The sequence below is a fragment of the Cibotium barometz genome, chromosome 10 (assembly GCF_041138505.1).
Source record: "Cibotium barometz isolate CiBa-2024 chromosome 10, ASM4113850v1, whole genome shotgun sequence".
NCBI lineage: Eukaryota > Viridiplantae > Streptophyta > Polypodiopsida > Cyatheales > Cibotiaceae > Cibotium > Cibotium barometz.
In genome coordinates, this window is record NC_141055.1 from 4,267,194 (window position 1) to 4,411,372 (window position 144,179).

Here is a 144,179-nt window from a genome sequence, read left to right on the forward strand (position 1 = left end):
GTTTATTGGTGGGGGTAATTCTAAGATGACCTTGATTTTTCTCTCATTGGTGAAAATTACATTTTTGGACACTATATGCCCAATAATAACTCTATGCTTCACCCAAAACTGGCATTTGTAAGGGTTTAAGAATATGTGATAAAATCAACACCTTTCAAACACCCTTTTAAGGCACACTAGGTGCTCTTTCCAAGACAAATGAATACACAAATTATCCAAGAAAGCCTCAATAAACTTTCTTAAGAAGTCCTTAAAAGTAGTATTCATAAGTCTTTGGAATGTGGATGGTGCATTGGTTAGACCAAATGGCATAACTCTGTAAGCATACACACCATGCTCAATTTGACAAAAGTTGTATTAGCTTGGTCCTCAAGTGCAATAGAAATTGGATTATAGCCCGAGTATCCATCCAAAAAGTTGTCTCCTTATGCCTACAACTCGTATAAGCACATGTTCTAAATATGGCAAGGGGCAGTGATCCTTGCACGTTGTAGCATTCACTTTCTTGAGATCAACACACACTTTAAGTTTTCCATTCTTCTCGGGCACAACCACAATGGGCGAGACCCATTCTGAGGGTTCAATCTCTTCCTTAACAATGCTTTTATATTTGGGATTCATTGGATAAGGTCACTATTGGACTGGTTTAACATCGGGTACCATGGGTATGGTGTGTTGTACCACCTCTACGAGAACTCCTTTCATGTCATGGTATGTCCATGCAAAGCAGTCCCTATACTCCTTGAGGAGAGCAACGAGCTCAACCTCCTCTTCCTTGGTGAGGTCTTTAGCAATGTAAACTTGCTTAGAATCTTCACCAAATTCTGCCAAGTCTACCTCCTTCACTTTAGCAAGTCCATCGTAGACTCTTCTCTCCTCACTCATAGATCATTGTTTTACATTTTCAAACACTAACTTATGATCCCCTATGGTGTATGATTTTGTAATGCTCCAATACCGAGCATAAGTCAAGTTCTTGTTCTTTCTCTTCTTCAGCTAACTTGACAGTCTTAGCCTCACTCTCTCGTTCCTTTTGGGCTAATGCATGGTTTTGGTTCCTTCGGGCCGAACAAATAAGTTTGGGTTGGCTAGAGACTTCCACCTGAGCTATATCAGTTGGGGTGGTCTATAATACATAACTTTTTATAACTCTTCTTCCCAATTGTTTATAAACTTTTGATAAACATCTACAGCACCAATGTACTATAGCCATTGAGCCATGGTCATTCTTTCTTACAATCTCCTATGCATGTCTATCTTATAATGCTTTCATTTGTTTTTTTTCTTCAATGTTCTTTTGCTTTAGTGAGAAGCTTCTTCATCCAATCCAGTTTTTGTTTCACTTGTCTCAATTTTGCTTGGTTTGCTTCCATGCACCCGTGTTTGCTTTGGTTTTGTTTTCATCACATTCCTAGACTCCTCACTAAAGGTCCAAGCTCGCTCTGCTCCCTGATTCCCTCGTTGTTTGAGTACATGCATTCACAACTTTGGGGAGTTCCTTTCCATCCACCAGTGTTACCCATGTTGATCCTCACCTTCCCCAAGTGTCTATGGTGGCCATCATTTAAATCCAATTTAAATCATCACCTTTGATTGGGATGGTCCTTGGTTCATATCGATGTCCTTCTTGCATGCAAAGCAACATTGTAATGGAATAGAATTGATGGTGGTATTCGATTGATTGTTGCCAAAAAGTCCACACTACCCATATGATGTACATGAGACGAGTCAAAAGGTCTAATCTAAGGATTGAATCATCAAACTACAAGTAGACATGGTTTCTTGCCCAATCATAGACCATTCTAACTTCATGCATAAACGGTCTTCCTAGGATCATCTTATAAGAGTCTAGTGGTTTGGAGAAATCCATTATGATAAAGGTATACTTCACCCCTGATGTTTTAGCACCTTGATCCTAAGATCTTGTAATATCCCAACAGGTTTGGCAATTGTTCCATCCACCATTTTGACAGTAATGTCATACACTTCAAGACAAGGTTTACCCATCTTTTCCCAACACTAAACTCACTCCCGCACCACCATCTAGGACTCCCATTAGTGTGATTCCCTTGGCAGTGATGGAGAGGGTCGCGTTAGTCTCATCATTCTTAAAGTATTGTCCCAATTTGTTCAATGGTATTTTGACCACACAGACTTGATGTTGTCCTCATCCAATTTAGGCTCTAGTGTAGTCTCATAGGAAGGATATCATTTATGCATGTTTGCAAAGGGTGGTAGCCCAACATTAATTTCCCAATTAAGAAGAGCTTTCAATGTAGCAAAGATTTCAGGGTCTCCCCATAGACGTGCAATGATTGTGGTCTCAATTTTTGAAGCCATAAAATCAATCAATTTAGGGATGTTCAATGGAGTACCCGTCACCTCTCTACCATATGAGTATGCTAGTGAGATTGAAATTTCCACCTCTTGAATGGGTTCAGGGTTCTCATACTCAAACATTTGCGTAAAGAGTTTAGATTCTATGCTAGGGATAGGTGAGTTCTCACTAATCTCAAGAATGACACTAGGTATATCCAATGGTTTATGGGTTAAAAGATAGGCTTTAGGTTGTTTGGATGAACAGTGTCAGAGATGTTTAGTTGTTTTGGTCTTGGTTCTAACTCCTCCTGAGTATGTGTGACATATCCTTGAGCTCATGAAGTTGTTCCAATTCTCTTAAAAGGTCAGGGTATGAACCGAGTTTCTCTTTGTTTAGTTTCTTGAGAGTATGCATCCTTTCCTTTTTGGTCTCCTTGGTTTTTGTTTGAGTGTCTCTGGTTTTCTTAGGACCAACATGTCTCTCCAATGAATTAGAATCCTCATCAATATCATTCATGTAGACTGGTTTGTCAGGTGCTCCCACGTTCACTCATTTTGTTTTCTAAGTTTTGCTCCCTTTTATGGATTTCTATCATCTATGGACCCTCTTCTTTTTGGATCTTGCTATTGAAGTAGCCTGGTATTATATTTTCTTTTCCACAACACGTGTATTTTGAGCCATGCGTCTCGTTATTGCATTCATAAATGGGTTATGGTTTCTCAAAATTGATCTCCGAGTTTGATCACCCACTCCAATCATGTTGAGAGGTGTGATGGTAGGACCATTATGTTGATTTGTAACTACCAATTTCAATGGGAAATCTTTGATCCAATGATCTATGCTACAACAATAGGTTACAGGTAGCATGCTTAAAGATGCATCTTGGGTGATTGGTTGGTTTCTAATGGGACACTCAGAGACTCGGTGTGGTCCCTAACAATTATAACATTGAAGAAACATTCTCTTGATAGTGGAGTTGTTGATATCTTGACCTCTTCCCTATTAGTGAATCTTGCCATTAGAAGCCCAAGACCCTCTAGAGGCTCACAACTTTGCTTGCAATGCATGCTTAATCACAAAACCTTATTCTCAAAGTATTTAGGTCTTAGTTAGGTGTCACACCTAACTGACACACGCATTCTTCTATCCATTGAACTCCTAAGCACTTGCAAAATGCCACTTCACTCATGCACTAAAATATGCATGCTACAAAACCTTGACATCAAGAAATCCTGTGGACCCCCCCTCAGTGTCTTGCATTGCCAAAACTGCATTGAGTATGATGCACACTAACACTGCATGGTGCAACATTAGGCACAAAAACTTGTTGAGACCCAAGCACCAGCACTTGAAAATTCTTAAAGGTAAATTCTTAGATCGTAATGATCAAGCTGTGAATTGATCTTACATGAATTGTCGATCTAGCTCTAGAATCACTAGCTTCTAAGATCACTTGAAGTCTAGAATTGTCATCGTGGATCGATGATCCTACCGCTCAAATCACCACGATCCAACTTTGTGAATCACCGAGTTCTTAAACCGCTCAAATTCTTAAATTGCTTGCTTCTCGATTCAGTCAACTTTACTAGTGTGATTGCCAGATCCTAATCCAAGGATCGTCGATCCAACCTTGTGCCATGTCATCAAGTGGGTATTAAACATAACAGTGCACTAATTTCACCCTATTACTTCACATAGAGTTTTGGATGCCAACAAGCAGCCTTGTTAGTGCAAATAACTTGAAGCAATCCCCTCCTATCAACTCAATGATGCAATCAGACACAATGGAATCACCGACTCAAGGATCGACATGGTGCAGGATCATTGGCTAGGAGTGAGATTGGTCCAATCCTAGCATTGCCTAGGAGTGAGATTGGTCCAATCCTAGCATTGCCTACATTGTGAGATTGTTGGCACACTTGGATCGATCCTATACATGGATCGCCTACACATAAGGATCGTTGGCAAGCACTAAAAGAGTGGAATCGTTAAGTTAGTTGGATCTCACAATGATCCAATGATTCTAGAAATAAAATAATGATTAAGCAAGTGTGGCCTCATTTTTGTAGACAAGGGATGCATGCCAACATCCACAGAAGGTGCAGCATAATGTGCCTCAACATGCTCATACTGCTCAGTTATATCCACATGCATGGAATTAGACACATGTTTTGAGTGCACATGTTTAATAGGTTGTGCATCAACATGGTGTTCAAAATGCACATGTTTTTTCTCTTGTTGTGCAGTGCACTTTTTAGGGTCATTATGATGGCCTTGATTTGATAGCACTTAAAAATGGCCAAAAAAAATCATATCATATTTTGACACTAATATTTACAATAGTATACAATTAACAAGAATACATTTTTTGGACCGCACACGAAGCAACACGGAATTGCATGGGCTTCATGCAATTTGAAGCATGAGATGATAGTCTGACACTTACAATGATGCACAAAAGAACTACCAATAATGAACAAGCTAGCTTGAATACCGCAAAACATCCCACATTAGATTTTCCATACAATAGGTATAAAAGCATAGTAATGCTTACACGAGAGTTGGTAAGGCAGACATTCAACTTGTCCATGGTCACTAGAGAGTGGAACTTCAATAGAATAAATAAACCTACAGAGAAGGCAACCTATTTTAGAATAGACAAGCACAATCTACATTGGGAGAACGTAATCTTTCCTCATCTTATCATGTTGTATAGTTTATATTACACCAACTTATCCTTTTACAAGCTGCATCACACAACTGAGGTGGATGTAGGAGGGCTACTCGCTCATCATTGTTAATAGAGCTAACATGTGCCCAAATCCCATCCAGGATAAAGAAAACTAGGCAAAACTAATTTATGTAGAGATTAATAGGGTGCTAACATTGAAGAATACGAAAGAGCCCTACCTGGGAATGGCACCCTTGCTCACATGGATGATTTACCAAGCCATTGACTCTTTGGACAAGCTCCCACCACTAGTGCTAATAGTAGCAAGTGCTAGTTCCTAGCAAATGACACCACTAATGCTAGTAGCACCAAGTGCTAGTTCCTAGCAAAAGATGCCACCTAAGGACAAGAAAGTCAAGAAGGACAAGAGACCAAGGGGATGGCAACAAAGCGGCAATGAGCAACCATAGCCCAAGACCAGGGGTTCCTAGCAAAAGTTGCCACCTAAAGACAAGAAGGACAAGAGACCAGGGAATGGCAGCAAAGTAGCAATGAGCAACCATAGCCCAAGACCAAGGGATGGTAGCAGAGCGGCAATGAGCAACCACAACCCAAGAACTAAAAATTTTATAATTGATGAACATGGTAATATTACTATTGAGTCTCGATCAGAGTTAGAGACTCACACCGAGGTAGATAAGGAAGCCCATAAGAAAAAAAAAGAATGGTGAAGAAAAGGTGGAAGAGAACAAGTAGACCAAGACTAAGGTTGAAGAAAATCAGGAAGCCACATCAACACCATAGCCTCCAACCACCATGTCAAGCCACCCCATTTGTAGTATACATGGAAATGCAATTAGCTAGCCAATTATCTAGACTCTTTGAAAATGCCAATTAAAGAGCAAAGTTGTTGGATGCAAGAAATATTGATTATGTAGCAATGCTAAGCTCGAGGCTGGAGGAGGGGTGTGCATAGGTAATTGTATAAAATACATAGCATTAGTCACATGCAGCTAAGATGCAAATATATGAGAGTGCATTCAAGATGCAAAAAGCATAGAGCAAAAGGATGCACAAGAAGCTAAGGCCCTCTGTGTAGAATGGACCATTTTTTAAGATCAAATACAACAACTAAAGGTAGAGGTAGAAGTAAAAGAAAAGGTGTCCAAGCTCACTTAACAAATAGCCACGTTGGATGAACACTTGTCTAGATCCAAAAGAACGATTTAGCAAAAAAATCAAATTATCAATAAGTGCAGTGTTAATCTGGTAGAGGCACACATGCTAATTGGTATACTGGTTTGACTCCACCTCGTATTTAGTCCATTGATTCCAAGTTTTGACGTTTTTTACATAATATTTTGCTCTTCTCCTTTCCTCTAGATCAACTAGTTCCATTGAATTGTTCACATCTCCTGAGGAGTGTTGAAATTTTGCTCTATTTGTTTCTTAAAACTATATAAGAATTATCAACTTTTAGTAAAATTTTAAACAATTAGTACGGTATTATGAAAACTCATTAGAATACAAACCAAGAAAAGGGTTTGCATGGCTAACTAAGATCCGCCAAAACAGATGCACATGTCCATCTAGGTCATGATGATAATGCTCATACAATGTGATTTTTCTTACATCTTAATACCCAAGAAGTGTATGCTTATATTTATAATTATAGAAGCATCAATGGAAACTTCTAGCTTGTCTCTCCATGTATGATCAAAGCACATATACTTAAGACATCTCTCTCTCTCTCTCTCTCTCTCTCTCTCTCTCTCTCTCTCGTATGTCTGTATGTATGTTTCTATGTATATATGAAACATTCCCTTTCACACTAATCTAGATATATATATATATATATACCTGTATGTACATACTATAAGTGAAAGTACTCTCCTACAATAACATATAATGGTTGGTCCATAGTGTGAACTCGATTATATGAGCTAACACTATAACTATGCCATAACTCTAGTACCCCAAAGTGGTTGTCACACAGCCTATCATCCATCGGCTCTACTAGCATATCAACCATAATCTCACCAATCATGCTAGTAGCATAAGTGTAGAAGCTATCATCCAGTCGGGTCATCAATGTCTGCAACACTAGTTAGGCTTGATATCTCAACACTCCCCCTCGAGCTTAACTCCACACACTACACTCCAAGTAAGATCCTAAATCTTTGGAGCTTCTATGTGCCCAGTGCCTATGTGAAGATGTTAGCCACCTGATCCTCTATGCTAAGATATACTAGATATACCTGCTAGAACCTTCTCCCTCACAAAGTGATAATGCACCTCAATGTGCTTCATTCTAGCATGGTATACTGGGTCACTAGCCAGTTGTATGCTACTCATGTTGTCACAATAAATGACAGCTGCCTTATCCATGGGCTCACCCATATCACCAAGCAGCTTTTGAAACCTAGCTACCCACAAGATGCCATAGCAGCACCCTTATATGCTACCTTTGTACTCGGCAAAGTAGGCTATTTCTTACTGCTCCAACTCATAGTAGAACTCCCAAACGCAAACATAAAGCCAATGGTATACCTCCTATCTACGACACCATCCCAATCAACATTTGTATACCCATGTACCGATATCTATGTATCAGCTTCATAGAAAAGTCCACAGTCAATTGTGGACTTTATTGTACCTCAAAATCCATCTAGCCACATCCAAGTGTGGCTTCCTAGGGGCTTACATAAATTGACTCACAAGTCCAACAACATAGCTCAAGTCTGGCCTAATAATGGTCATGTAGATCAAGCTACCCAATATGCGCATGTACATAGTGGGGTCCTCCAAAAAGCTCACTTGTATCTATGGAAAGCTTTGTGTTCTACTCTAATCAAACTGAAATTGGCTTACAGCCTGCCATACCATACTTGGACAACATGTCCAAGCTATACTTCCTCTATAATAATAAAATGCTACGAGGTGATCTCACCATCTCTATGCCCAAGAAATATCGCAACTCACTCAAATCCTTCATCTCAAATTTCGGCTTCAAAAACCTCTTGACATCATGTATGTCAACATCACTACCAGTGATAAGCGTCATCTACATAAATGACTAATAGCATGATCTCTCTATGTGTAAGTGAAAATTTTGCATTGGATATCTGAGATCCAATGGTAACAAGATACTCCCCAATCTTGTTTGACCATGCTCTGGGTGCCTGCTTCAAGCCATACAGGTCTTTGCGTAACTTTGTGTAACTTGCACACAAAATCTGGGTGTGCATCTCTCTCGTAACCTGATGGCTACATCATGTATGCTTCTTCTTGCAAATCACCATGTCTGAAGGCATTATTTACATCCATCCATCCATTTGATTTAAAGACCAACCCTTTCTTGTAGCCATGCCATTATCACAATCGAGCTAAATGTTTTCTCATAGTTAATGCCATAGGTCTACACATAACCCTTGGTAACCAATCTTGCCTTATACCTGCTCACTGAACCATCTACATTATGCTTGACCTTATACACCCACTTACATCTAAATGCCTTCTTTTCCTTAGGCAAAGGCACTAACTCCCATGTTACATTTTTCATCGAATGATGTCATCTCCTCATTCATGACATCTTCCCATTTTTTTATTTCCAAGTGACCGCTCAAAACAAGTGGGCTTTAACTCATATATCCATCATATCTCAACCTATCATCAATAGGGTACCTAACTCTTGTAGACCCGCATACACATGGATCACTACTAAGGTGTCCTCAAAACAGCCCTGGTTCTTCTTACACCAAGAGTAAATACAAACGGAATGCCAAGCTCCTCATTAAGGCTTTGCTCAGAGCCATTAGAGTCACCATCCACATATGAGGGACCTGCTGACACATTAACCTCAAGTACGGCCTATCACCTTGAAATGGATGGCCAAACGAAGCGAGTTAACAAATGGTTGGAAACCTACTTGAGGCACTATTGTCATGAAATATGACATGTATAGGAAGACTAGCTGCACATGGCTAAATTTGCATACAAAAGTACTCACCATTAAAGTATTAGGATATCACCACTTGAAACAATATAAGGTGAATGTGCTTATGGTTGCATTCAAGCAAGAGATGGTGAATCCAAATGCAACGGAAGAAGTTGAGAAGATGCAAGCAGTCCTCCATTAATGCAAAGAGAATATGAAGAGTGCCCAAGTAAGGATGGAACAATATGAGCATCCTCATATTGTTCCAAGTAAGGATGGAACAATATGAGGATGCTCATAGGAGACCAATGGAATTCAAGGAAAGGGATCCACGTTCTTACAAATTCCCTCCAAATTCCCAAGTTTAGATGCGGGTATACCAAGCTTGACCATCGATTTTATGGTCCTTATCAAGTGGTGAGAAGGGTTGGTGAAGTAGCCTATCAACTACTACTTCCACCTACGATACGGATTCAGGATGTCTTTCATGCTTCCAATTTGAAGGCATATGTGGGGCTGATGGTGCAAGTGTATGAAGAATTACCTCCCATGAATGAGGAGAGTGTCATTGAGTATGTACCAAATAAGGCGTTGGGTACCTCATCAAATGGAGGGGAATACTAGATGAAGAAGCTTCATGCCATCAAATGTGGGGCTGATGGTGCAAGTGTATAAATAATTACCTCCTATGAATGAGGAGGGCGTCATTGAGTATGTAATATAGATAAGGTATTGGGTATACGGAAGGCTAGATCCATGGGACTAGCCCCTTTTAGTCCCATGGGTATACGGAAGGCTAGATCCATGGGACTAGCCCCTTTTAGTCCCATGGGTCTAGCCTTCCACCCACCATATGACTTAGTGTGAACTCACACCCATATTTGAAATTTTCACTTTACTCACACACACCACTTTTACTATAGAAGAGTACACACACACACACACGCACACACACACTCCATTATTAAAATATCGTCCTTTTTAAAAGAAAACATACATCACATCTATCTTTTTCAAAACCATGCATATGTGATATGTCCACATCACATAACAAATATTGAGGTAACATATTAGTGTCACCTCATCAACATAAATCTCCTTGTCGTAATCCTTAGACCTGACGGTATGCACCAGTGAGCTCGAACACTCCTGGACCATTGTGATGATCACGGAGCCCAACAATGTCTCACATCTACCCATGTATAAATGTCAATAAATCCCAAGATTCACTTCTATTGATCGTCACCTATCTTAGAAGCATAAACACTCTAGGTACCAGTGTTAGGAGCCTACAATGTAATGTACTAGTATGCATACTCAATCACCAGGCACTACCCTACCTATTTCACTTCGGAGTCACTTCTTATCCTCACACAAATCATACCAGGAGCACACCCATGTTCGGTTGAGAGGGCTTAAGGCCTTGGATGACTGCCTTTGTGTGATGCACCTCTTAGATGACACCCACACGGGCACCACCCCACCCGTTTCACTTCAAAATCGCTTCCTATCCTCATAGCAATCGTGCTAGGAGAATACCCACATTTGGCCGAGAGGAATCAAGGTCTTAGATGATCGCCTTTGTGTGATGCACCTCTCAGGGGATAACACCCACATGATTATCCATAAACCTGTGTGGTACCTTCACATGCTACACACAAATATATGCAACACATATAGTATTCTAAACAAATAAGTAGTATTACAATCAAAACACATCATAATCTCATTCTAAAGTAGAGTAAACCCTCGCAAGCTCGACAAGACATCATAGTTCTCTACTCGAAACTCTAAACAAGTTGAATTCCTCTAGTTGTAACACATCCTAGCGAGGTCTTTTCAAGAGTCTTCCCTTCTTGGGGGATCTTTCCTCTCAAAATTTAAGCCTTATCATATATTAAAAATTCCTTAAGTCATTCTTGAGGGTCTTAAAGACTACCTCTCCTTGAGAGTTCCTTATCGTACTACTTAAAGAATGTGTTTCTTTAAAATCTAGCACAATAATCTTTACTTGTCTAGGTCCTTAGTTTTGAAAGTCTTTTGATCTAGCTTTCTTCAAGGCATCTTACACTTTGAGAATGGGATACACCCTTTTCTTAGTTAGGGGGCTCTGAATCTTTGAGTCAAGGGTTGTTGGAGACTTTCTTTCTCTAGAAATCTCCTTTTTCCTGAGAGAGTTCGAATCAATCCAATCATTTTTAAGGCCAACTAGATTACCTTGGGATAATCCTAGGATAATAATATATTTAGATGCTTAATCCTACTTTCTTAAGGGGTTATTTCACTTTCTCTTTCTAAATTCCCTTCTTCACTCTTTAGAATTCTACTTGAGGGATTATTCTCTCTCTAAAATTCTACCTTGAGGTATTCTTCTCTCTATAGAATTATTTACAACATTATTTGTTCAAAAGGAACTCTAAGCAACCCACTAAACAACTTCAATTGGTCTAAGGCTTTCTTTATCCACTTAAAATCATTTTCTTTCTCTAAAAACCTTAATCCTATTTTTTCAAAAAAAAATGAATCTTGCTCAAACGACTTAACCTTCACTTGGTTAATATCCTTTTAGCCAAGTTTTCTTTGTTGTAAGGGTATCATTTATACATCCTTTATGTGCATCATGTGCACATTTGTGTGCACCCACACTTATGCATATAATTTAGTATATTCAACCTTAATTCATTTCTAAAATCAGGCTTTTATCCATCCTACCCAAGGTTCATCCTGATAATTTATAGAGCATCAATTTCTCTAACTATTGAGCTTTTATCCTATAGGTTTTAACCTAAGTTCATTCTGATAATTTATAGAGCATCAATTTCTCTAACTATTGAGCTTTTATCCTATAGGTTTTAACCTAAGTTCAATTTAAATAATTAATTCTAAGGTCACTACTAAGGTCAAATAATATTTTGATTATAAGAGAGATCTAGAGAATAGTCATCTCTCAAGGGATTAAATTAATCCTTTATTCAAGGTATATTGGAAGCTTTAGAATCTACATGGTGTGCTCATTTAATTGAATTAATCAAAATGCAGCACGTAGTCATATGAAAATTTTTAACCTTGATAAATTCCTAAGGTTCTTGCATAATTATTTATTCAAAAAGTATTTAATCTAAATTAATTAAAATTGGACCAATCAAAAGCAAGAAAATGCTAAAAAAGGTCAAATTTAAAGATAATTATAAGCCATAACTTTTTGGCCTTAAAATTGACTTGGTGTAGATGCAAGTTTTGGATAAAGATGACTTGCATAGTACCCTTGGAAGTCCACAAATTTTTCAACTTCTCCCTAGATACTTGCAGTACTCACAATGAAAAAGTTTTAGTATATTTGAGGAGGTTTAATGGCTAGAAGGGGTCTATACTAGTCTAGCTGATGTATTGGCACAGAAAGTAATAAAATGGAATATATTAAGAATCTTGAGGAAATAAAAGAAATATTTTCTTTTGTTATATAATCATTGCCAAGATTTTAATTCAAACGTAAAATGTTGTACCCAAAATTAAGACAACTCTTTCAAGGTGGATGATTATTAGTGTTTCTCAAAATAGTTAGAGGAACCGTATTATTAAGTCCAACCATCTAAATCAAGACCAACTTAGATGGGAAGACATGAAGGCTTACTTCTATCCTAGATTTTCAAGATGAAAAGATGATTTAATTCTTATAATTATCTCAGGTAGCTAACCCGTTGAGGCATAACATTAGTCTTATGCAAGTCTTGTCCATTATGCTCCTGCGAGACAATGGATGATGAGACCCTTCTTCATCGATAAGAAGAGAAGCTCATTTCTTTACCCACATGGTGTGCACGTCTCCCCTTACTTATAATTTACATTTTTTCTACTCTTTTGCAAATAAATTATCTATCCCATGGTGGTTATAATGTAAATCAAAATAGGAAAATGATTTCTTATTCTTTGCACAATTCTCAAAAGCCAAGAAAAAACTAGATACCAATGGAAAAAGTTTTACCAATGGATGATGGATTTTAGGTCCACAAGCCATTAGAATCTCATGTATGCAAAGGACCTATTACAAAGAAAAAGAGGAGACAAAATTACAACCACCACCTCATGGAATAGGGACAATACAATCTAATGATCATTCTACAACTTGAGGGATGATGTGCCTAATATAACTATAAAAAGACAATGCTATGGAAATAAGTACCATTCCAAGATCCAAGATATGCCAAGGTCACCTCTACCAAAAGAGGGACCAACATAGAAACATCAAATAGCATAAACACTAAAAAACAACATACACTCTAGAAAGAGAAACCGTTAGGTGGGTGCTTAGCTATTTCTTTAGTGATAGCACTAACTTGTGTCATGATTGTGGAGGTAGAAGAAGTTAACATTGGGTGCTTAGTTCGATTGCTATATCTAATTATATTCTTGGCTTTCTATGGAGCTCTTTTGGCCTTTTCCATAGTTTTTGGATGTCTTTATGCATGACTATTTGAACTAGTTGTGGAAAAACGTCGTTTGAGACTTTGAAATTTCCTCATGGGTATGAAAAGGTGGATTGTTTCTTTGACTAGACTTATTACATTTGCTAACATGCATGCATTATTGAATTTCTTTGGGCTCTACTAATTTTAAGTATGTGAAAATCCCGCAAGGTTTGTTTTCCATGCTCGAGGGGCACTTTTTATATCCATGTAACATATCATCTTAGTGCACGGAGGGAGATTTTTTAAATTGAGGGACTTACATAATGTATACATGTATAACATAGCACCTTAGTGTAGGGAGGGTTTTTTTTAAATTGAGGGACTAACATGATGCATGCATGCATGCAAGAGGGGATTAAACAAATAGTCGTGTAATATAATGGTTTATGTGAATTCATCAAAACATGTATACTTATAAAAAGGGGTCGAACAATTGTGTTAAAAAGGGTTAAAATAAAAAAATAGGGGTCTTAAAATTGTGTTAAAAAGGGTTAAAATAAAAAAATAGGGGTCTTAAAACTGGTTTTGTTAAAAGGTTGACTTGACCCCCTAGAGTATCTTCATGAATGAGATCACCATTTAATTACGGTTCATGCATTTTTAAAACAAAAGGATTTTCATTACAAAATGTATCAAAGCCTCACATTTTTTTAAATGAATGTTCTTTGTGATATTTACTTTCACATTCTCTTAAAATGACTTATTTTGTATAAGAGGCTTTAAGGTTAGGATAGACTAATGGGGTTGGATGATCTTAAGAAATATCAAGGTTTACTAGAGCTGGTGGACTAGAGATTACTATACAACATAAATGTATGGGGACATATTGTGTTCTTGTGTTCTTGGCTACATGCTAGACCATGTGCAATCTTTTCAAAAGGGCATTGCTTGCTATACATATTGTTGCGGAAAAAAAAATGTGAAACTCACTTTTGTTAACCAATCATGCCACCTTTTTGTTCATACGATCCAATTCATCTTTCAACATTCTAGTAAGATAATAATAAGGGACTAACACTTCATCAATATCATACCTTGCCTTTTGTGCTTTAGCTGCACCCAAAAAGAGAGGTACATGTTGACCCTCTTGTGGCCTGTATTTCAATACCCTCTCTTGGCATTAATAAAACTTCACACCTCCCATTGATATGTTGTTGCTCCCATAGTGTAATATTCCTGATTGAAAGTTAAAAATCCAGGTTGGAATTCGGAATTGTCTTTAATTTTAAGGGATGAAATTTACATTTTTAGTTATAAGGGATGAAATTTTAGAGATTTTTAAGTCTAAATCGCGGTTAGGTTTTAATTTTAAGGGTTGAAAAGAACATTTTTTTAAGCACTGGGTGGGGCCGGACACTGGCACGTGTTTACTGAGAGGAATTCCACCTACTGTGGAGCATACGTAGACGTGCCGAGATGGATGACAATGATGATGGTGGTGAAGGGGGGAGGGGGGTGGCCGGGAAGGGCTTTTTCCTTGGTCCACCAAGAAAAGCGGGAGGAGGAGAGAACTAAACGCAGGTTTCACCTCATGCTTTGTATAATTGTTGCGCGCGCTACTGCTCTTCTTGTTGTATCCCTCCTCCGCATGTCGCTCTTTTCTCAGGATCCCGGTGGTGCCCTCCTCTTTATGAATAGGTGCTTATTGGGTGTGGAAGCATTTTCTGGCCGTCGGATCCTGCAGATCGTCGATTCGTTTTCCTCTCGCAGCAGCAGGATGGATCGTCGTCGCCGAGACTTCACGTGATGCGCTTTTCTGGAAAACCTTGGAATGCGGGCTCTTCCGAAGCCGATCTGCATGGCATAAGGAAGCATTGATTGAGATCCAGACGGGGCCCGCAGATCAATGCCATGGTAATCGAATGCGGGGCACGCGCCATTCAAGCTCTTTGAAACCACAGACGAACCATGGTCGAGGGCTTTTAGATCCCGTCGGCCATGGATTGTTGTTCATCCCTCTATACATTGTCGTGAGAATGGATTCTACAGAAGAAGAGGAGGAAGAGTTTTTTGAGAGCTTGGAAGACATCGATTCATCTTCAGATGCAGAGAGTGGAGGAAAAGAAAAGCATCGCCTGACTGTATCACAAGGTGCCATAGCCAGTGCTTCCAATGCTTCCCATCTTCCATTTTCAAGGTACGAAATATGGAAGAGCAGTCCGGGCAGTATTGTGGAGAGAAGACAGCGTTTGCTTACCCAGATGGGGTTGAAGGTGGAGCGCGAATCTGTTGAGAGCACGGTGGCTTTGGTTGATACAGCAACGCCTGCAGGAAGCTCCTTAGTTCTATCTTCATCTACCTCAAAGGCTGAAAGTATCAAACCAAAACATGGAAATGTAGACAATGGTTATATCGGGGTTTCTAACAGAAAAGATCCACATGAAGGGCAGACAGCACCGCTTGCCAGTGCTGGATGGACTATGGTCAGGTCCAGATCAGATGGTACGTTCTCTAGATTACAGAATAGTAATGGGGTGGAAGATTCTTTTCTTCGGTTGGTTAGGTCTGGCACTACTTCTCCTGTGTTGCATCATAGAGGTAAGGAGAGGCTAGGAGACAGTAGTGGTGCTGTTTTGAGGACAGTTTTTGGTGGTCAGGGTCATCCATCCTCCAAACCTCCGCTTGGAGGAAAGAAAGGAAATGGGAACAGTGCCTCTACGTCAGCAGGTGTCTCCACTACAGAAGGATTGGTAGCTCGGAGGTCACAATCTTACTGGAGCAAGTTTGGAAGGTTTAGGGTTACAGATAAGAATGGTCACTGTTTGTTTGATTCCACAGGTTCAGATGGGAAATTGTTTGACAACACACCAGAAAGATTGTTGAAGGATGGCAGACTGTCCATGGGAAGCAGTGAAGATGCCGAGAACACTGAGGATGGAGAGGTTTTGTGCAGAATAAAAGATCTAGACAGTGGCAAGGAATTTGTTGTGAATGAGCTCGGGAAAGATGGTATGTGGAACAAACTTAAAGAGCTCGACACTGGTAGAGAGATAACTTTGGAAGAATTTGAGTCTTCCTTGGGGCTTTCCCCTATTGTACAAGAAGTCATGAGGAGGGAGAGAGCAGCAGATGACGCTTATGTGACAGAGATCCAAATGGCTTCTGGATCTGCAGTTCAAAAGATAAAAAGAGGTTGGCTTAAAGCGATCAAAGGAGTGGTAAGAGGTTCCCGAGAGAAAGGAAACCACAGCCATCATGGGAGTGGCAGTGATGACAGGGAGGCTTTGACAGAAAAATCTGGAAAGAGGTCTGGTTCTGCCACTGATGATAGTCAAGATGCTCCACCAGCAGTAAGGCCGGTCAAAGTGCATGCCCATAAGAAGGCGGCAAAGGAGTTTGCTGACTTACACCTGAGGCAAGAGATTCAAGCCCATCAAGGCGCCATTTGGACAATGAAATTCAGTCTTGATGGTTCTTATCTTGCCACTGCTGGACAAGATAGGGTGGTAAGGGTGTGGGAAGTCTTTGAACATTATGGTAGAGCGAGAGATTCTCCTGATACTTCAGGAGAGTTGGATTTAGGTCCGGAAAAGTTGATTGTAGACAGCCTTCCCCAGAGGCATAGTGAAGTGAAGAAGAGTGGCAAGAACAACTCAGGGAGGAAAAATACTACTTCTCGGCTCCCCAAACTATTTACGCTTTCTGAGAATGCAAAGTGTTCATTCAAGGGCCATACAGAAGATATATTGGATTTATCTTGGTCACCTTCCCAGGTGACACATCTTCGTCCACTCGTGTTGTTTGATAGAGTTATGCATTTTTAAAGTTTGCATCGCTAATGCTATTAGCTTGTATCTATGGCTTGGTTATGGATGCGAAAGCTTTTTGGTCTTTGGCTGTTCTGAATATCACTTGCTACTATTTATCATGTGCAACGCTTTGTGGCTTTGTGGGCTAGTGTTTATGTATATAGACTCCCCCCCCACTCTACCCCACCCCACCCCTCACTGATATTGCTTCAATGCAAGTGCAATGCATACTGGCCTTTGTGGGCTTGTGCCATATGTAAAGACTCTCCCCAGCATCCCGCACTGAAACGCCCCTAGCAGGACTCGGTTACTAGATACTTGACTCATAGCTGGATCGTTCTCTGACCAAAGAACCATGAACGGATGACACCAAAGCTCACCACACAACTGTAGAGCTGAACGAGCTCACCCCTTAGCATTTGGCTTAGAGGAATTTACATGAACTGCTAGCCAGAACTGAGAAACTGCTTGCATCGCATACTACGGTCCCACCTAAGGGTGGTGTTGGATCTGCCACTAGCATTGCCGCGCTCATGCACAAGGATCTCTGCGAGTGTAGAAGAAGTGTCAAACTGAAGCCTAGCACCCACTTATACAGGCTAAGCCAAGCCAAAAGTAGTGGTTCTGCTCTATACTTAGCTTTCCAGCGTTGATGGGAGTTAGAGCTTCATGTGTGAGAAACATAGTAACATGGAATGCCGTTCCATAGCCTTGGGAACAAGGTAACGCGTTCCATAACGTGTGCTGTTCCCGTTCCCGTTCTCGTTCCGCAAATGTGCATCCTTGGCTAAAGGCATTTTGGGTCTATTTTTTGAGTAAATGAGAATTTTTGCATTTTTCTATGATCTCATATCATATCATATGAGAGAGGTGTATGACCTTGCATCTAAAAGGCTTGGCAATATATGCCCTTGCATGTCCTTAGCTTAGCTTGCAGATGGTAGCCATATGGTGATGATGTGTTGCTTCCATTTTCTTTCCGGGTCCGCTCGTGTCTAGTTTTTGCTTGGCACCGTGCTTCAGTGTGCCTGGACCCTTGTAGAACACTTGCGCGTATGTGCTAGGGTTTTCGAGAGAGAGGGAGGAGAGTGCGGTGGAATCGCACATACAACACATACAAGAGTCCTAAACTACTACTTTGTATTATGGACAAGAAAGAAGTAATACAATTGAAACTCAAGTACAAGATGTGGCTGAGAATGAAGACGTCAGATCACAGTGTTGTGACCTCTTGTACACTCTTGGCTAGCATTTCGCCTACAGAGAAGTGCTACGTGAAGTACAACGCTGAGGAAAGCAGATGAATATGACGATTTGGCTACCCACGTACATATATGCACCAATGCTCCTAGTCGGCCCAATAGTACCGTTGTTATTAAGAAAAAAAGGAGATAGCTCCTCCACTCCCAAAAGAAAAATACCTTGCTAGGCCCTTACCTACACTCGTCCCGCCTTCTTTCATACTTGGCCCTTCTTTGTCTTTTACATGCTCACCCACTCATTACATACTCGCCTCCCCACTTGCTTTCATACTCGCCCCATATTCTCTTTTCATATGACCGTCGCCTCGCCTTGGCCACGCTTCATACTCGCCTCCCTCCACTTAGCAACTTCCTACTCACCGCCTCCACACGACGACTTTCACACTCGCCCAATCATGCCGATCTCTTTCCATATAGCCGACTTTTTCATGCTCGCCTCCACCTTCTATCAACTCGCTTTTGCTGCCACGTTCCATACTCGCCCCCCACCTTACCCTTGTTCATACTCGCCTCTGCCACTCGCCCAAAGAAAAAAAATAAAAAATAAAAAACCATTCATACTGGCCCCCTTTTCTTCATACTACCCCTTCAAAAATTTAATGCTCGCATACCCTCTCCATCTCCTACTCCCCTCGTGCTGGCTGCCTTCTCCTGCTCGCCCCCTTCACACTTCATGGTCGTTCCCTTCACCCCGCCCTCCCCTCCCGCACAACGGAAATGAAAGACAACTACTGTAGAGAGCAAAACGCAGAATAGAGAGAGAGAGAGAGAGAGAGAGAGAGAGAGAGAGAGAGAGAGAGAGAGAGAGAGAAGCTGTATAAACTTTGCTCTATACACAAGATCCGATACACGATACAAGAGGTGTGGGGGCTAGGCCCTCTATATATATATGGCCCTGGGCTGTTGGTCAGCCAGCCCAAAACAGGCCGACAACAGCCCCATCTGTTCATGACTAGAAAAAACCACAGTCGACCAGAGAAACTCAGTCGGCCAGCACTGAACAACAGGTCGGGAGGGAGATGTCCAGTCGGCCAGCAGAAAGGAGCAAGTTGGGTAGCACAACAGCCTCATGCCCACACAATAATAGGGGAATATACATGAAAAATAGGAAAAAAATGGAGGTACATCTAATTGGGTGGGCATACCCACAACAGAGGCCCTAGTGTGTAATGTACAGATAGGAGATGACTGCTACCACCCCTCTCAGCTCCTGGATGTGGAATCAACCGCAGTGAGCTGGAGTGTTGCCGGAGCATAGCCTGAGGTAGAGACTTTGTGAAGAGGTCCGCCGCATTGTCCTCCGTCGAACAATAAACAAGCAAGATGTCACCAGCGAAAATCTTCTCACGAATAAAGTGATATTGTATCTCTATGTGCTTGGTCCGGGCATGGAAGACCGGGTTTCTAGCAATAGTGATACAGCTTTGGTTATTGCACTGGATGATCATGGGCTCCTTATGTGGAAACCCAATCTCGCCAAGCAACCTTCGCAGCCACACAACCTCGCAGGCAGCACCACAAGCAGTCCGATACTCCGCCTCTGTAGACGACAAGGTAATAGTTGGCTGTCTCTTGCTGCGCCATGAAATAGCTCCTGAGCTGAGGCTAAAACCATAGCCTGATGTAGGTCTCCTTGTGTCTGGATCTCCTCCCTAATCTGAGTCACTCTAGCCTTGGAGTCAAACTCCATCCGTCGTTCTTCCTCTAGTGTCATAGAAGAGTCCACGATCCTTCGTACCCTGTAGATACCGCAAGATCCGCAATCTTGTGTCCCGATGACTCTTCAAAGGCGTCTGCATGAATGAGCGCAACCACCCCACAGGAAAGGTCAAGTCCAATTTGGTGTTCAGCAACCAAATCAATGAACCAACAAGCTTCCAATACAGAGAGGCATGAACCTGCTCACAAGGATCATTCACTGTAAGCTTCGTGTTCGGGTCCATCGGTGAAGTAATAGGCTTGCAATTCTCCATTCCAAAGGCCTCAAGCAACTCATGAACATACCGTTGCTGAGAGACAAAGAATCCCCTCTGGGTCTGCCAAATCTCCAATCACAAGAAGAAGTGGAGTAAGCCTAAGTTGGTCATCTCAAACTCCTTTGACAAGGCAGCCTTCGTCATTGCTATGTGCTCCACATGACTGCCAGTGAGAATGAGATCATCCACATAAAGGATAATCAACGTGACCAAACTGTATTCTCGAAAGAGATACAAGTTAGGATATGCAACTGATCTCTGAAATCCAGTCCGTAGAAAGAAGGAATCAATCTTCTGATTCCAAGCCTTGGGAGCTTGCTTAAGACCATACAAGGCCTTCCACAACCTATAAACCATCCCCTTTGATCCTGGAACCTCAAAGCCTAGAGGCTACTCAACATACTGTCAAAATATGCAGCGGAGATGAAGACAAGATCAGAAAACACAAGAGTAACTGCACTGCAGAAAAGCACAGCAATAGAGAGAGAGAGAGAGAAATGAAATGAAATGTTATATTAACGTCTTCAAAAGGCCAAAGTGACCTATGAGACCAAAGTTACAACCATATATGACATCTGATACACTATCTTGAAAAGAAAAGAAAGGACTGAAGGTAAGTATCTAGCTCTACAATACATCAGTAGGGAGCATCCGGAAGCAGCAACTAGGGAGAGTGGGAAGCTAATGCTACTAGACAAAATGGGGCACATGAGTACATGGATACATGAATACATGAATATGGGGGAGTACAAAAGTGACAGTGAGTACAACAGTATATGGCTGGAGTGTTGAGATATCGAGCTCGTCTAGTGAGGCGGTGGCCACTGATGACCCGCCTGGGAGATAGGCCCCACACTTACACCACTGGCATGGTTGGTGAGATCATGGGAGATATGCGGCCAGTGGGATGACAGGCTGTGTGACAGCCATTCTAGAGACTGGCATAGTTATAGCGCCAGCTCATTTAGTCGGGTTCACATTATAGAGAACCCGTGTATGTATTTGGTTGAGTACCTTTCATATTATTGTGTACTCTTATCTTGTATATGGTGTGTTGAGTGTTGAGTAGAGAAGAAGAAGATTTTCAGCCTCTCACCGTGTGTGTTCTCTATTAGGGTTTTGTGAGTGTGTGTGTGTGCTTGCAAGAGCTCAAGCTCTCTTCTCCCCTGCATCTTTTCATGGTATCAGAGCCTGGTTTGTGCTAAGGGCTGAGCTGCAAGCAAGAGAACCACAGGAAGCGGTACGAGGGTAAGAGCTTCAACTACTCTTCCCTATTGTGTTGGTGACTACACCCTTGTCGGGAGCTCTACGGGAGGCACCGGCAAACGGTCTCTGATTGAGGAGCTTTCTTTGCGGGAGTAAAGCTATAGGGCAACTATATAGTCCTTCGGACTGAAATTTCGGGCCGAAAACGCGTTTCGGGCGCGTCTGGACCTCCGTTTTTCAGAAAGCAGGCGATTTCGAGCACTGCGGGTAAGTCATCGATTCTCTGCAGAACTCTGTTTTAAGTACTGCAGGAAGACAGATTGACTGTGCAGACACTGTGGGTGCTGCAAAGAGGTCTACAGTTGCCATTGGGTGTACGTATGCACATTGAGGTCACTGGTTGTGACATTTGAGTGGACTGCAGTACCGCTGTGCAGAAAATACAGCAGTTGTGCAGGAAAAACCAGAGTGCAGTTTCTGGTAAAATTGTGTGTTTGGCAAGATGTCAAATGATGGGATAACTCAGATTGTGGCTGAGAAGCTTGACAAGAATAACTTCCATGCTTGGAGGTTCAGGTTGACAAATTTCCTAATGGGAAAAGGCTATTGGGACTACATAGAACGTGAACATGAAGAGGCACCAGAGATACCGGATATAAATCCGACTGTTGCAGATGTGAAAGAGTTTAAAGACTGGAACCAAGGAGCCAGGAAAGTAATGTATTGGCTTTCCATTAGTATACAGGACACCATGATTGGGCACATTCAGGATGCCAAGTCCCCCAAGGAGGCATGGGACACCTTGGTAAAGCTTTATGAAACAAATACCAAGGCACGGAAGATACAGTTAAAGAATGAACTTCATACTGTGGAGAAAAAGAGCATGTCTGTGAATGACTATGCGTTGAAGATAAAGGGTATTGTGGAATCCCTTGCATCTATTGGTGTGTCAGTAGATGATGATGACAAGGTGGAAGTCTGTCTACGTGGTCTCGGGCCACAATACAAGGCGTTTAAGACGTCTATTCAGACTCGGGAAAACATTCCCAACTTTACAGATTTGGTGTCTATGCTGATTATCGAATGCTGATTATCGAAGAGAAGAACTTGGGTGAAGACCAACAGTCTTCACAAAGCAAAAACAGTTCAGAGCAATAGGCCTTTTACACGAGTTCAGGAAGAGGACGAGGTAGAGGAGGCCGTGGACGCGGTCAAGGAGGTGGCCGAACAGGTAATCAGAATTATGGCCAGCAGCAGCAGCAACAACAGTCCCAGAATCAACAACAACAACAACACGCAGGTGGAAGAGGCAAATTCAGAGGCAGGGGGAGTCAAAGAGGCCGTGGAAATTGGCAAAGGCAATATAATGATGCACGTGAATGCTATTATTGTGGTAAGCCTGGACATGTGCAGTCAGAATGTTATAAGAAGCAGGCTGACATGCAAAATGGGAAAGTGCAGCAAAACAACTATGCATCCTCAAGCAGAAATAATGAGGATAATGAAAGGTTGTTTGTTATGCAGCATGTTGTGAATGTCATGTCTGAAAATGTTGATGCAGCACAAAAGGATAATGTATGGTATGTGGATTCAGGCGCTTCGAACCACATGACGAGTCATGGGGAGTGGTTCAAGGAGATGAAAAACCCAGAAAGACCAGGTTTTGTGGAAACAGGGGATGACACTGCTCATCCAATTGCCCACGTTGGAGATGTGCCATTGTCTATGCAGGATGGCAAAGTGAAGTACCTTGCAGATGTACTTCATGTACCGAACATAACAAAGAATCTGGTTTCAGTTGGCCAGATGATTGAGCAGGGTTTGCAGGTTCGGTTTAACCCTGATGGGTGTTATGTTGAAGATTTCAAAGACAAGTGCAGGTTGGTTGCAAAAGGCAACAGAGTGGGCAGAATGTTTACGTTGGATGTAGACATGCCTGAGATGAGTGCTGCGATGTTTGCAAATGGTTCAGGAGTTGTTGCAGACACAGACATATGGCATAAAAGAATTGGACATGTAAATGTGCAGAGATTGAAGTCTATGCAGACAAAAGGAATTGTGACAGGGCTGCCAAAATTTAAAGTGGAAGGTATGCAGAAAATATGTGAAGCATGCCAATTTGGGAAGCAAACAAAGCATGTGTTTCCACGTAACAGATATGTGAGCAGAAATGCACTAGATGTTGTGCATTCAGATGTATGGGGTCCTACGAAGACCATATCTATGGGAGGCTGCAGGTATTATGTGACTTTCATTGATGACCACACAAGGAAAGTGTGGGTATATTTCATGAAGGAGAAGAGTGAGGTGTTCACTCACTTTCAGAATTTCAGAGTTTTGGTTGAAAAGCAAACAGGGAAATATGTAAAGTGCCTAAGGTCAGATGGAGGGGGAGAGTATTTCTCCAATGAGTTCTCTGAATATTTGAAGAAGAATGGTATTCGGAGACAGTATACATGCAGATACACTCCGCAGCAAAATGGAGTTGCTGAGCGGAAAAACAGGCACATTGCTGAGATTGCGTGAGCATTGATGGAAGAGAAGAATATTCCGCATTGCTATTGGGCTGAGGCTGTTTCTACAGCAGTATACATCATGAACAGGACTCCAACTGCAGCCATACATGATGTAACTCCAGAGGAGAGGTTTACTGGCAGAAAACCAGATCTGTCTCATCTGAAAGTCTTTGGATGCATTGCATATGTGCATGTGCCAGATGAGCTGAGAACTAAGCTGGATCCAAAAGCTGAAAAATGTGTGTTTATTGGATATTCCCTTGAGCAAAAGGGATACAGGTGTTATAACCCTGCTACACGTGAGCTGAGGGTAAACAGGGATGTTGTCTTTGATGAGATGAGCAGCTGGTATGCTGCTGAAAAGGAAGCTGTTGGGGCTGATGTGAGTGGAAGTGTGGTTGCACAGAATGCAGGTCAGCAATCACAGTCTTTGAGTGGACCAGGAGAGTCCTCATCTAGTGGGTCTGTTGATAGACCATGGAGTGGCAGGTTGTGTCATAATACCAGTCCTGCAAATGTGATTACTACATCACGTAAAGGAAAAGAGAAAGTGGTTGAGCCCCTTAGTATGCCTGACATTTCTGCAGGGCATTCTCATGTTGATGGAGAGTCTAGTGGCTTAGATATGAGCCTTGATGAGGAGCTTGGGATCCCAGCTATGAGAACACCTGGTGTAAAGAAGGCTATGGAAGCCATGAATGAAAAGCTGCGAAGATCTGGGAGAGTAAGAAATCATGTGCAGAGATTTACCTATGATGGTTATGTGGCACATCACTATGCATATATGGCAAAGGTTGTGCAGGTTGTTGAGCCCACATGCATTGATGAGGTTGTTGGAAATATGTGTTGGGAGAAAGCTATGGACGAGGAGATGGATGCACTATATGGAAATGAGACTTGGGATTTAGTGCAATTGCCTGAAGGCAAGAAAGCCATTGGATGCAAGTGGGTGTACAAAGTTAAACATAACAGTGATGGAAGCATAAACAGGTACAAGGCTAGATTGGTAGCCAAAGGTTATGCGCAGACATATGGGATTGATTATGAGGAAACTTTCAGCCCAGTTGCTAAGATGGCAACGGTGAGAGTTGTGATAGCAGTGGCTGCGTCAAAGCAATGGTCTTTACATCAGATGGATGTAAAGAATGCATTCTTGCATGGGGATTTGCAAGAAGAGGTGTATATGTTGCAGCCACCTGGTTATGAGGATGTGGGTCACCCCGAGCATGTTTGCAGGTTGAAGAAAGCCTTGTATGGCTTAAAGCAAGCACCAAGAGCATGGTCTGACAAGATTTTTGAATATCTTGTCACTATTGGCTTTCATGTAGCCAATGCAGATTTCTCATTGTATGTGAGACATGGTGATAGAGGAGTTGTGCTTGTTGTCATCTATGTAGATGACTTGATCATTACGGGGGACCATGATGCAGAGATCTTTGATGTAAAGATCTTGCTAAGACAGAAGTTTGAGATGAAGGATCTGGGGGAGCTCAGATATTTCTTGGGCATTGAGGTGATTAGGTCACCACATGGTATTGGATTACTGCAGAGACAGTATGGCTTGGACATGTTGTCCAAGTATGGTATGACAGGCTGTAAGCCTATTTCTGTGCCATTGGATCAGAATGGCAAGTTGAGTGCGGATTCAGGAGAGATCTTGGAGGATCCTACTATGTACAGGCGCATAGTAGGAAGTTTGATCTACATGACGATCACTAGACCAGATTTGAGCTATGCTGTTGGGTTGGTGAGTCAGTTTATGTAGGTTCCACGGAAACCGCATTTGGATGCAGTGAGACGCATACTGAGGTATGTGAAGTCTACTTTGCATTGTGGACTATTCTATGAGACTGGGACAGAGATATGTGTACATGGGTACACAAATGCTGATTGGGCTGGTAGTATCTCAGATAGAAGATCTACCAGTGGATTCATGTTTTCTTTGGGGAGTGCTGCTGTGACTTGGAGCAGCAAGAAGCAGCCTACGGTTGCTCTATCGAGTACAGAGGCGGAGTACAGAGGAGCTGCTATGGCAGGATGTGAGGTAGCTTGGTTGAGAAAGCTACTTGCAGATTTGGGTCTATCAGTGGATAGACAAGTTGTCATTTTCTGTGACAACATTAGCAGTATACAGTTGGCCAGGAACCCAGTCTTTCATGCTCGTACGAAGCACATAGAGGTCCACTACCACTTCGTCAGAGAGAAGGTCTTGGCAGGAGACCTTGACCTTGTTTATGTCAGCACAGAGGATCAGGTAGCTGACATCTTCACCAAAGCATTGGGTACAGAGAAGCTCCGCAGATTCAGGGCTTCGCTTGGTGTACATGAGATGGAGTTGAGCTCGAGGGGGAGTATTGAGATATCGAGCTCATCTAGTGAGGCGGTGGCCACTGATGACCCGCTTGGGGGATAGGCCCCACACTTACACCACTGGCATGGTTGGTGAGATCATGGGAGATATGCGGCCAGTGGGATGACAGGCTGTGTGACAGCCATTCTAGAGACTGGCATAGTTATAGCGCCAGCTCATTTAGTCGGGTTCACATTATAGAGAACTCGTGTATGTATTTGGTTGAGTACCTTTCATATTATTGTGTACTCTTATCTTGTATATGGTGTGTTGAGTGTTGAGTAGAGAAGAAGAAGATTTTCAGCCTCTCACCGTGTGTGTTCTCTATTAGGGTTTTGTGAGTGTGTGTGTGTGCTTGCAAGAGCTCAAGCTCTCTTCCCCCCTGCATCTTTTCATGGAGTGGTAATCATCCTAGGAGCTCTAGCATGGGTCTCTGCCGGATGGCCTGGATATATGCCATAGTGAGATGCCTGGTCGGACGAGCCCGATGCCTCGCAATGATGCTCTGAATCCTTCGGTGTAGGCATCGTCTCTGATGTAACGATCCGCGAACCCTCGGGCGTGTGGATCTGCCCAATTGGATAGCTCTCTCAACTAGAGTCCCACGAGGTGCCCACTGTTGGGCTGTCGGCTGTGTCCTCCCGGGTAGTCCCTGTGAAGAAGTCAGTGATCTGTCTCTGTGTGGACTCCCTGCCAGTCAGGCGTCTGCTCCTCATAATGGACTCTCTGAGCCTGCTGATCTCCAGGAGATAAAAACCCAAGCATCGCTGATCACAATAGTCCATGACTCTAGCTAGTGGTCCAAATCCCTCTCTGAAAAGGCAATGGTAGCGCCCTCGAATCTCATAATATGCTGTGCAGCGACAGATGTACTACTCCTCCGTCTCTGGCTCTATCCAACAAATCTGACATATCCTGTCCCCTGGAGGTATGCCTCTAAATCTGCCTGTCTCTATCTCTAACTGGTGCGGATCTGCCCAATGGCACACCTCAATCCATGGGACAAATGGGTATCCATGTAGCTCGGTCTAAGTATAAAGCCATCCTCAGTGGTGCGGAGAAGATGGTCTCTATAGAAAGCCATCTTCGTCCCTAACTCCTGTGATGGCTCCAGCCATGTCCTCCTAGTGTCCAATTGAATGAGGTCCTGTCTGATGACTACTAATCTCAGAATGTGTCAAGGTGAGAGAGGGTGCGTCCAGAGAGTACTGGAAGGGTGGAAGTCTGTCTAAGCTGAACCCGTGGAGCTCAAACCAGGATGCTATCTACGCATACCAACATGAAGTGTCTCCCTCCATGGCTAGATGATGAGAGGACTCTAAAGCAAGTCGTGCGTACCGGTGTCGGGGAAGCTCCTAGGTGCTATGAATGAAGGACACTGATCTGGCAAGAGCCTCGACTACGATCGGTGGTGCTCCCATCTCGGCTCGGATAATCTCATGGGGTACCGAGGCCTTAGCCCGAATCATCCTGGAGATCATGGATACAAGTGGTCTCTCCATCGATCTCCATCCATCGTATGTGCATCCTGATCGACTATGACGATCTAGGCTAGGCCCCCAGATCCGTACTCCATATAGCATAGCCGATGTGACGAACGTGTCAAATAGCCACAGCTTAGTGCGTGGCTCCTGAAACTGTACCTGTGAGCACATCCTCTCTAGACCTCCTAGTGTTGCATATCCTCTAGTCAATCTGGCCTCTGCTGCCCCCCTCATGGAAAATGTGGGCCCAGTGAGCACCACTCCAAGATATGTGTATGAGTCAACATACTCCACTGTCTCCTGCCCATATGTGAAAATAGGCGCTGATCTCCAGACCCACTGAGCTGTAGTGTTAAACACCATAACCTTGGTCTTACCAAGGTTAATTGAGAGCCCACTGTCCTGTGCATAAGCATGTAAAGTATCCAAGTGCCTCTGCATACCCTCTGGTGAGAGAGAGAGAGAGAGAGAGAGAGAGAGAGAGAGAGGCGTGTAACTCTGCTATATACACAAGAAAATCCGAATACCCGAATACAATGAGTGGGAGTGGAAACCCAATCTTGCCAAGTAACCTCTGCAACCTCACCACCTCGAAAGCAGCACCACAAGCAGTCCGGTACTCTGCCTCTGTCGACGGCAAGGCAATAGATGGCTGCCTCTTACTGCTCCATAAAATTGCTCCTGAGCCAAAGGAAAAACTGTAGCTTGATGTCAAGGTCCTCGTGTCTGGCTCTCCTCCCCAATCTGAGTCACTCCATCCATGGAGTCCGACTCCATCTATCAATCCCCCTCCTGTGTAAAATAGTCCAAGATCCTAAGCATGCTGCAGAAACCACAAGATACGCAATCCTGCCTCCCAAAGAGTCCTCTGCAAACATGAGCTCAACAGCCTCATTAGAAAGCTTCCGTCCAATTTGGTATGTATCAACTAAATCAATGAACCATTCTGCTTCCGAGTCAAGAGGCATCATACTGCTCACAAGGATCAACAACTGTTACGGTGGGATGCGAAATCCTGGAAACCTGCTGAAGGCCACTCAAGGCCTTCGAACCTTGGACATTGCCTCCAATAGTGGCCTTTCTCGCCACAATCATTACAGGTCCTCTCTGCCTTAAGTTTCTCGCGGTGTGAGGCGGACATCTTCTTAGAAGACTTCTTTGATGAAGCCTTCCCTTTGCCCTTGTTGTTACGGCCTTTCGACCGTTGGCCAGTTAAGGCCTCCGAACCTCCGCCCTGTGGAGGGTTCGTGAATCTTTCCTCCTGGTCCAAGACCATGGGCACAAGCTCCTCCCATGTGATGGTGCTGAGCCTGCCACTGGTAATCAAAGAAGAGTAGAATGCTGAGTACTGAGAGGGTAAATGCGACAGCAACGTGATGGCCATATCCTTCGATGATATCTCTTTCCCAGTCTGGAGAACTTCTTGCTGAAGAGCTTGCAGCTTGTTGATGTGCTCCCGCATCGTCGATGACTTTGCAGGATTCATAACCTGCATCTGTACTTTCAAGGAAATCCTCTTCATGGGCGATACCTTGTTATAGAGAGAAGCCAAATACTGCTATATACCTTTGGCCAGCGTCATATGCTTGATATGATTGATTACCTGCGGTGTGCAGTTGAGGAAAATGAAAAAACGGACCCTGGCATTGACACGATCCCATAACTGTGCCTGTGCCTCGCGTTCCTTCCGAATCGAGGGTAACTCCCCTTCCTCTAACTCCGGCCTTGGAACCCCAACAACAATGAAATCAGCAAGGTCGTAAGACTCCAGAACAGATTTCATCATTACCTTCCATATGCCGTAGTTGTTCCTGTCCAACTGACGGTCCACTGGGAACTTGGGGAGTGTAGGGATCTTCACATGCTTCTCAGCCATCTCAAGTAGATTTGCCATTGCGGGGATGTAAGTGAAAAGGGTGGGTGGGTGGGAAAAAAGAAGGAACTTAAACTTACAAGTGGCTGTCTAGTAAATCCGCCTGCCTTCCTCTTGCTTCTCCTCTTCCCGAACAGTCCAAAACAGTCCACCAATCAGCAACAAAACAGCCCCCCTCTTGCTCACACAGTTCCCAAGATCTATCAAGAGCCTAGAGCTCTGATACCATGTCAGAATATGCAGCGGAGATGAAGGCAAGATCTGAAAACACAAGAGCAAGTGCATTGCAGAAAAACACAGAGAGAGAGAGAGAGAGAGAGAGAGAGAGAGAGAGAGAGAGAGAGAGAGGCGTGTAACTCTACTATATACACAAGAAAACCCGAATACCCGAATACAATGAGTGGGGGCCCAAGGGGCTATTTTATATGGCCCCACATGAGGAGTCGGCCAGTAGTAAGGACAGCCGACAGCCTACTGATGCATCGCCCACGACCTGCACCAGCTCCAGTCGGCCAGCCCCAGTGAGTCGGCCCTCACGTGTGGAGTCAGCCAGCATCTGGACCAAGTCAACGTGCTACAGAAGCCTACCTGGGGGCAACAGACTTAGTCGGCCACCGTCTATCAGCCAAGAGCCACAGAACAACCTTCCACACCTGAGGAAAAATAAGGAAAAAATATGGAGAGTGGAGAAAAATGAGAAAACACCTAATCCGGACGGGCACACCCACAACAGAGGCCCTGGTGTAAATATACAGACATGAGATGACTGCTAACACATACACCTCCTCCTGCAAGTCACCATTAAAGAACACGGATTTTACATCCATTTGATATACGGGCCACCGCTGAGAAGAGGCAAGGGTAAGAACGGTCCGAATCGTGGTCATCCTCACTATCGGTACAAAGGTATCCTCATAGTCGATGCCAGGCTGCTGAGCATAACCCTTAGCCACAAGTCTGGCTTTGTGCTTGTCCATCGACCCATTAGACGTATACTTGGTCTTAAAGACCCACTTGACAGCAATGACTGATCGTTTTGACGGCCTCGGAACCAACTCCCAAGTTTTATTCTTCTCTATGGCATTCAGCTCCACTTGCATGGCTTTTCTCCAAGTATCCTGAGAAAGAGCTTCCTTTACGAAAGTGGGCTCTTTGTCCCGCATGATAGGAGACATCAAAGCATAGTTTACCTGTAAGAGCTCTGCTGAATGACTTTTGTCATGAACACTATGCGATCTTCAAGGTCCGTCCTTTGTGGTCCACTCGGAGGGAAGCTCCGTAACACTCGAGTCCCGAAGGGTGTCTAACAACCACCTTGGTACTCAAATAGAACGCAGAGCCTCTTGCTGTTGCTGGGACTCATTTCCAGCCTTGGGCTCAACCTCTACAACTGACTGAGGTTGTCTAGTTGGAACAATAGATTGGGAGTCATCCTCAGACTCATGTGGGTTTCCAAGAAGTGGCGGCTCATCAACAGTGGAAGCTGGAACATACTGATCAAAGATAACATCTCTGCTGACAACAACCTCGTTCCGATTCCGGTCATACAACCTGTATCCTTTGGAAAGAATATTCCACAAATACAAGCTTCTAGGACTTGGAGTCAAGCTTCCCCCTCTGCTTCATTGGAATGTGAACATAGGCATCACTCCCAAACACACGGAAATGGGAGACATTTGGTTTCGTGCCAAAATAAGCCTCAAATGTCCTCATCTTTGGTACTGAAGTCGTCAGAGATGCGCTTGAGGATATGGACAGCCGTAGCCACAGCCTCTCCCCAAAGTGGGCGAGGAAGATCACGATGCTCCAACATTGTCCTCGCCATCTCCACCACAGTCCGGTTCTTTCGCTCAACCACTCCATTCTTTGAAGGCGAACTTGTATTGGCCAGCTCTTGCTTGATGCCATGTTCCGCACAAAACCGCACAAACGCATTAGAAGAGAACTCTCCTCCTTTGTCAGCTCGAAGAGTCTTTATCTGCAATCCAGACTCCTCCTTCACCATAACATGCCACTCCTTGAACCGAGCAAAAGCTTGGTCCTTTTGGGAAAGGAAATAAACCCATGTGAATCTGCTACAATCATCAATAAGTAGCATAAAGTACAAAGAACCTCCCAAGGATGGAGTCTGCATAGGTCCACATAAGTCAGTGTGTCCCAACTCCAAAGGTTTCGAAGCTTGCTTATAAGCCTGCATTGGAAAAGATTCCTTGTGATGCTTACCACGAATGCAAGAACTACAACGTCCTTGCCTGGTGCCAACATCTGGCAAGCCATCCACCAACAGGTCTCGGAAAGCTTGCCGCAGCGCATCCACATTCAAGTGGCCGAAATGGAAGTGCCACAAGTCACCGATCTGAGTGCCTGTGAGAGAAGAGAGTGCTGAGAGTTTGTAGATACTGTTCTCCACTCCGCCTTCCCATACAATCTGGCCTGTTTCTTTGTTCCGTAGAGCAACAGAAAAAAGGATGGAGTCTGCATAGGTCCACATAAGTCAGTGTGTCCCAACTCCAAAGGTTTCGAAGCTTGCTTATAAGCCTGCATTGGAAAAGATTCCTTGTGCTGCTTACCACGAATGCAAGAACTACAACGTCCTTGCCTGGTGCCAACATCTGGCAAGCCATCCACCAACAGGTCTCGGAAAGCCTGCCGCAGCGCATCCACATTCAAGTGGCCGAAATGGAAGTGCCACAAGTCACCGATCTGAGTGCCTGTGAGAGAAGAGAGTGCTGAGAGTTTGTAGATACTGTTCTCCACTCCGCCTTCCCATACAATCTGGCGTGTTTCTTTGTTCCGTAGAGCAACAGAATGCTTTTCAAACTCCACTCGGAAGCCAATCTTGCAAACCTCATGCACTGACAATAGATGAAAACCAAGTGTTGGGACATAAAGAACATGAGAGGAATGCTTCTCCCCTTTGCCATTGGGAATGATCTCCATCTTGCCCTCACTGTGAATCGGTATAGTGGAATTGTCGCCAATGAGAATGCGACTTGTCTGCCGTTTAAGATCCTGTAAAACTCTCAGGAGTGCCTGAAAGCACCACCATCGAGAATCCACTCCCGAGTATCCCTAGCGGTGAAACCAACTGTCTCCCCGCTGAAGCATCTGTGTCGAAAATCTCCAAGTTTACAAAGGTGGGGAGTCTTTGCAGCTAAAGGTGAAGAATCAGCACTCTTCGTGGTACTCTGCTTAGGACATTTTCTCCAATAGTGGCCTTTCTCGTCACAATCGTTACATGTCCACCCGGCCTTCAATTTATCATGGTCTGAGTCAGGCTTCTTCTCAAAAGACTTCTTCGATGAAGACTTCCCTTTGCCCTTATTGTTGTTGTTGTTATTACGACCTTTCGACCGCTGGCCAGTCAAGGCCTCAGAATCTCCGCCCTGTGGAGGATTCGTAAAACGCTCTTTCTGGTCCAAGACCATAGGCACAAGCTCCTCCCATGTGATGATGTTGAGCTTGCCACTGGTGATCAAAGAGGAGTAAAATGCTGAGTACTGAGAGGGCAAACGAGACAACAAAGTGACGGCCATGTCCTCTGAAGATATCTCCTTCCTAGCCTGAAGAACCTCTTGCTGAAGAGCTTGCAACTTGTTGATGTGCTCCCGCATCGTCCAAGACTTTGCAAGATTCATCATCCGCATCTGCACTTCCAAGGACATCTGCTTCATGGGTGATACCCTGTTATACAGAGAAGCCAAATATTGCCAAATCCCTTTGGTCAACGTTATATGTTGTATATGATTAATCACCTGTGGTGTGCAATTAAGAAAGATGACAGAACGCACACCAGCATTGACACGATCCCACAACTGTGCCTGAGCCTCCTGTTCTTTCCGAGTAGAGGGTAAAAGCTCCCCGCCCTCCAACTCCGGCCGTGGAACACTAACCACAATGAAATCAGCCAAGTCATAAGACTCCAAGACAGACTCCATCATTACCTTCCATATACCGTAGTTGTTCCCGTCCAACTGTTGATCCACTGGGAATGTGGGGAGAGTAGGGATCTTCACGTGCTTCTTAGCCATCTCAAACATCTCAAACAAGTGTGCCATCTCAAGGGTTCACTAGGTCTTGTGAAGGGAGGGTGGGTGGGAAAAAAGAATGAAGAAGAGGCTGCAAATAGTATGCAAGGTGGCTGTCCAAAGGTGATGGCCGCCTTCTTCCCAATCTCCAAGTCCCGAACAGCCCAAGCAATCTCCAATTAGCACCGCAAATCAACAAACCCTCAAGTTGGGGCTTTGATACCATGTCAGAATGCACAGCGGAAATGAAAGACAACTGCTGTAGAGAAAAAAACACAGAATAGAGAAGCTGTATAAACTTTGCTCTATACACAAGATCCGATACACATGATACAAGAGGTGTGGGGGCTAGGCCCTCTATATATATGGCCCTGGGCTGCTGGTCGGCCAGCCCAAAACAGGCCAACAGCAGCCCCATCTGCTCACGACCAGAAAAAACCAGAGTCGGCCAGAGAAACTCAGTCGGCCAGCACTGAACAACAAGTCGGGAGGCAGATGTCCAGTCGGCCATCAGAAAGGAGCAAGTTGGGTAGCACAAGAGTCCCATGTCCACACGAAAATAGGGGAATATACATGAAAAATGGGGAAAAAATGGAGATACACCTAACGGGGCGGGCACACCCACAACAGAGGCCCTAGTGTGTAATGTACAGACATGAGATGACTGCTAAGACTCCGCCATCTTCATACTCGCCCCTTCACACCACCTACTTGCCCCCCTCCACACCTCCTCATGCTTGTCCCCCCCTCTCGTGCTCGTCTCCTTTTGACAGCCATCTTCTACTTGCCTCCCCACCATCTCATTCTTGGCCCCCCTTTCATGCTTACAATTGCCCCTTCGCACCTCCTACTCGCCCCTCTCTGCATATTCCCATGGTCATCCTTTGAAAGAACGAGGAGCACGGAGCCCTAAGCGAACAGAGGTGCAGCTTCAGTTTCATTATTGTTTCATGGCCTTTGCTATTCTGTATGTTCCCTTTATTTGCCTCACCGAGGACGGTGAGTATTCTAGTGGTGGGTGACCTATAGCCACCATGGGTGCCCAGTTTACAATGCTACAATATTGCAGTGCTACAGTGTGGTGGTGTTACGGTGTTGCAGTGTTACAGTGTCACAGTGTTACGGTGTTACAGTGGTACAGTGTTGCATTCCAAGATGCTCCAAGTGGACAGTCTAGTGGACACTCCAACAGAATCTTGAAGATTCCGGAGTGCACCACTTCAAGGCATTTAAGGCAACCGCACCCCAAGAAAGGAGATGCGCACCGCTACACCTACGTGTGCATCTGGCACCTTTCAAAGATAAGAGATGCTTACCAATACTGATGACGGCATCGTCGTGACCCTCCAGAGTGTAAGGCATTCTACCCCGTTCAGAGGGGATATAGGCTATCCTGTAGTTCCACCTTGTCCATTGCAAGGCTACTCTGTGCTATTCCACTGTATTCGAGTTCTGTGTTCATTGTGTTATTCTGTCCTAAGCAGAGTGTGTAATCCCTCATTGTGACCATTGCTGAGTGTGCACAGTGGAGTGGTGTTTGTAACCACTGCTGAGTCTGCAATCTGTTTGTGATCTGTTCGTACAGTCTGCGAACTGCCCTAGCCCTCTATTCCATACTTTTTCCTTGTTGCCCAAACTTGTCCTGGCCCTTCCCCGCCACCTATTTCTGCCCTGCTTGATTACCTTCTGTACAGCTTATAATCTGCGTATGTGTGTCATATTTTTACCTTAGCTTCAGTACGGATGGCTTCATCTTCAATCATCAAAACCTTCCATCGTCGAGATGTGAGTGCTGATCCCAAGAGAAGCGAACTTTTAGTAGAAAGAGACGATCAACATGACAATCCGGATGCACAATGTCTTCGACACCTTGCATGAGGACTTCGAAGACAGCAGAGCTACATGGGATAAACCTGTTCCTACTCTCAAATACAAGATCGCTCTGTCAAATATTGTCTCTCCTATCTAGAAATATTCAAAAAATGCTATTATCAGTTTCTTTTTGTCACCAGCTTGGACATTTCCGAGTATGAAAGGAGTTTGGTGGACTCCAGGATGCCTAAATATTTGGAAAGTACAAGCTTTGGGAATGGGGGATTATCCTAGAATACAAAGGACCACACTCCTAAAATTTAGGAGAGTTGCTATTTTTGGATCGACTCCGATGGAAATTCTGTTTGCGTCATTATATCTGGAATTGAGCAGATACCAAGAGTTGTCAAAGTGCCTATGACAGAATGTCTACCAGTCGGGATATTTTTAGAGAGAAAGTTTATGGAAGGACCCATCTCTTAGATTGGGACATGTGGCAAAAAAGTGGACCAAAGTGAGACAAGTGGCTTGGCACTTGTTAGAAAGTGGATCAAAGTGAGACAAGTGGTCTCACACTTGTCACTTCAGCTATTGTGTGGTTCTCCACTTGTCATTGTAGCCTTCTCTTGCCATTTTAGCTCATGGGAGGCCCAAATCTATAAATTGGAGCCCTCTCTCTTCATTAAAAAAGGCTCTCTTGCTGCACACTAGCCTCTACCACCGTTACAGGTTGCCCTAATGATGGCTACTCTCTTTCTCTCTCTCTTGAAGACTGCCCATGAAGAATACTGGCTGTTGGGGACTGTTTTGGAGGCTTCCATCACGAAGAAATACTGAAGGCAAGCGTATTTAATCATTGATTATGATTTCTAGCCATTGTACTTGTTGTACCAACCTTTGTACTTGTTATACCAGCCATTGTACTGGTTGTACCAGTCCTTGTACTTGTTGTACTTGTTGTTCTAGCCACCGTACCGACTGCACCAGCCCCACTGTATCGGTTGTACTAGCTTCTGTACTTGTTGTACCAGCCACTGTACTTGCTGTACTAGTCATTGTACTTATTGTACCAGCATTTGTACTTGTTGTATCTATTGTATTAGCCACCGTACCGGTTGTACCAGCCATTGTACCGGCTGTACCAGCTATTGTACATGCTATACCGGCTGAATGGAGAGTTGTACTTGCTGTACCAGCTCCATTGCATGAAGACCCGTGGTTTTGGGGGAAGAATCAATACGCACACGGAGGTATATGGATTATATTGTTGGCTTGGCATTTCTACAGCTTGTGTTCCGGCTTGGTAGCCTCGTGTTGGGCTGTGTTATGGCATTTGTATATGGATAATCCGGCATCTCCTGTGGGGAGAGTAAGGCCCTCAAAGCTTGTACATGATATTATTCTCCTTGGGTGGGGGATCGGCTCATTCCGGCCTCTATGTGGTGTCACACGTGCAAGCTCCATTTTCAGCATTTGTGGATGTTTTGTCAAGCTTTATGTTTTATGCAAAGTGATGATGGATATGTGTTAAGGTTGTGGCCATGTTTAAATGTTTTAATATGCATTGATGGTATCAACAAGTGTGTCAAAGGCCCTAGTCCCTCGGGCACCTGCCGCGAGTCACATTGGTATCAGAGCATAGGCTTTCTTGGAAGCGGAGGCTTCCTTCTATCAATACGGAAGAGAAAAGATCTCAAGTGGGGACCACACTTACCATCATTGTTGTTAAGCATGGCCAACCGCTTCATAGCTTATGAAGCAAGAGCATGAGTACTAGACAGCTTGTTGATCTAAGAATTTATGAATTTACAAAATTTATCTTGGAAGTATGGAGTTGGCTCTATGAGCAGACGTATAGCACTCTTTCCATATGGATATTGTGGATTATATTATCAAGCTTACAAGTAAGCTATATGGAGATATATCTCAGGATATCTTAAGGATATGGTGACGAGATATTTCTTTTGGCTTCATGATCAACTTGGCAAAGAAAAGCTAAGTATACTTTGAGTTTGCAAAGTTGGTGCTTTTGCTGTCACGTGCATCCCGCACTTGGATGCCACGTAGACATTTCTGTACAGAAGGTGCAGGACCTGGGATGGTGAACTGGTCCCATGTGAGCCCAGTCCGGGACGAGTCAGCCAGGGATCCATCTCAGTCGTTCGAGGTCAGGTGTGCATTGTCCTGCACATGAGTCCAAGGTCAGGTGTGCAATGTCCTGCACAAGAAGCAGTGCCAGTCCGCGCTGTGAGTCTCCCTCTGGAATGATGTCAGATGTGCTGTGTATCTGGTTTGCAACTGGATGCCAGACATCTGTAGGCATGTAGGTTTGCATGTAGAGATGGGGCCAGCCCATAGGGCTACCCCAGTGCAAGGATTTGCATGTGCATTCTTAGTATGGGCATGGGGGAGGTATAGACCACCCCCAAGGGGCCAGGAGAGCCCAAGCCTTGCCCACCAGCCAAGGCAAGGGCTGGGAGGGGCTGTCGGCCAGCTGTACTACTGCTGGACAGGCAGCCGACTGGGTCCAAAGCCCTAATCTGCAAGTCGGCCAGGTGTAGGGGCAGTCCCCACACCCATGCGCAGCATGCCCAGCAGCCAGGGGCTGTCCCAGAAGCATGCGCAGGCTGGACAGCAGGGTGGCCTAGTGTGGATGCATTTATATTTAGTGTGCAAGCATTTTATGGGAATAAACTCAGTCGTGAGGCTGTCCTGAAGCCAGCCGATTGGATGATATGAGTAGTATAAAAGCCCAGCCCATAATTCATTGTAGTCATCTCATAATTCACCAAGTGCTCCAAGCAACCAAGGGCCAGGACAGCCAAGAACATTGCTAAAGCAAAGGGGTGAAGGACTGAAGGTCAAGGGCAGGTTTTCCAGCCAAGAAAAGGTCAAGTACTTTGTATTTGTTTCAGATTTACATCATTCTAATAAAGCAAATACACCATCCGTGGTGGGGGCCCTACAGAGGGTAATTGGGACCCAATACTGTGTCCTTCTCCATCTCCCCCTTCTCTCTCTATTTTCTGCACATCGTCTTTCAGTTTGTGCGTTAATTCCGTTGCGAAAAGAGTGCTGATTTCTGAGTTTTGAAGTACCGATCCTTCTCCGAAGCTTCCGCATATTACAGTGGTATCAGAGCTCACTTCAAGGACAAAGATTCAGCAAAGAAAACCAGAAAATTTTTTCGCTCGTGTGGTGGGTTTTTAGACGCCGGTGGACTACCCCTTTCGGAGTGACTCCTGTCCCTCGAAGGACGGTTGGTTTTTAGCCTCCGGAAGCCTCCGGAAGTCTCCCACACAGATAGTGGATGGTCAGATTGCGTTCCGGAAAGGAACTGCATTTTCCCGCTATGGCGAACTTCGGCGACGAGAGAGAACCAGAACCATGGGACCAGAGTGCACCAGGCAGCCCAGCTAGGGCACCCGGCTTGAGTGTACAAGACATGTTCCAGCAGATGATGCGAGCAATCGCAGACCAGACAACCAAGTTGGATGAGCAGAAGGCGCGGATTTTGGCTCTGGAGGAGCGTTCTCGCTCTCCAGCGTCGCGTTTTCCATCTCCTCCTCCCTCTCCTTCCGTACCCCAGATACCAGATCCTCGTCACAGGGACCCTCTCGAGGGGTCACAGCCGCAGCCAAGCTCCTTGCTTGAGATGCAGATGCGTGCATTGGAGATTCGACAACGAGAAGACGAAGCCATGCGACGAGTGGAACACGAGCGTTACCTCCGAGCTTTGGACGCCAGATTGACACCGGCGGCGCCCTCGAATCATTTTCCCGAGAAAATGAATTTCAGTAAGTATAATGGTAAACTCGATCCCACTACTCTGTATTCATGGTTACATCAATTTGAAGCTTACTTTGCCGCAGTTAGGAAATCAGATATTGACAAAGTGATCTTAGCCAGTTGGTATTTGGAAGGTGAGGCCATTCCTTGGTGGACTCAGTGGGCTCATGCCCACACCAGATCAGGTATGGCAGCTTATGGGTGGGAGGAGTTCGTCCGTGACCTTAAGCAGCGGTTTTTACCGCCCCACTACCTTGAGCGACTCGAAGACGAGTTCAGGGGTGCGCGTCAGAATGCGCAACCAGTCCTTCAGTTTGCCAATAGAATTTCGACCTTGTGTCTACAATTAGGCTTATCTGATGCGGACAAGAAAGGGCAGTTTTTGTATGGCCTGGACACGCAAATCCCATGGGAGGTGCGTATGTTTAGGCCAGCCACCTTTGAGGACGCACTCTCGCTTGCGCAGAGTGCAGAAATGAAACACAATGGTGGCAAGCCCAAGACTTCCCAGCCGGCTTCTCCCAAGGCTAACGCCTTGGGGGGCAAAAGCCAGAACCAGACGGGGTCTTCCCCAGGACAGAGCCCAGGAGCCTCTGGCTCCAAGAACTCGAACAATGCGTCTAAGCTTACTCCAGACCAGAAAGCGGAGGCTGGCAAGACAGGTGGCAAGTTGAGTGCTGAGGAGCTTTCTCAGTACAGGAAGGAGGGTAGATGTTACTTTTGTCACACAAAAGGACATACTTCTCGGGATTGTCCGAAGAAGCCTCCAAAGGCCGCCGCCGCCTCCACAGCTTCCGTGGTGAGCACAGCTCCCCCACAGATCCCAGCGGCTACCCCTACTTCTTCAACCCCCGGTGCTTCAGTTGGAGCAATTATTAGCCGGGAGCTCGAAGATAAGCAGAAGGGCGCCCATGACCAGGAGTATGAGCGCAACGAATTGCTCAAGTCCTTTGGCTACATAGGTGGCCAGAGAATCGTTGTCTTGTTTGACAGCGGCAGCACGGAGGATGTGATCACGGAAGAGGCCGCTAGGCGTGCCCGTTTCGAGCTAACTCCGGTGGACAAACAAGTTGAGGGTTTTAGCACAGGTATGACAACGAGCGTCAAGTATGAAGCTCTAGGTGCTAAATTAGTGATTCAGGGCATAGAGTTTGTGCGTGACTTTATGGTTGCCCCTCTTGTAGGAGCAGACATAATTTTGGGTATCCAGTGGTTTCACAAGTTTCTCCCAGATGTCAAGTGGGACAAGCACACGTTCCAGATTGATCGGAATGTGTCAAACACCCCGGTGACCATTAAGTGTGAGCCAGGTATTCCAAACTTTCCGCTCATAAGCCACTTGCAGGCTAAGCGAGCAGTCAGGAAAGGCGCACAGTGTGCGATGATTTACGTCCAGACAGCCCAGACGGTGGCCAGTGCTTCCGAGAAGTACTCGGTTCTCCATGAAAAGTTCCAGAAGATTTTTCTTTGGGACAGTCTCCCTCCCCAGCTTCCCCGGTCCAGACCGGAGGATCACAAGATTGACCTCCTTCCAGGCTCGGAACCCCCGAGCAAGTTTCCGTATCGCCTTTCTAAGGCAATGGAATCGGAGTTGGACCGCCAACTCCAAGAATTGTTGCAAGCTGGTTTCATCCGCCCCAGCGTGTCGCCATTTGCAGCACCGATCTTATTTGTCAAGAAGAAAGATGGGTCTTCTCGGTTGTGTGTCGATTATCGTGCACTCAACAAGCTGACTATCAAGAACAGATTCCCGATGCCTCGAATTGACTATATTCTCGAGAGGCTGAATGGAGCTAAGGTGTTCTCTAAATTGGATTTAAAGAGTGGGTACCACCAGGTTCGGATTGTTGAGGGGGACATCCCCAAGACAGCTTTCCGTACAGAACGGGCCCACTATGAATTTGTGGTCATGCCATTTGGTTTGACGAACGCCCCAGCTACCTTTAACCGCATGATGATGCGTATTTTCCGGGAGTTGATTGGAGTGTGTGTGTTCATATTTTTGGACGACATACTCATATTTTCAGCTACAGTTGAGCAGCATGACATTGATGTGGAGAAAGTCCTTAAGTTGCTGGAAAGCAACGAGCTCTATGTCAATGAAAAGAAGTCAGAATTTTATCTGTTCCAGGTACATTACTTGGGATATATAATCAGTGCCGAAGGCATTCGACTTGATCCGGCTAAAGTGGCCGAGATTGTTAACTAGGAAGTACCTCAGACTGCTTATGACATTAGATCATTTGTGGGTATATGCTAGGCATATTCCACCCACATTGACAAGTTTTCTGATCTCTCGGCAGACCTTACCGATCTGCTAAAGGGAGTGAAAACAAGGAGGCAAAAGATTCGAATGACTCCACGAGCGTTGGAGGCATTCCAGAACCTCAAGGTGGCTTTGTCTGAAGCGCCTTGTTTAGTCCTTGCCTCATGGGACGAACCATTTCAGGTGATCACCGATGCGAGTAACATCGCAATTGGAGGTGTATTACAACAGAACGGTCATCCGGTAGCTTACATGTCTCGTAAGTTACTGCCCGCCGAAAAGAACTACTCAGTCTACGATCGTGAACTCCTAGCAGTTATACAGGCCTTGAAACATTGGAAACATTTCCTGTATGGCCGTGACTTCGAGGTTCGCACTGACCATCAGGCATTGCGCTGGATTCAGACGATGCCAAGTGCACAGTGGAGTGATCGACAACACCGCTGGAGTCAGATATTCCAGCAGTTCGGTGGCATGATTGAGTACCTTCCAGGTAAGGCCAATCCAGTGGCCGATGCTTTGAGCAGGAAGGGACAAGTATCTGCGCTTCAAACCACTAGACTTGACCTTGTTGGTACTGAACTAGAAGACATGAAGCACACGTACGCGGATTCCGAGGAATTCGGTACTCAGTGGGAACAGGCATTGGATGCCACAGGACCATGCCATTTTCTGATACGCGATGGTTGGCTTTACTACAAAGGCCGACTGTGTGTCATGAAATCATTCCGGGCAGCTCTTCTCCATGATGCCCATGACGCCATTACAGGTGGTCATAGGGGCATGAATTCGACTCTGGAGAAATTAGAACGGCAATACTATTGGCCAAAGATGAGGCGTGATGTGTTTACATATGTACAACGCTGTGACATTTGTCAAAAGATGAAAGCTCCTCGTGGAAAGAAGATAGGGTTGTTACAGCCTTTGCCAATTCCTGAGGGTTCTTTCCAAGACATTTCGATGGACTTTGTCACAAATCTGCCTCCCAGTCCGAGTAAGCGTAATACACAGTGTTTGACTATTGTTGACAGGTTCAGCAAATTTGTGATGCTTATTCCTTGCAGGGCTAATGTGACCGCCGAGGATGTCGCCCAGCTATTCATTCGGCATTGGTACCCGATTGGTGGGATTCCTAGGACCATAGTGTCAGTTCGAGATGCCAAGTTTACCAGTCATTTTTGGAGGGCATTGTTTGATAATTTTGGTACTAAGTTGAATTTTTCCAGTGCATTCCACCCACAGATAGATGGCCAGACAGAGATATACAACCAGTTGGCCTTTGATGTGCTGAAGTGTTATGTCCACGATCAGCAAGGTAAGTGGGAATCGTTTTTGCCTTTAGTTCAAGCTGTTCTGAATGACTCTTTTTCTTCAGCTATTGGCAGGACTCCATATGAGGCAGCGTTTGGAAGGCCTTTCCAGTCGTTGTTAACCAGGACGTCGTCTTCAGTACCAGAGGCGAACAGAGTGACGGAGTCTTACCAAGAGATCCTAGAGTCCGTTAAAGACAGATTGGCTAAAGCGCAAGAGGCCTACACTCGACAGGCCAATAAAGACCGAAGGGACATGAAGTTTTCGGAAGGAGATTGGGTATATCTTTGGATTATGAAGCAAAGATTAAAGCAGGTGGGCAAGCGATGCCCAAAGTTGTCTTTTAGGAGCTTCGGACCATTCCCCATCCGGAAAAAGATTAATGAGGTGTCTATGCAGTTAAAGCTACCTCCGAGTTGGACTATGCACGATGTATTTCATGTCAGTTGGTTAAAGCCATATGCAGGTCCACCCCCTTCAGAGGTCAAAGACGAAGCGGAACCAGACATCATTGATGAAGCAGAAGTAATGGTTCCAGAACAGATCCTTCTGCACCGTTTCAAGCATGGCTCAGGCCGAAGACTACGATAGTTCCTCACGAAGTTTCAAGACCGAGGAACTCATGAAGCGGTATGGCTCGACAAAGAATTTTTCGAAGACTATCCGGCATTATTGACGGATTATTTGGAGGCTATGCAGCTTCCGTCAAGTTAAGCAGAAGGGGATGTCACGTGCATCCCGCACTTGGATGCCACGTAGACATTTCTGTACAGAAGGTGCAGGACCTGGGATGGTGAACTGGTCCCATGTGAGCCCAGTCCGGGACGAGTCAGCCAGGGATCCATCTCAGTCGTCCGAGGTCAGGTGTGCATTGTCCTGCACATGAGTCCAAGGTCAGGTGTGCAATGTCCTGCACAAGAAGCAGTGCCAGTCCGCGCTGTGAGTCTCCCTCTGGAATGATGTCAGATGTGCTGTGTATCTGGTTTGCAACTGGATGCCAGACATCTGTAGGCATGTAGGTTTGCATGTAGAGATGGGGCCAGCCCATAGGGCTACCCCAGTGCAAGGATTTGCATGTGCATACTTAGTATGGGCATGGGGGAGGTATAGAACCACCCCCAAGGGGCCAGGAGAGCCCAAGCCTTGCCCACCAGCCAAGGCAAGGGCTGGGAGGGGCTGTCGGCTAGCTGTACTACTGCTGGACAGGCAGCCGACTGGGTCCAAAGCCCTAATCTGCAAGTCGGCCAGGTGTAGGGGCAGTCCCCACACCCATGCGCAGCATGCCCAGCAGCCAGGGGCTGTCCCAGAAGCATGCGCAGGCTGGACAGCAGGGTGGCCTAGTGTGGATGCATTTATATTTAGTGTGCAAGCATTTTATGGGAATAAACTCAGTCGTGAGGCTGTCCTGAAGCCAGCCGACTGGATGATATGAGTAGTATAAAAGCCCAGCCCATAATTCATTGTAGTCATCTCATAATTCACCAAGTGCTCCAAGCAACCAAGGGCCAGGACAGCCAAGAACATTGCTAAAGCAAAGGGGTGAAGGACTGAAGGTCAAGGGCAGGTTTTCCAGCCAAGAAAAGGTCAAGTACTTTGTATTTGTTTCAGATTTACATCATTCTAATAAAGCAAATACACCATCCGTGGTGGGGGCCCTACAGAGGGTAATTGGGACCCAATACTGTGTCCTTCTCCATCTCCCCCTTCTCTCTCTATTTTCTGCACATCGTCTTTCAGTTTGTGCGTTAATTCCGTTGCGAAAAGAGTGCTGATTTCTGAGTTTTGAAGTACCGATCCTTCTCCGAAGCTTCCGCATATTACATTTGCTATTTACTATGAAGTGTTTTTGATGTTCACTAACCCTTGTATAGCCATGCAAGGAGAAAGGTGGTGTTGTTTGCCTTGACATGGTTTCAGGGAAACATTGTTTATGGCTCCCTTTATTGGGATGGATTATATCTATGGAGATTTCTTTCTTGGGCGAGATTTATATAGATATTGGGCTTCACAAGCAATTTCTATGGACGAATCTGTCCGAGTTTATGGAGAAGAAATCTTTGGATATCTCATGGATATGATGCTTTTATGGATAAAGTCCACCGCTACTCCAAGGTGTGTGGTTAGCACGGAGTATGTGGTAAGAGTTATGGTATACAAGTCTATGGATTCCTAGACTTCTTTTCTAGGGATTTGGATCCATCCTCAGGTTTATGGATTATGTTTATGACTCCCTTTTACTAGGATGGATTATTCTTTATAGCTCCCTTTATTTGGGATGCATTGGACTTATGAAACTCATGGTTCACATACCCTGTGTAGTGTTCTCTTGTCTTACGTGCTCTCTTGAAGATTGTTTCTACCATGTGTGGGTGGAACAATAGAGAGCAGATGGAAGGGAACATGGGCACTTCAAAGGGTAGTATCGAGCACAACATGCCGTGTGTAGTGGTTCTCTTGTCCTACGTGCTCTCTTCAAGATTGTTTCTACCATGTGTGGGTGGAACAATGAAGAGCAGATGGAAGGGAACATGGGCATTTGAGAGGGTAGTGTGAGTTGGTGGCCAAAATGCCTATAAACTATGTGTAGCAGAAATGCTTATGGAACACCAGGTTATCTATGCCTGTAAGTGATTGTTTTATCTTGTTACTTGAGCCCACCTCTCATCTAAGGTGTGTGGTCAGAGTACCAACACGGAGTGCAAGTGGTAAAGTGGGCATGGCGCCTGGCTGGCATGGAACTTATATCTATGCCAAGGGTCATGTGGACCAATGCCTTATTGGCAGGAGACTTATTTTGTCTCGCCCATTTACTTGGGACATGGATTATGATATCTGGACTTATGGGACTGATTTGTCTCGCCCATTTATTTTGGGACATGATATTGCTATTATGGAGACTTATTTAGTCTCACCCATTTCTTTGGGACATGGATTCTTCAGTTATATTGGATTTTTGAGACTGTCTCGTCTCGCCCACTTGATGGGACATGATTATGTCTTGAATATATGGCTTGAAGCTTAAAGTTGCGGACAACTTTTAAGAAGTTGGGGAGGATGTCACCAGCCTGGACATTTCTCAGTATGAAAGGAGTCTGGTGGACTCCAGGATGCCTAAATATTTGGAAAGTACAAGCTTTGGGAATGGGGGATTATCCTAGAATACAAAGGACCACACTCCTGAAATTCAGGAGAGTTGCTATTTTTGGCCCGACTCCGATGGAAATTCTGTTCGCGTCATTACATCTGGAATTGAGCAGATACCAAGAGTTGGCAAAGTGCCTATGACAAAATGTCTACCAGTTGGGATATTTTTAGAGATAAAGTTTATGGAAGGACCCATCTCTTAGATTGGGACATGTGGCAAGAAAGTGGACCATAGTGAGACAAGTGGACGGAAATGCATACTTCACCTTGTGTCCCGGAGAGGCCAAAAGCATGGGACCAGAAGGTGTGACTCTTGCCTTGTAGGAGCTTCTTGCAATGGCGGGTACGCCCCTTTGAAAGATGATGCTCTTGGCAAAAGAGAACGTCGATGGGCCCACCGACTACTGCTCTGTTAAGCTCCTTTCTAAGGACCCTGCGCCTTTGAAAGCATTGCGGTCCTCCCAAACCTTGAACATTCCATGAGAATCCGTAGAACTAAAATTTGTGGGAGGTGGAATTGTCGAAAGTTCCCTCCCTTGGGCACGGGTTTCGATGGAGAGTAGTCACTATTTGTCCTAGGGCGAATCCTACCCTCCATGTGGAGCCACTCTGTTCGAGCCCTAGAAGAAAAATGCATACTTTGAGCTCTACTGGTATCTATAGGAGGGAGGAAGGGGTACTACCACTGAAACATGAAGAAACACAAAAAGGAGAACCTGTCAAAATACGCAGCGAAGATGATAACCAAATCTGAGACCACAAGAGCAAGTAGAGTGCAGAAAATAGACAGCACAAGAGAAGGAGAGAGATATGCGTGTAACTCTGCTCTATATACACAAGATCCCGAAGTGATACAAGATGATATGACAAGGTGCTGTGGGGGTCCATTATATATGGACCCTAGGCAGCAGTCGGCCTGCTCCAGAGGCAGCCGACAGGTACAACATCTCCACGACCTACCTCACAGACCAGTCGGCCAGCAAACATGAGTCGGCTAGCAAACATGAGTCGGCCAGCTCTGTACTACAGTCGGGTACTGTCGGCTATAAGATGTATGCGCATGCCAGCTCAGGACTGCCCCCCCAAGCCACAGAAAAATGGGAAAAAAATACGAGGAGTGAGGAAAAATAAGAAAACACCTACAAAGGGCGGGCCACTGGTGTCTAGTAAAGACAGGAGATGACTTCTAACACCCCATCTTAGCTCCTGGCTGTGAAACCAACCCTAGGGAGCTGGAGTGCCGCCTGAGCATAGCCTGAGGTAGAGACTTCGTGAAGAGGTCCGCTGCATTGTCCTCCGTCCAATAATAAAGTAGCAAGATGTCACTAGCCAAGATCTTCTCATGTACAAAGTGATATCGTATCTCTATGTGCTTGGTCTGGGCATGGAAGACCGGGTTCCGAGCAATAGCTATACAACTCTCTCGCAAGCAGCCCGGTACTCTGCCTCTGTCGAAGATAGGGCAATAGTTGGCTGCCTCTTACTGCTCCAAGAAACTGCTCCTGAGCCGAGGGTAAAACTGTAACCTGAAGTAGATCTCCTCGTGTCTGGATCTCCTCCCCAATTCGAGTCACTCCAACCTTGGAGTCTGACTCCATCCCCTCCTGTGTAGAAGAGTCCTAGATCCTTCGATTCTGCAAATACCGCAAGATCCGCAATCCTACGTCCCAATGAGACTTCAATGGCGTCTGCATAAAAGAGCTCAACAGCCCCACGGAGAACTTTAAGTCCAATCTGGTGTTCAGCAACCAGATCAATGAACCAACCAACTTCCGATACTGCGAGGCATCAACTGGCTCACAAGGATCATTAACAATTAACTTTGTATTTGGGTCCATCGGCGAAGTAATAGGCTTGTAGTTCTCCATCCCAAAGGCCTCAAGCAACTCATGAACATACCGTTGTTGAGAGATAAAAAACCCCGTCCGGGTCTGCCAGATCTCCAATCCCAAAAAGAAGTGGAGTAAGCCTAGGTCGGTCATCTCAAACTCCTTTGACAAGTCAGCCTTCGTCACGCCAATGTGCTCCACATGACTGCCGGTGAGAGTGAGATCATCCACATAAAGGATGATAATCGTAACCATGCCGCATTCCCGAAAGAGATATAGGTTGGGATCTGCAACCAATCTCTGAAAACCAGTCCGAACAAAGAAGGAATCAATCTTCTGATTCCAAGCCCTGGGAGCCTGTTTAAGACCATACAAGGCCTTAGGTAACCTATAAACCATTCCTTCTGATCCTGGAACAACAAAGCCTGGAGGCTACTCAACATACATCTCCTCCTGCAGGTCATTATTAAGGAACGCAGATTTTATATCCATTTGATACACAGGCCACCTCTGAGAAGAAGCAATGGCAAGAACGGTCCGAATCGTGGTCATCCTTGCTATCGGTGTGCAAAGGTATCCTCGTAGTCGATGCCTGGCCGCTGAGCATAACCTTTAGCCACGAGTTTGTTGTCCACCGACCCATCTGACGCATATTTGGTCTTAAAGACCCATTTGACACCAATGACTGACCGTTTTGACGGCCTCTGTACCAACTCCCATGTGTTGTTCTTCTTGATGGCATCAAGTTCCACCTGCATGGCTTTCCTCCAAGTATCCTGTGAAAGGGCTTCCTTAATGGAAGTGGGCTCCTTGTCCCGCATGATACGAGACATCAAAGCATAGTTTACCTGAAGAAGTTCTGCTGTATTGCTTTTGTCGCGGACTCTGTGCGATCTTCGAGGGCCGTCCTCTGTGGTCCACTCGGAGGGTAGCTCCGTGACACTTGACTCCCGAAGAGTGTCAATCAACCACCTGGGTACTCGAATAGATCGTGGAGCCTCCTGCTGCTGCGGGGGCTCTACTCTAGCTATGGGCTCAACCTCCTGTGTACTGATTGTGGTTGACCAACTGGAACAATGGTTTGGGAATCATCATCAGACTCTTGGATCTCCAAGAAGTGGCGGCTCCTCAACAGTGGATACTGGAACATGCTCATCAAAGACCACATCTCGGTTGACAACAATCTCATTCCTCTCTGGATCATACAATGTGTATCCCTTGGAAAGAGAATTATACCCCACAATTATAAGCTTGTGGGATTTGGAGTTAAGCTTCCCCCTCTGCTTCTTCGGAATATGTACATATGCATCCCAAAAACACGGAAGTGGGAGACATCAGGTTTCCTGTCAAAGTATGCCTCAAACGGAGTCATATTAGGTACTGAAGTCGTTGGAGACCGGTTGAGGGTATGGACAGCTGTTGCCCCAGCCTCTCCCCAAAGTGGACGAGGAAGATCACGATGCTCCAGCATGGTCCTCGCCATCTCCACCACAGTCATGTTTTTGCGTTCTACAACTCCATTCTCTGAAGGCGATCCTGTATTGGCCAGTTTCCTCTTGATGCCATGATCTGCACAAAATCTGATGAAAGCATTTGAAGAGAATTCACCCCCTTTGTCAGCCCTGAGAGTCTTTACCTGCAATCCAGACTCTTTCTCCACCATCATGTGCCCATCCTTGAACCGTGCAAAAGCTTGGTCCTTCTGTGAAAGAAAGTAGACCCACGTGAATCTGGTACAGTCATCAACAAGCAGCATGAAATAGAGAGATCCTCCCAATGATGGTGTCTGCTGAGGTCCACACAAGTCAGTGTGAATCAATTCCAATGATTTTGAAGCCCGCCTGGAAGCCTGCTTCGGAAAGGATTCCCTGTGCTGCTTACCACGTATGCAAGAACTGCAACGTCCTTGCCTGCTGCCAACATCTGGCAAGCCAACCACCATCTGGTCCCGGAAAGCTCGCCGCAGTGCATCCACATTTAATTGGCCAAACCGAAAGTGCCACAGATCTCCGACCTGAGAACCTGTCAATGAGGAGAGTGCAGATGTCACATGCACTCTGCACTCAGTGCATGGTGACAAGATGGCTCATCATCAGAAGTGCAACAGTTGTACAGTTTTAGAACCCAATAGGATGATAATTGTCGTACGTCGTGACCCCATTGTACATCCTCAGTCCAGGATAAGTCAAGCACGAGCTACGTAGGTCATTCCTCACCCTTAGTGGGTCAGTCAGTCAGTCAGTCAAGTCCCTTAACCCACTTGGAGAGAATCATTCATGCATGTAGAGTCAGTAGAAGAAGCCTTAGGGTTTGCATCAGAAAGCACTCTGCATCCTGCATAATATGCATGCATATACTTGTGCATCATTTAGAACATCCCAGAAGCCTTAGGGAATTTACTAGGATTTATCTGGTATTTTTTCCATATTTAATAGTATTTATTTAGCATTATTTGCATTATTGGGCATTTATAAATATAAAACTTTATTAAATGACCAACCTCCAGTTAGTATAAATAGGCTTGCATAGAGCCTATTTTCTCATTCAGTCTTCATTGTGCTAAGAGCTCTTCTCCTCAGCCCTAGGAGCATCATTGCTTTCAGCCCTAGACTAATCCAGCCCTTGGAGCTCATAAGCTTACTTCTCCAGCCTTGAGAACCCTTGCTTCAGTCAGCCCTAGCCGCCTGCTATCAGCCTCCAATCAGCCTGTTTTCAGCATCAAAGCAGCCTTGATTCAGTCCACCACGGTCCCTTATTCAGCCTACAGCCCTACCTCAGATCAACGCCAGAAATCAGCAGCAGTCCATCAGCGTTTCTGTCCAAGAGCCTGCGTTTTCCAGCAGCATCAGATCCTTGCGTTTTTCTGTCCAGCAGCACCAGTACTTCATGCGTTTCAGTCCATCAGTTCCCTACAGGTCTGTGTTTCTGTCCACAGCAGTTTCCAGCCCTGAATCAACAGTCTATAGCAGTTTCCAGCCCTGAATCTGCAGTTTGCATCAGTATCCAGCCTTCTGTGCGTCATCCATACATGCAGCAGTCATCTGGTGAAGGTAACACAGCATTCATAAGTGTTTTCAGCATTCTAACATAGTGTAGAACAGTCCACCTTCTTCTTCTCTCAGCCTCAGGTGTGCAGCCCTTCCTCATGCCCTTGGGAAGAGTGCATAGGCTCGAGATCAGGTCATCGAGGTGTTTCTACAGTAGTGTGCAGATCAGCCACTCTCCGATCCTCCGAGATCTTGCGTTTGGCTTATCTACAGCCCACAGTCATTCTCTCTAAAGAAATAAAGCAAATACTATCTCGTTATCGGGATAGGGGGCCCTTCAGTGGGTAATTCGGGACCCAATCTGGTGTACAGTTCTCATCTATCTCTCTTCCATCTCTGTAAAGTTTGAAGTATTGAAATGGATTGCTAAACTCACGAAACTCAGGATACAAAAGACGGTGTGAGCATTTGTGTGACAGGATCTTCCAATACAAAGACTTCCGCTGCATATCACATTGGTATCAGATTCAGATTGTCCACACACACCGTATCCTAGCGTGGGGGCATCCTTGGATGGTTAGATTGCGTTCCGGCACGACCACCGACTTCAGCATTATGTCTATAGGAGACAGTACTCATCAGCCGGAAGACGTCCCCCCGAAGGAGACCTTGTTCTTCCGCCTACAGCAGACACCATAGCTCTTCTTAGAGCTCAGAACCAGCTACTCATGGAGCGTCTCCAATGCTTGGAGGCAGCAGCAGCACGTCCTTCTACACCTCCAGCAGCACCCGACTACATCTCCCTCTTCTTTCAGATGGAACAACAAAGGAGAGAGGACGAGGCCCGAAGGAAAAGAGAAAAAGAAGAAAGACGGGACTATGAGGAAGCCCAACGCAGGATCGACGAAGACCGGCGTCAGGCTGAACTCGCCGCTCGGGAACACCAACGTGAGCTTGATCGAGAACGTATGTTACTCGAACACCAACGGGAAAGGAGACCATACACTTGAGGTATCAGCAGCTCTCCTTAGTCTCCCCAGTCATAGGTGTCACCAGCCAGCAGCCCGCAGCCCGCAGCAGCATCAACCACCATCATTCGCAGTCAACCAAACTTCAGTAAGTATGATGGTAAGTGTGATCATTCATCAGTTAATCAATTTGTTCATCAGTTTAATGCTCATTTTCCATTAGCTAGGATCACAGATCCACAAGACAAAGTCCACTTAGCGGCTCCCCATCTCACTGGTGAGGCAGTCACTTGGTGGCAGCATTGGTCTAGTATTCATACAGACCAGGCCACAGGTGTCACAACCTTTGACTGAGACATCTTTGTCCATGACCTGAAGACCAGATTTCTCCCTCCCCAGTACATGACCGGTCTGAAAGATGAGTTCTATGGACTCAAACAGAACGGATCCCCAGTGCTTCAGTTTTCCGGTAAGGTTATTACTTTAGCACATCAGTTAGGGTTATCTGAGCAGGCCAAGATGGAGCAATTCATTCGTGGATTGGACTTCGGTTCACAGTTCGTAACTTTGAACCAGGGCTCTGACTCTCGCTCAAAATGAAGAACGGAGGCAAGGCCAAGCAGTCATCTCAGTCCAGTACCAAACCCCAACAGGGGAAGGGTAATTCGTCTTCTAAAGACACTAAGACAGACAACAGTCCTAGCTCTAGTTCAGGGGGTAAGGAATCCAAGCCTAAGAAGACCCCTGAGGAAAAGGCTCAAGCAGGCATCACTGGAGGCTATCTTCCTCCAGAGGAGCAAAGACAGTATCAGTCAGAATTTTTTTTTTTCTGTCATACCATTGGGCATGGTAAGAAGGATTGTCCAAAAAGACAAGCGGAGCAAGCCTCCAAAGAGCCTTCTGACACAGTTGCCGCAGTATCCCCCGCTTCTCTAGACCTGCCTGCTACCACCAATGCGGTTCAGATCTTACCTTCTATGCATTCCGTGCCATCTGTGGTACTTGATGCTAAGCAGAAGGGTGAGGCAACAACCACACAGAAAAGCCTGATCCGAGCTTATGGCTCTGCCAAGGGCCGACAGTTCATAATCCTTTTTGACATGGGCAGTTCTGAGGACGCCATCTCTCCCCAGTTGGCTACCAACATGGGCTGTATCTTAGTGCCCTATCATTTGGAGGTAGACGGGTTTACACCTGGTCTCCGCACCCACATCTCTCAGAAGGCACAACAGTTTTCTTTTCAAGTTCAAAAGGTCTCATTCCAGCGAGATTTCATTGTCTCTCCTCTTTTGGGATGTGACATGATCTTAGGAATCCAGTGGTTTCGTCAGTATGAACCTATTCCCAATTGGGGGCAGGACACCTTTATTATCTCTAAAGGTTTTCCTGAGCCTGTCATGATTCGGGGAGATAGGAGCATTCTTGGCGTTCCTATGATTTCTCATTTCCAGGCCCGACAAGCTATATGCAAGGGAGCAGAAGGAGCATTAATTTATGCTCAGACAGCTTCTATCTCATCAATAACCGCTGTCTCATCATCTTCAGTCCCTCAGTTAGCAGATCTCCTTTCTCATTCAGACATTTTTAAGGATGATCTCCTACCCAGTATCCCACAGTTAGCAGAACCTCCTAGCAAGTTTTCCTCTTGTCTTTCCAAGACTTTCAAGGGCAAGCTAGAACAGCAGTCAGTTCTCAAACATTTGAAACATGTTCCTTATGGACACATTTTCACAGTCACCACAGACCACCAAGCACTTAAGTGGCTCCCGACGATGCCAAGTGCCCAGTGGAGTGCTCAGCACACTAGACAGGGTCAGCTCTTCCACCAGGTTGGAGAAATGATCAAGTACATCCCTGGTCAACATAACCCAGTAGCAGATGTTCTTAGTAGAAAGACCAGCATCCCAACTAGTCAGGAGTCTACCATTCTCAACATATCTGGAAAAGACTTAGAAGATCAGTACGTCGATTCCGCAGAGTTTGGTACTCAACCCAAGTTGGCCCTCAATTTTGAGCCTGGCCATCATTCAGTTCACAGACAGGCATGTAAGTTTAGACGAGATATCCACTTCAAGGAAGGGGATTGGGTCTCTTAGTGCATCATGAAACAAAGATTGAAACAAGTGGGCAAACGTTGTCCCAAGCTTTCATTCCATAGTTTTGGCCCTTTTCCAATAGTTAAGAAGATAAGTGATGTCTCAATGAAGTTAAAGTTGCCTGCCAGTTGGACAATGCATGATGTTTTCCATGTTTCTTGGCTAAAACCATATATTGGTCCAGAAGTGTTTGATGTTTCAGATGAACAGCAGCCAGACGTGGTAGACGAGGCAGAAGTGATTGAGCCTGAGCAGATCCTTCTTCATCGATGGAAGCATGGTTCCGGTCGACGGATTCGTCAGTTCTATACGAAATTCCGAGATCGAGGCACCCACGAAGCCGTATGGCTCGACGAGGAGTTCTTCCAGGAGTACCCCCAGTTATTGGCGGACTACTTGGAAGCCATGAACCTGCCGCCAAGCTAATCAGGAGGGAATGTCACATGCACTCTGCACTCAGTGCATGGTGACAAGATGGCTCATCATCAAAAGTGCAACAGTTGTACAGTTTTAGAACCCAATAGGATGATAATTGTCGTACGCCATGACCCCATTGTACATCCTCAGTCCAGGATAAGTCAGGCACGAGCTACGTAGGTCATTCCTCAGCCTTAGTGGGTCAGTCAGTCAGTCAGTCAGTCAAGTCCCTTAACCCACTTGGAGAGAATCATTCATGCATGTAGAGTCAGTAGAAGCCTTAGGGTTTGCATCAGAAAGCACTCTGCATCCTGCATAATATGCATGCATATGCTTGTGCATCATTTAGAACATCCCAGAAGCCTTAGGGAATTTACTAGGATTTATCTGGTATTTTTTCCGTATTTAATAGTATTTATTTAGCATTATTTGCATTATTGGGCATTTATAAATATAAAACTTTATTAAATGACCAACCTCTAGTTAGTATAAATAGGCTTGCATAGAGCCTATTTTCTCATTCAGTCTTCATTGTGCTAAGAGCTCTTCTGCTCAGCCCTAGGAGCATCATTGCTTTCAGCCCTAGACTAATCCAGCCCTTGGAGCTCATAAGCTTGCTTCTCCAGCCTTGAGAACCCTTGCTTCAGTCAGCCCTAGGCGCCTGCTATCAGCCTCCAATCAGCCTGTTTTCAGCATCAAAGCAGCCTTGATTCAGTCCACCACAGTCCCTTATTCAGCCTACAGCCCTACCTCAGATCAACGCCAGAAATCAGCAGCAGTCCATCAGCATTTCTGTCCAGCAGCCTGCGTTTTCCAGCAGCATCAGATCCTTGCGTTTTTCTGTCCAGCAGCACCAGTACTTCATGAGTTTCAGTCCATCAGTTCCCTACAGGTCTGTGTTTCTGTCCACAGCAGTTTCCAGCCCTGAATCAACAGTCTACAGCAGTTTCCAGCCCTGAATCTGCAGTTTGCATCAGTATCCAGCCTTTTGTGCGTCATCCATACATGCAGCAGTCATCTGGTGAAGGTAACACAGCATTCATAAGTGTTTTCAGCATTCTAACATAGTGTAGAACAGTCCACCTTCTTCTTCTCTCAGCCTCAGGTGTGCAGCCCTTCCTCATGCCCTTGGGAAGAGTGCATAGGCTCGAGATCAGGTCATCGAGGTGTTTCTACAGCAGTGTACAGATCAGCCACTCTTCGATCCTCCGAGATCTTGCGTTTGGCTTATCTACAGTCCACAGTCATTCTCTCTAAAGAAATAAAGCAAATACTATCTCGTTATCGGGATAGGGGGCCCTTCAGTGGGTAATTCGGGACCCAATCTGGTGTACAGTTCTCATCTATCTCTCTCTCATCTCTTTAAAGTTTGAAGTATTGAAATGGATTGCTAAACTCACGAAACTCAGGATACAGAAGACGGTGTGAGCATTTGTGTGACAGGATCTTCCAATACAAAGACTTCCGCTGCATATCACAGCAGAGAGCTTGTAGATACCATTCTCCACACCGCCTTCCCAAACAACCTGGCCAGTCTCACGGTCCCGTAGAGCAACTGAATGCTCCTCAAATTCCTCCTGAAAGCCAGTCTTGCATACTTCATGCACTGACAGAAGATGAAAACCAAGAGCAGGGACGTAAAGAACACGGGAGGAATGCTTACCCCTCTTGCCGTTGGGAATAATCTCCATCTGGCCCTCACTGTGTATCGGAATGGTGGAGTTGTCGCCAATGAAGATGCGACCTGACTGCCTTTCAGATCCAAAAAGAAGTCTCGGGAAGGAGTCATGTGCCTGGAAGCACCACTGTCAAGAATCCACTCCCGGGTATCCTTTGCGGTGAAGCCAACTGCCTCCTCGCTCGAAGACGATGAAGCATCTGAGTCCATCATCTCTAAGTGCACAAATGCTGGAGTCTTTGCAGCTAAGGCTGAAGAATCAGCACTCTTCCCAGTCCGCTTAGGACACTTCCGCCAATAGTGGCCTTTCTCGCCACAATCATTGCAGGACCTCTCTCTTGCCCGTACCATCGTACCCAAACATGCTCTAATGGGGACCAAACTTTGCAAGCATGTGGGAGGGACCCACCCCCACATACTTGCAAAGTTTGGTCACCATCGGAGCATGTTTGGGTTAGCAATTAGCGCCCAGTGCAGATTTTTCAAGTCTCTTGGTGCTTAAGAGGTCATGGAAAATCCTGATTCTCCCCATACCATCGTACCCAACATGCTGGGCCTTCAGTTTCTCTCGATTTGTGTCAAGCTTCTTCTCAGAAGACTTCTCCGGTGAAGCCTTTCCTTTGCCCTTGTTGTTATTCCGGCCTTTCGACCGTTGGTCTAAGGCCTCCGAACCTCCTCTGTGAGGAGGGTTCGTGAATCGTTTCTCCTAGTCCAAGACCATGGGCACAAGCTCCTCCCATGTAATGGTGCTGAGCCTGTCGCTAGTAATCAAAGAGGCGTAGAAAGCGGAATACTGAGAAGGCAAGTGGGACAGCAAAGTTATGGCCATATCTCCTGATGATATCTCCTTCCCAGCTTGGAGGACTTCCTGCTAAAGGACCTGCAGCTTGTCAATATGCTCCTGCATCGTCGACGACTTTGTAGGGTTCATAACTTGCATCTGTACTTCCAAGGAAATCCTCTTCATGGGCGATACCCTGTTATAAAGAGAAGCCAAGTGTTGCCATATGCCTCTGGCCAGTGTCATATGCTTTACATGATTGATTACTTTTGGTGTGCAGTTGAGGAAGATAAATGAACGGACCCTGGTGTTGACACAATGCCACATTTGTGCCTGTGCCTCAGAGTCCTTTCTGGTTGATTGTAACTCCCCTTCCTCTGCTTCCGGCTGTGGAACCCCGACAACGATGAAATCAGCAAGGTCATATGACTCCATCACAGACTCCATCATAACCTTCCATATGCCGTAATTGTTCCCGTCCAACTGACGGTCCACTGGGAATGTGGGGAGTGTTGGGATCTTCACATGCTTCTCAGCCATCTCTAACAAATATGCCATTGCGGGGATGTAACTGGGAAGGGTGGGTGGGTGGGAAAAAAAAACTTACACCTGCAACAAGTGGCTGTCTAGCAATTCAGCCCGCCGTCCTCTTGCTTCTTCTCTTCCCGAACAGTCCCGAACAATCCACCAATCAGCAACGCAACAGTCCCCCTCTTTTTTACAAAACTCCCAAGATCTATCAAGAGCCTAGGGCTCTGATACCATGTCAAAATACGCAGCGGAGACGATAACCAAATCTGAGACCACAAGAGCAAGTAGAGTGCAGAAAATAGACAGCACAAGAGAAGGAGAGAGATATGCGTGTAACTCTGCTCTATATACACAAGATCCCGAAGTGATACAAGATGATATGACAAGGGGCTGTGGGGGTCCATTATATATGGACCCCAGGCAGCAGGCGGCCTGCTCCAGAGGCAGTCGACAGGTACAACATCTCCACGACCTGCCACATAGACCAGTCGGCTAGCAAACATGAGTCGGCCGGCTCTGTACTGCAGTGGAGTACAGAGGGCCAAAAGATGTATGCGCCTACCAGCTCATGATAGAACCAAAAGAAATGATAGCATCTCTCTTAATCCTACCAAAGAGAGGTGCAATCGCATACCAAACCCTCTGTGCTTCCCTGCATTCCCATAAACAATGGTAAACTGACTCCGAAACTCCTGCACATCTAGGGCGTGCTGGACAACCACCAGTAACAGACTTCCATTGATTGGTGGCTAGATCACCATGAAGGGAAACCCAGATAAAGGAGGAAATATGTGGCTTCCTATAGGAATGCCATAATCTCCGCCAAAATACCCTCTGAATGTCAATCGAAATGCCGTAAGACTCCCAATGGGGTCTAAGAGGAGAGACACTCTGAATGTGTCCCAAGATAAGATGTCTGGCATTCTGCACCGTATAACTGAAAAAAGGCATGCTTTTCAAAGGGTTACAAGCATCCTTCCACTCCCACTCACCGGGGTCCCAATGCAAATGTGTGATAGGGCAGCCACCATACAACCAAAGGCTAACACTTTGTGTGATCATCCCTGGGGGGGGGGGGGGGGGGGGGGGGGGGGGGGGGGGGTCAACAAAGACGTGCTTCCCTAACTTGCCAACAACTCTGATTGGACGAATTTGGGGGCCCTCAATAAGGTTCTACACATCACATCTCTCCAGCTGCCATCCATCCTGTACAGAAAAAAAGACCGGTAAAACATCCTCCCTAGGCAAGGAGAGACCCATAACCTGAAGAGGAACACCTGTCCCAGAAAAAACCCCAAACCAAGAATGATGACGGTCTTCCAAGAAAGATCTAGTAATCCAGTGGTTGGGAATGGCTGTGTCAATCTGTGCAATCCTCCGACTAGAGCCTCTCAAATGCTGCGTGAGATCTAATCTCTGTACCTCGGTGAGGCGATGAAACCTCTTCCAAGCCAACACTGTGGGACAAAGCATCTCCCAGCTAGCCCAAAGAATATGCATAGCTACCCCAAAAGGCCTACCATGCACATCTAAGATCAAATCATTCCACATAATGGGTTGCTGGTTAGCTTCCTCTGCTGAATGTAGGGGGATGTGTACCAAAAAAATCCTTAGGCAACCTAGGCCCGTAGGAGGGACCTAACCAGGGGGGACGAAGGGAAGCGGTGAATTGTATCCGAAAAAATAAAGCGTGAGGTGAGAGTCCAGTCACCTCCGCGAACAGGGACACACTTCGTGATTTGTTGCATGAGAAATTCCTTTCACGGCTCACTGCTTGGAAGAAAGCCCCTAACAACAAGCTTACAGAGCAAAGCCTTACATTGCACCTTAGGGTCAATGATATTCAATCCCCCTTCTTGCTTAGGCCTAATAATGGTTTCCCAAGCAACTCTGGCCCTGGTGTGTGCATTTGCATCAAGCCTTGACCAAAGAAAGTTCTGAATAAGGCGACGAAAATGGCCAATGCAGCCCTTATGAAAAATCCAGCACGAAGCAATAAACCAAGGCGTGGCTAGCAAAACTTGGTTAACCACCAAAGCTCTAGAGGCCAAGTCGAGCTTCCTCCTACTCCAGTGAATGAAGTTTGCTTTTAATGCTTAAGAGCACTACAGCAAACTGTTGTGCAGGGGAGATGTCAACGCCCACCTGACAACCAAGGTATCCGGTGGAGCATCCTCTCTCAATCCAAGTAAAACCAACATTTGTACCCCAATCTGCAAGAGGAGAATCAGTGATCCAAAAACCAACTGATTTATGCCAATTGATAGTAGCTCCTGCTGCCAAATAGAAGTCCTCCAAGGTTGTTTGGAAAGCACATAAACAAGCATGTGAAGCCTCAAGGAACAACGCCGTATCATCTGCTAACTCAGAGTCAAAAAACTCTTCCTTCGTGCATAAAGGCAGCCTGAGACCCACAACACCAGGGGCAGCCCGAAGAAACTTGCTCATAGCCTCAGCTACAATGAGGTAAAGTAAAGGGGCGAGGGGACAGCCCTGTCTCACTGAACGGGAAATTTGAAAACGCTCGCTGCGCCCCCCACAAGCTAAAACAGTGCTATGAGCCTCCCTGTATAGGCAGGACACCCCTCTGATCGAGTTTTCGGAAAACCCCATGTGTGCCATAGTGCCCTCCAAAAAATCCCAATCCACTCTGTCATCAGCTTTTTCAAAATCAAGCAAAAGAATGGCAAGAGGCTGTTGACTAGACTTTGCCCACTCGACAGCTTCCCAGAAAGAAAAGATGTTATCAAATATACTCCTTCCTTGGAGGAACCCATTCTGTGTATCATGGATAGTCCTTTGGAGAATCGGCTGCAACCTTATACTCAAGGCTTTAGCTAAGATCTTATATGCAGATCCAAGGAGAGTGATGGGCCTGCGTTGCTTGATGTCAGTCTTGTCCCCACTCTTGGGGATAACGTGAATCAGCCCCTCCGTGAGGTATGGCGGCATCATACCTGATAGCCACATTTCCTGAAGAGCAACAATGAAAGCATCTCCAATATGATACCAAAAAAGAGTAAAGAAGGCGGGAGAAAGACCATCATCCTGTGGGCATGAACCACTGGAAAGAGTATGCAGTGCGTGAAGGAATTCATCCTTAGAGAAAGGGGCATCCAGGGAAGATGTCATGCAGTGCGTGAAGGAATTCATCCTTCGAGAAAGGGGCATCCAGGGAAGATGTCATGTGCACAGTGTGTATCTATGGTGTGCTATACGCACACAAGACTAGCTTCGAGGTTTGGGGAAGCTTGGAGCTAGGCAGGCTGATTGGCGAGCTGAGTTAGGGAAAGACTAACGGGCGGGCACTCCAGTATGCACAGGCGGGTACCCAAGTGTGGACGCTCCATACCGCCACGAAGCTACCCGTTACCGAGCAGGAGAACAAGCATAAAAGAAAGTTCTCCGCACCTATGGCTAACACGACTGAAGAAAAGTCTTCGGACCAACCTTCAAAGAATTCAAGTTCGACGCTAGCGAAGAAGAAACGACTCCTTAAGGCTTTAAAGCTCAAGAAGGAGAGACGTTGTTTCATCTGCGAAGAAAAAGGACACATGCGTAACGAGTGCCAGAAGCAAAAGGGTGCAAAGACCAACGCAAGACCCAAGCCAAAGACAGCTAATCAGTTGTCTTTGACAGGTATGTCAGTTATTGTACTTTCTCGCCCTAGTACATGTTCTGATTGTCTGTTCAACTCTAAAGTATTTGGCTTGCATGATCTTCTCCGAGTTTATGGAGAAGTGAATGGCCATAGAATTCATATTCTTCTAGACCCTGGCAGCTCACACAACTTTGTTAACTACAAACTTGTGCAGAAATTGAGTCTTGATACGACACCCAGAGCGATCATACCTATGAGGTACGCCTACCTACGGAAAGGCAAGTATGGGATCGAAAGGTGGAGATGCTTCCAATCCAGATTCAGGACTACAAAGATACTCTGGAATGCTATGTTATGCACATAGAAAATGTAGACTTGTTATTAGGGATTGCGTGGTTTAAGACTCTTTAAGTCCAGATAGATTGGTCTAGTCATATTTTTTCTTTTCAGCATAGGAACACCCAGTATAGTATTTTAGGTGATTGTATACATCCCTCTCAGTGACCTCTTGTAAATACAGTTGATTTTGGAAATATAATGGATTCTTCTTTGTATACCGCTTTCCATTGTGTATTGATTCCACTTTCTTCATTTCTCATCCCTTCCATGGAAGTCAATGAATTAAGTGTGTTTGAAAGCAAAGAATTACAGAAGATGCTTGATTCGTTTGAAGATGTATTTCCTAAGGAATTGTCACCGGGTTTACCACCTGAAAGGGCAGTAGATCATCGTATTGACTTGATCCGTGGTGTCCATCATGTCAGTATTCCACCTTACAGGATGAGCCAAGCTGAGGAAGATGAGTTGGCTAAACAACTCGAAGATTATTTGAGGATGGGCCGGATCCGTCCAAGTAACTCACCTTGGGGTGCACCTGTGTTGCTTAGGAGAAAGAAGGACAATACCTGGAGAATGTGTATAGATTACAAGAGATTGAACAAGCTGACAATTAAGAACCGTTATCCTCTCCCTAGATCAGATGACCTGATTGACCGATTAGCAGGAGCGAAATATTTCACGAAGATAGATTTACGTATTGGCTATCACCAGATACGTATTCATGAAAGGCATGTCGAAAGAACTGCCTTTCGGACTAGGTATGGCCATTACGAGTTTCTCGTATTACCTTTTGGGTAAACCAATGCTCCAGCCACTTTCCAACAAATGATGAACGATCTTTTTCGTGAACATTTGGAAAAATTTATGGTGGTGTTGCTGGATGATATTTTTATATATAGTCGTACTCTTGAGGATCATGTTAGACACCTCACGATTGTCTTATCTATTTTAAGACAGAATCGACTATATGCTAAGTTAAGTAAATGTGAGTTTTTTATTACAGACATCATTTACTTGGAACACAAGATCACTAGAGATGGATTGAGCATTGACTATGACCGAGTTCAGAAGGTTCTGGACTGGCCTATACCGCGAACAGTGAAACAACTTCGTTCTTTTCTCGGTTTTGTTGTTTTTCTTCGGAAATCTGTGCGGGAGTACTCTCAGCTCACACTACCGATGACCGACTTATTGAAAGATCTTGGACGTAAGTCAAATCAGCCTATCACTTGGAATAACGATTTGGATATGGTCTTCAGACTTTTGAAAGATAAAGTCAAGGAAGCACCTATCTTAGCTTTACCCGATCCTGGTCGGCCTTATGTTCTAGAAACTGATGCCAGTGACTATGCCATCGGGGTTGCTCTATTTCAAGATGGTAGACCGGATGCTTTTGAAAGTAAAAAGTTAGACGACACTCAATTTCGTTGGCCAACCCTTGAGAAGGAGCTTTATGCTGTGATTCATGCTCTCAAGGTTTGGAGACATTATTTAAATGGCTCCAAGTTTGTGGTATTGACTGATCATCAGTCAATCAAGTATGTGTGTGATGCGGACGATTTGAGAGGAAGGAAAGCTCGTTGGACTGAGTTAATGCAAGATTTTGATTTTCAGATCCATTATCGGAAAGGGTCCATGAATAGTGTTGCAGATGCGCTTAGTCGAATTAGAGAGGTGAATACTTTGTCGTTCACCGAGATTTCTACCGACTTATTTCAGTTATTGAGAGGGCTTTGCAGGACTGATAGTTATTTTGGTCCATTTTGGCAGAAGATTTAGGACGGGAGCTCAATGATTGACCAAGACTCAATGACTGAATAGCCTACCATTCAGGTTGCAAGAGGCCAATGGATGATTCGGAATGGTTTATTATTCTGTAATAACAAAATTTGTGGACTACAGATTGCGGACATTCGGTCCACGATTCTTAAGGAGTGTCACGACGACCCTTCTGCTGGACACCCTGGGGTACATAGGACACTATCGTTAGTGAAACACACTTTTTATTGGCCAAAGATGAAAGGGTATGTAGAAGATTTTGTTCTCAAGTGTCAAATTTGTCAGGCAAATAAAGCTGAACGCTTTAGACAGGCTGGGTTGTTGCATCCTTTGCAAATCCCAGGTAATAAATGGGAAAGTATTTCCATGGATTTTATTACCGGATTGCCAAGAACACATCAAGGCCACGATTCTATTTGGGTTGTGGTAGATCGCTTGACAAAAATGGCTAGATTTTTACCGACCCGGAAGACTATTATAGCTACGCAATTAGCACGACAGTTTATCGAGCAATTGTTTAGACTGTACGGATTACCGCAGGACATAGTCAGTGATAGGGACTCTAAGTTTACGAGTGATTTTTGGAAACTTGTTTTTGAGAAGTTGGAAACAACTTTGAATTTGAGTTCCTCATATCATCCTCAATCTGATGGCCAGACTGAAAGAGTGAATTAGATTTTGGAGGATATGCTTCGAGCATATGTATCCAAAAGACAGAGTTCATGGGAGGATTATCTTCCTATGTTAGAATTTACATATAATAGTACTAAGCATACGAGTACAGGTTTTAGTCCTCTCATGCTTATGTATGGTTTTCAACTTAGATCACCTGTTACAGTAGGATTCTCAGGACGTCAGCATGATGCAGCACGTAATTTTTTGCAAGATATGCAAGAAATGTTACAAGTTGCGAAGGAATCTATTAGAAGTGCTGAAGACTGAGACAGATTTTATTCTAATAGACATCGTTCATCTAGAGAGTTCTCTGAAGGAACGATGGTGTATTTGCGAGTTCCGAAAGATTCCGAGACTTTACGAACAGGTCGATCTCCGAAATTATCCCCTAGATACTGTAGATCATTTCGTATTACATGAAGAATTGGTTCAGTTGCATATGAATTGGATTTGTCTTCTCATGTGAAAGTTCATCATGTATTTCATGTTAGTAGACTTAAGGAAGTACTGGGTGGAATAGACCAGTTAGTTACTCCTCAAGAAATTATAGATGTTGAGGACATGACATTTGTTCTGCACGAACCTGAAAAGATTCTTGGATTTCGTGAAAGAAGATTGCGTAATACGCTTATCACGAAATACAAGATCAAGTGGAAGGATGGTGTTGAGGAGGACGCTACATGGGAGACATTGACTACTCTTTAGAGAGATTACCCTGGCTTTTTAGTGAGCTTAGGAGTGAGCTCTTGGAGGAAGGGGAGTATGTCATGTGCACAGTGTGTATCTATCGTGTGTTATACGCACACAAGACTAGCTTCGAGGTTTGGGGAAGCTTGGAGCTAGGCAGGCTGATTGGCGAGCTGAGTTAGGGAAAGACTAACGGGCGGGTACCCAAGTATGGACGGGCGGGCACCCAGGTGTGGACGCCCGATGACCGGCCAAGAGCCTATAAAAGGGTGGCCAAGGTTAGTCATTAGTCATATAGAGTCTTGCGTGATTTGTGAGAGCTCTATGGTTTGGAGCTTGGATGTAGTGCAGAGGTGCACCTGCTTTATGCAGCCGAGGTCGGCAGCAATCTCGAGGCCCGCGAGGGTAGCTTCGTGGTGGTATGGGACGTTGCGAGGTGGAGATTGGTCGGTACGTCAACCTAGTTAGCTCAGCTCGTGGCTCGGTGGTGGGGACAGCCAAGACTGTGGGCTTGTCCACGGCTGTCATGGTTGGGAGGTGAGTCAGGCTTGCACCCCCTTGTTGTTTGTTTGTTTGCAGGTTTCGAGTCTCGTACCAGGAGCGTTCCACGAGGAGATCCGCTGGGGTTTTGACAGAAGAAGACAGCATCTGTAATGAGCCTAGGCATGCACTCCCAAACTTTCTGCCGCCACATTTCTCGGACGAGAGGGCACCTCTGCAGTCAACAAAGACCGATAAAAATCTGAAGCAATACCCCTTACCTTATCAGGCTCAATCTGAACCTCACCTTGTGAATCTTGTAAGTACCTCACAGAATCCTTGCTATGGGAAGGCCTGTGCGCTGAAACAAACTCTTTGTTGCATCTACCACCCATCTGAGTCCAAAAAGCCTCGTTCGCATGAAACGCGAACTCAGCCCTCCTGTCCATGGCCAACTGCAGCTTTGCTCCAACTGTGGTCAAGAGGTCTGTAATCCAAGACGCATGTGGATGCTTTTCATGTTCCCTCTGAAGAGCCGCAATCCTACTCCTAATAGCTCTCTCCTTCTTCTTGGACAAGGCAGCATGATAATGATGGTTGGTCCTCTCAAGAGCTAGCACAATATTATGACGAGGATCAGGACCGTCACAAGATCTCCATCTCTCTCTGATCTCAAGGGAGATGTCAGCATCTAGATAAAGAGAGTCAGGGATACGGACATGGGGAGAGGCCGAGCAAGCCCCAGGCTCCCTGAGACACAAAACGACGGGGCAATGATCGGATTTGGTGGTGCCAGGCATAATAGCAATGGTGCCTCCTCTGTCCAGGGACCAATCATCCACATAAAATCTGTCTAGACGTGCAAAGATGCTCTCATCCCTACTCCTGCGGTTATGCCAAGAGAAAGATAAGGAGTTTGGCCTTCTCTGGAAGTCATCCTAAGTTCTGCAATCTTGCCAAAAAAAGAAAGCGTGAACCTCTCCCATGAGGTTTGCTCCAAAGGGTGTAAACCTCCTTCGTGTCCACCCTTCTTGTCAGAAGGTTGCTAAACCATATTGAAGTCTCCTCGCACTATCCAATGATCAACTTGGGGAATGACATTTGTAATGGTGTCCCAAAAGGCCACCCTTTCACCATAAGGTGCATAGATATTCAAGATTCCCAATTTCTGACCCTCATGCATGATCAAGATCCACTGCGGTCTAGCAGGGATGATAACACCATGCCCAATAACATGAGGCATAACAGATGCTGCCACTGAAATGCAAACACCCCCTCTAGTCCCACCAGCCAAAGACCAGAAGCTGTGGCCAGAAAGCATCTTACTAGTTTTGCCACACTAAGATCTATCCAATTTGTGTTCCTGCAACAAAAGTATATCCATAGATCCTCCTCTAACAACAGGGTGAAGTTGGTCTTTCAAAAGGCGCTTCCTACCACGGGTGGGAAGCCCTCCAAGGCCCTGAACATTCCATAAGACGATTCTCATGGAAGAGAAGAGGGTTTGACCCCCGATCTTAGAAGACAATGGGCAGCTTGAGGACGCCTCTCATAATGCTGGAGGACGGGATAATCCACGGGGCAAAGTCCACTGACATGCCCTTGTCCGAGGCCCTGCACAGTACCTGCATATGTACGAGAAACCTGTGTGCCCTGCGGGGCATCAAGGGCAATGGCATCATGCTGAAAATCTTGCAATACATGATCCCCACTGCGCTGAACATCTTGCATATCGCCCCCTCCAAGTAGGGAGGGCTCAACAAAATCATCCTGATCTGATATAGCATCTCCTTGCAAAGATGCATGAGCTGATACATCCCTCTGCCTAGAAACATCATCTATCTAAGGTACAAGATCCGATCAATTGCACCAGGGGGGTGGGCGTGAGAGACAGCTTGCCACACTTGGCGGACTGTAGGATGGGAAGGATCCAAGGGAGATGGCGCCTGAGAAGCACGCCTGCGAGGCCTCCTGCGACCCCGAGCCTGAGGGCAATCTCGAGCAAAGTGACCTTGTTGGTGACAAACCTAGCATTGATCGGGTTTACTTACAATCTGCATACGTTGCTTCAAAGGACCACTAGGGCCCGGAAGCAAAACATGGTCCTCAAAGAGCTCACTGTCACGGGCAAGAACCATGACCCTAGGGACAACATCCGCCGAGGCAGTGACCACCTGGGCTGAAGATGTCGGCAAGGCGTGGAGTGGGGGCACTTGAAGAACCAGCCCAAAGGCGGACCCGATGGCCTCTAGCATAGGCCAATATGCGCGAGGAAGACCTGGGAATCTGAGAGTAATTGGGAAACGGTTTCGGTCTTCCTCAACAGGGTCAAAATAGCTGGAGTAGGGAAGAAAAAAAACCTTCCTCGGGTCCAATGGCAAAGGGCTGCCCTTCAAAGCCTCTGAGGCTGCGTCCTTAGAATCAAAATCCACTTGGAAGAAACCTCTTCCAAGCAACCTGACATCTCGAAAGTGTGGAGCGAGGTTGGAAGGTAGAGCCGCTAGGACCCAATCCCGAGCTTGGAGACGGGAAGGGTGAGATCCAAAGATTCTGGCAATGAGGGTCGTTTTGGAGTCTTTCTCGATTTTGGCGAAGAGGACCGCGAGCTCGGCTTTGGAAAAAATAATGGTTTGCCCGGCCAAGGGAGAATGATTAGCCATGATGCTAATCGAAGAAAAAGGCCGACTTGAACCCAGATGAGGAGCAATACGAACCAAGGGGAAGAGGCAGGCAAGGAGGCGGAGGAGCAAAGATGGGCGGGGAAGGGCAGCACAACATGGGCTGCGCAGAGGGATGAGGCGGGGAGAGGAGGGGAGGTGAATCAGGGCAAACAGGAGGGCGAAGAAGGGCGGGCGGAGGAAGGAGTGAATAGCGGTGGAGGAAGGATGGGAGGCGGAGGAAGGATGGGGGCGAAGTAGGCACAGAGGCGGAGGGGCGCAGGGAGCTAGGCGGTCCTCTATGCATAAGCTTTTGTGATACAACTCGAGAAGATGAAATTGGCGCATTTTGGAAGAGGAGTATGAAGATCACCATTTTTAGAAAAATCAATCCATAATACTTGCTGCTGTTCCAAGTTCCAACCTTTGGTACAACTTTGGAATTGACTCCGGCTTCGAGAAAACGTGTTAACAATGTGTTTTCAATGTATGAATGTCATTGGAAATTTGGCATGTGATGCCCATGACGCTTGTATCTTGAGAAATCCTTGATAATACAATCATATTACAAGGGGGTCGGCCCTTTTCGGCCCTATTGCGTGTGCCATCTAAATTTCAGCATTGCAATCTTGTTTGATGTTGTGCCATTTCATACTGTTTATTGGTATGTATCATATGTGCCAAGATTGTGCTCAACCTTGACCATGGGTATTTCATCCTACCGTTTACGGATGGAGTCTAGTAGAGGAGATCGCACCTCTCAGGAGGCACAAATATCCAAGGTATGCATGAGAGAAGGTTGAGATGGAGGAGCATTACATGTTCAGATGCCCATCTTACTATGAGATTTGGGGGAGATTTCGTTCTCTCTTCTGAGATGGATTCAGCCCTTTCTCCCAGGTAATGTAGTATGAGGACCACAGATTCCTAGGTCTGTACCTACTGCTTCAGTGCCACTGGGAGATCATGCTTAGATGGCACCTAGGGAGTCAGAGCCAGCTAGATTCTTCTCAGACATCCATTACATACTTCTTCAGATTTCATACGCCCATGCTAGAGAATACCATCTAGGCTTTATAGGATCCGAGGGATCATACATGTTGGAGACTACACCCCACCCCCTCGCGGGATCCTTTGGCCACATGCACCCGTGGCGTTGCTAGTGAGAGAGCACGACCCCTCCTGAGAGCCAATCACGCCCGCATCCGGGGATGCAGGCCTATGGCCTATCAACTGCAGATCCAAGTGTCACAGGTGGGCATGTGAATACAGAAACTAGTTGCCAAAACAAAGCATACATTCAGCATCCATCACATCATGAGCGTATACCAATACATTTGTCACAAACATTATAACCATATACATCCTGAAAGACCAAAAGATAATCTTGCACATGACACAGCTAGGGGCTGAAGTTGGGCCCACCCCCCCTTGAGGTATCTTTATTACCAGCATAGTATTCTCTTCCAGATTTATCCAAATCAGTGAAATACAGTGAAGAAAACAGGCCCTCCATCACCAACCTAGGGCAAAGCAGTCACCAACCTAGGGCAAAGCAGTCACCAACTGCTCTCCAAAGAAAAGAAGCCCTCGGTCACCAACCCAGGGCAAAGCAATCACCAACTGCTCTCCAAAGAAAACAAGCCCTTGGTCACCAACCCAGGGCAAAGCAATCACCAACTGCTCTCTTAATTACCTCAGGGCACTTGTCAGGCCCACCCATGATCACACCCTCTAGCTTAGAGCTGTCCACACAGCTGATTGCACAACCAGCTATGTTTCAAGCTTCTTGGCCACCCGAAGGTTCCACCAGATGATACATGAGTCCGCCAGGCTCACCCCGAACAACATCCTTCCTCTCTTCTTGACTGAAAAACTGCCTGCTTGCTGTCCAACAGCCCAAAACAGTCCAAGACAGCACTTTGACCAAATTGCTTAGTAGCCAGAGAGCAAAGTAGTAGCCAGGCACAACTTGTAACTGTTTCGACCAAAGAAATCCTTGATATCTTCTGGAATTATGCTGGAAAACAGCACAGCCAGTCTGTAGAGAAACATGAGAAGATGCCGACCAGCCCTAGAGAGCTTGTGTGCAAGTTGACCAGCTTCTTGTGACCTGTAAGCAACTCGACCAGCAGAAAAGAAGAGTAAAACCCTAGTCGACCAGCCCTACAGTGTCTGTTTATGAAGTTGACCAGCCCTTTGACACTTGTAGAGGCAGTCGGCTATGCTGTCCAGCAGCCCTATGCTCTCTCTCGTGAAGGAGTCGATCAGCTCTACCATGCTCTTTTCGGCTACCACGCCTTGTCCAGCACACCAGCCTCCCATGCCCAGCTGCCCAATAATTGGCCTCGGTACATTAATAAAGTCCAGTTTGATGTGAACTCTCTTATAACTGGTAAGTTTGTCCGCCCAAACTTTAATGAGTTTGAACCTGCAACCATAAACTTTAGTAGACAAAGGAATAATAATTAAATAGGGCTGAGTGTGCACACTTACCACCTGCAAAACACATAAAATAGCCACCTTAGTCCCAAATAGGTGTGCACACACGTGTCCATGGGGTGCCGAGGCGTCCTCGATGCTCGTGGACATTTAGGACATTCATAGGCAAAATACCGGGCAATGTCCAAGCAAACAAAACAAGTCACACATGCAAGTGCATTTCACAGGAAAATGCTGATGCACAATGACTTGGATTAAATCTCCCAACTTGCCATCTTGTACACTAAAATAGTCGCGACCATGGGCACCACCCATGTAGGATCCGAGCACTGTACTCACCAGATCAAGTGGCCTTCCATGAGTTCAGATAACTCACCAGGGTCACCAACCCTTCCATGAGTTCACATACTCACTAGGGTTACCACCCTTCCATGAGTTCACATAACTCACCAAGGTCACCAACCCTTACATGAGTTCACATACTCACTCACCAGGCTCACCAACCCTTCCATGAGTTCACATACTCACTAGGGTTACCACCCTTCCATGAGTTCACATAACTCACCAAGGTCACCAACCCTTACATGAGTTCACATACTTAGTCACCAGGGTCACCAACCCTTCCATGAGTGAGTCCATCATGTCCTGGATTCTTCCAAGATAGCATCTTGGAAATCCTTCTGCATGTCACAGCTCTCTGGAGGATTGTGACACCAAGACATACTCCATGGGCATGGAGAGGCCACTCCGTGGGGCAAGGGTTGCCGTCGTAGCTCTACGCTCAATTATGGAGGAGGATGGTACTATTATTGGATAAAGAGATCTGGGTATATCTAGACATCTTGCTCTTGGATTTTCAATACATGTGCATGGGAGGCCTGGATCTTCCTTTCATTTCATTTTCAATATTTGTTGTTTCCATGTTGACAGTCTACACATAGAACTTCGTAACACATATTGGTCTCATAGACCCATTGGGTCTTTGTAGATGTTAGTAAAACCTTTGGTGGTCTCATAGACATAGGGTCTTTTGTAGACGTTAATAAAATCTTTGTTTCTCTCTCTACCCCTTTCTCTTCGCCTCGCCCCCCTTTCTCTTCCCACACGCTTGCACCTCTGCGCCCCCTTTCCCTTCGCCTCGCCCCCCTTTCTCTTCCCACACGCTTGTACCTCTGCGCCCCCTTTCCCTTCCCACACGCTTCACTTCTCTCTCTTCGCCCCCTTTCTCTTCGCTTCTCTCTCTCTCTCTCTGCCTGCATTTCGCCCGCCTGCACCTCTGCGCCCCTTTCCCCACCCACCCTTGCTCAGGCCCCCAAGGCAGCAACATAACTCTCCCCTGCACCTGTAGTTGAGCATCTTGTAGGTCGCATTTTTTGAGTCTCCCCCAAAGGGGAGAGGGTACCCTTGAGGGGGGACTCGTTCCACCAACAGCCCTCTCCTTTATCAGCAGCAACACATGGAAAGTAAGAAGTCTTTTGCCTCAGTCCTCACCGCTTCGCGATTACCGCCCATTCCTCCACCCGTGAGCAAGCCGACACCATGGGAAGCCTACCTCATGCAAGAACTGAAGAAACTCCAGGGAGAATTAGCAGCACTGAAACACGAGACTATCAAGAAAGATGAACAAATCAATGAATTGAAAGTGCAAGTGCAAGCCATGAAGACGAAGCAAGAGGAAGCACGAGAAGGACCCATACCTACAACACTACAAACAGAAACGACAAACCATGTTTCAAAGGTAAATTCAGTTAACTCACAAGATTTTGTTAAAGAAGTCATATCAGCGGTCAAAGAAAAGGAACGAATGGAAAGTAACAAAAAGGTAATCAGAGTCGGTGGTCTTCCTCAAGGCTGGGATAGGGCAGACATAGCTCAAGAGCTTCGAGAAGACTACATATTAGATACAGATGTACTTACAGCACAACTGAGCAAAGTAGTCCCCTTCGTGGACTTAGGAGACCCTAGCTCTATTATAGTAAAGGGTACACAGGCAAAAGTCTCCTATATGGACAACAATGAGAAAATAGCAGTGATGAAGCAAACAAGGTCTCTCCAAGGGACAAAGGTATGGATAGCTGATGAACTCAACCCGCTACAACTCAAGAACAGATCGGCAGAGCTGAATAAAGTTAAAGAAGCAAGAAAGAATGGCAAATGGGCAATATATAGAGGAGGACAAGCAATCATTAAAGAATTCCGTACCCCACCCCCCTCAAGAGCAAATCCATCCATGGATGAAATATAGCTATTTTTATTTTGAACCTCAATTTCGAACTAGATGCAATAGAACCCATTGTAACTTAAACTCTTAAGAGTCTTAAGAGTTCATTTTGAGTTATTTTTTTTCAGTTTTATGCCTCTTTGGCATCGATACCCAGAGTGGAATGTAAATGGATGTACCTGATCTGTCCCATAGGTCGGATTCGGCCTCCCGTGGACGTTAATATAACTTTCTTTCTTTCTTTCTCTCTCTCTCTCTCTCTCTCTCTCTCTCTCTCTCTCTTCCGCGCTGAACAGCCGAGCAGAGACCCTTTTTCTTTCTTTCCGGTTGCTTTCAAGCCAAAAATAGCGGCCAAATAGAGAGCTTTCTCCCTTTTGATCACCTGCTCCTTTGTTTGGTCTACACGCTAAAAATGGGCAAAAGAATCTCTCTTGCACTGTGCTAAATGACTGGTGCTCTCTCTCTCTCTCTCTCTCTCTCTCTCTCTCTCTCTCTTATGGATTGCAGAGTTGGTTGCGTAACCTTACTGGCCTGAGTTTGGTGTACCCGTGATTGGTCTTTCTTATGGGCTCTAAGCTACCTCCTTCTCTTATGTCCATATGGGCTTGCTGTGCTTGGCTGTGCTCAGATTTTCAGAACTGTGTGGCCTATGTGCTTCCCTCCAAGGCCCTTGCCGTCCTTGTGTGGTGGCTGGTTGGAGACCTTGCAGATTTTCCGCCTTACCATTCTGTTCACAGAAAAGACCGCCACACGGGTGCTGTGCCTTCCTTTTCCAAGGCTTTTCACATTCAGAGGATAAGGGAGTGTTTTTGGGCTTCTCATACAACCACAAAAAGGACATGCGCAGACCACCTAGATGAGACCTGTCTTCTTCCTCCTTAATAGAAAATGGCTTGCTTTTCAAGGTAGGGTATTTCCAACAATCTAATTTATCGTGACAAAAAGAAATTTTGCAACACATAAATTTAAAACCGAAAAGATCACCCTTGGATACATGCCCAAGAATTGCGTTTGCAATGTCGATCTCTTGTGCTAGTTTTTCGTCGACTTCTTCATGTCATATTTGCTCTGACTCCATAGACGCAGGGTCATTCTCTGACTTAAGAATCCCGAACGGATGACACCAAAGCTTGCCACCTTACCATAGAGCTGAACGGGCTCACCCTTGAGCATTCGGGTTAGGAATCCATAAGAACTGCTAGCCAGAACCGAGAAATTGCTTGCATCTCATACTATGGACAATCCCATTGGCGTTGGATCTGCTACTAGCACTGTCGAGCTCATGCACAAGAGTCTCTGCCAATGTAGAAGAAGTGTCAAACTAAAGCCTAGCATCCATTTATATAGGCTAAGCCAAGCCAATAATAGTGGTATCGTGCTACACTAAGCTTTCTTGTCATTTATCCTCTAACCTTTAATAATCTGGTGTCAATAAGCCTAACCCCCTTGGGTTAATGCAAACCCTAGGGACTAGATCTTTGTCCTTAGGATTTCCATGTCCCACTAATATTAGTAAAATATTAAGCTTGGTTAGTAGGGGGCGTAACACCTCTCCCCCTGCCCCCCCCTCCCCCCCCCCCAAGCCTTTTCAGGTTAGGGTTCACAACATAGGTTGCTTCACTTGTCAAACCATATGGACGAATGGGATGATGACTCATTTGTTGATGACCATGCTTTGGATGATCATGCATTGGGTGACGCATTGAGTGGCTCATGGAAGGTTCATGAGAATACATTGTATGATCCATTTGCGAGTCCGGTTTGGAAGACATATGACTGTCAATTATTTGACTATGAAGGCTTAGAGGATGTGGATCATGATGCAAATAAAGGAGAATTTTCTCATGATGAGATTGTTTACACATGTGTTGATGATATGTTGGTGGTTGATGTTGATGATCATGGTACTACCGTTCATCATGAGGACGAGGATGTCTATGAAGATGCGGATGATGGTAGCCTTGACGATGAAGATATTCATTATGAGGATGCATGTTCTATTCTTTGTAGTGGAGATCTTTAAGGGAATTTTGAGGATGATACTAAAGATCATACGGACATGGAGTTTGAGGTGTGCACTTTTAGATTTGGTAGCCTAGAATGACATACACATTGATCTTCTGCTATTACAGATGTTGTATTGAGGTTTTACTTTGTGTTCCAAGGCTACCACTAAGGAAGCTACTGTTTAATTGATCTCATACATGGAAATTTCACCTTGAACAGAATGCACACTGATTATGAGAAGAGTTGATGTCTTAAAACCACCCACTCCATCCCACTAGATCTGGAGCCATATGCATAGATAGTTGTCGAGTTGCCCATAAAGTTGGCCCAAGGCAAAATGATGGGATATTGATCAGGGTGATGATTTACCAACTTTCTAGAATGGGGATGATAGTTGTATTTTCGACCGGTAGTGAGTCCTTCAGTTCTTTCTAGAAAGTCTGGTATTTCTCTGGTATGATCTCATGTAAGCCTACCCTTGTGTGACAAAAGGATTGAAATTGTGGCCTTTGAAGCCTTTTTTTTGAAACCTCTCATGATGTGTGGCTGCTGATATGCAGACTGTGCATATTTTTTGTTCTATTGTCTTCAATTCATCATCGCTACTTCTTTTTTCTTTGGGTAAACTTCAATTGACAAGATTGATGGTTTAAATGTGCACTTCTGAGATATTGATTGCATGGCTTGCATTGTTGTAACAGTCTCTACTCTCATCTTCCATGGATAAAACAGTGCGGCTATGGAATGTTTCAAGCAGAGGTTGCTTAAAGATCTTCACACACAATGATTATGGTAAAGCTCAAGGAAACTTGAAGCTATGATGATGATTTACCTTTTGACTTGTATATGTCATATCATACGCAGAATCCATTATGGAGGAAGCACTTGGTTGTGGGTGAAGACCTGTTCTTGGTATTGACTAAATGTGCACATTGTTTTTTTTTGGCTGAGGATAGTAACATGCATTCAGTTTCATCCTTTGGACGATGGACACTTCATTAGTGGTTCATTGGATGGTAAAGTGCGCATTTGGAGCATTCAAGAACCACAAGTAGTTGATTGGGTTGACTTGCGGGAGATGGTGACTGCAGCTTGCTATACACCAAATGGACAGGTCTGTGTCTGTGTGTGTGCACATGCGTGTGCTATCGCATTATCTGCATACTTGCAATGCTTTTTTTACAGGAATGGTTTGAATAATTTGTACTACATGTAGGCAGAACCTTGAATTGTTGATGTTTGTTTGGTTCTGAGCAGGGAGCAGTTGTAGGCTCTTATAAGGGGACTTGCCGTTTCTACAAAACATCAGGTATCCTTTGTATCTTGTGTGTCTCTGCATTCAAGATAGACTGCTACTGATGGTTCAGCTTCGTAAACCCTATAAACATATTTCTTTCCAATACTTGAAAAGCCGAATAGAAGAGCACATGACATACGCGAGTATCATACTACAAAAGTTTGGATGAGCAATCATGCGAGTATGTTTGCAACTATGGTTCACACTATAATAGACCGTATGGCCTCATGCTTGTCTTGTTATGTCCAATCAATAAGGCATAACATTTTCCCCCTCCTAACAAGAGGAAGATTGGGAGAAAACATGGAAATTGGCTCTGCAGGGAAGCAATAAACCACTCAAAAACCGTGTGTTTCTAAGGGTTCGTTCACTACAATTGACAACTGCAATTGGCTTGGCAGATCATAAACGGATAGATCCACAAGTCTCGCAAGATCTTGGTCAGACACCAAGCTATGTTGTGCACCCAATATCTTTTTCAATCTACTAAATCAAAGACAAGTCGCACCCAAATTCCATATGGGAGACTTTTTAAGCTTCTTTTTCAAGATCAAATAAGGTTCATAATACCTTGGAGACAACTTACAGACTTTTTTGGTCATTATTATTTGAGAATATTTAGGAACTCTGAAGTAAATCCATTGGCCTTCTTCCAAACTCTAGCTGAGAGTTGCGCACTTCCACCATGCCTCAAGCACTCAGCTTTATTGACTTAGCTTTGTTGACATTTTTGGACATATTACAATAGAGGGAGGAGCAGGGCTGATATGCACACAAGAAGGTGGGCAGTGGGGCAGCTATGATGCAGCACACCGAGGGAGTTAGGTTAGCGCTAGGGTGGTTTGGGGCCATCCCATAGCCAACCCTAGGACCAGCCATGCGTGGCGTGAACAGCCAAGGCAAGGGCAGCTATGAGGGGTCTACCCAAAGCGGCTAGCCCAGCCTAGCCAAGAGCGGCCAAAACCAAGGGGCGGTTGGGGTAGAGGCCATGAAATAGAAGGCGTAGGAGGTCATGTAGGTGGCCCAGCAGGGCACAAGTCGCACTCTCTTCCACTCTCTCTCTCTCTCTCTCTCTCTCTCTCTAAGGGGAATTGCATAGACTCATGAATATAAAGAAGGCTTTGTTGCGCGTTACGACGATCAACCTCTTGCATGCTACATTGGTATTAGAGTTGCAGGTTGTAACCCAACTTGGCTATCCTAAAGTGAGAGCATTTCGTGGATGATAAAACTGTGGTCGGGAAAAACCACCTAGGCCTCCACAATGTCAGGAGAGACATTGTCACCAAGTTACAAGGAAGATGTTGAAGAAGAGTTCTACAGGGAAGACAACTCCTACAAAAACGCTTCTGCCAAGCAATGAAGACTTTATCAGATTGCTCTTGGAGCAAAACAGGTTGCTAAGGCAACGAATTGAAGCCAAAGAAGAAGAAGTGGCACAAGAAAAAGAAGCTAAAGCGGAGGTTGAAAAAGCCAAAGCGGCACAGCTGAAAAAGCCAAATAAGCAGCAGAAAAGTGCAAAGAGCTCTTAAATTGAAAAAATTATTCCTTCTCATGGAGCAGCAACGGCACAAAGAACGGCAAGCCAAAGAAGCTCGCTGTGAGGATGAACGAAGGGACGAGGACGCTAAACGCAGGGATGAAGAAGACCGAAAGCGGGCAGACCAAGCTACCCGAGAAAGGCTTAATCGTGAGGCTATGCAACTCCAAAATCAGCAGTTGATAGCCGCTACGCATGCAAATGTTTTGTCTCTTCTTCCTACACTGGCGAACCAAGGAGCAAGCTCCTCCACCACCCCAACCACCACCATCATACGAGCTCAACTGAACTTTAGTAAGTATGATGGTAAGTGTGATCATGTTGTAGTATTACAATTCATTTATCAATTCATCGCATATGTCCCATTGGCTAAGCTTTCAGATCCACAAGATCGAGTCCACCTGGCGGTACCTCCCCTTTTTGGTGAAGCGGTCACTTGGTGGCAGCATTGGTCAAGTCTACATGTAGACCCGTTCACAGGGGCTCCACAGTATGTATGGGACACCTTTGTGTCCGACCTAAAGAAAAGGTTTCTCTCTTCACAGTACATGACCAACCTTGAGGTTGAGTTCTATAAACTTCCAAAATGGGTCACCCGTGCTAACTTGCTCTAATAAAGTAATCACGACAGCACAACAATTAGGTTTATCCGAGGAGGATAAATTGAAACAATTCATTAGAGGTTTGGATACTAACATTAGGTTTACTTTGAGTAAATTTGAGCCACAATCTTATGACCGGGCTGTCACTCTTGCTCAGAATCAAGAAATGATGCTGAACGGAGATAAGCCCAAGCAACCCTAGATGAGCTCCAAACCCCAACAACAATCATCCACAACCAAACAGTCATCATGTCAGGGGGGGAAGGGGGACTCAGAATAGTAAAGATAATAAGAAAGAATCCCATAGCACTTCAGGAGGCAATAAGGATAAAACCTTCGCGCCTAAGAAAACACCTGAGGAAAAGGTCAAGGAGGGCATCACTGGTGGATATCTCCAACCAGAAGAGCAAACACGGTATAAGGGGGAGAACAGATGTTTCTTCTGCCACACCGTGGGACATGGTAAGAAACATTGTACCAAGTGGCAGGTTGCACAAGCTGCCAAAGCCTCTTTGCCTCCACAGTAGCCAACACAACAGTTAGAGCTATACCTCCCGCATCGGCCACCAATACAATCCAACTCTTGCTTGCCTTAAACACCGTATCCACAATGGTATTTGACGATAAGCAAGAGGGTGAGGTTAAGGAGCAAAAGAAAGCCCTCATTCGTGCTTATGGCACAGCCAAGTACAACAATTTATTGTTCTCTTTAATATGGGTAGATTTGAGGATGCCATTTCTCCTCAGTTGGCTGAAAAGATGAGTTGTACTCTTGCACCCCATTATTTGGACGTGGACGGGTTCACACCTGATCTTCGCACACACATCTCTCATAAGACTCAACAATTGTCATTCATGGTTCAAAAGGCCACATTTCAACGAGACTTCATTGTCTCACCTCTTTTGGGGTGTGATATGATTCTTGCACGCACGCGCACACATGCGCGCGCGCACTGACAAAATTGATTTAGCTAACATTGATCAAGCTTATGTTTGACAGAGAGTGTTAGTATCGCGTGCGTGCTCGCACGCACCCGCACACACACACACACACACACACACACACACACATTTTTTGGGGGATAAAAACTAGTCCTCTATTACCAGGAAAAAATATGCACTCTTCCCAATGGAATGAGGAAGGGCTGCAATTCTGAGGCTGAGATAGGGGCTGTTTGGGACTGTTCTAGGCTATGTATGAATGCTGTAAATGAATATGAATGCTGTGTTTTACCTTCATCAAGTGGCTGTAGCAAAACGATGAAGAGATGAATGCTGAGAACTGTTGGGTTTGCTGATGGAGGGCTGGATGCACAAGAAGCGTTGATGCTCCTCTAGTTGAAGGATGAAACGCTTCTCCAAAACGCAAGTGGTTGAGGTGAATCTAGGGGCTGAAGACTGAAATGCTGATGCGCTTCAGGGCTGATTTCTGAAATCTGAGATAAATGAATGAATGAGCAAAGCACTCCTATTTATACTACCTTGATGCTAGTCGGTTGGCACTAGATGCTGGCCGACTGCATAATAAATGCTGCACGATTGATAATGATGTATAAATGCTGGAAATTGTGAAAAAAATACCAGATAAATCCTAGTAAAGATTCTAATAAATACTAGATGATATGTGAGGGGTTCTGCAATGGTCTAGATGCAATGGATGAATGATATGCAATATGTAGAGTGCTTTCGAATGCAAACCCTAAGGATTCTATTGACTCTACATGCATGAATGCGTCTCTTCAAGTGGGTTAAGGAACTTGGACTGACTGACTGACTGTCTAAGGTTGAGAATGACCTATGTAGCTCGTGCTTGACTTATCTTGGACCGAGGATTACAATGGGGTCACGGCGTACAACAAATATCATCTTGAACGGTACTAATACTGGACAATGTTGCACTGATGATGATGAACCAGCTTGTCACCATGCACTACAGTGTAGAGTGCATGCGATAGAAATGGCTTTTCTTGAGTACTTTGACAAGAATCTGATTGCGAGGGAGAAAAAGCAATGAGTCGAGGCTTTTGCAAGGGAGGGTACCACCAATCCGTTCGAAACGATCATGGCAGCATTGACAAAGGCCAAAATGGAGTCGCTTAGGGTTGTGTAGTAGCCCAAGACGAGCATTGATCCAAGCGAGGGAGAACTTCCCATACAAGAGTGTAGCTCTTGGGTGACACTATCATAGATGGGGAGACTTTAGTAGAGGGACCATTGCCTGAGATACAAGAGTCCGAACCTGAACCCGAACCCGAATTGGAACGCGAGAGCCAAGAGGTGGTTCTCTTGAATCCCATTTGGAGGAGGATGAGGTTAGCCCGACAGTTCGGAGGTGGATCTCTCTGAATACCATTTGGAGGAGGAAGGGGCCAGCTTGACAGTTTACAAGGAGGTAGATCTCTCCAAATCTCACAAGGAGGAGGATGAGATTAGCTTGATAGTTTATGAGGAGCTTGAGAAGAGTCTCTCCCAATTTGATGAGGAGGAGGATGAGGCTACTTGTGATGTAGAAGATCTAGAGACCAAACCAAAGAACTCGAAGACCAAGTCAAAGAGCTTGGAGATAGAGCCGGTGAGTTTTGTATAGAGGGCGAGCTTACTTGATGACCCTTGTGGGGTTGGAGCAAAGGTGTATGGAGTACCCCAATGCTCCAAGTTTAGCGGAAGGGGATGTCGTGTGCATCACATCTGTGAATGCCACATGGACATGGATCTCAACATTAGCCGTCTCCTAGGCAAGATGAGGGGCAGAATATGGTCCGATTTGGGTAGTTTTGAGAGCCCAATAGGTGCCCAAGACATGGCCCAATGGTTGGGAGTCAGGACACAAGTTGGGCATAGTTTGAACATGTTTTATGAAGTTTATGATGATGTTCTTGGACTTGTAAAGTGTTGGTGGACCCAAAATCAACGAGCAATCAGCCAACTATGAACCCTATAAAAAGGGGGTTACAACCCTCATTCAAACATCTCTTAGGTGTTGGCAAGAACCCTTGCATAGAGGCAGCTCTAAGCACCAATGCAAGCATCTAGAGAGCATGACCAAGCTATGGAATCAACAAGCTATCTTTTGTATGTCTAACTATTTGGTCCTCCTAGCTCTTTTCACATGATGAAATCCATGCTCGGACACGAGATAGGTGGTAGAACACATGGGGACAGGGTCCATAAGGTTTGATTAAGAAAAAGCACCATTCTTAGTCAAAAAGCAAGAAAAGCAAAAAGTCAAACAGAGTTGACTGCAAGTCAAGGGCACCATTGGAAAGAGGAGACTGAGCTAGACCAAAAAGCTAAAAGGCGCTTTCTCAAAAGCAGCTCTAAAGCCAAAAAGCAAGGTCTTAAAACTAGAAAAGCAAAGCACCAAAAGTTGAATAATATTTTATTAATAAAAGTAAAAAGAGCAAAAGCAAAGGCAAAAAGAGAAAAGCAAAAAAAGGCAAAGCAAAAGCATGAAGGCTTTTTGGGAAAAAGTAGGGTCTCTTACAAGTATAAAAAGGATTGGACTTCTCTTGTAGTAACATGAACAAGATCATTGAAGATTGAAGGAGATTGTGGAGTGTGTGTGGGCATCATTATGATCATGGAGAGCTTCTTCTTCGCCATCAACACCTTCTCCAACTTAGTTTTCAGATGTACGATTAGCCCTAGACTTGTATGGACATATGCATGGGCGATACAGATGCATGTACGGAGCTGTACGGACTTGATAGAAATTTTGAAAACCCTAAAAATTTTAAAAACCCTAAAATTGCTCCAAAACTCTAAAAACTGCTTTTTGGATGTTTTTATTGCCCAAAAACCATTAAAATAGGTTTTATATCAGTTTTCTGCGAGAAAGAGCTTTTCCATGGTTTTCTTCATGGACAAGACTATAGGAGTTGTGGAGATTACTCATGGGATGAGTGAGTGTTTCTTGGACTTGGACTTGGACTTGGACATGGAGAACTTGGGCATAGAGCTTGGACATGGAACATGAAGCTTGGACATAAACATGGAACTTGGACATATAGGTTGGGCATGAAGCTTGGACATGAACATGGATCTTGGACTTGGACTTGGATTTGGATTTGGATTCATTGGACTTGGATTCATTGGATTTGGATATTTGGATTTGGTACTAGCCTGGTGAGAGATACTTGTGGGTCATCCCCGTGGTGTGCTCAACATCAAAGATCTCGTACGTCGACAACGACACCGACTTGGATATCCTACATCGGCATATTTGTTTGTTTTGTATTCATTGATTGTATTGATCCTGGCTAGCGTGCCCGTGGATTGTTCCTGAATAAATTCCTGAAAGGGGGTGGGGCCTGTTCTCCGCTCAATGTGGTGTACTGTGCAAGATCCCGATTTTCTTTTCTCTCTCCCCTCTCTCTTTATATTTTTATCTCTTGGACACGTGGTTGAGTTTGTCATTGCACGCCCCGCTGGGCTTACAGTATGCACAATTGGTTAGCATGCATGAATAGTAATCCAAGAAAAACCATCACAATATGAGCATGTTAAGGCATAGAACAATAGATTAGGGTTTACACTTGTCTTATGCGACTTTGCAAGAACAATAGGATTAGCGATAAGTTGATCTTAGCCTTAATCAAGATCATGCTTTCATAATACATGTAACATGGAATCGGACTTGCAACTCACTTGAGGATCAGATTGCCATGAGTCAGCTCCACTGAGTCAGCACGTCCTAGTGTCCCCTACCATCGATATATGCTTGTCTAGAGCTACTCCTCGCCTGGAGGTCCTATATGCATGGCAATTATCTCGTTTTCCTTGTAATAATCATTAGCGAGCCCAAGGTACTATTTTTTAGTCTAACCTTGACAATTACTAGGACTCAGTCCTATTACTAGGCTTTTTACCATTTTTAGTCTCTAGCATGCTTTTAGTTGACCTAAGGCAAATCAAGACCTCATTCGTGCTAGGGCTAGCGTCTTCGGAGTTCCCATTGGCTCCGATGACCAACTATACCCTAGCCCTAATTCTTGGGTTATCTTAGAAACCTAACCCTTAGCCTTAGTTGATCCAAGGTTAGTTTATCTCCTTAACCCTACGTCTTTAACCTAAGGTTAATACTGGTCTTAGCTCAATTTGGGATGTAACAAGTGAGGTGGGTCGATTATGCATGATTGCCGATAGGGGACTCGGGGGGGGGGGGGGGGGGGGGGGGGGGGGGGGGGAGGGGGGGTGGGGGAGTGGTGTGTTTTGTAGGGAAAGTGTTGGGATCAAGGTATTTGCTTGTGTGTGTATGAGAGAACCACTTCTAGATAGTGGGAGTGTGTAAGTTGTCTTGTTTGTTTGTAAACCACCTGTTAGAGGGGTATCAAATAATATCTAGATATTTGTGTGTGACTGACATAAGTAGTGATGTCATTGGGGCAACCTTTGTAACCTATAAAGGTGCATGGACTTCATTGAAGAAATCAAGCACTTAGCAAACCATCGCATCATTAAGGTGTGTACTCCACTCTCTCTCTAAGAGCTTTGTTCTCTTTATGCTCTCTCTATCTTTTTGAACACACACTCCTATGTCATGAAGATCTTTCAATCTCCATAGCTTAGAACATGCAACAAATGGTATCAAGGCTCCAAGTTGATACTACATCGAGTGTTAGCACCATGCACAGCAACCCGGAATTTTTGTGGCTATACGCACAGTGTGCTGCCTTAACATCTACCAACTAGGCGCCCAATGTAGCATTGCTCCATTTGCTCTCTCGCAATAGCTGTTCGCATTCGTTGATGTCGTCACCTAGTATGGCCGCTTCCTCCTGTAAACAGCTAGCTGCTCTTGGACCTTGACTGTAGCAACTCTAAAGCTAGGTAGATGCTGTGTTGACAGCCCATCGGCCGTCTTTCAACACATCTGAACTTGTGCCCAACAACAAACTAGACAGGTTGGCTCTGTGTGCCAATAGCAAGCTCATAGAAGAGCAGCCAACTTGAAGAAAAGACTCTCCATCGCCTTCCTGGATCAAATCGACAAAAACAAGCATTAATCTTAAATCCCCCATCGTTTCTCAAAATTGCAGGCATATATCAAGCATTGAAGGGTTGCTACAGCCTGCTACATCATCAATTTTGAAAACCCTCATGTTTGGAAACCCTAAAAAGTCTTTTTTTATCTTCTCTGCAACTATGAGCTCTCACACGCTCGCAGACAAGTTTAATGGCCAAGGTTTCCACACTTGGCAAATGAAGATAAAGTTTCATTTGATGAAAGAAAACCTCTGGGGTTTGGTGAAGAGCACTACCAGTGCAACCTCTTCCTCCAATGTTGATGCAACTAATGAAGAAGATTCGAGAACACAACATGATCTATTTAGAGCAGAGATGGCATATGCCATCATTGCTCTTGGCTTGGGTGATGATTATTTGCATCACATTTTTGATCTAGAATCCCCAGCTGAAGCTTGGGCAAAAAATTGATTTGCTTTTCGGTGCCAATGCTAAAAACTCAAAGCTATTTTTGAAAATCAGTGCCTACTGAAGCCAGTAGAATCTTTTACTGCACATGTCAATAAAATGAGGAGTCTCATGACTCAACTAGTTGCTGTTCAACATCCAATAACTGAAGATGATGCCATAGCAGTGCTTCTCAAAAGCATGCATGAGGAGTATGACAAGCTGGTGACCACCTTGAAGAACTAATCCTACCTTGGAGGGAATCATTAGTTCTTTATAGGAAGAAGAAGAAAGAAGAAATAAAAGTCAATAGAAGTTGTCACGGAACAAGGTTTTATTGTAAAGTCCAAGGGCTCATATAGAAGTTAAATCTTGTAGATTATGTGGGAAAAGCAATCACTTGGAAAAGGATTGTCTAGCGTAAATTCTTGTGGTATATGTGGAAAAAGCAATCATCTTGAAAAAGATTGTTATGAAAAAAACACTGCTAATATTGTTGAAGAGCCTTCCATATAGGAGGCCAACTATTGTATTGATGATTGGGCTTTTTAAGTCTAGTGTATGTGTTGTCTTCTTTTGTGTGACTTGATCTCTTGTATATCCTTACCCTTGGGACCACATAACTGGTATGTGAAACTAGACCCATGTGATTTATCCTTGACTAGCAAAACTGGCATGAGAAACCATGAGCCTAGATTTATCCTTGACATAGTATGAGGCAATCCCTTGAGGGAGGGTTTGTAACTTTGTTGGAACTTGGGATTAAGGTATTGCTTGTGTGTGTGTGTGTGTGTGTGTGTGTTTGTGTGTGAAGCACCTCCTAGAGAGTGGCAATGTGTAAGTGTCTTGTCTGTGTGAACCACCTCTTAGAGGGGTATTCAAATAATATCTAGAAATTTGTGTGTGACTGACATAAGCAGTGATGTCATTGGGGCAACCTTTGTAACCTATAAAGGTACATGTACTTCATTGAAGAAATCAAGCAAATCATCACAACATTGAGTTGTGTACTCCACTCTCTCTCTATTCTCTATCTTTTTGAGCACACTCCTATGTCATGAAGATCTTTCAACCTCCATAGCTTAGGACATTCAACAGGAAGGGCCTCCGGGATCTTTGGTCTGCCAAGGGAGTCCCTTTGTATGTATGGGGAACCTCATCAAGGTCACGTTGGATTGACAATAGGAGAAGTATATCTTTTTTTAACTGTCCTTTAGAGATATCATCTTTTACCTTTTTGTGTATCTTTTTAGACATGTTTAATTGTGTTCTTTTCTTAGCAGGAAACAAGCTGCAACTTGACACAACTTTTGAAGTGCGAAGCAATAAAAGCAAGCGCTCTCAGGGAAAAAAGATTACTGGATTCCAGGTGTTCATCTCTCACCTTTTGTAATCCAGGTTGGAGGTCTTAGTTGCATTGCATGTAACAAGCTATCAGAAGGGCGAGGGTTTTAAGGAGGTTGGCAGTTGGTATTTAATGATTTTGTAATATGGGGATTGTGGCTTCTTACAGTTCATTCCTGGGGACAAGGAAAAAGTCTTGATTACATCAAGTGATTCACGGATCCGTGTGTACAATGGCACTGAAATCAGCTCCAAATATAAAGGTACATTTCTTTTTTCTGAAGCCTTGCAAAGGTTTTAACTTCCTATAGCCCTATATGGTTTGAAAGCTATGGTTTGCATCTTTCGTGTTTTCTGATTTCCTTGGTGTCCTTGGATGTTTCTGATCTCCACAAGCGTTTATTTGAAGCTTCTTAACCTGCTGATGGACTTCATCTTTTTGCATTTTGCTCCCTATTTCAAGCTCTTTTATCAACAGCCCTTTGTTATCCTTGTTCCTGTGTCTTTAACTCCAAGACATGCTTGGTTGGGGTGGCTTTATTTAATGTTTTTTCACCACTGCTTCGGCAAGGTTTGGGCTTCTTGGCTAGGTGGTTCTTATCTGCCTTCACTTCTACCTTTGCATCTTATTTTGAAGGTTTAGTGGTTTCCAATCTTTTACTTGCCTTGTATGCATCCACTTGGATATGGCGCATCTATTTATCTGTGCTTTGTCTTTGCTGTGCCGGCTTATGCACTTTTGTTGTCGGCACATGAGATTGCAGCATCGTTTTTTGTTGGTGGTAAAAACTACTGTTCTATTTGTACAAGGAAAGAAGCCCTCAAAAGTGAGGAAAACTTCTTTAAGATCAGAAACAGTGTGAAAAAAAGTCCAACTGTAGCTGGTGCATCTCTTGTAGTCTATGGCAATCATAAAGAGATTGGCGCAAAGACTGGCAAAAATACGAGAACTTGTCAATCTATGTAGAGAAAGATCACATGATTGCGTCCAATCCTGAGTGTCCAAAGTGTCCAAGCAAGGAAACGTGCATAATCAGCCAGTCTTCGGTGATATCTCCCAAATATTCAGGAAACACCAAATCCCTCAAGTGCCCTTGGCACTCCAAATCCCATGCCCAACCCCAGTGTAATTCCTTACGGAGGCACATGCTAGTGCAGATTTAACCATGCTTACAAGGATTGTTCCAATAGAGTGACTATCGCCCACTTCGGTATACAAGGATGACTTATTCACATAGTCCCTCTTAAATAATCTTTGCAAGTAGTCTCTTGTATCCAAACAAGCCCATAGTAAATGAGACGCGGCCTCGTTGCGATTTGAGCATCTAGAGCAAGAGGGAGATGCTATCCTCCTTTTGGCTAGAGATTCACCAACAAGTAGCACTCCAACCACTCCAACCAGGCATCGCCAAAGGAAAACTCTTTGCTTTAATGGTAATTTATTGTTCCAAATGTTTTGGAGATTTTGTTTTCACCACTTGGTTGTCTTATCCATATTCCAAAGTCTATTCCAATGAGCAGCAATCCATGGCTTGGGAATAATCAATCAGTATATTCGGGCAACAGTGAGATGTGACATCGGTACTTTGGGAAAACCTAGCTCATCTCTCTGCAATATCCAATCTAACAATCTGTTCTCTCGAACGACAGTGGAATCACTTCAAATTGTTGCAACAAAGCTCTAATTTTTTGCGAGACAGGCCTATAATGCATGCCCAAATTCCATATTGAGAACATTGAGCTCTCCATGCATCTTTGGCGAACAAACCCATTCACATCTCAAGAGCCTAAGAGCTTTCTTTTGATGTCTGGTTTTCCTTAGGACTTTCACGGTGTGAGACATGAAAGCAGTGATATGTTGCTTTGTCTATACTAATAGAGGTAAGAAAAACTGTACAAAGTCCATCAAGATGGACTATACTATCCTCACTCGCACATGTAAAGGCCAAGTAGGCAATTGAAAGGTATAACCCTTCTTATAACGGCATGTGGCTGTCCAAATGTCAAGTGCATCCATGTGACTTGTTGCATTTAGCCAATAACTATTTCAGCTGTAAACATGTGTGAATTGCCACGAGTATTATCATCTCTTGTTGGAGAGTTATAAAAATCCCCACATATGAGAGGATTCATCAAACAAGGGTAATGTTGCAATTGTGACCACATTCTAGCTTTTTGTGTAGAAATTGTGGAAGCATATACAGATGCAAACTTATGTGTCTCACCATTGAGCATACACTGCATGATGAGTAATTTATCTTCCGGATCATTGTAAGCAATACATACCAAGGAAAGTAGAACAACCAGCATAATATATACAGTATCCATCAAAGAATCCAGTCCAGCTAGGAGAGAGAGAGTGAGGGAGAGAGATGGAGAGGAAACATGGGTGTATACTTGCTCTCAATATCACCAAATAAGAATACAAGTCTCGAGCAAGAGGGGAAGAAGACCTCGTATGTGAGGGACTACAACAAACAATGAAAATGAGGAAGGGTATGCTCGGCTATATATATGCCCATGTAGGGGCAGTCGACGAGCTCACGACTAGGGATAAATGCCCATGACTCCATAAAATGGGAAAATAGGTGGGTAAATGATGTGAGGGGTGACCAGGTCCTCTAGCTAATATGGTGAGCCCTAAAGGCTAAAAATAGGACACCACACAAGAAGCCAGCAGCAAGGGGATGATGTCTAACACCCCCTCTCAGCATCGGATGTTGAGTGAACTCCAAGAAGCCAGAGATGCCGTCCTCCATCAAAGATGAAAGACTACAGAAACAGGTACCAAGAAAGCTTCACAAGCAATCTCCTCAGCAACTTAGCTACAAAAAGTAGAATCAGATCCCAAGAATCAGCATCAAACAAGTGCAGTATCCATGTGAAAGGATCACACCTCACATGCAAAACACCCTCCTTTCTCTACAAACACTGCAAAGAACACAAGCTTGGACAAAATAAACTCTGCTCAGGATCTCTGAAAAGATCACTACTCAAAAAAGAAATACTCTCCTCCAAAATTTGTAAACTCCTGTCAAAGAAGAAAGTCACCACAGATACAAAACAGCTCCCGAAAACTGATCCTCAAGTGAAGTAGCTGGAGATGGGTCCCCTCTGAGTGTAGTTTTCAAACTCCTTTGGGAAGCAAAACGCAGCCAAAACACTGCTGTCCAGCAAAAAACAGCACTCCACCGCCAACAGAAGGCAAGGAACATGAAGAAACCGGGTAACTGTGAAGCCCAGGAACAAAACGCAGGTATAGATGCTCCAAAATCAGCAAAACGTTGACTGAAATCAGAAATTCAGTGTCCTCAAGTACCAAACTGCCACCAAAGCCACAATCCACACAAAACCTCCTCTGCATGTGATATGTGTCCATTGGAGAAGAAAACACAGCCAACCTGAAAATTCAGGCCGACCAGCTTCCACACCTCATATGAGGAAAAATTGTGAAGAGAAGGTACCTTCGGGTCCAACTAAAGAAACCCAGGTGAAGGTAGAGCTACCAGCAAGATCAGTTGAGAAAAACGCAACAAAACAGGGCTGGAAATCTGAAAACGCAGAGGTAAAAGGGGCAGTAGATAAGGGCAGATTTTGGAAACGCAGAAGTGAAAGGTACCACCAAGCCTCAGATAAACCAATAGGCAAACCGACTGCTACAAACCACCTGTAGATGAAGAAAGGCAGCACCAACAGTGCTGTTGCCCTGAAACAGAGCAGGCTGACAGCTGTACAGGGGGTCTCAGGTGTCAAAACCGATGATGGATGACCACAAGCTGCAGTGGAGAAGCGCCTGGAAGAGGCAGACTGTCCGGCAGCAAAGCTGAGAAAAAAAAAGGCAGGAGGGAGCATCCAACACTGCGAGTCACCGGCGCTCTGATACCATGATAGAATGCACAGTGGAAGATGGAAAGTGGAAACACAGGAGAGAGTGAGAGAGAGATGGAGAGGAATCATAGGTGTATACCTGCTCTCAATATCACCACCAAAAGTCCCGAGCAAGAGGGGAAGAAGACCTTGTATGTGAGGGACTTTAGCAAGCAATGAAAATGAGGGAGGGTACGCCCAACCATATATATGCCCATGTAGAGGCAGCCGACCAGTTCACGACTAGGGATAAATGCCCATGACTCCATAAAATGGGAAAATAGGTGGGTAAATGATGTGAGGGGTGACCAGTCCCTCTAGCTAACATGGTCAGCCCTAAAGGCTAAAAACAGGACACCACACAGGAAGCCAGCAGCAAGGGATGATGTCTAACACATCCAACCTCCATTTATTCAAGTTGCTTAAACCCTATACATTATATGACATGCATTTGAGAGGTGCCTTCATGATAAATTTTTATTGAGAAGTTAAAATTAAGTGCAAGCCATATCAATGTCTGCTTGTATATTTTGTTGCATATTCTGTAAAGTTTGCATTCCACCTTGGACTACTGCAGCCCAAAGCTTTTGTGTATCTACTTCTCCTAAGACGAGCAAGCTTTACTCTGTTTCGGTCCACATTCTGGATTGGAACGGTCGAGGTCTGATAGAAATAAGTTCAGTGTTTGCCAACCCTCCGTATCTATCTCATTCTTAGCCTTATTTATATAAGTTTTCACAATATGTTCAATTCTAGCAAGCATATGAGCTGGCTGCCCTGCTCTTGCTCTTTATTTGTACATATGAGCTGTCTGTGGGCCGACCTCCTGTGGTCAGAAGAAACTGGTGATGGTCAGCCGGAGGGGGTGTGGGTGGTGTCGAGGTTAGAACTCTTTGCAGAGTGACTCTTTGTGTCGACAGAGCAGGGAGAGTCGAGGCAGCATTGATCTGGATAGTTTATGTTCTTGTCCACAAGCCCAAAGCCCTCTTGAAAAGGCAATGAAATCTCCCCTGGATCTTGTAGTATACTGGGCGATGGCAAATATAGTGCTCCTCTGACTTTAATGGTGTGTAATCCATGTGTCCTGAATATAGAGTCCGAGTAGATCTTATTGGATCACTTAGTTCCCTGAGCCTGAGGAAGGGGTAGACTGTACTAAAGTGGTGGGAGACGATCCACTTGGAGTCTATGAGAGAGAGAGAGAGAGAGAGAGAGAGAGAGATTTATTTATGCTGCAGGTTTTCGGAACATGAAAAGCCATATTTCAGCATCTTTTAGTTCAAATGGGAGGTACATAATCTGTGCAAGTGAGGATTCTCGTGTTTGCATCTGGAACTATCATGATTCAAGATTTGAGTATCCAGGCCAACAAAAAAGAATGTCAGGATCCTATGAAGACTTTGCTGCTAGACATGTTTTAGTGGCGATACCCTGGCCCGGGATGGGTTCTCAGCATACACAACTAAACTCTGGAGAACCAAAGCTTCCTCAGAAGACAGAGACTTCATCAGCTCATAAGAAAGAAAACAGCAGTTTGAGAAGTGCACTTGTCTCGGGTGACTGCTCAAGTGTATCAAGCAATCATTCAGATCTTGAGGTGGTTCTTGCTTGTGAGGCATCGTCTTTTCATGGGAAGTCAGCATCTGATGGCACATCAAGCTCAACAGAAAAAGTGAACACAAGAAAACCTGGGGGTTTGGGATTGATGGATGTCTCCAGGATGAAATTGCCTCCCTCAGATCTTCAAGATGCTGGATGTGCAACTTGTACCAAAGAAGCCTCAAGCCTCTCACTTCCTATGCTAGGTTCTTACTTGGAGGATTGCTGTGGGAGCTCAGTACTTTCGACTTGTGTGCCAACTCAACATGTTGGAAACACTGGGTTTTTCTCTGACAGCAGAGGGTCTGCAACTTGGCCCGAAGAGAAGCTTCCTTCCCTACGGAAAAACTCAACGAATAAAGCAGTTGATTCCAATGTAAACCCCATGATATATGATGACGTGCTAGCAGAGGAAGAAGGCATTGATGGCAAAGACGTGACTGCCACAGCATCAGCATGGGGTTTGGTCATAGTAACTGCTGGATTGGGAGGAGAAATCAGAACATTCCAAAATTATAGCTTGCCTGTTCGATTATGATGTTATGACTTATGAGAGGGAGTTTTAGTCTAGAATCTCTAAATCTGTGAAAATTCTTCTTTATTGCCATTGTTGGTGGCCTATTTACTTGTATTTTTTTCATTCACTGGGCTATAAATTGGAAGCCTCTAGTGGATTATCAATCAAGAATCGTTTAGAAACTAGAGTTCTCACTGTCAATTCTTTGCAATAAAACAAAAGCAATACATCTTGTGGCACGTCACCTCACGAGTGCCATCATTTTCATATCATGGGATTCTTTCCTCAATTGAAATAAGAGAGCTTCATTGGTCTTTGCAACTCCTTCATGACTTATGTGAGGTAGGTCTTGTCAGATCTCATCCTTTTTTTTTTCTCTTTCTTGTGGGTGGATTGGTTGGCTAGTTAATCTCAGGTAAGCACGTGGGCTAATCTATAATGGCATCCAGCAACAATTATGTACTAAATGAATGATAATTGGATGGTAGGGTTTGTGTGACTTGCATCATGAAGATGAAATCGATTGCAGAGAAGCAATAGAAACTGCAGATGGTAAGAAAAACAAAGTCATAACAATGTCAACCTTGATCGACAGCTGGCCACCGCAGAAATAATATAGATTGCATTCCATCTATTCTCCATTTTCTCATTAGCTTCGATACCTTTATCACTAACTCTAAGATAACTCAATCTTTCAATAGACTCCTTGCGAAGATGAAATTTATTGCAGAGGGACAATAGAAACTATTGATGGTAAGAAAAACAAAGCCATAACAATGACAACCTTGATCAACAGCTGGCCACTCCGTGAACAATATAGATTGCATTCCATCTTTCTCCATTTTCATATTAGCTTCAATATCTTCATCACCAACTGTAATCTTTCAATGGGCCCCTTATCTTAACTAACCTATCTCAAGTAGGTACAATTTTTAAAAAAGGCTTATGGACAAGTGCAGAAAAGAAATTTGGAGGGAGACAAAAGCTGTATCATGACACATCAACGTGAAAATTCCTCAACAAGAGCCTTAAGATTCTAGGGCAATGTCATTAAATATGTGTATACTACCTCCAGGGGTGGTCAAGCTTATTGGAATACTTTGTCGGAAAGAATGTATCAAAGTTCTTGCAATGGTGGCAAGTGTAATCATACTCTTGCAATGGATTAGTGTTCTTGCAATGGTCACACATGTAACCATACTCTTGAACCTCATTAGCTAAAAGGACTAGGAGTGATTGCATGCTGATTAGGTTGGAAACTAGTTAATAACTTAAGAGGAGCCTTTTTTTTTCCAGAAAGAGACTTCTATCAAGTATAAGAAAAACATACAACAATCACAGCTATAAGCTAGAAAAGAATAGAATCACCCCAATATGTAAGGTGATTTCAACCACTGAGGAGCATCATGATGCCATGTAAGACCTGTGGTACTAGAGGAAAAGAAGATGCCATGGTCCCATTCTCGCATAAATATCACACGCTTCACCTGCGCAGAACGAGAGGGCCCCTGAATGCGAGCCCAAGTAGCCATAAGAGTGTGGATGATATCACTGCATATAGTACTAATGCACTGAGACCCAAAAATTTGGACACCCTTAATAGCCTCCGTGCATCTAGCTCTCCAGATCTGCCATACTGTAATACTGGCAATAATCTCCCAACTGGTGTCAATCCTCTGTTTAGGAGGTGTATAATCAGAGTGAGGAACATCCTGCAATAAACCATACTGGGCAATACCTCTACAAATGAAAAAAGCAGAATCTGTACCACTGCCCTCATTAAAAAGCTGCGGACCGCACTGGGAGAGCCAAGCAACTGCCCCCCAAGTCACAAGCATGGCTTAGCCACTCAATTTGCCCATAAGTTGGGCTACAGGACCCAAATCTGATGTGCAATGCTGCATCCCCCATAGACAATGTTGGACAGACTCAGAATCTACCGCACATCTAGGACAGGAAGGTGCTACACCAAAAACTGATCTCGGCTGATTGGTGGTGGAGAGACCACCATGTAAGAATAACCAAAAGAAGTGAGAGATTTGGCACCTTCTGTATGAGTGCCGAAGTCTATGCCAATATCTGCGCTGTATCACTGGAGAAATATCATAGCTCTCCCAATGAGGCCCGAGAGTAGGGATCCTATGCATCTATTGAGTGAGGAGAAGCCTGGCATTCTGAACAGTGAAACTGAAAAAAGGAAGGCTTTTCAAAGGATTGAAGGCATCAATCCACTCCCACTCTCTTGGATCCCACTGAATATATCTGATAGGACTGCCACCATATAGCCACAAACACCAAGAGCCATGAGTCACTATCTCAGGAGAAGGGTCAATGAACCAGTGCTTCCCCGAGTGACCAACAATCCTCACCTAGTATTTGGGATGATCTCCTCCATACTACATCTCCTCAATCTCCCACTAGGCATGATAGAATAAATGAGGCAATCTGTATCCTCCTGGCCCGGGGAGCAATGACCTGCAGAGGTATGCCTATCCTCGAAAAAACTCCTAGCCAACTCGGATGATAGTCTCCGTGAAAGGTCCCAGAAAGCCACTCATGCGGAATAGCTGCATCAATCTGATCAATACGAATGCGAGAGCCCCTAAGATGCTGAGTGGATGTAACTCTCCGATCCTCCGAAAGACTCTTAAAAATCTTCCAAGCAAGAATTGTGTATGCGCATCTCTCCCATCCTGACCATTGCATATAACGAGATGCACCAAGTGGCCGACCTGCCTCATCCCCCTAATGAACTCGTTCCACATAATAGGTTGTTAGTCTCACAGCTTCGTCCAAAGACCTAGGAAGCCTTTGTCACAAAAAATATCTCATGCTTCTCCATGCTCTGACAATGGCTGCAATAAGAGGGAAAGATGGTGCCCCAATATCAGCCTCTGTGAACAAAAAATATGTGCTGGGCATCCAGTCTCTCCCGACCCTGGGTGTACATCTGGAAATCTGAGACAAGAAAAACTCCTTCCAAGGCTCAGTGCCTGGTAGGAAACCTTTGACCACAAGTTTGCAAAGCAACGCCCTGCACTGAACATCCGGATCGATAATATTCAAGCCCCCCTCTCTTTTGGACTGAATAACTGTGAGCCAAGCTACCTTGGCACAAGTGTCTGAGGTGCCATCCAAGCCCGACCAGAGAAAATTGCGGATCAATCTTCGCAATTGGTCAATGCACATATGAGAGAAGCACCAACAAGAGGCAATAAACCAAGCTAAGGCAAGAAAAACTTGATTAGCCACCAAAGCTTTGGAGGCTAAATCTAATCTCCTAGATGGAGCTTCTTCCGGATACTCATAAGTACCGGAGCAAATTGCTGTGCACGAGAAATATCAATCCCAACTTGGCATCCCAAATATCTAGCAGTGCATCCTCTGCTGATCCAAGTAAAACCAAGTTCTGCACCATCAATTCTCAGTGAATCACTAACCCAAAAACCAACAGATTTGTGCCAATTAATGAGTGCCCCTGCTGCCAAACAAAACTCCTCTAGTGCTACCTGGAAGGAACATAAGCATATATGTGAAGCCTCCAAAAACAGGGCTGTGTCATCACCTAACTCAAAGTCAACCAACTCCTCTTGACTACGAAGAGGCAACCTCAATCCTGAAATACCAGCAGTGGAGCGGAGAAAGATGCTCATGGCCTCTGCAACTATGATATATAATAAAGGGGCTAATGGGCAGCCCTATCGTACTGAGCGAGAAATCTGAAACCGCTCTCCTCTATCACCGCAAGCAAGAACTCTACTATGGGCATCATGATACATGCATGAAACTATCCATCTGTGAGAGAAGCCCATATGACTAAGAGTACCCTCAAGGAAGTCCCAATCCACTCTATCATAGGCCTTCTCAAAATCCAAGAGCAGAATGGCTAAGGGCTGATTGCTCGCTCTTTAGCCCATTCGACGGCCTCCCAAAACGAAAAAATGTTATCAAAGATGCTCTTGCCGTGTAAGAATCCATTCTGGGTATCATGAATAGCATCCTGCAAAATTGGCTGCAACTTGATGCTCATTGCCTTAGCAAGAATCTTATAAGGGAGTACAAGTAAGGTGATAGGTCTCCACCGGCCAATCAATGTCTTATCCTCGCTCTTAGGAATAAGATAAATAAGCCCCTTAGTGAGAGAAGAAGGCATAGAACCTGTGTCCCACATCTCCTGCAAAGCCGATGTGATCTCAGTCCCAATCTCATCACAAAAAGTAATGAAAAAAACGAGGGAGAGGCCATCCTCCCCTGGACACTTACCATGAGGTAAGGCATGAAGAGCATGACTGAACTCCTGCATAGAAAAATTGACTCAAAAGAATTGCCAATAAAGATAGGGGTTGGTTGGCAATGAAAGTTATGAGAGAATTGCTAATAAAGATAGGGGTTGGTTGGCAATGAAAGTTATGAGAGAATTGAAGAGATCCAGGGGGTTACATATTGGGACCATGTAGAAGGGGTTGTAGGGCGCCATCACTCTCTCTATGTCAAAGCCTTTTGCTGCATATCAAATAGGGAAAGTCTAAGGATTTTACGTACATACTTGCTTAAGACTAGTAATAAAGGCTCGGCCATTTTTAAGTTTGCTCGGCCTAGTGTGAAAACTAATCATTTGTATATAAGTAATTTTTGACAATAAGCAATACACAATTATTTCCTTGTAGCAAGCTCCCCTCCTCCTCTTCTTGCTTGCTTGATGCTAGATAGATTTGTTTGTAGGTTTTCCTCTTGCATAAGCTTCCTTTTCATCCCCTGTCTATCTCTTTTTACTTCCATCTAGGCATAGAGAGCTCTTCCTTCACCCTATTGGCAAGGAGCAGTCTGGAGTGACAACGGAGTGAGGATACGATGGACAAGCTAGCGTATTTACATCGGGAAGTTGCAATTGTGGCTCTAAGGCAAGGCCCATGACACGTACTTTGGCAAGGCTAAGGTAACTTGAACATATTTTGCACCATTACTGGGGACTCCCCAAGGGTTTAGCTCTGTTCATTTGTCCATTCCAAGCTATTGGGATCAGCCAATATTGTTTGGTGTTGATTAGGAGGTGACATTCCAAAAAACACACAGTTTTAGAGTCTTGATGTGTTTGTTGTTTTTTATTTTGTTTTGAAGCTTGTTGCATTAGGAGGATGAGCTTTTGGACTTCGAGCTTACTCGTGATAGGGCTATGTTCCTTGAGGCCTAACACTTATGTTTATGTTCGTTTTGGATTGCATTGGAGGAGCTTTTTAGCTATAGGGGCTCTCATTAATTGGCATAAGTCAATAGGCTTTTGGATTAGTGACTCCCAAAAAGTGAATTGGGGTATAGAGCTCAGGTTTACTTGGATTGACAGAGGCTATACTGCTAGATATTCGGGGTGTCAGTTGGGGTTGATATATCACACACCATGACTTATGAGTATTAGAAACTTCTTCATTGGACTTCTAGGAGATTGGATCTAGCCTCTAGAGCCTTGGTGGTTAAGTGAGTATTGCTTGCCTCAGCTTGGTTCATTGCCTCTTGTTGGTGCTTCTTTCATGGATGCATTGGCCAGTTTTGTAGAGATTAGTCCGTAACTTTCTTTGGTCAAGTTTGTAGGGTTGACTGGACATCCGAGCACCAAATTGGCTTAGGGGACTGTTATATATGCTCCAAACAGGAAGGGGGGCTCTCCAGATATACAATGTAGAGCATTGCTTTGCAAGCTAGTGGTCAAAGGATTCCTTCCAACCACTGATCCTTGGAAGAACTTTTTTATGTTTCACATTTTTGCTTTTACACCTCGTAGTGGTGGAGATCGGATGCTTAGTTCACATTTCATCTTTACTGAGACACAGTATATGCAACCTTCCTTGTTGGTGGCGGATAAACTAACATAGAGATTATGAGTCAAACATTAAACATAATTACATATAAACCATCATTTAAACAATCAAAATTGATTAATGCACACTTCACTAGATACCATAATACTCACAAGATTACATAGAATTATAAATATGGATTAGACACAAATGTATATTGCTTTCTTCTCTTGATCTCTGATGATAATTGTATTGATAGTGATCACAATCTTCAGTGCTTAGTGTGATACATAACAGCATGAATAAAGGAAAAACAGAGTGTAACCTACGATACGTCATGACTATTCAAGTCTCATTCCTAGGCTACCCCTAAGCTAAGGTATAAATTAATAAGGTATAAATGACTAATAAGGTATTAATTTATACCCCTACGGTATAAATTAATAAGGTATATATGACTAATAATACTAAGGGTTATTTCCTAAGCTACACCTGGCACACCCGCTTGGTAGTCCACCCATGGACAAAAGTCGAACCCTAAGGATTATTTGGACAAATAATGGTGGTAAATCGGGATTTTGTAATTTCTTTATGGAAACTAGAATGTTGACCATATCTAAGTCTAGATTTATCAGATGAATGTTTAAAATTTATATCCATTATTTTAGGGAAAGGGTAAACTTGCCTATAGGAATCTATTTGAGAAGATAAATTTCTCTGTGCTTCCGGATTATTGGATTATGTATAACCCACATTTTGCATTGTGTTATCGGGATTATTACATTGACCATATAGTCAAGTAATGACATCTTGCATTTGTGGACGAGTGTGAGAAGGATCACTAGTAGTAGTAGGATGCTCACACCACGAAGAAGGGCTATCTGAAATGTGTAACAATCTTTTGCCAGTTTGGTGGAATGGACTATTCTTCAGCTCGTTAGGTTTCCATATCATACTGTATGAATGTAGCACATTTGCTAATCTCTCTCTAGTACACAAACATATGACCTGCTCTTTAACCTGCCCTCCTAGAATGTTTTCTTTAGCTTCCATAATTCCAATGTGCTTTGCATGATTTTTTCTTCAGATCGCTTCAGATTTTTCAACTGCTACGTTGAGCTCTCTGGATGATGAAGCTTTCTTTTAGAATGCAACAATTCTTTCTGTATCTTTAATTTGTTGTTCTCGAAATTCAATATTCTTTTTCTCTAGCTCTTGATGGAAAGCTTTAGTGTGTTCCACATCTTCATCTTTCCATCACTGTGTTGTGATGGAAAGCTTTCGCCTATTCTTTATAAATAATACATTCTCTTTGTGTTATGGCGTAAGAAAGTTATGCTGCTTTAAGGTAACTTGTTGAATCTATTGTTGGCTAAAACCTGCTTCTAGCTATCCGAATTTAGAGCCAGGGTTTTGCAAAGTTGGGTTCTCTAGGGTTTTTTTCTCACATTACCGAATTCTTCTGCCCCTCCAGATCCACCTACTCTGGATGAATCATCAGGTTTTGAAGAGCAAGGGATTTTGGTCTGCATTCGGATTCAATAAAAAACTTGAACAGTTCAATACATCCAACATATGCTTCAACATCATTGGCTGTGAGCTATGTGTCATGCTAGACAGGTTTCGGGATAGAGGCTTGTAGCACTTAAGTTTGACGGGGTTTGCTGGAGGGTCATCCGGATTGTCTTCTATAACCATCCCCTTCAAGTGTCTTCTCCTTGATTTTCTCATTGTAAAACACCTCATTCTTGTCTTGTTCCTTCTCTATCTTCTTCTAAAATTACAGCTTTTGCGCTGCATTTGAGGCTACTGTAATGGGTGTTAAAAATGCATCTGGTATGCTTTGATGTAATAGGTACATGTACTGCCTAATCTTTGTCTTTCAATTGGGATGAATACTTTTAAGCTCCCAATGTAGTGGCAGCTGACACAACAAAATATAGGCCCATGCAACATGCTTTCCAACAAATACATACAAATATAGCCCCAAAGCCTTCTTAGACGTGTATGTGACCTTATGTGTGAGAATAATCATTTTAATAATGAATCTGAAATGTAAATGGTTTTGACCTTCTTTATTGTTGGTCAACTTATACTCCTTGCCAGACCCTTTAAAGCTAAAATAGAACTCCATGCCCTCTTCTGTTGTAGATGACACATCAGTGGCTCCCTCTAGAGGCAAATGAAATAATTTTGCTACAACATTCTTCTACAACTCAACAAGAAGCTACTCATTCACATTAGGATCAAGGGTCATTGAAATCCACGACAATGATGCAAACTGCAACAACCTAACTTTTTTGAGCCATCTACAGTTGGTCATCATGTTAACATCTAGAATAGTGTGAGTTTTTCAAACTCCACCATGGTTGCTAAAAGAACTTGAGATGGAAGGAAGCTATGAGAAGGGTGTGAGATCAAGCAAGGAAGTGAAAGTTGAGAGCTCTGTGGAAGCAAATGGCAAGAATGTGAAATGAGGTTTAATGTGCCTCGATAGGGGCCTCGGCTTGTGTGCTTGAGTTTTTTTTTTGTGTGTGTTCTTTGACAATGTACATTATTGTCCGTGAGTTGGTCCTCAAACTTGAACCATAGTTTTCAACCATCAATTCGAAAGGGGATCACAATCTTTGCTCTCTTAGTTGCTCTAAGGCAGCTAACCTCTCTATAATAGAGTTTCCCTTGTTACTATTTGAAGGCTTGGAACCAAATGTTCTGTTGGCATGGCTGCATCAATCTTGAATGCAAGCTAAAAAGGTGTGCTATTGAAAACCACCACCCTTGTATATAGTATGCTTGTGTGGCTTTGCCCAAGCAAAATGGTGCTCATGAATGGACTTGAGTGTCTAGACTGGTAGACACATGCACACACACTGAGTAGAACACTCCAATTGAAAGATGACTTTGGCACAATGCCAAATTATCATGGGTGAGTGTTTGGATAATTGGATAGTGGTCAAGTGTGAGTGGTATAAACACACCCTTCGGTTAAGAGGGAGTGATGAAATATGTAAGCTTGATTGAGTGTGTGTAAACACATCTTAGAGGTGCAAGATATTATCTTATATATTGTGGAAAGATAAGAATGACAACAACTGAGATATTGTGCGAATGGTGAGAGCCACATAAAAGAGTGTGGAAAAAGGATTTCCTCATGGCATGACACATGTAAAGGAGATTGGGCTAGAGGCTATCTATATTAGAAGCCTCTCATTGTATGGTAGACAACACACTACAATAGAGATTGAGTTGAGTGTGCCTATTCTTTTGCATTAGTGTGCTAATTATCATTATGGATTTTCTTGATTATTTTGAGCCTCCTTAAATATATGTTAATCATGTGATTAGACTAAGCTTAGCACGATTTCTCAAATTCTTAACATGGAGTGCCTATTATTAGCCTTGTGTGACTACTTCAAACAAGGTGAATGAGGAAATAGATTTCCGTTGGCAGTGGTTGTTCTGTTGCAGGGTGTTTTTTTCTTAAATGGAAATCCACTATATGATGTTTGTAGGATGTGTTGGAGATGGATGAGTGGGCAATATGCCAAGGTGGAAAGAGGAAGGCATTTAGTTCCTACTCCGCTCTAGCCCACTACTCAGAGTGATGCTTCTCAAAGACATCATCATGATTGTGTACAAAGAATTCAACCGCAACTCTGCATTCCCCCTTTTTGCCCTCTTAATAATAAAATTCCTACTTCTCCATACGAAACATGTCATATACTTGAACCATCTAGAGCTCAACGAGCATAATCATCTTGACGACTTGTTGGACGAAAATTAAAAATGGTCCAGTGTCAAAGAAGGATAAGGATTCAAAGGGGGGTGATAAGAAGAAGAGCCCATAAAAGCCAAGCAAGAATGGCAAAAATGACAACTTAAAGAACAATGAGGGAGATAAGAAACAACCAAGAAATAAGGAGAATCCAAAAAAAAAAAGATGAAAAAAGGCAAAGGTGGAGGATGCTATTGAGAAATTTCTAGAGTTCCATACATATATCTCTCCACTGACAAACCCATCGGGCAACATATGATCCAAACTACAGAGACAGCTAAACCCAATGAGAACTTGTGGCTAGAGCTGACACATTGAAACCTCCCTCCCATTGAGAATGGGATCAAAGTGATGATGAGCACCCCCTTTGAGGAGGATGTTCATGATCTCCCACCAAATCATATCAGTTTAATAACATCACTAGATATAAAAAGTCAATCCATGCAATAGCTATCCACCAGAAGCTAACAATGGGTGTTCGCATGGACATGCCCATATTGAAAGCTTATTTAGATATAATGGTGAGAGAATAATCCACTAGAACACTTAAGAGATGGATTCACATGCCCCCCCCCCTAAAAAGATAATTTCTACACTGAAGGCACCATACAGAATTAGCCAAGGTGTGGTGACTCCCATGGTTCATAAGGCCCACCTTTACCAGGATACATACAGACATGCCCAATCGCACATGCCAATTCAAAGGATCTATAGCTAAAATATTTACTTAGGATGTAACACAGAGTTTTTTTCAGCACACAGGCCTTCCCATAGCAGGGACTCTGTGAGGTACTTGCAAGATTCGCAGGGTGAGGTTCAGATTGAGCCTGATAAGGTGAGGGATATTGCTTCAAAATTTTATCGGTCTTTGTTGACTGCAGAGGTGCCCTCCCCTCAGAGAGATGTGGCACGGCAGAAAGTTTGGGAGTGCATGCCCAGGCTCATTACAGATGCTATGGATGCCCCTTTCTTGAAGGATGAATTCCTTCACGCACTGCATGCTCTTTCCAGTGGTTCATGCCCCGGGGATGATGGTCTTTCTCCCGCCTTCTTTATTCTTTTTGGGGATCATATTGGAGATGCTTTCACTGTTGCTCTTCAGGAAATGTGGTTGTCGTGTGGGGACAATGCTAACATCAAGGAATGGAGGCCCATCACCCTCCTTGGATCTGCATATAAAATCTTGGCTAAAGCCTTGAGTATAAGGTTGCAGTCGATTCTCCAAAGGACTATCCATGATATCCAGAATGGGTTCCTCCAAGGAAGGAGTATATTTGATAACATCTTTTCTTTCTGGGAAGCTATCGAGTCAAAGGCTAGTCAGCAGCCTCTTGCCATTCTTTTGCTTGATTTTGAAAAAGCTTATGACAGAGTGGATTGGGGTTTTTTTGAGGGCACTATGGCACACATGGGGTTTTCCCAAAATTGGATCAGAGGTGTGTCTTGCCTATACAGGGAGGCTCATAGCACTATTTTAGCCTGTGGGGGGCGTGGTGAGCGTTTTCAGATTTCTCGTTCAGTGAGGCAGGGCTGTCCCCTCGCCCCTCTACTATACCTCATTGTAGCTGAGGCTATGAGCAGGTTTCTTTGGGCTACCCCTGGTGTTGTGGGTCTCAGGCTGCCTTTATGTACGGAGGAAGAGTTTTTGGACTCTGAGTCAGCAGATGATACGGCGTTGTTCCTTGAGGCTTCAAATGCTTGTTTATGTGCTTTTCGAACAGCCTTGGAGGCCTTTTGTTTGGCAGCAGAAGCTACTATCAAAATTGGCATAAGTCAGTTTTTTTTTTTGGATCAGTGATTCTCCTCTTGCAGATTGGGGTACAAATGTTGGTTTTACTTGGATTGAGAGAGGATGCTCTGCTAGATACCTTGGTTGTCAGGTGGGCGTTGACATCTCCCCCTGCACAACAGTTTGCTCCTATGCTCTTAAGCATTAAAAGCAAACTCCATCACTGGAGTAGGAGGAAGCTCAACTTGGCCTCTAGAGCTTTGGTGGTTAACCAAGTTTTGCTAGCCACGACTTGGTTTATCGCTTCATGCTGGATTTTTCATAAGGGTTGCATTGGACAGTTTCGTCGCCTTATTCGGAACTTTCTTTGGTCAGGGCTTGATGGAAATGCAGACACCAGGGCTAGAGTTGCTTGGGAAACCATTATCAGGCCCAAGCAGGAAGGGGGATTGAATATCATTGACCCTGAGGTGCAATGTAAGGCTTTGTTGTGTAAGCTGGTTGTTAGGGGCTTTCTTCCAGGATCTGAGCCGTGGAAGGTTTCTCATGCAGTAGATCATGAAGTGTGTCCCTGTTCGCGCGGAGGTGACTGGACTCTCAGCTCACGCTTTATTTTTTCGGATGCAGTTCACCGCTCCCCTTCATCCCCCCTAGGTAGGTCCCTCCTATGGGCTTGGGACTACATGAGGTTTTTTGGTACACATTCCCCCTCGTTCAGGAGAGGAAGTTAACCGACAGCCCATTCTGTGGAATGATTTGATCTTAGATGTGCATGGTAGGCCTCTTGGGGTAGCTATGCATATTCTTTGGGCTGGCTGGGAGATGCTTTGCCCCACAGTGTTGGCTTGGAAAAGGTTTCAGAGCCTCACCGAGGTACAGAGATTAGATGTCACGCAGCATTTGAGAGGCTCTAGTCGAAGGATTGCACAGATTGACGTAGCCATTCCCAACCACTGGATTACTGGATCTTTCTTGGAAGATCGTCATCATTCTTGGTTTGGGGTTTTTTCTGGGATAGGTGTTCCTCTTTAAGTTATGGGTCTCCCCTTGCCTAGGGAGGATGTTGTACCGGTCTTCTTTTTTGTACAGGATGGATGGCAGTTGGAGAGATGTGACATGCAGGACCTTATTGAGGGCCCCCAGATTTTTCCAGTCAGATTTGTTGGCAGGATAGGGAAGCACGTTTTTGTTGACCCCCCCTCCCCGGGATGATCACAGAGAGTGTTAGCCTTTGGTTGTATGGTTGCATTGGGACCCTGGTGAGTGGGTGTGGAAGGATGCTTGTAGCCCCTTAAAAAGCATGCCTTTTTTCAGTTATACGGTCCAGAATGCCAGACATCTTTTCTTGGGACACATTCAGAGTGTCCCTACTCTTAGACCCCACTGGGAATCTTACGGCATTTCGATTGATATTCAGAGGGTTTTTTGGCGGAGATTATGGCATTCTTATAGGAAGCCACAGATTTCCTCCTTTATCTGGGTTTCTCTTCATGGTGGTCTAGCCACCAATCAGTGGAGGTCAGATACTGGTGCTTGCCCAACGTGCCCTAGATGTGCAGGAGTTTCGGAGTCAGTTTACCATTGTTTATGGGAATGCAGGGAAGCACAGAGGGTTTGGTCTGCGAGATTGCTCACCTCTTTGGTAGGATTAAGGGGGATGCTATCATTTCTTTTGGTTCTATCATTTGGTTGACACAGTCTGGGCCATAGTAGCTGAAATTTGAGGGCACTGATAGGAGCTTGGCCATTATGGTTAGGCAAGGAGTTGCTCGTCGGCAGTGTTGTCTTCAGGATTTGCCACTTTCACACTTTGTCCCTCCGGCAGCACAGAGGTTAGACAGTTCTTGGGAGATTATTGTGTCATGAGAATATATTTTAAGTCCTCTTTAAGAATATTATTTTCCCCTCTTGAGTAATTTGGGAACGCCTAGGTTACTCTTACGTCATGCCGGCTAGGTTAATATCGTGGGTGACACCACTATAAATATTAATACGTGCGGTATATGACGTATGCATGGGGCCGTCTATGATTATTTCAGATTGGTTTGTATGGTAGGGTGATTCCTGGGGTACTTACGCCTGATAGTCATGAGTTGGTGATGGTTTGTGCCTGTTTAATATTTGTGGGATTAATTTAATTATTAATTGGGCTTATATTTTCAGGTGATGAAGATTACCAGGATTGATGAATAATGTTGAGGAGAATGTTTCTTATGCGCATCATATTTATTTTTACAAGCGTAGCTTGTAACCTTAGTAGTTGATTTTTCCATTTTGAATCTTGATACATTGGAAAAAATACATTTATAATGTTGAATTTATTAAAGCCTAAAGGCTTTACCCTAGCCCCAATTTTTGGGACACTCTATTTTTGTTGTGGAAGAGTGTCGTGCTCTCTAAAAGCACACTTTGTATATTTTTGGGACTATGGCCTATTTTTTATTGAAAGCTAATAAAAATACTCTTATGTGGGGAAGGCCACGCACAAGGGGGGGAAGATTGCACCCAGCATGTTTGTCTTGGAGCTAAGTATTATGTTTGTTATGCTTTTGTTTAATTTATTTGATTTTGTTGAAACCTGCAAAGCATGTGTTCTCATGGTTGAATTTATGTGTTGAATTTCTCAAGTGTTCCATAAGCTATCCTAGAGAACGATTCCGTTTTCAGTGGTATTAGAGCTTGGGCTAGGAGATTTGTGGAAAGGTGGGAAAGGTCTTCATCAACACAACTCTCAAGAAAGTTACAGGCTTTTAACCGGTGGGCAAAAGAAGGGTTTGTGGTCTTTAACCAAAAATTCAAATTCTCAAACTAGCTCTACTTCTCAAACCCACTTACCTCTTCCCAAAACCATTCTTCTTCATCAAAAAGTGGTTTTGCTCCAAGCTTCATGAATTTCAGATGTGACTGTACAGATGGATTCCCCATGGCCAAAAACCTCACCTGCCATGCTCAGAATTAGAAGAGGTTCAAGCTGCAAAAATCCTATAATTGACGGTCTGCATGTTTTGTGAGCTACTAGCTTTGTAAATTAATCAAAAAAGAAGCCAAGCGATGATGTGCCAATTTGCAGCCTCACGGCGAAAAACTAATTGCTTAATCTCAATTAAGCCAAATCCTCATCCTAACCCAAATCTACTTTTCCCAAGCCCAATGCATGTCACATAAACTTTTGGAGCTTTCACACTACCTATTTTCCTATTTCAAGGGAACTTCCAAAGAATTGCAATTTTCAGATTTTTGGGTGCAGAAAATTGATTTTTCAGGGCTCAAAGAGGCTTAAAAAGGCCAAATAAATGCCAGGAAATTTCAAAATAATTTCTAAAAATTTCTAAAAATTCTCAAAAATTATTACAGAGATTTGGCCAAGTTTTTAAAATTGTTTGAGCAGTGTTCAAGGTGCAAAAAATTATTTCTTCAGCATTTCGACTGGCCCAAGTCTCCTAAATCACTCGGAATTGCTCGGGACTTGTACGAAACGAAGGGAATTCGACCCAACCATTGAACCAAAATCTTTGTTCAGTTTCAACACAAATCAAATTGCGGGGGAGAATTGAGATAAGTACAATCATTTGCTTTATTTACATACATCAAATATATCAATCTTTACTTATTACATTGTTTGCATGAGCACTATGGCAAATTTTCCTATTTTACCTTCAATTCAAGAGCAACTCCAATCTCTACAACAAAAAATTGTAGAAGAGAGAGAGAGAGATGCGAATTGAACTGGAGCGACAGCTCACGAGTCGAAGGCATAAGCGTGACTCTTTGCTATCTTATGATGACGAAGACGACACCATCCAAAGAGCTGTCAATGCTACACTTCAACATTAGGACCTCAATGGAAGGCTTCTTGGGCCCTTTTATTTGGCAGTTTAAGGGAGTCAAACCTTTTCTCTTAAGAAGAAACGTTTTCTAATTAGAAGCTTCAAAACGGCTACTTTATTCGAATTTGAATTTTGGGGGGAAAATGGAATTTAAAATCTAGCGGATAAAACCGTATCATGTAACATATCTATGGAAAGCTCTTGATGCGTAGATCACGGATCTGTAATCTCTGCTCAAATCGGAGCTTGTATGTAGAAGTTATGGAGGTTCGAAAATTGTAAAATTGTCCCCCCCCCCTTTTTGGGAAAAAAGTGCACCCTTTGACCACTCTTACACCTCTCTTAAAAACCCAACATTTCAGTCCACATGGCAACCCCCCATTTGGCTATTCCTTAATCACCTTGATTAGGCTTGGGCAAATTAAAGGGCCAAGAAGACCCCATTCACTTCCTAATGGCACAAAATTCACGAAAAGATTCGAAAATCAGTCGTAAAGCTTTTTCATTTCAGAATTATGATGGCAAGAAAGATGCTCGAGTCCTTTTGGCATGGCTTAGTCAATTGGATGACTACTTTTCGGGGGAGAAATTTTTCGAGAAGAACAAGATCAAATGTGCGACTAATCACATGGTGGATAGCGCAGCTTTATGGTGGAGCGTCATCAAGCAAGGACGTGACAAACCGGATTCATGGAAAAGGTTTCAAAGGTTAGTGAATAAGCATTTCTTACCTTCACAATTTAAATCTAAAGTTAGGCATCAATGGGATACATTGCATCAACTTGAAAAAGAAAGCATGTCTCGGTATGTGGAGAAGTTTTGGAATACATTACTATAGGTACAGGTGGTGGAGAAAGTCAATGAGAAGGACCAAAAGAGGAAATTCATTTCGGACCTTAAGCCTACAATTAGGGCCAATTGAATATGTTTAGACCTCATTCACTTTCTACAGCTATATCTTTGGCAACAAATTCCGAACGCAAAAATGGTTTTCCTAGAGAGGCCAAGTCATTTGAGAGTAACCACTCTAAACCTTTTCATGCTTCAAGAAATTTTCATAAGCCAGGGTTTGACAAAGGCAAGGAGATGGTCAAAAGCGAATCAAATTCAAAGAAAGTCAACGGTGGCAAGCCCAAAGGTCCTCCAATCAAATGTTTTCGATGTCATAAAGAAGGACATATAGCACCAAATTGCCCAGAACGTGCAAAGAATCCGACACCTGCGGTACGAGTCAATATGCTTGAAGGGGACGACAATGAAGATGAATCGCTCAAGTAAGAGGGTAACTCTGATCCTGACTATTCAGAAGCAGAAGATAAACCTCAAGCTCATTCGCTACTCAAAATAAAAGGAAAAATTAATGAGCATGAAGTTATTGTTTTGCATGACGATGGTAGCGCTCATGGCTTTATTTCTGAAAAGGCAATTAGAGCTTTAAACATTCAACCTTCACCTACACATTATAGAGTTAAAGTTGCATTTACTGGAACCAAGTATAATTGCATGCAAGAGGTGAAAGGTTTAACTTTAAGCATCAATTCCTTAACAGAAAAAAGGGATTTCTTAGTTGCACCTTTACAAGGCGTAGATGTAATATTGGGTATACCTTGGAGACATATGTACAATCCTATTATAGACTATGATACACAACATTTGTGTAAGGAAGGACAATGAAAATATTTTCCTCCAATGTCTAGTCAAAGGAGAAACAAGCCCTTTATTGAGTCATACTCAAGCAAAGCGAGCTCTTAGGAAAAGGGAGAAGACTTATATGGCTTGGGTTAACCAGCTTAGCGCTGAGTTTAACACATCCAAAAGTCCAAAACTTGATCCTTATATCTCCAAATTCACGGATTGTTTTATGGAAGATTTACCTCTGGATTACCTAAGTTTAGGCCTGAAGACCATAGTATTGACTTATTGCCAGGCAACTCTCCACCTTGTAAAGCTCCTTATAGAGTCAACAATTTAGAGCAAAAAGAAATCCAAAAACAAATCTAGGATTTGTTAGAAAGAGGCCTTATTAGACCTAGTAGTTCACCCTTTGGAGCTCCAGTCCTTCTTGTTAAGAAGAAGAATGGAACTTTCCGAATGTGTGTTGACTACCGAGCATTGAACAAAATCACTGTCACAAGAGAGCAGATACCCTATCCCTAGGGTAGATTACTTACTTGATAAGCTTAGAGGTTCAAATGTCTTTAGCAAGATTGACTTAAAGTCTGGTTATCATCAAGTACAAATGACTAAGTCTGACATATTCAAGACTGCATTTAGAACCCAGACTGGCCATTATGAGTTTTTGGTTATGCCATTTGGTTTGACCAGTGCTCTAGCTACATTCAGCCGTATGATGAATCGCATTTTCCTAAAGTTTCAAAGCTTTGTTGTGGTGTTCTTTGATGATATTCTTGTTTTCAGCAAGAATCGTCAAGAGCATGAGCAACACTTGGAGAAAGTGTTTAACCTTTTGAGAGAAAATGAATTGTATGTCAATCCTGAAATGAGTTCTTTCTTTCAAAAAGAGATTGAATACTTAGGCCATATAGTGTCAGCTGAAGGAATCCGTGTGGATCCTAAGAAGATTGAGTGTATAGCCTCTTGGCCTATACCTCGAGACATTCATGACCTTAGATCTTTTCTAGGTCTATGTAGTTATTATTGGAAGTTTTTCAAGAATTTCGCTTATATTGCACATCCTTTGACGGAACTTCTCAAGAAAACTACATTTTTCCATTGGACTGAAAATCAAGATAAATCTTTTATATTACTCAAGGATGCATTAACTCATGCACCAGTTCTTACACTACCTGACTTTCAAAGACCATTCTTTGTGGTAGTAATTGATGCTAGTGCCAAAGGTTTTGGTGGTGTGCTTATGCAAGACAACCATCCTATTGCCTATGAAAGTCGAAAGCTAAAATCTGCTGAAACAAATTATAGTACATATGACAAGGAATTAGCAGCAGTTGTGCATGCCTTGAAGATTTGGAAGCATTACCTAATGGGTTTAGAATTTCTTATCAAGACTGATCAACAAAGCATTAGGCATTTGCTTTCGCAACCCCTTATTTCAGATAGGCACATCAAATGGGCATCTTTCATACAAAGTTTCCAACCCATGATTCAATACCAACCTGGAAAGGAAAATGTCGTTGTCGATGCTTTTAAGTAGAAGACCACATATCAACAACATTTCCGCTATTGAAAGTGAACCATTTGTACTTATGAAAGAAACTTATGAAGTAGATCCAGATTTTTCTGAGATATGGATCAAATTGTGTGAAAAAAATTGGACACCTCAAGGAAATTATTCTCATAATGATGGCTATCTTTTCTTTGAAAAAAGATTATGTGTTACTCAACCCTATAGACAACTTGTCTTGGAAGAGATGCATCAACCACCATAATTGGGACATAGAGGAGTTTCCGCAACACTTCAAGTAGTTTCTCGAGAATTCTTTTGGCCTCATTTGAAAAATGATGTAGCAAAATTTGTAGCTGAGTGTAACATTTGTCAAGCAATTAAAAGCTACAAAGGCAAAGCTTTGGGATTGCTTATGCCTTTACCCATTCCAGAGCGACCATGGAAACAAGTGTCTATGGACTTCATTACAGGCTTTCCTACTACTTCCAGTCATCATGACATGATTTGGACAATAGTGGTCAGGTTTAGTAAGCAAGCCTATTTCATTCCATGTAAAAAGACACTGACTTCTCAACAAGCTGCGACCATATTTGTCAAGCAAATCTTTGTTCATCATGGTCTACCCAAAGTGATAGTTTCTGACAGAGATTCCAAATTTTGTAGTCACTTTTGGATTGCTCTTTTCTCAAACTTAGGCACTAAGTTAGATTTTTCTACGGCTTTTCATCCTGAATCAAATGGACAGACCGAAGTCACAAATAGCACTATCTTGGATATGCTTAGAGCCTATGTTTCCTAGCAACCTAGTTCATGGGATAAGTATATACATCTACTCCAATTTGCTTATAATAATACTCCTCATACTGCTACTGGTCGAGCACCATTTGAGATTATCTATGGTAGAGCTTTGCCTATTCCAGCTACTAGACTCTTCCATAAGATTGAAGCTGCTGACCAATATACTCGAGACTTTGATCGTATTTTATCTGAAGTGCGTGATTGTATTGCAAGAGCTCAAGAGAAGTATACATTTCAAGCAAATAGGAAGCGTAAAGATTTTTCATTCCAAGAAGGTGATTATGTACTTTTGAGAATTGAGAAGAGACGATTGAAGAGTGTGGAAAAATTCCCTGCAGTTAAACTTGCACCTAGATACTATGGACCATTTAAAATTATTGAAAAGATTAACGATGTGGCCTATAGACTAGAGTTGCCATCTAATTGGAATATCCACAACTCTTTCCATATTCATCTCTTGAAACCCTTTCGAGGAACACTTCCTTCTCATCCAATTTATGAGGAACCACCTCTTGTTGAAGGAGAGGAAGACGTCTTAGTTCCTGATGCTATTATTAATCAAGAGACGACAACAACAGGAACCGGGAACCAATACATCAAATATCTTTTGACATTCAAAAACCATCCTCAAGAAGATGCAAAATGGATGCCCGAGAAATTTTTTCGAGCTTATCTTGAGATCCTTCCTTCTTTTCAAACCCAGCAAACCCGCAATTGAGGACAATTACAAACTCAAGCAAGAAGGATGTCATGAGAATATATTTTAAGTCCTCTTTAAGAATATTATTTTTCTCTCTTGAGTAATTTGGGGACGCCTAGGTTACTCTTGTGTCATGTCGGCTAGGTTAATATCGTGGGTGACACCACTATAAATATTAATACGTGCGGTATATTAATATCATGGGTGACACCACTATAAATATTAATACGTGCGGTATATGACGTATGCTTGGAGCCGTCTATGATTATTTCAGATAGGTTTGTATGGTAGGGTGATTCTTGGGGTACTTACGCCTGGTAGTCATGAGTTGGTGATGGTTTGTGCCTGTTTAATATTTGTGGGATTAATTTAATTATTAATTAGGCTTATATTTTCAGGTGATGAAGATTAATGTTGAGGAGAATGTTTCTTATGCGCATCATATTTATTTTTACAAGCGTAGCTTGTAACCTTAGTAGTTGATTTTTCCATTTTGAATCTTGATACATTGGGAAAAATACATTTATAATGTTGAATTTATTAAAGCCTAAAGGCTTTACCCTAGCCCCAATTTTTGGGACACTCTATTTTTGTTGTGGAAGAGTGTCGTGCTCTCTAAAAGCACACTTTGTATATTTTTGGGAGCTATATCCTATTTTTGATTGAAAGCTAATAAAAAGACTCTTGTGTGGGGAAGGCCACGCACAAGGGGGGGAAGATTGCACCCAACATGTTTGTCTTGGAGCTAAGTATTATGTTTATTATGCTTTTGTTCAATTTATTTGATTTTGTTGAAACCTGCAAAGCATATGTTTTCATGGTTGAATTTATGTGTTGAATTTCTCAAGTGTTCCACAAGCTATCCTAGAGAACGATTCCGTTTTCATATTGCTAGCATCTCAGCCTGGAGTATCTGGAAGGCTAGATGCACCGAGGCTATTGAGGGTACACCTGTTTTTGTTTCTCAGTGTCTTTGCAGGATTTGGAGTGATATTATTCACACCATCATGGCTACTTAGGCCAAAATCTAGGGATCTTCGAGGGCTGGAGAGGAAGCGCGGCCAGTTTATGAGAGAGTGGGACATTGGTATCTTTTTCATGTCCTCTCATTTGGGACCCTATTGGCAGCACAGGGCTCCTGATTGGTTGAGATCTCCACCTTTCTTGGTGTGAAATCTCCATTTTGTAAAATTTTTTCATACTTAATAGAAGTCTCCTTTCTGGAAAAAAAATACTCAGAAAATCTATAGTACAATGAATATTTGAGGAATATTCTAAAGTTTCTCTCATTGTCACGGGGGGAGAAACTAGACGAAAGACTAGATGTGATAGTAATGCGGCTCTTCTTACAAGAACATCAAAGTTTAGAGACTTTCATGTGTAGATTACTTGCAAAATTTTTATAACTCTTCAGATTTTCCTGGAACATTTTGAGGACATACAGCATGTCAAAGGCTGGCTGGCACATCTACTATGAGCACCCTTAACTTGCCATCGACCCAACACATCAACAAATTTATGGCTACTACGAGTGGGTACGGGGCCTTCCAACACACCATATGTAGACCTTCGAAGAGTGCTTCTTGACATAGTTCCATGCAGGGATGTCCAAAATTTTCCAACCCTTTTCAGTCAATCCCCTCCAACCCTAGCTTAGATGTTTCACATTGTGTATGGCTAAAGGCCCATTGTTGTAATGAGAACATGTTTGGGTACCCCATAAGTGTGGGAGATCCGTCAGGAAAAGCCCACTTGTATATAAGTGACCTATGATGGTGTGTAAGGCCACTTTTTATAATATAATCTACTATTGAGCTCAAGCTTGGGAGCTCCTTCCTTCTGTCATGTCTTGTTCCTTTCCTAATTCTTGCATGCTTCCATGTTTCTTTTTGTCATTAACTAGGGAGTCTTGTTACATTTGCTTGCTCTTGCATGTGTGAGTGCTTGAGAGTGTGTGTGTGTGTGTGTGTGCTTTAGGTAAGCTTGCTTAATTCTTTCTTCTGATTAACTAGATGGGAAGTGAGATTGAGAGAGAGAGAGAGAGAGAGAGAGAGAGAGAGAGAGAGAGAGAGAGAGAGGTGGAGTGAGAGAAGAAACAAATCTTGTTAGATTCTTCCTCATGAGTGATTAGATTAGATTATAGAGGTCCAAACAGTGGTTTATACATCTTGACCACCCTTGAGGTCTCCATTCCCACAATCAATGTGCTTTTATGCTCTAGATGGGTTGTACTCATTGGTGTAGACAATGCTTATTGTTAAGCTACAACTTCTTTCCTAAAAAGTATTATAGTCCACCTCCAGTCCCAATACAAACTTTAAATATAATTGCTTTGAAAAGTATAAGAGAATTAGGCGATGGTGCAACATCCTCCCATAAGCGACTATATATTGGCTATAGATATGTGCCACCACATAACTAGGTGGGAGCATCTAGAAATAAGAAGCGGTTTCCCAACTAAGAATAGACTCCCTAGCTATCTCTAAATAGATCTAAACAGAATCCCTAATGCCAGGGAGCTTGTTCACGTCATGATAGCTCAAGCTGCATGAACACTCCATTAGTATGTTGCGTCTATTGCCACTAGTCTATAGATGTGATGCTACCTAGGCTGCATAGAGGACAACAGTGCGTCTAGGCTTACCATGGTGTGTAAGGTAGTAGACAGTGTGTCACATGCACTCCCACGGACCGTTAATAGCTCACGTGATCATAGCTATGGGGTTCTCAATGGACTCACATGAATCCATGCTAAAGAGGATGATGCAAAGATTGACTCTCTAGCATGGAGTCATGTGAGTCCATGCTAAAGAGGATGATGCAAAGCTGGACTCTTTATCATCATCCACTTTAGCATGGACTCACATGAGTCCATGCTAAAGAGGATGATGCAAAGCTAGACTTTTTAGCATGGACTTATGTGAGTCCATGCTAAAGAGGATGATGTAAAATTGTCCAAAAAACCCTAACCTAGGTGTAAAAGTGATCAAAATATCTAATAGAGATTAGGGAACACCTAATGGAGATTAGGTGACTGATTAAGTGAAAAGCTAATGTAGATTAGGGAGAGAGGGAGATCTAAGAGTGAACAATGAGGGGGGGCTTTTTATACCTCGATCTAGTTATGGTTAGGGTTTTTTCGTACAAGAGACACCTGTCACCGGATGATTGGCTACCACATAACTCGATTGAGGTACATGAAAATTATGAAAAAAAAGACCTCAATGGACATCATCGATTGGTTCTCTACATAATTCAATTGAGTTTCATGAAAATACTAATAATAATAAATTGGACAACATTGCACATGTGGTGACCATTCAATCCGTATTTACATAATTGGATCGATATTATGTGGAAATTACAAGTTTTTTTTAAATGCCACCATGCATTAAAACGACATGTTTCCATAAAGCATTGGGTATCCATGTAACTTGGTCGAGCTACATCAAGTAAACCTACATGGATATCCACTACATAGCTAGTCGAGCTACATGGTGCCTACATTAATTTTCCCCAATCGTATAACTCGATTGAGTTACGTGGTTATCAGTTGTGTCAAGTGGCAATAGAGGTAGTAATCGATCGAGTTATCTCTTGGCCTATGGTGAATGCCCCTTAGCATATTGATGCGATTGAAAGCATAACTTGATTGAGTTACATCGACAGTGTCCCATATGCACGATAGGATCCCAAAGTGGGGACCCCTATCATACAACCACTCTAAGCATGCCTAGATCTTTGCTAGTATCTAGCATATCATAATCTCAAGGGTTGATTATTGGTTGGCCCAAGGAAATCTAGGTTTCCCAAGACATGATATTATGATTAGTGTTAGGGCTAACTAACTCTCTTTTCCATTTAACATTTTCACCAACTAGAAAATCTAGCCATACCTTAAGAGGTATCTTAAAAGGAAGCATTGAATTTTTTGTTTTTGGTCATTTTCAAAGATTAAGTGCCCTAACACTCTTTTCCATTCAACATTTTCACCTACTAGAAAATATAGCCATACCTTAAGAGGTTTCTCAAGAGGAAGCATTGAATTTGCAGTTTTTGGTCATTTTCAAATATTAAGTGCCCTAACACTCTTTTTTATTCAACATTTTCACCTACTAGAAAATACTGTTCATTTCAACGACAGGGCCACGTTCATAAATAGATAAGGTTCTTGAAACCTTAATGTATGCTTTCATATATATATATATATATAAGGCCTTCTTTAAAGGGGTGTTCACATGGAAAGGAAGGGAGAATCTTCATAGTTGCACATAGGGGAAGGGAGTTAATGAGACCCTTGTTGCCAACTCTTTAGAGTCTTAGCATGGCAAGACAATCCATGAATTCTAATCTAATGTAGGTGCCATGCTGGGTGATTATTTGTATGTTGAATATTCCATGCCTACCTCGGATGTAACATCCTTTCATTACAATGAGTTCAAAAACATTTACTTGGATTTGGTGATGGTTCAACAGGCATGAGATGAATGCAATAGAATAGTTGTATTTGTCATCAAGTTGGATGAATACCAAGTGGTCAAGGGTCACAAGTTGGAGAGGGTAAGCTTGACATTGATGAATAGAGCACTCACTAAGTGGTAAAGAGACATCTGAAGATGAAATTGTGATACCATTAGATTCAAACCAAGATGAGTTAATGCAAGAAATGTCAGTTGATGATAAAAGTGCATCAAGTACTGTACCAAAGAAAACAAAAAAGAAGAAGGAAGATAATGAATATTTTGGTGTGCAATCCGAGAAAAACATTTAGTGGTGGCTGGCTGCATTTGAGGTGCCGACGATGGAATCACACGATACACTCAAATGGTACTTTGAAAGGAGTTCAGTTTCAAATGTGATTAAACAACAATCTACAGGGATGGATCTCAAGGTGGATGTCATCGGCACATTTAATGTTGAGTGGCACTTGGCAGGTGATCTGAAGACATTCAAGTACATGCATGGATGTAAACATATGGCAAACTCAAAATTCACATGCATGTACTGTTGCCACACACTAGAGTTGAAGATAAAGGAAAAAACAAAGTTGATGCAAAGAAGAAGGAAAAGAAAGGAATGAATGTAAAGCAGATGGGCAAGAAGAAAGAGGGAAACACAAAGGCAAAAGAAGAAGGAAAATCATGCACCAAATGGGCCAATGGGATTAAGAGCTACAATCAAAGTCTTCCCCCAGATTGGCATGAAATTGATAAATACTGGGATCCAATTCTTGATATCCCTCTTCGTCATGTCCATCCATGTGCACGACATGGATGGCTTAGGACAACATGGAGCCGGAAGAGAGATGTACAGAGGAGATTTTGTAAAAGTGGGCTTGCTTGGAGGATCAATTAAATTCACAAACGATGTTAAGATATATGAGAATACACAAGATCAGCTTAGTAAAATTTTCAGGGGTGGCTCAAAGTCAAGGTATCTTCTATCCAACCATGCAAATTTTGAAAGCCATAAAGAGTTTCAAGTGTGAAAAAAAATATGTGACTATACCACACACAAAGGAAATGAGGCTAAAATGGGATTAAAGCGCTTAAAGGTATGGGTTTGCCTTGATACTCTTGTTCTTCTACTTGAGAAAGCAAGAATTTCAGAGCAAGAGGTGAACACCTTCAAGAAGATGATCGACGCGTTTATTATTATGACCATGGCCGATATATGGGGAGAAACACATATTACACATTACATTGTAAGAAAGATCTTGCTAACATGTACATCAAAATTAAATATATTTATTTTCATTTTTGTGTGTTTTTTCCAGAATAAATTGTATGCACATGGTCCCTTTTTTCTCGATGAATCTGGGTCACTAGCCCTTTGGAGCACACAAGGAATGGAGTGATCCCATTACCTTGTAAAAGCAAGTCTTCTTCAAGAACACCAAGCACAGCGGGGGAATCGGGAAGGGCAACACCCTCCATGAGATGTTCAATTGGTTCTTTATAAGTGTGGGTGCAAGGAAACACATGCAGTCCTAAAAACAAAATCCCCCCTTACGTTCTATTGTAAAAAAGGTCATAATTTAATTTTCACAAAGAAGCTCTGCATGGGTAGCCTTATATGCACGAGAAGGCCAGCGGTGATGGTTTGCAATATGGCATCAACACGGCAAGATGTAGGTTGCTAATAAACTCCACGGTCTAAACTTTTATCAAGAGTTATGGAGATGTACTAATAATAAGTTATAAACAGGTCTACTTATAGATAAGTCACTTACAGAGTGGTCATTTCTTATAAATAGCTCTCACTCTTTATTTTATTCATTGTATGGTAAGGACAAAGCAAATTGGACATCGTGTTGTCTCTACACCGACTAATATTATGTTGCAAAAAGTAGCTCTAGTAAGGCGCGCACGTTTAAGTTCATGTAGGCAACGTAGATATTTATCTAGCTTAGAAACCTCATCAGCAACCATGAGCATTAACCTTGATAACCAACCACTCCTAATCATAATTGTCTAATAGATGAGTTTTTTGTAGACAACCTTCTGAACCCCCCATCCTCCCTATTCCCATCATCCCCATCATTATAGAATCTATCTCTATTCCAATCACCACAGTTGAGAATCCCTCGTTCCTAACCCTATCATTTCCCCTTAGCTCAAACCTACCGAGTCGGTGGTTGGGTCTGATATGATAGTTCCCCCACATTAAGGCTTAGAAATAATTCTCGTCATTGAAGCCATACGTGAGGAACCACCTAGAGCAATATGGATTGCACTCCCCACCACAATCCTAATAGGCGCAACGGTGTGCACAGGACATCTTTCAAGGCTTGGCTCCTATTTAGAACTTGGGGAACATCGAGAAGACAAGGCAATAATAGCCAACACCAGCTCAAGCTATAGGTCAAAGAGTGAAGATGAAAGTGGGCAAACACAAAGTGCCAAGAATGTCCGAGGAAGAGCACAAAGCTCGTAGAGCAAGGAAGAGGGCAAGAAAAGAGTGCAAGCAATTAGAATTAGTAACATGCTAAGAAGAGGAAGAAGTAGAATTAGTAACATGCTAAGAAGTAGCCCACCAAGAAGAGCTGCGAAGCAAGTAGGAAGAAGAAGCTCACCAAATGGAGAAAGATCAAAAGCGAAAGGAGGAGGAGGAGGATGCCAGGGAATCCAAGCACCAAAGAAGAATGAAGTTTCAGAATGATCGTACCCCATGGGCCATTCAGCTAAGGCCACCCCCACCACCAATCATTGCACTTGTGTGGTGTGTTCCAAGGGAGAGTGTTTACTATTACCTGTGGGTTTGAGTTCCCAGCAGACAAAGTAAAAGCACACCTCGATAGGAGTCTCCCTGGGTAGTTATTATAAAAATACGATAGGGCCATGCTCTTAAGTACTAACAATGCCTTGTCGACATTCTGGTGATACCTTCTTTGCACAGGCTTTTATTGAGTGCTTAGCACTTAGAAGCTCTTTGGCTACGTGGCTTGTGTAGTGGGAAGCATTGAAGTTGAGAGGCTACCTAGGTAGTTTCCAAGTGCAACACCTCATCCAAACTTTCCTCGGGCTCCTCTGTTCCTCCTTGCAAAGGAGTTGATAGGAAACAACACCTTCAACCACGAGTTTGTGAGTGTTTTCCCACATCTGACGTTATAGTAGGAGAAAAGCTACGCAAAGAAAATTACCACTAACTCTTCATCTTTTTTAATGATTTTCATCTTGTTGGTGTCGTTACTTCTTGAGATATATTGGGGCCTAGAGAGGTGAAGTAGCCACCTTTTTACTGGTTATTACTAGTCAGTCTTCTATTCTTGTCAAGGTCTTGTTTAGACACCTAACTCTAAAAAAGACTCTGCCTCTTTAATTGTGAGACTAGAGTAGAAGCAATTGTCTCCTCAATAGAACAACTAGCACCATACGATAGGTACTCTCGAGACTGTGTAAAGTCACTATCACTGTAATCAATGCTGAGTTGACCTACTGTGTTGGTGACGATTGAAAGTGCTTCATCCTCCCTGAGGCCCATGGCCTTCTGAATATCATCCAAAAATAAAAACTCTTACCCATGCATGATGATGGGACTCAAGAGTTTTACATAAAGATCAGGGAGGAGATCAATGATCTCCTCCTCCTCCAGCACATGGTTCTCCTATCCATTATCCATCATTATCCTACAAATTACTTAAGCTCATGGACTCAATGATGGCTTTTGGTCTTCTTGTACTAGGAGGAAACATTGTACAATCTTCTATGAGAATGCATGGATGTTGCAGATCTAGAAGGGGTAGATAAAGAGTGCTCCAAAGCCTAGGGTATGATACAAAAGGTTGAACTAGAATTTAGATGTGGTGGAAGATGGTAGGTTGTCTATCACAAGAAAGGTAGCGGTGAGAAAGGGAGGAGTTGGAGTGTGCTGTTATGAGATGATCACTTTTGAAAGGGAGGATCTTGAGAGAACAGAGGTCCTACTATGAGAAAAACACATGTGAGTAGGGGAGAAGCTAGAGAGTGGGGCTTGGGAGGCTTAGAAAGAGGGAGAGAATGAGAGGTCATTATATCATGTTTTACTATTATCTGATGGCTAAGCCTAGAGTAGTTGGGCTATCCTATGTATTATTCTCTTAGATTTATACATCATCCTATTTTAGTTCCACAGAAGTCTATCATTTCTCTTTCTCTCCCTCTCTCTCCAAGGCACACTTGTAGACACACACACACATAAACACTCTACATAATGCATAGGCATTCACACACATAACACTCACATGCACCTACATAATACACATAGGCATTCATTCACACACACACACGCGCGTGCGTGCATGCACAAACTTATTCAAACATGTCTTTTTCTTTCACCTAATGGTTTGTCTCTTTTGGTCTTTGTTTGTTTGTGGCACTTTGGCTTGCACATTGCAACCAAATGTGCTTCGATGGTGACCAAACTTTACAAGAGTAAGGGTGGGATCCATAGGTACACACAAAGTCTGGTATCACGATCGGAGCACATTTGGCTGCAATGTGCATTCCATCAGATATGCTGGTTTTTAATGTGTCATGGTCGTAAAGAGCCCTCTTGAAATTGGAGCACTTAGTCTACATATTGCAACCAAATGTGCTCTTCGATGGTGACCAAACTTTGTAAAAGTGAGGGTGGGTTCCACATCTATATACTTACAAAGTCTGGTCATCATCGGAGTACATTTGGTTGTAATGTGCATGCCAGACAATTAGTTTTCAATGTGTCGTGGCCTTAGAGAACCCCCTCAAAAATAATGCCTTTGGCTTGCACATTGTAGCCAAATGTGCTCTAATGGTGACCAAAATTTGGAAGAGTGAGGTTGGGATTCACATATATACACTTGTAAAGTCTTTCCATCATCGAAGCACATTTAGTTGCATTGTGCATGTCGATAATGTGTCAAGCCTCATTGCGCTTGCACATTGCATCTGATGGTGGCCAAACTTTGCAAGATTAAGGGTGGGGTCCATATATAAACACTTGCAAAGTTTGGTCACTACTATCAAAGCACATTTGATTGTAATGTGCATGCCAAATTCTTTGTTTTCAATGTGTTGTGACCTTAGAGAGCCATTGGAGCACATCTGGTTGTAATGTGTATGACATATGCCTAGTTTTTAATATGTCATGGCCTTAGAGAGCCTCCTTAAAATTGGGCCTTTGGGCTACACATTGAAATCAAATGTGCTCCAATGGTAAAACCAAACATTGCAAGAGTGAGGGTGGGATTCACATACACACACAAACTTTGATCACCATTGAAGCAAATTTGGTTGCAAAATTATATGCCAGACACATGGTTTTCAATGTGTTGTGGCCTTAGGGAGTCCCCTTAAAATTAGGCCTTTGGCTTGCACGTCATAACCAAATGTACTTCGATGGTGGGGCCAAACTTTGCAAGAGTGAGGGTAGCATCCACATATAAACACTCATTATATAAAGTTTGGTCTCATCACTCATCAGAGTATATTTAACTGCAATGTGCATGTTAGATCAACTAGTTTTCAATGTGTCGTGGCCTTAGAGATCCCCCTCAGAATTGGGCCTTCGCTCGTACATTGTAACCAAATGTGATCCAGTTGTTGTGAAACCAAACTTTGCAAGAGTGAGGGTGGTGTCCACATATATAGACTTGAAAAGTTTGGCCACACCATCGGAGAACGTTGGTTAAAATGTGCATGTCAGACACCTGGTTTTCAACGTGGCCTTAGAGAGCCCCCTAGAAATTATGCCTTTAGCCCATATATTGTAACTAAATGTACTCTGATGGTGACCAAACTTTGTAAGAGTGAGGGTGGGGTCCACATATGCACACGTGTAGAGTTTGGCCACCATTAAAGCACATTTGGTTGCAATGTGCATGCCAAATGCATATGTTTCAATGTGTCATGGCCTTAGAGAGCCCCCTTGAAATTGGGCCTTTGGCCCGCACATTGTAACCAAATGTCGTCTAATGGTGACCAAACTTTGCAAGAGTGAGGATGGGGTCACACATATACACTTACAAAGTTTGGCTCACCATCAAAGTACATTTTGTATACAATATGCATGCCAGATACCTAGTTTTCAATGTGTCATGGCCTTAGAAAGTCTCCTCGAAATTGGGACTTTGGCCCATACATTGTAAACTAGATGTGCTCTGAATGATGATCGAATTTTGCAAGAGTGATGGTGGGGTCTACATATACACACTTAAAAATTTTGGTCACCATTAGAGCACATTTGGTTGTAATGTGCATGCCAGACTCCTGGTTTTCAAATATGCCGTGGGGCCTTAGAGAGCTCCCTTCAAATTGGGCATTTGGCCTGCACATTACAACCAAATGTGCTCTGATGGTGAACAAACTTTGCAAGAGTGAGGGTGGGATCCACATATACACCGTCTTAGAGAGCCCCTTTGAAATTGGGCCTTTGACACACACATTGCAAACAAATGAGCTCCGATGGTGACCAAACCTTGCAAGAGTGAGGGTAGGATCCACATATATACACTTGAAAAGTTTGGTCACCATCGGAGCTCATTTGGTCTCCAAACAAATAGTGTTTTGACCAAAAGATGCAAGAATCAAATAGAGAAAACAAATTACAATGAGAAAGAGTGAGATACCAATAATATAACAATAAAAATTACAAATCGTGATGATATCAAACTATTCGTCAACACTCTCTCTAAGCTCTCGTGACATTTAATATGCTCTCATGCTCATCTACATAAAGCTGCCTAGAGACTCGAGCATCACTTTAATGGTTGTGAACTTGATGGGTATATTTGTTTGGCGAGCATTTTTGATCGAGCGCTTTTTGGGGTTTCTCTCTCTACACTTCTTTTCCTCTATTGTCTCGCACATTGCGATTCATGGTGACAGTAGAGGAGAGAAGTGGATGGATACAAGAGTACTATACACATTGCAACTCATTTACAAGTATCAATGCATATCAAGTTACAACTACCATTGTAACTCGTTTACAAATTCACCATATTATAATCTTAAACTTCCATTTTATATTCCCTAGAAAACTTACAAGGCCACAGCATTACATGACAAACACCTACGACATGACACGATCATTTGTACTTCTTTACAAAGACAGCATATGAAAGCATTTTGGGCCTCAACTATCATCTTCGCATTTTCCATCTACCCTAACTTGCGAATGAAGGTGGCAACTTCAACTCTTAGAGAATCCTCCTTCACCTCTTCAATGATGTTGAAAGCTCTCCATATCCCAATGGTTGAAGCTACTTTTACCTCTAGCATGTTCTTGTCTGTAAGGTCTACTGCTTGGCATGTTTTGAGCTTCTTGTAGAGCTTATTTACTTAAGACGTTGTTGTCCATGCCTCCAAAATGGCATTCAATCTGGGTTCCTTTTCTTTGAGTTACATGAAATATTACAGAGATTTACTTAAGATGGTTGCAAACGTTGTAGTATTAGAGGAATTACTAGATGAAGCCATAACCATAGAGTTCACAAGGACTCTGATGAAGATATAAGGGGAGAGTTCACAAGGACTCTGATGCAATATGAAGATATAAGGGGAGAGTTCACAAGGACTCTGATGCAATATGAAGATATAAGGGGAGAGTTCACAAGGACTCTGATGCAATATGAAGATATAAGGGGAGAGTTATTTAAGAAACATACTTTGAAATGAAAACATTAAGAAATATAATTCGAAATCAAAACATACTACAATGCACACACACCTTGAAAACTAATTGTGACAAGAGTGCCATGGGAAGCTTTAACCACTTGGATCTGTTGGGTCCCCGATGAGTAAGCGCTTTCTGGGTCCATTCATGATCAGCATCACTAAACTTTGATAACAATGATTGTGGATCAGCAAGACCCACACACTGCATCATAAACATATCATGTGCCATTGTGTTCGGCACATGAATGGTAGTGACCCTGAAAATTTTGCATGCATTTTAAACAAGGCCAAGGATGACATACACAATGTTTGTTCATTTCATATAAAAAAAACATTATACAATGCACTTACTTGTTGTTGATCATGCGCAGTACCAATAAGAACTCTGCCTCCTCTTCCTCAAGGAACCAAACCACTCTGCAATTCACCTTGGGAATCCTCTCTTTTTTGACTCGATTGGCATTCACCCATTCTTGCCAAGCTTTGAGTCGATGGTTGCCATCCCAAACAATGAAAATCTTCCCAACCATGTGTTTCCATCCTTCGGTCTCCTCTAATATCATGTCAATTCACTTGACAATGATAGGTTGTATCCGGCTGCACTTCAACGGTCAAATGGAATGGGGGCTTTGCCTGGGAATCCCTATGAGACAATGAATGCTACCATTTTCAATTGGTATTTGATCTCCTTGATGCTTTTGATCAACTCCTCAATTGGGTTTGCAAGGAGACGAGACAAAGTGGCACTCTAGGAAGGCGGTTTTGGTTGTCGACCAAGTGGTCCTCCACCCAATTCGTAGAGATGTGTCGATCAACTACTTGGCCGAAACTCTCTTTCACAGACTCCTCTTCTTCTACAATCGTGGCACTACTGGTGGCCACATGATTGTTCGCGGCGGGCGTTGAAGAACCAACTTCCATAGTCAACTGCAATTGTAAGGTGTTTGTCACCTCGCTTGATGTGGCCACTTGTGATATGCCCACATCTTGCGAGAGATTGATCTCATCTTGCAAGAGATTGATCTCATCTTGTGATTTGGTGAACCCTTTCGATTGCAAACGAGTGCGTGGAGGAATTTTGTCTTGAATATGCATCCATATTACCATGAATAGTTCTTAAATTAGTCTTTTGTCATTAAGATGTGATGCAATTATTTTAAATTAGTATTTAATTATTATTAATTCTTTATTCCAATTACATGTGATACACTCTCTTTAAAATTTTAGAAATTGTTATGCTATCTATATGAATCAAAACAAGTTTACCTTGAGAAGTTGGATGATTGAGAACTCTTCCTTTGGCGTTGAGGGGCAAGTGAGGACCACTATCGCTTGAGGGCATTCCAACCGTTGTTGAGACCGCTTCCAACTATTGACGCATGCTTGTTGAGAGAGAAAGGACGACTCTTTGTGGCAGAGAGAGAGAGAGAGAGCGCAGCTCTTTGTGGGAGGGGTTGAGAGAGAGAGAGAGAGAGAGAGAGAGAGAGAGAGAGAGAGAGAGAGAGAGAGAGAGAGAGCGCGGCTCTTTGTGGGAGGGGTTGAGAGAGAGAGAGAGAGAGAGAGAGAGAGAGAGAGAGAGAGGGTGGCGAGGCTATTGAGGGCTCTTTTTGAGAGAGAGAGAGAGGGTGGGGCTATTGAGGGCTCTTTTGTGAGCCCTCAACATTGGTTGTGCAACGGCTTAATAGCCATTACACAGCCAACCACGTGGCCACGCAACGTGGCCTACGTAGCCATGCAGTTGGCCTTCGTGGTGGCGAGTCGCATGGCCTGTGGCCTTTGCCTCGCATGCCACCCACACAAAAAAGGCCATAGGCCTCGTAGCCTTTGCTCTATGGATGCGGCAAAGGCCATAGGCCTCGTGGCCTTTGCCACGCACGTGGCAAAGACATGTGATCGTCACGTCATGTAATGCCAGCGCGCGGGCATTACACGCGGCATGGCCACGTGGACTGTGTAGTCCACATGGCATGACCACGTGGCAAAGACATGCGATCGTCACGTCGTGTAATGCCAGCGCACGGGCATTACACGCGGCATGGCCACGTGGACTGTGTAGTCCACATGGCATGACCACGTGTAATGCGGGAGCATACGCATTACACATGGATGCTTTAGTCCACGTGGACTTGCCAAGTGTAATGCTTGAACACGGGCATTACACGTGGCAAGTCCACATGGACTAAAGAGTCCACAAACATGGACTGTTTAGTCCATGGACTGAACATGCCACGTGGACTTTTTAGCCCATGTGGCGTGGCCATGTGGTTCACCATGTAGACTACACAATAGTCTACGTGGTGATGGCAAGTGAACTAAATAGTTCATGTGGATTGTTTAGTCCACGTGGCACTGCCATGTGTAATGCCCACACCACATGGCATGTCCACGTGGAAAGGCTAGCCCATGTCGCGAGCTAGTGGCACGCCACGTGGACTAAATAGACCACGTGGCATGCTATGGTGTGCCACGTGTGGTTGTGAAACACACGTGGTGCCATCTATTTGGCACCACGTGTAGTGCATAGTGCACGTGGCATCAGGCACCATGTGTAGTGCGCAGTGCACGTGGCGTCACGTGAGTTGCACACTACAGTGGCTGCCACATGTAATGCCCGAGTGTAGTTGCTGCTATGTGTAATGCCCGCACTTAGGCATTACACGTGGCAGCCATGTGTGATGCCCATCGTGGGCATCACATGTTACAGCCATGCCACTCATGGCTATGGTGGCATACACGCAGGTGGAGGGGGCTGGTGGCATGCACACCACGCGGCCCACTCCACCTCCTCCCGGCCCCTCTTGAAGTGCCGCCTCCACCCTAAACCTCCCTCAAGCGCCGCCTCCTCAAGCGCCTCCTCCTCCCAAGGGGCCCCTCCACCTCCTCCTAAGTGCCCTTTCCCAATGGCCCCCTCCACCTCCTCTTGTGCACCCTCTCTCCCAATTGTGCAAACACACCCTCCTCCTATCGCCCCCTCTCCTATCACTGCAAATATTTTAGGTCAAATTTCTCTTTTTTCTCCATCAGTGTGCAGACGACGACTTCTTATAGCCCTCTCCTATCACTGTGCAAGTAATCAAGGCGAAATTTCTCTTTATTCTCCATCAACGTGCAGACGTCCACTTTTGTGTTTTTTTATGCGTCATGACCATGCCATTATTAGAGGAGCTTACCATGGAGTGTATCATCTTGCAAAGATACATGAAGCTTGATGAGATGTACAAGAATGACTCAATCAATCGAGACTTATACCAAGCTAGAGAGATTTCAGGGAGTTTATTATTGGAATTGAATCAAATAATCAAATGAAAGCATAATGACCTGGCAATGATAGATATGTTTGAGCTTAGAATATGAAGTGTTTGGCTTATTGGAGGACATACAGTCATTAATGATGAGAACGAGCAATTAATTAGGAATACGGCCCCATCAATGGTTGCGCGTAGTAGAACCTTATGAGTGTGTTTCCTAAGTATTGAGGTTTGTAATAATGTTTGCATTACTTCATAATGCAACTTCTTTGATGTAAAAACAATGTTGGCAGTACTTCATAATGCCAACTTCTTTGATGTAGTAATAATGTTGACACTACTTTATAGTGCTAACTTCTTTAATGTATTTGTCCAGTTTTTTAGATGGTTATGCTTTTTAATGTTCATCTTGTAAACCATGATGAAGGAGAGAGAGGAGAGAAATAGGAGAGAGAGGAGGGAGAGAGATGTACGGATGCTAATTTTGAGAAAAAATATTTAATATATATTTATTTTTGGATTAAAAAAATAATTTAAAAAAATAAAAAAATATAAGTAAATTATAACGATCAAATTAAAAACGGCCAACTTTTTTAAGAATGTTAATCACCATTCAGTACTTGTGTACTCTCTACCTATTGTACCATTCTTTTTTGTTCTTGTGTATTTCATTTTTGCTCCTCTTTACAATGAGTTATACAATCACAATCTCATCTTCTAAGAAAGAATTGAGTTTCAACAATGGACGGGTTGTGGTGAGTGTAAAGTTTTTACATCAACAAGTAGCTCCCACACTCATTTTGTGGATTACAAGACACAGTAAGTATTGGGACTCAAGAGTTGCACATCCCTCTTGAGGTAACCTCTAATCATGAGAGGGAGGAGTTCTACATACTTGAGAACTCTCTATCAGCCAACTACTCGGTAATAGTTGATTCTTCATTGAAGTCAAACCCTGAACCAATAGCCATCTTAGACAGCTTGCCCAGAGGTCTTCCAACTCTAAAGAATGTGATAGATTTATGCAGTCCCTTTCAAGATAGCAAGAATACCGATGTATCAGGCTCATCCAGTGTCACAAGAGGACAAGGTAAGAGCATTTTAGAAGACCTTTTCAGCATGAACAAGGGAAACACATTAACTAAGATTTTGTTAAATGTCAAGGACATTATCAAGGTCGTGGAGATTCCTAGACAATACAATGGTGATATTGCATTTGAGTTCCCACCAACCATGGGAACACGATCAGGAATGGACTTCATAGAGCATAAGTATGATCCCCAATGGTGGTCAAAGCCGCAAACCTCTAACATTGTCTTCCCTGGAGTATGTCGGCAAAGCCATTGCCTAGGTAGTTTGAAGTGTGTTAATGAACTTTTCCAATGTTTAAAGAACCACAGGGTGTCAAATACATCACATTTTACTAGAAGCATGCTAACCATTAGAGAGGAGTGCATCAATGCGTTGCATCTGGGAAGCTCCTTTGCCATTACTACTCAGTTCCTGTGATGTGCATTGTTACATGTAATTGCTACATCTATTATGCGATGCCCTCCAACGAGACGATGAGCAGATTAATGATACACATCGGCACCCATAAACATAATGTACATGCAGGCACATCAAAGGCACTAACTGATAGGACCATGCAAATGGTGTCCAGGGTGCTAGGGGTGGATCGCAATGTTGGGACAAGAAAGGTTCAAATGTGTATGGTAAAAGAAATTGTCATGGCAGCACTAGTGAAAGAAGGTGGTTCCTCACATTTCATTGGGGAACAAGAGTTCATCAACATTGCAGAGAGGTGATGGGACCACTAATGGAAGACAGCTTGTAGGCTAATCTAGTTGGGAAATTAGGTTTGTGTAAAAGAGTTTTTAAAATCTAGATAAGTAAATTATAATATTTCAACAATTTAATTTTTAGGTTTCGGAGGTCAGTTCACTACAGCCTGGAAGGGGCCTTCAAAGGAGAGTTTTGGCTTGGGTGCACTTCTGAAGCTGAAGTGAGAGTGCACTTACGACTTCTTCCACGGAAGCAGGTTCCCAGGTTAAGGGTCCTCAAGTGAGAAGTACTATGTTTACAAGATGTCCACCATTGGACCTGCTTCAGGGTTGGATTTGGTGAATCAAATGCAATGGACCAGCTCTGGCAACTTGCGACATGCATGGAAATAGTTCGACCACACCTCACGAACATCAGATTGGGTGACCATGGCTTGTCATGTATATGATCCAAGGTAGAAAATTACCAATGTAGAGTATTTAGGTGGTTAGAGCAAGCTAATTATACAACCTCTTAAATTACTATCGTTTTCATGCAGCACGCATGATCTTCTCATCATTGTGACATGTGAAATGAAAGAGGAAGATATGGAGGCCCAATGTCTATTCTGGGAATGCATTAATGAAGTGATGGCCGACCATGGTTGTGAGATGGAAGATTTCTATGGTTTCATGGCAGATGAGGCTCAGACAAACTGGAATGTAGTTCGACATGTGTTCAATGGTGGAAAAAAGAACGTCTTGATAGATAGGGAGAGGTCTTGCCTATTCATTGGGAGCAAAGCATGGTTGCCCACACAACAAAGTATGTGTGTGTTATGTCTCAAGGAGAGCACGAAGCAATGTGTGAGAAGTGGCACATGGCTCCTACTAGTGAAGTTGCATCAGTGGAGGCTCGATTGATACGTCAATGGTGGTGCAGTGGTCATGTGATGGATATGTGTGTGTTATGTCTCAAGGAGAGCACGAAGCAATGTGTGATAAGTGGCGCATGGCTCCTACTAGTGAAGTTGCATCAGTGGAGGCTCGATTGATACATCAATGGTAGTGCAGTGGATAGAAATTTGTCAGCAAAATGGACTCTTGGTTGAGCTGGTGGGAAGTGCGCATAGCACATTGGGGTTCAGTCATGATGGTCCAAATACCCCAAGAACAAACCTAGCAGAAAGTAAGCGTGGAAGTTGGCTGACAGGGGAAGGATATGGATGCAAGCTTTCTCTTTACGATGCATGTACTACCGATATGGTGAATGCAATTTTGCAAAGCACAAAGGTAGTCTCTTACACTCAAGGCAAGCACGTAGGGAGAGGCCCAAGCTTGGAGAAACTAAAAGAATGGTGCCCTACAAGCCTTACCCAAGTGGTTCGAACAGTTAATCAGGCAACTAAAGGAACACCCGTGTACAGGGTGCCTACCCCTTTCACTAGTGAGAAAGAAAGTGCATGTCACAAGAGACCGTCAAGGGTGGTAATTGATATTGAGATGATGAGGCCACGTGAGCATTGACTAGAGTACGACACACATGTAAGAGACTGCAAGTATTCTGGGAGGCCACGAAAGATCAATTTCAAAGAACATGATACAAGCAGAACTCCAGAAAGAACTACAAAAGTCATAGAGGGCAATGTCATTGAGCGTAAGGTGAATGAAGCAATGTGGGTAATCTGAAGGACATGCATTGGCAGCAAGGTCACATGCAGCGGAACACCTCGTGGGGGTAAGAGGTGTGGGCAACACATAGTCGAATCTGCTAAGGGTGTCCCTTCCTTTGAAGGCTATCGCAAGAACCCTAATGGTCTCATTAGACAATGTATGTGGTTCTGTCCTGACCAAGTGCTTCATTGCTATATTGTGGACAATAAAATAGACCCAAAGCCCAATCCACCACCCAAGATATGACCAGTTGCTATAGGAATGAACCTCACAAACGAGGAGGTATATTCATTGTGGGAAGGTGGATACCAGGTGGAGAGCAAAAATGCAGGAGGTGTTGTACCCACCCCATCACATAGCAGTGGGGATTCAAGGTTCTTTACACAACTGCAACTTCCATATGGGTCCACTACTAACATAGAGGCTAACATATGGGTCCACTACTAACATAGAGGCTAGTGGGTCAGGCATGCAAATGGCATAAGAGTCAAGTATGGCACGTCAATATCAAAGGAAGCAGCCAAGAAAATAAACGCTGCTTTGAAAATGAAAGCTATGGTGGTGGAAGAAGAGCAGAGAATGGAGCACAAGTATCTCCTTCAAATACATGCTCGCTCTTTCCCAAACAAGTTTAAAAGATGCATTCTTTATTATGGTGCCGAAATTTGAGGAAAGATACCTTTATTAATAACATTAAAAAAGATAAATATAGTTTTTTATTTAGAGTGTTGAAAAAGGAAGAGTGTACCTCTCCCACTACTATAAATATAGAGGCAAGCTCCAAAGCAATTTTTTTAACACCATTGCCACCAAGCCTTGTTAATAGTAGAGTAAAACAACCTAAACCCTCCGTTTTGTTTGTGATGGCCTCATCAAATGTTAGCATTGAAGTTGTTGTTGCGCGTATCCAGAGGGAGGCCCACCAATGTGGAGATCAAGTAGAAGACCATAGATGGTGCACAAGCATGGAAAGGTCTCACATCCTTTCCACTTCCTGGAAATGATGATGCTATTTCTCAAGTTAAGGACAAAGTGGTGGGCTTAATTGCAATTTGGTGAGTCCATGGTTTTATTGATGAATTGAATGAGCGTGCCTTGCTAGAGGAAGTACGGAAGGGTACGAACACCATTTGCTTACTTTTGTGCCTACACCTCGGAGAACAAGCAAGGCTCATAGTAGTGGAGATGGTTCTTGCATTTCTGTATTTGGAAGGTGTACGTGAATGAACTTGGTTTATTTTCAGTTTGAACCAATAACCCCAATATAGAGGATGTGATGTTGGCATGTGTTTATGTGTTCACTCCCATCGAAGTAATTATGTCATGTTGCTCTCTCCAACTTGCTTCGCACTGCTCTCTTCATGGAGGGGGGCTTTGCATTTCTGTAATTGGAAGATTTACGTGAAAAAACTTGGTTTCATTCTCAGTTCAAACCAATAACCTCAATTGTAGGATGTGTCAAATAATTTTGTCATGTGACTCTCTCCAACTTACTTTGGCCCTCTCTGTCTTTGGGGAGGGGGGCATCTTTTTGGAATTTGCTCGCGCAATTCACAAAAAGCGCTTGCTAAAAAAGGCTTGCAAAAAAAACTCCCCGAACTTAATCAAGCTGAATCTTAATCATAATCACAAGATGAGAGAAGATGTAGGCCTCACAATCAACCTCATGTTACTAGAACTGAATATATCTCTCATGCCTACTACGAACTTGTTGAAAATAGTAGCCTACCACAACCATGCAATGTGCACCAAATTGAACCCCATGATTATCCATGACATCCTCATTGAGAGTGCTTTTCGGCATAGAGCATCTCAACAAATTGAACCCCATGATTATCCATGGCATCCTCATTGAGAGTGCTCTTCAGCATGAGCATTTCAACAAATACTAGTCCACCTGCTCGTCATTGCCATCGGGGGCAATGATAGCAAAGATGTCATCCATGGTCAATAAATATATAAGCTCATCCATGGTTAATAAATATATAAGCTCATCATAGTCAATTGTAAACATCGCACCAACATCACCATGCATCTTATGCTTAGGTATTATCACTCACTCGCTCTCTAAGGGTTTACCCATGTGGACATGATACACTCGCTCTCTAAGGGTTTACCCATGTGGACATGATACACTCACCCTAGTCACCCTCCATGCATGTTTCATAAAAGCATTTTTGTGTGAATATAGTGGGATCACTATGAGAGGTGCTTTGAATGGAGTGGAAGCCCAAAGTGCTTGTGGAACTATCTGTGGTAGTCACATGCCACTACGTAATCAATAGTGCTACCGTCCACACACCAAAAAGATCTCCTGACCATCATCACATATGTCGCATATGGGATAAGAAGAGGTTGTGCTACCACTCAAGTGCCACCTTGTACACCACTCCACACCACCTGCTCTACATCCTAAACCTCTCTATATCATGCCAAAGCTGGTGACCCGTGAAGCATGCATACACTAGTATCTGCATGCTCCTCCTTCCCATGGCCAATCTTAAAAAAGCTCTAAATGACCTATCCGCTAGTCTTCGAGTGTCACCTGTAAAGCAAATAGAACTACCTCGAAAACTTGAACTCATCACCACATCCATTAGACCAAATCCATCACTTATGCCATGTGACTCCACGATCCATTATAAATGCATCATGAAGGGAGAAACAATGTTGTACAAAATGTGTATTATGCGAGCAATCATCATTATTGAAAAAATGGTACTCCTTCACAATGATACAAGCCTCGAGGGTGCTAGCAACTCCATCTAAGTGTATCTCTGCATGAGGATAGCTGATATGCACCAAAATAGCATCCCAACATGCAATATAATTTTATCTTAATACAATGATCAAAAGTAATTTATTACATCACAAAGGACTCGAAGATATTATACCTACTTTGAAAGTAATACTCAAATTGTATCTCCTGGTAAGGCAAGAATCTATAGTTCTTGGCAAAGTCCACCACTAAGATAGCCACACTAGAGGGAACTGCTCTAAGCATGCATGAAACTGGTGGTCTTGCCACTTGGCATGATGGGTGTGTTGTATATAAGGGTAGATGTGCTCTCTAAAAGAAGTAATGCATGTACAGTATGTTTCTCCAGAAACCTCTTGGATTACCCCCACCATCAAGCTCACGTACTCCATACTCATATTACCACCAATGAACTACCTTGATGTCACTGCCCCCCTTAAGCATAGGTAGCACTGCCAACCCCCACATGCACCACACTTCCCCTCAACACATGAAAGGTGATGGTATAAGGCATCTGGCTCATGTGGTGCACATAAAAGAGAGTTATGAAATCACGCAGGCAAGTAGGCATCCCGTTGTTCCCACTAAGAGAATAGAACATTGCATCACTCAAAAGATCTTTAGCCAATCTTGAGGTGAGAGTGTGCCTCCATAAACTAAGTATATAACTTAATTTGACTCACCTTAAGAAAGCAAGCCTCATGTTCGATGAACACACCCTTTAAGACTCCTTTTCACAATGCATTCTTGAATATTGGCGAAGCTCACAATTCTCCTCCCAAAATTTTTTCTAGTAGTGCCTTTGTACTATTGTTAATCAAACAATTGCACCTAGGAGCACAACCACTAGAAGCTTAAATATCCTAGCATTATCTGCATCTAGACATTGCCTTCTCAAGAAACCACCTCTAAGAGTGTGTGGTGGTATGCGAAGAATGTAAGAGGTGGCTATCATTTCACCTACCATGTGGGGTCTACATATGGCCGCTACAATAGCGTAATGAGTGGCCAATGCACCTTGATGGATGCATATAAGTGACAAACACTATTGAGGACCTTAGCACCCGTTCTCTTCTCTCGACACTCACCAACCCTAGCAACCAATAACCCTACACTTGGCTAGTTCATGATGTCAAACAATAAGGGATGTGAGAATAATAGATTGTTACAAGGGAGTGAGATCCTGAAAAAAGTTAAGAGACGACAAATGATCTTGGACACAGAATGACGTACGGCTAGCTTGCCTATGGTGGCTCTTGCATCCACACTCTCACTAGGAGGAGGAGGAGGAAAGAGAGGCTCACATGCTCTTCGGCATCATAAAGTTGAGTCACTATCTTTGATGTCCATGGCAACCATCGTCTTTGATCTAGAGTGTGAGCTTGGAGGGTAAAAAGCATATGGATGGCAGCCTAGGTGCCTACCTACATGTGAACATACCCTTAATATGAGGTGTCCTAAAAAGATTTAAACCTAGAAATTTTAGTAAAAAGTTCAAAGCCTTATCTACTAGGCTGCTATTGTCTTGGAGACCTTTTTTTTTCAGTTATCCTGGGATTTTTTATTTTTGCCTTACTTAAAAGTTTGCGTGAAGTAGATTGACCATGTTAATACGTGCGTGTCAAACAAAACTACTACCAAGTGTGCCTAGGCGCCTGTAACTGTCGGTGGCAATGTCGTCTCTTTCCTAACCGTTCTTCCCAACAACAACATAAGAGTCTTGCTTCTTCTCCGCCTCCGCCTCCCCCTCCCCCTCCCCCTCAGAGCCCCTCTCTTCCAAGTTTACACTTTCATCGATCCGTTTCTGCAAGCAATCAATTTTGGACGAGTGCTGCAGTTAATACGATTTACCAAAACGCCTTGCTAGCCGAGCTGCCGCTGTTGTTGCCTTACTAGCCGTACTGTTTAAAATGGGGGCAATGAGGAAAAGCCAAGATTCGAAGCAGCTCGGGGAATGGAGCACCAGCAACATGGAATATGGAAGCTTCTACAAGGAGCTCAAATCAATAATTACCGTGCAAAGGGAGAAAGTGAGACTCTCAGTGTGTGTGTGTGCGCAAGCTGAAGGCAAAAAAAACAAACAAACAAACAAACAAACAGGAAACCCCCATTAAAAAAAAAGGAAAGAAGAAGAAGCTTTGGAGTGCCAATGATAAAAGTTAACTTATTTCGTCACTTTTCATGTAGCTGGGGGGAAGGAGTGTTTGGACCATGCTTGCATTAATATTTATTTGATCTAGTCCAGCTGGAGAATACATTGGAATTATAATGGATTTGTTTGGTCATTTTCGGTTGCATGCAAACAGGAGGACGTGGAATTGAAAGAGGACAATAATAATATACATGCAGAATGCAATAGAGAATTGGAGGCCCTTCGCAAGGAATTGGAGCAATGTAAAGCACAGCAGCTCATCCTGCAGCACCAGCATAACACCTTACTAATGCAACAACAGCAGCAGCGCCTCGTTTCTCCTCCTCCGACTAATTCCTCATCGACTAATACGCCGCCAAATATAATGGGTATGTATGTGTACTGTACTATATATGCTGCACTCTGATCATGAATACAGATCCCCATAGCATTTAATTATGGGCAGCGAAAAAGTTCGACCTCCTTCATGCGTTGTTTGGTGTGAGCACAGAGAATTGTTCATTAAAGAGGATGCAAGCGGATGGCCATGCAGCAGTAGCTAGCTGCAGCTCCTCTCACATCCCAAACGTGAAGTCTAAAGCTCTGCAAGAAAAGAGGAAGCAGCACCCCAAGTACGTACTACTACTTGTTCAAATTTCTCAGTAGGTGATCGATCATCAAAAGTAAAACTAGCCACAGCTGCTTAATGCTTTATAAACAAGCTTGTGACAATATAATTGATTACTCATTTAATTGCGCAGGACGACATTAGAGGGTTCAGAGGCGATTACAAGTCAAAAACGCAAGCTCCAGCTGCGCCGCCGCCCCTAGTGCCACCGGCGCGTCCAGGCCGGACAATCGACCCGACCTTCCTGCATTCCGCGCATGTTCTGTTCTTCGCCTGACGCCATGATCGCAGATCAGGATTCAGCAGGAGAGTACCCACACGTGAACTTTCATGGATTTTATCACAATTATGATCGCCATAATGTATTAGTATGTATGTACTGTGGATTGGATCGATTTCCTTCTCACACTTGAACTAGCCATCCTCGAGACTCCTGCATGACACTCTATTTGTACATGAAATTCAGGGAGCCTGATCTTTTGTATAGTTAGTGGCAGCGATTTCTCTCTCTCTCACACCATTAAAGAATCAAGCTCACGTTCGAGGGAGCTGAGGTTTCGATATTGAAATAAAAAAATATAACGATTTTATAGAGTTACAGTGTTGCTGGTGGATTTGAGCCTTTGGTGAATAGGTCAATGAAGGGAAGGGAGGGAAGGGGGGCTTTTTTGCTGCGGTGTTCCGAGCTCGAAAAACACATCTATCTTCTATCTATTCTATTATGGACAGGTTCTGGGCGCAGGGTTGGCCACGTGACAGATTCTCAATTAGCCATGTGTCACCTTCCCCCTGTCGCGCCTTCAGAATCGAGCATCACTCTCGATCACGCCTTCACGCTCCAGTCGCGTCGACGATCAACATGTTCTCTCTCTCAAACATGCTCCAGTCTCACTCCAAGTCACTCCAGTGGCAATTAGGCTGCATCTCTCTCTCTCTCTCGATCATGCAACGCGCATACATAATAAATCTCTCTCTCTCTCTCTTTCAATCTCAATTTTACCATTTTAAACATTTAGAAAAATGTTTTTGAAAAACTAATTCTTCTCTCTCCCCCCCCCTCTACCTCGTGGATTTTAAAAACAAAAGAGAAATTATTTATATACATACAAATCGACATGGATATAGATTTGTATTAAAATTTATTGATCAAATATCAAATATATGGTAAATTTTGGGATTTCAATGTAATTCTGGCTTGTTTAATTGGTATGGCAACCTTCTTTTTGGTAGTAGTGGAGATGCATGATGGGAGAGATCAGGGCGGCAGAGAGGGTGAAGAGGCTATAGGCAAGGCTTGCACAGAAGCAAACGCACAGATCGCATGCTTTGGTAGTCCGCACGCCCAAACACGTTAGTGCAAACGGTTGGAGTTCCGTGATAACACCCAAATGCACGTTAGCACCCGCCACTAATACAAAGCTTGTACTATTCTAACGTGAAAACCATGAGGACGATGTTGTTTTTTGTTTTTTGAACCACGTTGTAAGCTCACTAAATTTTCAACCTAAATTTTAGGTCACCCTCAGGTTTTTTTGCGGTCTGGTAGTTAGTGCTACTGATGGCGTTGGTTTGGAGAGGGAGGAGTCGGTCGAAGAGCAAGCGGGCTATTTTATAAGGAGCTACATTCCTCCGTGCATCAGCTAGTGTCAAAACGCTACATGATTTCTCCATTCATCTAGTGTCAAGACGCTCTAGCTACACAGCATGGCCATGCATGATGATGTTTCTAAGCGCAACGGGACGAAATGGGATGTCTTCATTCGATCTTCTTTCGGACGATGTAGCATTAGCGATTTGGGACAGGGTGGGCGTGCAGGAAGAGAAGTTGGGCAAGCCCTCTCGCTAAAGCCGAGGGTTTGCGAAAACCCTAAAAGAATGCAAGCAAGGTTTGAGGAAACCCTAAATCAGAGACAAAGGGAAGCACCTGATCGACGTGACTGGAGCGCCGTCCCAGCTGGAGCGTGATCGAGGGAGAGAGAGCACGCTGACGACGTGATTGGCGCACCTTCCCATCATGATTGAGGGATGTGATTGGATGTATTATTTACTATATATATATGGATGTATTATGTATTTATCGATGTGATTGTATTATGTATTTATATATATGTGTGTGTGGGGGGGGGGGGGATTAGGATTATGTACTTATCTATTTTATACATGTGCTATCTATAATTTCTTTTGTGTGTGTGTGTGTGTGTGTAGAGAGAGAGGGGTCTAGAGAGATTGTATTATGTATTTATATATATGTATGTGTGGGGGGATTAGGATTATGTACTTATCTATTTTATACATGTGCTATCTATAATTTCTTGTGTGTGTGTGTGTGTGTGTAGAGAGAGAGGGGTCTAGAGAGATTTCCTTTAAAGAAAAAAGAAAAAAGAGTGTGCATGTACACGCACACTTGCTATGTGGCTGATTTTGTTTTCATTGTAAATTGTCTTTGGTAGGAATGAAAGAAGAGTTGATCATTTTGTGGTGCTTATTCCAAATTCGAGCAAGGCTACAAGGTGCTCACCACAATTAATAAGATTGGTTGCTTATTGTTTTAGTAATTTTTGTCCCAAATATGTGGTGTTTAAGAATATTCTTTTAAGTATCTATCTTATTAACACCAATGTTAGATTACCGTAACACCACTACGGGCGTTACCACAGGAGGGGACGGTCACCACCCAGCCATAGAGGAAGAATGAGGATTGCCCCCCATCCCCCACGCTATATAGTGTGTGGCCTGCCGTCCACACTAGCATGGCTGCCCATGACTCCGCATGGGCGTCCTCTCCCACTCAACCCCGGATGGCCATGTCCTCGGCGCTCCGACCGAGGCGTTGACGCTAAAGCCCCGTCTGGTCATCCGGTCTGCCATCGGTCACAAGCATTACAGCCTACGTGACATTACTCCCCCCTTAAGAAGAGTTTTCATCCTCGAAAACAAACTAGGGAAACCTCTTGGAAATTGCACTACGGTGTTTCCAAGTAGCTGCCTCCTCATCCCTGTTTGTCTATTTAACAAGTACCTCCTGGTACACTTTATGTCGGGTTTGTCTGTCATCTCACGATACCCTAGAATCTTTTCAGGTTCATGTGGTATCTTTGGTGGCTCTATCAAGTCCACCAAAATCTCTGGAGAAACTGCGTTCTCTAACCCGTGAACTGATTTCTTCAGTTTACTGACATGGAAGATAGGATGGACTTGAGAACTCTCAGGTAACTCAAGTTTATATGCTACGTCTCTAATCTTCTTAAGGATTTTAAAAGGACCACAATATCTTGGAGAAAGTTTATCACACTTTCCCGTTTTCATGGTTTCTGACTGCGCAGGAACCTTGAGGAATACAAAGTCACCTTCTGCAAAGGTCACCTTTCTACGTCCTTTATCCGCATAAGTTTTAGCGCGATCGTGAGCGCTACGAATGCTCTCACGTGTGGCTCTGAGCATATCATTCATATCTTCAAGGAAATCCTTGATAGATTGAATCTTCTCCTTTTCTAGGCCTACAGCCATCGGAGATCTCGGCTGGAATCCATACATTAACATGAATGGTGTAAATCCAGTCTCATCACTGAGTGTTTGGAGCTATTATAGGCAAACTCCAATAAGGTCAAGTACTCTTCCCAATTAGATTGCTTCTTACTAACATAAGAACGCAACATTTCCTCTAGAATTTGGTTAATTCTTTCAGTTTGACCATCAGACTTCGGATGATCTGCCGTACTGTTACTCAGAGTAGTATCCAATTTTTTGAAGACTTCTCTCCAACAATGACTGTTGAACTTTCTATCTCTATCTGACACTATATCTTCGGGTAGGCCCCATATAACTTGTAGAGATGTTCAATAAAGAGTTTTGCCAACTCTGGCGTTTTAACAATTTTCTTTGTGGCGATAAACTTTGCCATTTTAGTTAACATGTCTAGTAGTCCTCCAACCTTAAGACGTTCGTGCTTATTGACATGGCATTTATTGCATTTTAGCATATAAGTTTGGACGTCCTTAAACAAACTAGGCCAATAAAACTATCTTTTTACTAGTGCATAGGTCTTCTGAATCCCAGGATGACCCGCACTTGGACTATCATGACTTTCTTTAAGAATTTGGGCCCGAAAGTCACCAATAGTTGGTACACATACTCTACCCTTATAGAGTAAGTACCCGTCATCAATGGAATAATTAGCATATTTCTCCCCTCGACAAAGTTTATCACCCCCTTTGAAGCCGTGGCAGTCAAAGGTGATGAAGGGCCTACGTCGGAGCTCTCCGGCTCCAAACTATACTCGGAAGACACGGCTGGTCTCTCTGGACTAACTCTCACTTCTCTTCCCGTTGCACCTTCGGCCAGTCTCTCCGGACTAGCAATCCGTGCCAACGAGGGAGGTGGTCGTGTCTGTGAAGAAGTGCATACGCGTACAGCGTACAGCGTGCCAGACCTCTGTAAAAGATGGATCGTGTTCACATAAACCACGTAGTGACTCCACTTGAAGACTGTGAAACTAAGTTCATTAATATGTGGCATGCGACTAAGTGCATCTGCCACCACGTTATACTTACCTTTCTGGTAACGTATCTGAAGGTCAAACTCCTGTAGAATCTCCGCCCACCGAGCTTTTCTACCCTTCAATTCACTTTGACTTGAAAGCCATTTCAGACTTTCATGGTCCGTCCGGACCTCAAAAGAAGCACCATATAAATAGTGTCTCCACTTTTTCAATGCATGAACTATCACTAGTAACTCTCGCTCGTAAGCCGAGTAGTTACGCTGCGCACGATCTAACTTTTTACTCTCAAATGCAATTGGGCGTCCCCTTTGCATAAGTACGGCCGCAATGGCCTCATTACTAGCATCTGTTTCTAAGACAAATGGCTCATTTGGATCGACAATAGTCAAAACAGGTACAACTGCTATGGTCACCTTGACCTTATCAAAGATCTTCTGTTGGGCTTCCCTCCAACTAATGTTTTTAGTTTTTGACCGTAACTGGTGGTCAACGGGACTGCGATCTTCACGTAGTCCTTTACATACTATCGGTAGAACCCCGACATGCCAAGAAAAATCTACAGTTCCTCGAGATTTTTCAGCGCTAGCCATTTAAGAATAGCCTCTACTTTTTTTGGCTCCATCCGCGTACCATCGGCGGTTATAATATGGCCAAGGTAGTGAATTTCTGTTTCAAAAAATTCACATTTGCTCTTCTTTGCAAATAGTTTGTGCTCTTGCAACAACTCGAACACTAGACGCAAATGCTCTATGTGTTCTTTCTGTGTCTTACTGTACACAAGAATATCATCAAGGAAAATTACTATGAATTTTCCTAGATATGCACGTAAAATGCTGCCCATCAGCGTCATAAACGTCGCTGGAGCATTGGTTAGCCCAAATGGCATAACCAAAAACTCAAAATGCCCAAAACGGGTCCTAAATGCTGTCTTCGCAACATCTTCTGCTTTAATTCTAACCTGATGATACCCTGATCTCAGGTCTACTTTTGTACAGTATCTCGATCCATAGAGTTGATCAAATAACTCATCCATGCATGGCATCGGATACTTGTTCTTAATCGTTATCTGATTAAGAGCCCTATAGTCTATGCACATCCACATAGATCCGTCTTTCTTCTTTACCAGAAGAATAGGCGATGCTCACGGACTTGAACTAAGCCGAATGAAGCCTTTGTTCAAATATTCCGTCAATTGTTTTTCCACCTCCTGTGCCTCGGAGTGGCTTAATCTATAAGCAGGTTTGCTTCTAGGTTTTGATCCTGGCATAACTTCGATGCCATGGTCTACTTCTCTAGATGGTGGTAAGCCATCTAGCAAATCATCAGGAAAAACATCTTGAAATTCCTCTAATAAATTCATTAAAGTATCTACGTACTTTTTCTTTAATGTCTCTTTCGCCTTGGATTTTTTCTTGTTTGAATCCCATGCATGCCAAACAGGGTTTTCAAACAGTGGGTCTCATCCAAGGCTTTTTTGTTTTCCTTGTTTGTCTACGCAAACATCATCTACAGTTTCATCTACGGAAATAGAATTTAAAAGAGGGTAACAAGCATATACCTCCGCTATCTGGTTCTGCGGACCGCTGTGCACAGCTCTATGGAGGAAATAAGTGGTGTGGCGGGGACAGTACGGTCACCCTGCAGGGTAATGACTCTACCTCCATGCTCAAAACATAGCGTATTATGTAGGTAACTTCGAGCTAGACTAGGGCCCAAGCCATACAGCCACTCCCTACCTAGATATACGTCTGCTCTGGCTAAGTGCATGACCTGAAAGTCAAGCAGAGCCTCGTAGTCCTACATAGATAATGGGATCCCCAATACTACGGTATTCCATACCATTTTGTCATACCCGTTGGCTAGGCCAATAGTATACTCACGATCGCTCTGGGTCTCAGTCAACCCCAACTTCTTGACTAACAAGTAGTTCAAGAAGTTGTGGCTAGCTCCATCATCGATAAAAACTGTGACTCTACGGCCACCTATGGTGCCATACACTACTCTTTCTTTTGCTGTGTCTTTACTTCGTGTGCCCTACATCGTTGCAATTAAAGCGCGATTTTCCTTTTGCGCTTTAATATACTACTCTTTTGGATTTTGCTCTCTTTACTTCCTGGATGGTCGCGGTTCTTTAGATCAATGACCACCCTGTCCTTCTTGGTCCATCCTATCCCCCTGCTTGTCAGTGCGGAACTCTTTTCTTTTAAGGCCTGACCTCCTCTTCTCACTACCCTCGGCCCTGCTTGAACCACCACGCGCACTACGGTGCTTGATGTCATCAAATATCTGCGCATACTTAATTGCCTCTGCTAAGTCTTTAGGCTGTAAGGGCTCTACGTACTCAAGGTAATCATCTTTGAGGCCTCTTTTAAAGCCTCGCAATGTCTGGAATGCATCGATCCCCTTTAGCTTGAGTACTATTTCCCTATAGTCTGAGATGTATTGAGTCAGGGATTTGTTCTCCATCGAGCACTTATCCCATAACTCCCAGCTTCTCTTCGCCTCATTAACAAGCAAAAACTCTTTTCGAAACATCGTTTCAAACTCCGTCCAAGTGGCAGGATGAGTTGTCAAACTCATCCACCACTTGTATGCTTTGCCGGTTAATGAGAGGCTAGCCTCTACGGGCTGCACCCGGCTAGGCTGTTGTCTCGCAGTGCATGCAAGTCTGACCACTTCGCTAGAAACATGTTGACCAAGTCCTTGTTTCTCTCCTTTTCCTCGCCACCAAAACTAGGCAGCTTCAAGTCTTTCAATAACGAACGAATCTGTCTCTACGGACGGCTCCGCGGGCGCATCAGCCTTGTACTCCTGCAACCACTGGCGAGGCTACGCTCACCCATGCCGCAGGAGCTCGTCTATCACGAGGAGTCGTAGTACTAGCCGAGGTGGCTGTCAGTGCATCTAACCGTGTGGAGATGCTCTGTAGCATCGTGACTAAGTCAGCCTGGACTTTACCCATATTGTTCAGTTTTGCATTAAGAAATTTAAAAAGTCCACGAGAGAGCTCCGCCTTTGTCAGGACGTCGGGGCAGGGTCGAATAGGTCATAATCGTCATCGTCATATTCCAAGAGGTCCTCCTCGGTCCCCTCGACGACATCGGTGTTCATGTCATCTAGCTCATCGACCAAAAAGGGATCATTTGCTACTACTGCGGCCGTTTGCAGGCTTGCTGGGTCCTAAGGCAGGGTCAACAGACGAGGAGGGCGCTGGCGGACCATGCGGCGGACCACACGTGATCGACGAGCGCACTCCGGACCAGACAATGGTCGGGCGGCGTATACGGCCTGACAATTCGGTCGGGGTCAAGCCCGTGACCGAGAACAAGAGACCTGAAAACCCTAGAGAAGTAGAAGGCGATGGAGACACACTACGCCTAGCAGACATATTTTAATTCTTGCACAGATAAAAATGCGAGAACTCGAAAATTACCAAAAAAATCCTACTAAAATGAGCAGTGGTGAAGAGAGAATAGTCATCCTACTTACGGTCGCCTGCAACTATCGTCGACTATCGATTTGTGTTGCGCTGCGAGCCTCTACAAGCGTCGCTACTCCGGGATGCTGCGATCCGAGAGAAAGGTACCTGCAACTCTTAAAAAAAATTAATCCCCACGGGAACTTGTGCCTGAACCACCCTGGATTATCCCTCGCCGGGATTATCCTTCCACTGTCGGGAGAGAGGTGTTCGTTTGATTTTAAAAAAAAATAAAAATTAAAAAATTAAAATTAAAAAATTAAAATTAAAATTGGATGGCTGCCTGTGGGCTAGCCGTCAGCACGAGTTTGGCTGGCTACCGGCTGCTGCACTGGCCTGGCTGGCCGCTTGTGGGCTGGCCATCGGCGCTGGCTTGGCTGGCCGCCTATGGGTTGGCCGGCACCGATTGCGCTGGCCTAGCTGGCCGCCTATGGGGGCTAGCCGCCGCGCTGGTGCTGGCCTGGCTAGCTGCCTGTGGGCTGCTGGCCGTCTTGGCAGCACCAGGCAGGCCTCCCAGTGGGCAGGCCGCCGGTTCCCTCCACACACGAGACAGCACCAGACAGCCGTCTCTCTCTTCAAAGCCGACCTC

At 43.8% G+C, this 144,179-nt stretch overlaps 2 protein-coding genes across 3 annotated transcripts; both read left to right on the forward strand.

The window, feature by feature from the left end:
- The first annotated feature begins 14,830 nt into the window (after positions 1-14,830).
- LOC147634454 (uncharacterized) lies at positions 14,831-91,694 on the forward strand. 2 transcript variants are annotated; one of them, XM_086803523.1, is made up of 7 exons: positions 14,831-17,107; positions 75,037-75,127; positions 75,292-75,449; positions 75,593-75,644; positions 85,466-85,554; positions 85,699-85,792; positions 90,635-91,694. In XM_086803523.1, exons 1-7 carry the CDS (start codon positions 15,257-15,259, stop codon positions 91,531-91,533), a joined length of 3,234 nt encoding a protein of 1,077 aa, XP_086659649.1. In that variant the 5' UTR covers positions 14,831-15,256; the 3' UTR covers positions 91,534-91,694. The 2 variants fall into 2 exon arrangements, with proteins under 2 accessions (XP_086659649.1, XP_086659650.1); XM_086803524.1 differs by having other exon boundaries at positions 85,469-85,554.
- A 43,080-nt stretch (positions 91,695-134,774) lies between these two features.
- Positions 134,775-136,023, forward strand: LOC147634455 (uncharacterized). The gene is made up of 4 exons (XM_086804452.1): positions 134,775-134,885; positions 135,162-135,375; positions 135,498-135,618; positions 135,748-136,023. The coding sequence occupies exons 1-4, from the start codon at positions 134,775-134,777 to the stop codon at positions 135,815-135,817; spliced, it is 516 nt and encodes a 171-aa protein (XP_086660578.1). The 3' UTR covers positions 135,818-136,023.
- The last annotated feature ends 8,156 nt before the right edge of the window (positions 136,024-144,179 follow it).

Coding starts and splice junctions, on each gene's coding strand:
- LOC147634454 (XM_086803523.1), top strand. CDS start 15,257: ATGCGGGGCACGCGCCATTCAAGCTCTTTGAAACCACAGACGAACCAT. Junction 17,108..75,036: donor TATCTTGGTCACCTTCCCAG/GTGACACATCTT, acceptor TTGTTGTAACAG/TCTCTACTCTCATCTTCCAT. Junction 85,555..85,698: donor AAAAGATTACTGGATTCCAG/GTGTTCATCTCT, acceptor GGCTTCTTACAG/TTCATTCCTGGGGACAAGGA.
- LOC147634455 (XM_086804452.1), top strand. CDS start 134,775: ATGAGGAAAAGCCAAGATTCGAAGCAGCTCGGGGAATGGAGCACCAGC. Junction 135,376..135,497: donor TACGCCGCCAAATATAATGG/GTATGTATGTGT, acceptor GTGTGAGCACAG/AGAATTGTTCATTAAAGAGG. Junction 135,619..135,747: donor AAGAGGAAGCAGCACCCCAA/GTACGTACTACT, acceptor TTAATTGCGCAG/GACGACATTAGAGGGTTCAG.